This window comes from Cibotium barometz, chromosome 27, assembly GCF_041138505.1.
Source record: "Cibotium barometz isolate CiBa-2024 chromosome 27, ASM4113850v1, whole genome shotgun sequence".
NCBI classification, from domain to species: domain Eukaryota; kingdom Viridiplantae; phylum Streptophyta; class Polypodiopsida; order Cyatheales; family Cibotiaceae; genus Cibotium; species Cibotium barometz.
In genome coordinates, this window is record NC_141072.1 from 54264269 (window position 1) to 54408447 (window position 144179).

At 42.2% G+C, this 144179-nt stretch overlaps 3 protein-coding genes across 3 annotated transcripts; 2 read left to right on the forward strand and 1 right to left on the reverse strand.

Annotated features, from left to right (window-relative positions):
* Positions 1-19583: 19583 nt before the first annotated feature.
* Positions 19584-83457, forward strand: CLPP6 (CLP protease proteolytic subunit 6). Its single transcript, XM_086821711.1, has 7 exons — positions 19584-19809; positions 20609-20810; positions 21083-21148; positions 27851-27991; positions 59013-59066; positions 59238-59330; positions 83185-83457. The coding sequence occupies exons 1-7, from the start codon at positions 19631-19633 to the stop codon at positions 83230-83232; spliced, it is 783 nt and encodes a 260-aa protein (XP_086677837.1). The 5' UTR covers positions 19584-19630; the 3' UTR covers positions 83233-83457.
* On the forward strand, positions 78364-80782 carry LOC147623531 (uncharacterized). The gene is made up of 3 exons (XM_086821887.1): positions 78364-79196; positions 79318-79633; positions 79719-80782. The coding sequence occupies exons 1-3, from the start codon at positions 78523-78525 to the stop codon at positions 80154-80156; spliced, it is 1428 nt and encodes a 475-aa protein (XP_086678013.1). The 5' UTR covers positions 78364-78522; the 3' UTR covers positions 80157-80782.
* A 31736-nt stretch (positions 83458-115193) lies between the features above and the next one.
* Positions 115194-118180, reverse strand: LOC147623532 (ATP-dependent zinc metalloprotease FTSH 2, chloroplastic-like). The gene is made up of 4 exons (XM_086821712.1): positions 116949-118180; positions 116421-116734; positions 116074-116314; positions 115194-115970 (listed from the first exon to the last, which is right to left on the reverse strand). The coding sequence occupies exons 1-4, from the start codon at positions 118140-118142 to the stop codon at positions 115629-115631; spliced, it is 2091 nt and encodes a 696-aa protein (XP_086677838.1). The 5' UTR covers positions 118143-118180; the 3' UTR covers positions 115194-115628.
* Positions 118181-144179: the final 25999 nt, after the last annotated feature.

Consider the following 144179-nt stretch of genomic DNA (forward strand, 5'->3'; position numbering starts at 1 on the left):
AGCACGGGTGATTTCTCCAGGATATTTTTACTCTAATATAAATAAGAGCCTTAAACTAACTAAACTGATCCGACTGAACCCGTAAGTCCAATGGTCAGATCAAGGAAAAGATTTGCACTTGGATCATAGAGACCAACGCTTTTTCCTCATTGAGAGGCACAGCCGTTGATTCTTTTCCATAGAACAATTTCTATCCGGGATTTACTTCATCTATCGTACTATAACAGATTGAGACTCATTTTAGGAATCCATCAGTCCAGCCTAACCCCATCCAGTCCCATGTGTTAGCCAACCGCCCAACCACTATAGTGATGGGATCCAATTAGGAATTTGGTTAGGTTTTGTCCCAGGTACCAGGGAAAAGAGTTCCGAGGCCCCCTAGCCGGATCTTCATGCAAACTTCAAGCTAGTCACACCACTTACACACCCAATATGAAATTGCCTGTTTCACAGATTCAGCTGACTTTAAAACAATCCTTTAATGAAACCATAGTGTCACTGATCATAATCCTCCAAAATATCCAGTTAAATTCTTATTTCCAATCATTCCTTCGTCGGTGTACCTATGGCATCATTGGTAACCAGAACGCTCACCACCTGTTCACTCATCAGGGGCCTTTTCAATAGTTCCTAGCTCATAATACTCGGAAATATATTCACTTATAAAAATCCAGATGGACTCTTTGTTGAAGATCAGCAAGATCAACCAACAGATCCATATATAAAAGAGCCATGGACTCATCCGTCGTTGATGACCAACAAGGTCAATCAACCAGATCCATGCCCGATTTCAGAGAACAACTCTTACTCCTTGTTTCAATATCTTCCCCGACGCACGTGTGGGTATCTTCCTTGGTCCCTCATCCACCGTACCGGGGAAGCTCACCATTTAAATCGAGCCGAGGCTGGTCAAGACCTCAGGCGACCTTGCTACGCGAGACGTCCTCCGTTGACTCTCCATTAGCTATTGCAACTTTATCAGTTAGCTCTCCACGATCTCATTCACAAGACGGTCAAAATGCTTCCCCAACATTATTGACATAAAACAGTCATTTACAATTTCTATAATAAACTCTTGACTTTCCACATTGTTCCACATCAATCCACTTTATTGAATCCACATCCAATTCATATGTATTCCCACTCTCGTATCATTTTCCATCTCATCACATCTTTCTTCATTTATCCTCATCACATCTCATCCACTCGCATCTACCCATATCCACATCTCATCCACTCGCATCTACCCATTCCACATCTCATCACATCACATTCATTCACCTCTCATCCATTCATATTATCTACCACCTGATCCACATCACATCACATCACATCTAATTCACATCACATCTCATCCATTCACATCAAATCTCATCCATTCAAATCTATCCCGATTCACATCACATCACATTACATCCATTCACATCACATCTCATCCATTCACATCTATCCCAATTTACATCACATCCATTTCACATCACATCTCATTTATCCGATTCACATCACATCCATTCACATTACATCTCATCCATCCATTCACATCCATCACATCACATCCCATCCATTCACGTCCATCACATTCATTTACATCACGTCCATTTATATCCATCACATCACATTGGTTCATATCCATCACATTTATTCTCATCACCATCCCATTACATACATTCTATCCACACTACATCACATCACATCTATCCACATCATATCTCATTCATCCCATCCACATTACATCACATCCGCATCATATTTCATTCTTACACATCTCATCTCATTCATCCACATCCATCCAATCATTCACATGTACGACTACCCACATCTATCCATACATTCACATCTATCACTTCACATCCACATATATTCACGTCACATCACATCTCTTTACATCACATCACATCTCATCCATATCCACATCACATTCATATCTACATCTCTTCACATTACACCACACATCTCATCACATCCACATCCCCTTACATCACATCACATCTCATTCACATCCACATCCATTCTTTCACATACACATCCACATTCATTTGCATCACATTCTTTCACATACACATCCATATCCATTTACATCACATTCTTTCACATACACATCCATATCCATTTACTTCCCATCTCACCCTTTCACATATCCTCTCATCTCATTCTCATCTCATCATTCACATCCACATCATATCTCATTTATATCTTATCACATCCATTCACATCCTATTGCATCCGATTGACATCTTATCACATCCATTCACATCCTATCGCATCCCATTTACATCTTATCACATCCCATTTACATCTTATAACATTCATTCACATCCTATTGCATCCCTTTTACATCTTATCACATCCCATTTACATCTATTCACATCCTATCGCATCCCATTTATATCTTATCACATCCCATTTACATCTTATCACATCCCATTTACATCTTATAACATCCATTCACATCCTATCGCATCCCAGTTACATCTTATCACATCCGTTCCACATCCTATTCCCATTTAGTAGTTTTTACTACTTCGATACCGATAATGGGACTTTTTTTAAATTTCTGCCAATTGCTTGGCCTAGATAAAGGTTCTTTTTCTCGACGGCTATTTCCATATTCTTTCTCAATTCCTCATATGAATTATATTCGATATTCCTCTTTTGGATAAAAGAATTCATGGGATTTACAAAAATCAATTCTACCCATATTTCCACTTTTGATAAATAGTCATAAATCAAATTATACTAAAAATTTCTCTTTTTTCCATGTGATTTTTTGGACCTCAAATATCATGGGAATTCCTCTTTTTGCAATTGAATATTTGCATTCCAATGTCATGGGAATTCCTCTTTTATCATTAAATATTTCTCATAAAATAAATTCATCTAAAAGAAAATATCCATTAATTCAATATGCTAGGAATTTCTCTTTTCTCATTTAAATGATTGAATTCCAAATGTCATAGGAATTCCTCCTTTATCATTTAAATATTCCTCATGCATAAAATAAATTTATCTAAAATTCATCTTTGAATTTAAATAAAATATTCATTAATTCCAATATGCTAGGAATTTCTCTTTTTCCATTAAATTCCAATGTCATAGGAATTCCTCTTTTATCATTTAAATATTCCTCATACATAAAATAAATTTATCTAAAATTTATCTTTGAATTTAAATAAAATATCCATTAATTTCAATATGCTAGGAATTTCTCTTTTCCCATTTAAGTGATTGAATTCCAAATGTCATAGGAATTCCTCTTTTATCATTTAAATATTCCTCATACATAAAATAAATTTATCTAAAATTTATCTTTAAATTTAAATAAAATATCCATTAATTCCAATATGCTAGGAATTTCTCTTTTTCCATTTAAATGATTGAATTCCAAATGTCATAGGAATTTCTCTTTTATCATTTAAATATAATTACATAATTTTCTCTTTTCTTAATTATTCAACTACACATAAACTTAAAAATTAGTTTTCCATTGAATGTGACAAAAACCATTCTTTTAGCCTAGGATATTCAATCCTAGAATATGGTAGGAAGTCCTCTTTTTACGTTATGCATAAGAATGAATTATGTATCAATTTTCTTAAAATTTTTTGCCATAGCTCCGCTGCTATACCGGCAATTTTTAATTTTTATGAAAAGAATAAGACATAGTAATGAAATTATGATAGTATAACTATCTTTTACCCTTAATTCCAATTTATGAATTTATCTCATAATATTTCCATAATTTACAAGCATATAAGTATAAAAACCATTTTCTTAACCTCTAGCTTCACAAGCCTTGAGTTTGATTTGTGAATAAGAAATTTCTCCATGAGAAGCATTAATTGAATAGACAATTGGTCATAGGAATGACCATTCTTTGGGGGGAGAGAGAGATAAACATAAAAGCTTTCTTATTTAACCATAAATGTAAACTTTATGTGATTATTATCACTAAAGCTCATTAGAGAGCTTCATTTGCATTGAAGAACCATTCAATTAAATACTTCTCAAGCTTAAGAGGGATTGAGAAGTGAAAACTATTTAGAAGATTAAGAAAAAGACCATACAGTCACACTACTTTACCTCTTGTTTTGCTTGATTCTTTAGTCTTAGGAGAGGCCCCCAACCAATCAATTGGTTAGTATGTTGAGGAAGGCTCCAAAGAAGGTTGAAGAGAGAGAGAAGCTCTAATCTCTCCAAATTATAGAGGATTTTTAAGAGGATAATAAAACTTGTACTCAGTCAACTCTTCATCTTATGTGGGCATTTACTCATTTTTGAGTATTTTTCTTTTATAAATTGGATTTATTTCCTCCCCACACTTGGATTGATCTTATTGGCCCATAGGAACCTTAATTGGACCATAATCTAAATTTTTTTGAAAATCTAGACCCTAAGGTCCTTTATACATATTTTCAATTAACTCCAATTGCTCATTGGAAAGTTTTTTTTGAATTTCTGTTTCAGGGGAAACCATTTTAGACATTAGGAGGATTTTTATATCCAAAAATATCTCAATTCTAGACTACCTCCCTCTAGACATTTTCTCTCTCCAGGCCAAAACGGGATAAAACAGGATCTTTCTTCTATTTCAGAGAGGGGAATAATTATAAGATCAGAAGGGGAGGTTCTTACACCTGTACACCTCAAAAGCTGGAGGAAGGAATCTTACACCCTTAATGACAAAAACCAGTCCATTAAGAGAAATTAGTCAAATTCAAGGGTTTTTTGATGGTCTTAAGAAATTTTTTGAAAGATTAAGCTACTCCTAATTCTTGTTAACACTCTAATCCAAATAATTTCAACAAAAAATATACAATTAAACTTGAATTAATGATCTTAGATCTATGTTTAAACTAAAGACAGCTAACATTCACTAAAATTGCATTCTATTGCATTGTTTGATGCAATGGATGCAAACTAAGCCTAATACAAACTATGTGCAAGCCTTAAGATCATGAAAAACCACCAAAATAATAAAAATAATAATAAATTAATCTAAAAATTAAGCAAAAAGCATTCTTTTCAAAAACAAAAAGAAAGCTATTCTATACCAAATCTCACACAAATCACCATCAAATACATATCTTTTTCATAGGAAACCACTAATCAAGATAATGGGCAATGGGTTATGCATAGATTAGAGACAAAACAATGAAAAAAGCCAAGGGATGGCTCCCCGACAGCGCAAAAACATTATGGCTCATGCTAACCCTCCTTGAAACACATCCAAAAAGAGATTATCTTGTGAACCGCAACTATCGTGAGGATCTTTCCAATGGCCGAGCTCGTAACCCTTGAGGTCTCCAAGCTCTACAAGTCCTTGAAAAGCAATTCCACTGCGTCTCCCGCCGTGAGCCTTGTCACACCGTCGCGTTGCACTACGGGTCCTCGTCCCTCCTCTCACCTCACTTCACTCACACACACTCACTAGCATGCATTAGGGAGAGAGATTAGCAAGAGGATTAGCAAGAGCAACACTCAATTGCACAATGGGAGAGTATGTTGTATTATGAGAGAAATTCACTTATATACATGGCCATAAGTATTCACACTCACTTAAACTATGGTCGACCGAGCACTTTAGGCTCATAAGAGGCCTAATGCTATTACAATGACTACTCTCATAATATATCCATGAAGTACATCACTTAGGACTTCATCCTAACTTGCCACACGCTCTTGAAGTGGGAATCGCCATAAATACTCCGTCGCACCATTACGGGCGCCCGTCCAAGTAGCTTTGGACATTATTGCTTCATATCATGAATGTATGACCCTTTGGTGTATCTACCGTGACTCCTTGATATAAGATAATGGCGGTAGCTCTTGTTAATCCTAGAACTAGATTAACACTCAGAGGCTTGGGTGAACATGGACTACAACAATAAAACTTGTGTGACACCTAAATTTGTGACCCTCATACTCATCATGAAATCACAAATAATAATAAGAAATAATATGATATAGACAAGATCCCTTATGTGTGACACACGCACTGCTCATCAGCTATCTCTCAAATGTAAACATATTAGTTATTCCAATTAATTGCCCTTCTCTACAATTAATCCCAATATGAAAACATTGATAGGCACAAACACAATATATACTCACCACTTGTTTTACTATGATGAGAGTATCGTTATACACATCATCTAGCATGGTGTAACTTACCACTTGTTACATTGTAAAGCATGGCACATTAATTGCATATACCACTTATTACGCTTTGATTGTGTGCAGTTATCTAACATAGTCTACTTGTTTCACTTAACCACAATACAGTTGTCAAGCATGGCACTACTTGTTACACCTCAACAACATACACCTGTTAAAGCATGGTCTCAAGCTATGCCAATAACACCAGGTAACCATATGGAGTCAGCTACGATACCAATTCACTAGGATGGCGCACTTTTCACTATCTATTAGTCTTGTGGTATGGGACACGAGATTAATCCTGTGTAAAGCATTCCGATGCATACTTATCTCTAAATTTGTGTGGGATAATTTCTAGTGGTATGGGACACTAGAATTTATTACACATAGAAGTCCTTGATACAATGTCTTTTATTATAATTAGAGAAGATACTTGAATTTATATATTATACAACAATTGATCTCCTTTGCTTGCAAGTAAATATGCAACTGAGATCAGTTTCTTATCCAAGTAGGACGGATATTACATAATGTCCATCCTTTAGTTGTACGGGAATGCCCGGATGCTAATTCATAAAGTATAGTTCAAGATGGAAATGCCAGTTCCTTCAAGAAGTTCTACTTTTGATGCATAAAAACTCTCCTTGAAATTTCTAAAAAAGTCTTAAATAAAATTTATTGTAAGAATAATCAAATAATAAATATGTTACCTCAAGAGTCAAAGAAGTCGTTATAGTTGAAGTCTTCTTCATTTAGCAATTTTTAGTACTTTTTTTAAAAAAATTATAAAATAATTTATAAGATAATTTTAAAATTATAAAAACAACAAACTTATATGATTCTTGTTTGGAAAGAAGCTTGTCCCGCCGCTTTAAGTTGATGAAAATATAAACTTTGAAGCCAATCGTGCTTGATGAAAGAATATGAATTATCAAAGACCCAATATCTAGGAGTATGATAGTGTCAGCCAGGGGGATGAAGAAAAACTTGATTGATTACCAAAGTCTTTAGTTATAGAGAATGATTAAGGAATAGTATAATGTATAAAGCTTATAAGCTTTGATATATAGGCTTACATTATAAGTTTTATAATATAAGGCTTTATTACATGTTGCCCTTGCCTGCTTAACTCCCCCATGTTCTCCTCGCCTGGTCACGTCCCCCGTGTTCTCCTCGCCTGGTCGCGTCTTTTCCCACCTTCCCCTCGCCTACAGGCCTCCCTCCCTCCATTCCTCTCACGACTGTCCCAAGTAGGGGGAGAGAAAGAGAGGGGTCAGCCCACCAAGAGGGACTCTAGAGAGGGCACGATAGAGAAGCATGCATGTCCACGTGCATTTGAGGCATCCGTTTACTGTTTTAAGTCGATTTTATGAGATTTGTTTCTAAAATAAAAATGGTATGAATATTTTAAACTTTTGATTTTTTTTCCAAGGTTAGATGAACCAAGATTTTCTGACATTTACCTCTCTAATTAATTAACGAAACTCAAAAAAACGTTTTGGGTGCTTATTAATAATAAAATGGCCAAACATATTAACGACGAGGGAGAGAGAAAAAAGATTAAAAAAGCTTTTAAAATTAAAGTTTTTATTATTAAAGCATTTGCTATAAGGTTTTGAGTGAAGTAATATGAGGTACATTAGCCGGCGCATAGTAGTAAAGAGATGGGTGACGTCCAATTGGAGCTGAAGGGAGAGAAAAGGAATCAGTCTTGCGGGGGCGGCCAACAGCACAACATGGAAAAAAAGAAAGAAGAACAAATCGCCTGCCAGCCAGCTACGCAATTGCTGCCCGTGGATGGAGGGAAAAGGAGGAAAAAATTAAGTAAAAATAAATTTTAGAAAAAAAGAGTGGAATTTCTTCATTCTTATTGGAAAAGAAACCTCTCAAAATTCACATAAAGCTTCTCTTCTCTCAAAATTCACATAAACCTTCTCTCCTTTGCCCAAAGGTGTTCCCCTTTTTTTTCTTTTGGGAACAATAAAGTATATATATTAACTATTGAAAGTCATATCATCAACATACATCACACCCACACCCAACCACACCCAACCACACCTAACCACATCACACCCACACCCAACCACATCACACCCACACCCAACCACACCCAACTTTCTCACAACCTCTGTTACCCCACATCCACCCTATTCTACTCCTTTTTTATCTCGTTTCAAATTTTACAAAGGAATTCCCATCTATCATCTTCACATAAAAAACTGGATTAATCCCAAGAAATCTGATAACCAAGTAGTAAACAAGCCTCCATCATAGCCTCAATAGTGCATCCCCGAGAAGATTGTTTTTCCAACTGCCGTCCATGTTTTGACCACACCTTAACAGTAGGTCTTGTGCCAACTAGGTTCTCAATAAAAGCAACGAAAGTATGATCCACTTGTGTTTTGGGCCCAAATCTAGGGGACCTTTTCTTCTCAATCTAGCATCTCACTTGTAGCCAGCAAGTCCACATTAGGGAGTAACCCCAAGTATGCATGAAGCTCAGCTAATATAAAGGGGACATAATTATGAGATATTTCTCTGTAAGTTCTGAATCAGCACATCCAAATCCACATACCATATTTTATTTACATTACAGATAGACCAACACATGCAAATACATTTATACATCAGCTCAGAATCCTGTAGTCTAGTACAAGTAGTCTTAGAACACTATATCATTTCTACTGGACCAAATTTTTCATAAGGTGCAACCTCTAATAATGTTAAAAACCAATGTTACATGTATATATTTTTTGATGAATTAATAATCAATGAAAAATATGCTTGATTTAATGTGTGCAGGAATCGGCTTAATGGAATATGCAAATGTACACAAGATTATTAAATGTGAAAATGTGCACAAAGTTATTTTATGTAAGAAGGCCCACTAGCAATTATATTTGGGCAAAGGTTTTTATATGTACAAACCTTAGGGATTTTGATATGATCAAAAATATGTAAAGCAATACCCCAAAAGTGGGAAAAGCAAGCCCAATTTGTACTCTCATCTATTCTTAGCTCCTTGGGCTATTTTTATGAATACAATTCTCAAAATACTCAAGTCGTGGAAGTGGAGCTACACACTTGAGGGGGGAGATTGCACCCAATCTAGTTTACTATGTGGTATTCTCTTTACTTTTGATGGTGATGTTATTTTAATTCTTTTGCCTTGTGTTATGCTAAGTTATTTAATTATTAATTTCAATTGAAGTCTTTGTTCCAATTATGATGTAATTTGTGAGATTTTTAATTAATTCTTCAAGAAGTACAAAAGGGACCCGTGAGAGTGGTATCAGAGCATGGGTGTACATTCTTGAAGAAGGTACAAGCTCACAAGAAACCAAAGGGTAAAGGGGAGAAAGCTTAGAAGACCTTTGGGCCAAAGATTTGAATGGTTATGGGATTTGTATAGACCCTTGGATGGAGATTAGAATCAATGGCTAGAAATTAATGTCACCCTTCCTCTAAAACCACTACTGTGAAAGGGAAACCATGTTTAGTTTCTCAAAAGTGGTTTTGGGAATTTGAATTTGGTTTGGAGATCCTTCTTTACGGATGTGATGATCAAGGCATGAGAAGCATTCTCTTACTTTTAGAATTTCGAGCGTCACCGTACAACTAAAGGGTGGACATTATGTAACATAGTGGTCAGGACATGATTTCTATAATGGAGGGATAATAAATATTCTTTTTCTTCTTCTCCAAAAGCCAAAAGCGTGCTGTGCAATTTTAAAGAAGGATTCAATCCTTATATATATATATATATATATATATATATTCTTATTAAAATATCCCTTCTTCTCTCTCAATTTGCGCCAGCTGTCCTCTTCAATTGCATTGTTGGGCAGGTTCTTTCTCTCACAGACACGCTTTTACTGGCTACTACGAATTCCTGGCACTGCGCGATTTAGGGAGGAGGCCTGGCTGTTTGTGCCGATTTGCGCTACTGTCTGGCCCACAAAAGCTTTGTAAGCTTTTACTAATAAAGCTAACTTGATTAAAAGCTTTGTTAAGCTTTAATACTAAAGCTTTGATAAGCTTTATACAGGTATTAACACTAAGATAGATGATTCACAAAATGCTAATAAACGATTCCAAGAAGTGTTACAGTTGTAACGAGATTGGACACATCACATCAAATTGTCCACGCAAGTCAAAGTTTATTTCATTAGGACTCAATATGATCTATGAAGATGAATAAGAAGAATACCATGACAACTACTTAGACTCTTGAGGTGACATATTTATTGCATTTGATTATTTAACACTTTTCGCGGTAAACTCAGGCAGTAAACTCAAGGAGAGTTTTTATGCATTAAAAGTAGAACTTCTTGAAGGAATTGGCCCTTCCATCTTGAATTATACTTTATGAAGTTTTCACTATGTATTAGTCTTGTGGTATGGGACATGATATTAATGCTGTGTGAAGGATTCTGATGCATACGTATCTCTACATCTATGTGGGATAATTTTTGGTGGTATGGGACACTAGAATTTATTACACATATAAGTCCTTGATATATTGTCTTTTGTTAGGGAACATACTTGAATTTATATAGTATATGACAATTGATCTCCTTTGCTCGCATAAGAAAAGAAGCATATGAGGTCAGTTGCTTATCCAAGCAGGAGGGATGTTTCATAATGTCCACCCTTTAGTTGTACGGGGATGCCCGGACACTAGTGTGCCATCCTAGTGAATTGGTATCATGGGTGACTCCACATTAAATACTGATTACCTAGTGGTATTGACATAGCTTGAGACCATTCTTGACAGGTGTATGTTGTTAAAGTGTAACAAGTAGCGCCATGCTTAACAACTGTACTGGGGTCAAGTGAAACAAGTGGACTATACTTGACCACTATACTTGGGTCAAGTGAAACAAGTGGACTATACTTGATAACTGCACCACACGATCGAAGTGAAACAAGTGATTTATGCAACTGATGTGCCATGCTCATTGGAGTGTAACAAGTGGAAACTCACACCATGCTAGATGATGTGTACATAATGATACGGGAGGACTGTTTACAGGTATATATTTTATCATATTTTTTATGAATTAATAATCAAAGAAAAATATGCTTGATTTAATGTGTGCACGAATCGGCTTAATGGAATGTGAAAATGTGCACGAATCAGCTAAATGGAATGTGAAAATGTGCATGAGATTATTATATGTGAAAATGTGCACAAAGTTATTTTATGTAACAAGGCCCACTAGCAATTATATTTGGGCAAAGGTTTTTATATGTACAAACCTTAGGGATTTTGATATGATTAAAAATATGTAAAGCGATACCCCAAAAGTGGAAAAAGCAAGCCCGATTTGTACGCTCATCTATTCTTAGCTCCTTGGGCTATTTTTATGAATAAAATACTCAAGTCGTAGAAGTGGAGCTACACACTTGAGGGGGGAGATCGCACGTAATCTGGTTTACTGTGTGGTATTCTCTATCCTTTACTTTTGATGGTGATGTTATTTTAATTATTTTACCTTGTGTTATGCTAAGTTATTTAATTATCAATTTCAATTCAAGTCTTTGTTTCAATTATGATGTAATTTGTGAGATTTTTAATTAATTCTTCAAGAAGTAAAAAAGAGACCCGTGATGACAACTAATCCATTGCATTTATCATTAATTGCCCATTTCCCAAGAAGCCAATCCTCCCAAAAAAATTACATATTTAATCCCTTATGTATCCACCTCGTCATTTTACCCCAGGTGCTCCTTAGGGCAGGGTAGTCCAAAAACATATGTTTACCATTTTCTAGAGAAGATATGCATCTAGGGCATACACCACTAGCCATGTTTCTTTTCTGCAGCTTATACCCACCAATAGGAAGTGCCCACATACAAACCTTCCACAAAAAAACCTAGAATTTTTCGGGCATCTGAGAGTTCCATATCACATGCCATCTCTTTTTCCAGCTTGCCACACTCCACTTTACATTTCATATTTTATTGCAGTACATAGCATTAGCATCTCCCTTCCTCATGAGAGCATAAATGTCTTTAGTTTTACCATCCTTCAGCTTGACCCCATTAGATCATGCCCAATCCTTGATCCAGACTGAAATATTTGTGGCTGTGGAACATAACTCACTCTGCACAGCAGAGCAGCTCAAGCACATGTCTCATCAATTCTCTCTCTTTTCTGGTTAGCTGAAACTCCAAGGATAATAGATTTAACTCTTTCCATCCAGCAGCATTACTGTCCCAACAATCAGCTAGGTGTCTAATACCTTAAATATTAACGCACTTAGCCACCTCAATATCCAATGCTGCAAGAGGAGGGTCAAGCTTGTGAGTCCACCATAACCCAAGTGACAACATGGAATTCCTAGATACTCTCCCTCCACCATCCCAAACCATGAGGCTCGGATTCTCTTTCCAGCTGTTTTGCAAAGCATTTTACAAAAATCAGAACATGTAACTTTTAGAGGAGCAGCTCAAAACAATTTGTCTATCCAGGTTAAGTTCCCCCATTTCATTCTGGCTAAGATCTTAGTCAATTCCACCATCTCCCTTATCATTCTGGCTAAGATCTCAGTCAATTCCACCATCTCCCTTATCATCAAGGACCAAGTGGGGAGTTGAGACATCATCCTAGGTAACATCAAGCTCCTTCTAGCTTCACAATGGATGGGCAGATGTATGATACCAATGCCTCCATTTTTGGGCACTGCCAATTTCTCCCATGCCAACCATGCAGGAACTCTTTTCTTACCTACATCATTTCTCCATAAGAAATCCCTGATAGGACCAGTAATCTCCTTCCAGTGACACTTCCCAAATTTAAGCACTAGACTTAGAAACATAACATAGGCATTCAACACTGAGTTGCATAAATCCATTCTGATAAGGGTACTCTCAAACCTTCCCACTTCTTTAATTTCTCACAAACGTGTTTATAGCCCACATGACCAATTGTTTATTGGTAAGACCCACCCCAAAGGGAACTCCAAGCAGCCTCACAATGTGACCCTTTTGTACTACCTCACATCCCCATCTTTTAAGATCAAAATCATTATCCTCTATCAAGCTTATAATCCTAGATTTTAGAATATTGCATTTAGACCCTGATGCATCAGCAAAATCTTGAACAATATTTAAGGCCATTCTCACATTGTTGTTCTCAGCTTTTAAAAATAAAAGAGAATCATTAGCAAAGCATTGGATGACCAATTGCTCACTATGTTTGAGTTTTAAGCCAATAATCTTGCCTTCTCTACACGCTAGCTCAAGTAAAAGGATCATAGGATGAGAAGCAATAGCAAACAGTAGGGGGGCTAGAGGGCACCCCTGTCTAACTGACCTGTTAAGTTCAAAGCCTCCTACTATTCTTCCATTAAGAAGTACATTAGAGTAACCACCCAAGGAAAGAGAATAGATGCAAGTAGCCATTCTGGTACCAAACCCCATTCTTTCCATCACTCTTGCAATGAAATACCACTCTATCCTATCATATGCTTTCTCAATATCTAATTGCATCATGATACATTTCTGTTGAGTTTTAATGGCCACATCTCTACCTAGTAAAGCATCAAAGATGTTGTCATATATGGATCTGCCTTCTTTAATAAAGCCATGTTTTTTTGAAATGATCTCTTGCAACACAGGGGTAATTCTGATAGTAGCAAGCACCTTACCTAAAATTTTATACATCACAATCAGTAAGGTGATAGGCCTCCAATGCCCAAATATGTTGCAAGCAGTCTATTTGGGAATAAGTTTCACCAATCCTTCTTTAAAGGCTTTGTCCCATTGACCAAATTTGAGGGCTTTCTTGCAAATGTCACCACCTCTTTTAAAGAGGGCTAAAATGAAAGACCATCCCACCTATGAGCCTTCTCCCTACCCAAATTTAGTAGAGCACACCAACACTCATCCATCTCAATGTCCCTTTCTAACCATTTAGCTTTATGAGAATCCATTTTTTGATTAAGAAGACCAAGCAGCTTGTTTTCAGCTTCAAACCTCCTCAAAGATGAGTCTTGTTTTAGACTCAATGTAGACCCCAAAAAATTGACCCATTTCAGAGCAAGCAGTTTGGAGTCATTTAAAGGAGTGACATCCTCGTCTAAAATGCACCCCCTATCACTCTGCCCCTTTTATTTTTGGAAAGTTTAAAGAGCTTATTGTCAGGTTTCTTTTTATTGCTGAAGAGACTCTTTCTGGTCCAATATTCATGTTCTCTAAAGCATTTATCTTCCTCCATTTTGATATTAGCTTGACACTTAAAGGACAACTCAGTGTCACCAGAGTCCAAGTCAATAATTTGTCTTTTCAATATCAACTCTTCTAGAAGAGCGTACCATTTTTTTTTCACCTCTCCTTTCCTCAGCTCTCAGTTTACCCACAGCCCTAATGACACCTTGCATCTCATTGGCAAACTGTTTCCAAGAGCCCCCAGGTCCCCTTCTCCTTTTTAAGTTATTGATGGCTGCTTTAGTATATTCCACAAATAGAGGATATTTCAAAAGTAAATTATTAACTCTCAATTTCCTAGTGGGATAATGAGATAAGTCCATACCAGAACCATCACAGTGAGACCTGTTAAAATTATGGGGAGTATGCACAACAGAAGCAATAGTTGATGGCAAGATAGAGTAACATATATGAGAGAGAGCAAGAACACAAGATGTGTAGAAAGCTTCTATATCACCTTCTGTTTCAGCCACTCCAAAGTTGGCTTAACCTTCACCCTCATGTGTTGGTTGTGTTGTGTTACAAAAAGTGAGGCCTCCTGCCCTTTATATAGGTTTCACCAAGGGCTAGGGTTGGTGGGCCAACCCTAGATCCCTTCTCCACCCACATGCCCACTTTATTTGGGGTGTGTTCACACCTATATGACCTCTTTCTCTCACCCTTTATTACTTGTACATCATATATTTCAACACCCACTCTCAATGCCACCATGGGACAATGCCAAACATGGAGCAAGGTGAGCATTGGACATACAAGAACAAAATGACCCCCTCTCAACCATAGGATAAATGACAAGGTAGGTAGCCTTTATAGATTAGGATTTTACAAAAGTGATGAGTTATAGAGAAATGTGGTTCACTCCCAATTCTAGCAATCATGCTTCACTCCTCAACTAGAAGAGTTATTTATCATGTGAGGAACTTCCAAAATTCCCCTCAACCTTAGTAATATCTTTGGTACCATCTCTTCCATAGTGGCTTTGTGCACCACCCTTGTTGCTCCTTCACTTTGATGAAACCATCTTCTTGCAAAGACAATCTTCAAGTGAGATTTGGATGTACCATTCTTCATTACATTGGCTTCATTGGTTGCATCTTTGTGTCTAGCTGCCACATAGACTAACACATGGTTGCCACCCATGTTTCAATAGCTTATGCATGTGCTTCTCAATATGCTTCTTGCTTCCACCTTCCACTTCATCATGATGCATAAATACATACACCAATGTGAACATTGATTTAGGAGAGGTCTTACCACTTGTTTATCAACACAAGGGCAGTGTATAACTCCATTACAATACGATAGATGACTTCCATGCATATGAGTTCATCAAAAAAATTTAGGATCGGATTTCATGCTTGATGCGTCAATGTGCATGCCTTTCACTTCCCAAAGAGGAAAGGGAAAAATAATAATTTCTTCCTCCACTTGCCTTGAGCTTGAGAGAAATGAGGACAAAAACTTTTCCTCGAAATGTGTAAGATTCCTCCCTCCAACTTTTGATAATGTAAATATGTGAGAACCTCCCCTTCAGTCTCTTGTAATCATCCCCCCTTTCAGAATGGAAAAAGATCTTGTTTGGCCCTGTTTTGGTCTAGAGAGAGAAAATATTCTAGAGAGAGGTAATATAATTTTGAGATATTTTTGGATACGAAGTTACCTTTTTATTTTAAGATGAATTTCCCTGAAACAGAAGTTTAAAAAGAGTTTTCCAATGTGCATTAGAAATTAATTGAATATGTGCATTGGACACCTTAACCTAGGGGTACCTATTTTCAAAAAAAAATTATTAAGGTCCAAAGAGTGTTCTAATGGGCCAATTGGATTAATCCAAGTGTTTGAATAAGAAAAATGCAAGAAGAAAAGAAAATCCAATAGAAATGAGTAAATTTTCACATAAGATGAAGAGTTGCTAGTACTGGTACTTAGCATTATAAAAATGTGAATTTTGACACCTCAGGGGGATGGGAGGAGACCATCAAGGAGGCTCCTAGATTTCCATCATATCCCCCATTGTTTTATATTCAAATATACTCTAAAAGCATGGGATATTTCATCTCTCATCAAACTGGATCAAAAAGTGGGTTTAACTAGTCCAAAACTTGTCCAAATTGGATCAAACTGAAGCTGGAAGCCTCTAGATCATAGTTGATCTTGGTTGGTGGCCTCCCTCACCTATAAATAGAACCCCATTCCTTTGTGTTTTAATCTTAGAGTATTTCCATGCTAGTGTAATTTTCATTTTAGTGTATTTTCTTCTTGCCTCTCCATTGTGAAGCTTTGGTGCTTCACTAAACCTCTTCTTCTCTTGAAGATTACCCTCTTCTTTTGGTGGCCAAGCCTCTTCTTTGAAGGCTACACAACTCTTGTAAGGTAAAGAATCAAACACACCAAGGGTAAGCCTAAACAATGATGTTTACTCTCTTTTTTCTTCTTCCCAACCTCTCTACATGCTTGGGAAGCATTTTATTTCATGGTTTCCTCTTAAAACCATGCCTTTCTTGATTTATGTTGTTGTTGAGATAAAGTAATGTTAATCTCCTATGCTTAGGTGTATTGTTTATGATTTATATTCACTCTTTATGAAGGAATACTCACTTATTATGGTTAAATCCTTATTGGAAGGTTAAACCTTAATTCTAATCTCATTTTCTTACCCTAAACTCTAAGCTTATCATCTTAGAGATGAAGGTTTATGCATAAATTAAATTTTATGCTAATAGTGAAATTTTGAGCATTCTCATTTCATAGAAAATGCGAGGAAGCTATGGCAAAATTTTTATCATTAGAAAATGAATTTATGCATAATAAATTTTATGCTAAAAGTGGAATTTTGAGCATTCTCATTTCATAGAAAATATGGGGATGCTATGGCAAAATTTTTATCATTAGAAAATGAGTTTATGCATATAGTAAATTTTATGCTAAAAGTGGAGTTTTGAGCATTATTCATTTACCATAAAAAGAAAGAAGGTTATGCACAAATGTTTCTAGATTCATTTAATTTATGAGCATTATGGAAAGGATTATGAATATAATTCATATAGATAAAAATGAATTAGTATGTGTGCATAAATATTTTATGTCAAAAGAGGGATTTTCATGATATTTTATTTTGGGAAAATAGAGAAGAATGTGAAGATATTTATAGGAATGCATCGAGAAAACATGGATAAATTTTTAATTAGAAAGAGGAATCACGAATATATTTTACTTTTGGAATTATGAAGTATACGTCTAGATTCTCGAAAAATAGAATCTTGAGTACATTCTAAATGGGAAAAGGATTTCCCAAAAAAAGACGAGAAACATGCTTAGTTGAATGAATGTAAATACTTGTGTGACTGACTTATTCCTAGATTCCCTGGAAAAGGATTCTGGAATTCTTGAAAGGATCAAGGATCCCAAAAGTAAACGAAAATTTAGACTTAATTGAATTGAGTCGAGAAAAATTTACCTTTAACTAAGCCAAGTAATTGGTCGAGACTTAGAAAGTTTTGTCAGTATGAAAAGTAGAGTAACTGTACTCTTAACCTAGTTGATTGTGGAATAAAAATTGTCATAACTAGATCAAGGAAAGTTGATAATCAAATCTAATTCACTCACAGAAGCGAAAAGAGACCATCTTGTTTGTAGAAATGGAATTGATGTGTGGATTGATGTGAATTAATGTGGAATGATGTGGGACGATGTTGAAAGATGTGGAATGATGTGGGATGATGTGGAATGATGTGGGATATGATGTTGAATGATGTGGAATGATGTGGAATGATTTGAATGATGTGAAGTGATGTGGAAATAATGTGAAATGATATGGAATAATGTGAAATGATATCACCTGATGTGAAATGATATCAATTGATGTGGAATGATATGGAAAGATGAGAATTTTGCTTGGAGATTGTATTTGCATGTGAAACCTGCTTTTTTAAAGATTGTTTTACGTCAAGAATGCCAGGGAAGCATTTTGACTATCTTATGGAATGAGGTCATGGGGACCTAAGTGAAAAAGGTTGCAAATAGCCAGATCGAGAGTCAAAGAAGGATGTCTCGCATGTCAAGGTCGGCCGAGTTCTTGACCAGCCTCGGTTCGTTTAAAATGGTGAGTTTCCAGTACGGTGGATGAGGGGCCAAGGAAGTGGCCTATGAGTGAAGCGCTAGGTCACCTACTGCCTGCGAAGGAGCCTAGAGGGTGCTAACCATACGGTACTCGGGCTCTGGGTCGCCCAGGATACCTACGCGTGCGTCGAGGAAGATAAATAGAACACTGAGTTGGAGTTGTTTTCCCTGAACACGGGCATGGATCTGGTTGGTTGGCCTTGCTGGTCTTCAACGGATGAGTCCATGGCTCTTTTTGGTAAATGGATCTTGTTGGTTGATCTAGCTGATCTTCAATGGAGAGTCCATGTGGATTTTATGGAAAAAAGAGATTATACTCCTGGGTACTATAAGCTAGGAACTATTGAAAAGGCCCTTGAGAGAAGTACTAGGTGAGCCTAGAGAGATTGACCAGGTGGTGAGCATTCTGGTTGGCGATGATGTATCCCTCTCAACGTTACAACTTAGAAGAAGTCATTTGCATCACCATTTATCTGACACTTGTTGTTGAGTCAGATAAATGGTGATGTATCTCTCTCAACATTACAACCTAGAAGAAGTCATTTGCATCCAAGAAACCCATGCCCTCACCAAAAAGGGCATGAACCATCACTCACATGTGCCTCATGTGATCCTTGCATACTACAATGTGATCATCTAAGGCTATGACGCTCGTGTTTTCACAATGCAAGTATGAAAATTTACAAAACTATTTTGGCATGGATGAATCGCGGTAGAAATTCGTAGCCACTATTCAAAAAGTTGATGCGGAGCTGTTGGATCTCAATAGCAGCCCAAACATGGGGGTTCTACAAACATGGTTGGGGTGTGTATCGCACTAGCGCGCGCCGTCCACATGGTGTGCTTGTGACAAACTTCTAGTACAAGATATCATCTCATGGCACTAATGGATACATTGACTACTAGCGTGGTGGAAGAAGCATTTTTTGAATGGATGCAACTTGAGGGTCACTTTGGAGGCTGTAAGTTATGTTTACAACTAACTGAAAAGCTTGTAGCAATGTAAGAGCCACCACAAGGGTTGATGAAATGTATACCCTTTTATATAAATCAAAAAATAATAATAATAATAATTTTTGACATATATCTTACAATATGATCGTTGGATTAGTTAGTCGTGAGTCTCGCTCCTCTGCAACAAATGGCAGCTCCGTTTACAGTCTCTCCTCCGTCTCCTTCGTCTTCGTCTTGTGTAGTCTCCACCTGCAAAGAGGTTCTTGGCCAGAAGCTACCCCCGCTTCAGCTTCGCAGATCGCACCATGCCCTCACCATCCACAGCAAGTCGCCCACCGCTACCATGGAGGCTGCTGCACATCGCCTGTGAGTAGTAAAATTCCACACACACACACACACACACACACACACACACACACACGCTCTCTGTACATCAGAATCTATAGTATACTTCCCATGTGCAGGAAACTACTCTTATACATGCTATTACACATACATGGATGTGTATATGTATATGTATGCATACATATGCATATATGAATGTAACTATACCATCTTTTCAAATATGTATGTATGTGTTTCTGTGTGTGTGTGTGTGTGTGTGATGTTAAATAAGGCTTTCGCACTAATGGCGCATGCCTACCAATTCCATCATATCCGCACATCGATTCTTATTTCGAAACGTTCTTATTGAGAAACCCTTTTTCACTGTTAACTGGATAGAGCCAGCCATCATACAATAATTGGAAAAGTACTAAAAACAAGATCAACTTTTTTAAGAACTTCACAAGACCAAACTGTACCTTGGATCATGCGTGCCCGTACACATGTATTGTATGTACATATGTGTGTGTATGCCTTTATAGATAGTCCTCCATATTCACATGTACGTAGTATACATTCACACACGTAGATATCTACAGGGCTCATGTACATCCACAGACTACATGCATATGCTTGTGAAGTGGACATGTGCAGGTATATCTTATAAGTATGCACAAATATACTAATGTATATACAGATTTTCGATTGTGCTAATAAGCTTTCATATGCAGATATAAGCACATACAGGATCTGATGGATAATTGGAAGTAAGCTGAATTTTGGTTGTTGCATGACAATGCAGTGAAGGTAACTGAATTTTGGTTGTTGCATGACAATGCAGTGAAGGTATCAGAGCAGCGAAGAAGGCAGCTCCACCTATGATGCCATCTGTTATCACACCAGCAGGTGCCATGGATTTATCATCTGTTTTGCTACGAAACCGCATCATATTCATTGGCCAGCCCATCAATTCACAAGTTGCACAGCGTGTTATATCACAACTCATGACACTAGCTGCTGTGGAAGAAAATGAGGACATTCAGGTATCTTCAGTCAAACCATCGTGTTTGTATGTGCGTGTGTTGTATGGATCTATATGCGTTATGCATGTGTATAGTACTCAAATCCTATATGGCTGTGTATAGATATATGTGTGCATGTATGTACAGTGTTTATGAATTGATGAATGGTGCATAAGTGGCTGATACCATTATTTCATGGGCATTTGTGCCATGCACGTATTGACAATTGATGTTTTTAGGGGTTGGATGCCGATGATTGATGATTTTTTTTTCTGCCTCTCAAATGTTCACAGATGTACATTAATTGCCCTGGTGGCAGCACCTACTCCGTTTTGGCGATCTATGACTGTATGGCTTGGGTAATTTTCCTCTTATCCTGGTCACGCTCTTCAGTTTTTAAACCATTTTTAAAAAGTACTTTATGTATATCCTTGAAATGAAGGAGCATGAACAGGGGAGGCCGATGTAACATGCGTCAGGTCTTGTTTATGACTATTGAGATCATGCATAGGGTAGATTAGGTAGGAACAGATCAGGGTGAGCCCTAGTGATGGGAGACATCAATGCCTGAAGGGATTAGGACTAAATGAATGTCAGGAGGAGAACGAAAGAGCAGATTTGGGACAGATGTTTGGAGGCAAGAACCAATTTAGAGCATTGGGGTTTTGGCAAACCTAGGAACATGTAGACCTGCCCTGGCAAGGCGTAGGCCTATGGGAATGTCAAGCAAAAAGATTGTGTCGGTAGCCCAAGAGGGGGGTAGGCCTTCACATATGGCAGTGTTGAAAAGCTCAGCGAGGAAGGGTGCAAGGGTATCACATGCATGTATGATGTGTTCAGCTTGGAGATTTTCATGGTCCCTGGCCTTCCCGCTGTTAAGCTTATGTATGGCCCTTGTGACATTGGCCACTGTGAGGAGTGAAGATCTGGCTGGCCGGGGGATCTGTGATGTATCAAAGGCGGGCTGATCTGGGGCATCATAGAGCCCTACCCATGCCATGTGACTGGGTCGGTGATGGGGGTGGGGGGCCTCCTCTCCTCTAGCATCCGCCATGCCTCGGAGCTGCCTGACCTCAGGAAACACCTGTAGAACTCCTCCCTCTCGGCCAAGAATTCCCGCTTCTTGCACCTGGTAAATCGCCTAGATCTCCATTGTGCTTGTGGTGCCATGATGATGCCCCTTGCTTGGTCTTGGCGAAGCTGCATTGGCGAAGCTGCATATGGTAGGCTTTGCACTCCTGATCATACCAACTGTTTTGGGGTATGGATCCAATAGAGGCTCAGTTTTGCCGATGGGTGGTGCACAGGTAGGTGGCTTGAGCTGACTCATGTAGGATAGCTGAGAGCTGGGTGGTGGCATTGGCAAGGGGGGTGGTATGTAAGTCAATGGATGAGAGGTGACGCCATATGTGATCCTTGTAGATGTTGTCGATATCATGTGAAGTGCACCTTCATGTAGGGGGAGGGTTGTATGGGATATGGCACCGAATGTGGGAGATTTGACATGGTGAAGGCAAGATATGTATGATCAGTTCCGATTGGGGGAGGGGCTATGATGAAATCCTGTATGTAAGGGGTAAAGGCTAGAGAGCCCATCAGGTAGTCCACTGTACTACTTCCCCCTCCGTGTGGAAAGCATGTGAATCCTCCAGATTCTGGTCATCTAGACATGCTGTTATATATAATCAAGTTATGTACGGCGCCCATGTCTAATAATGCTCTCCCTGTTGCTGTGAGTCCTGTATCCTTTGAGGTCCTGCTGGTGCCCATCTCTGTAGGGTCAAGCTCATACATGATGGCTGAATCATGATCAAAGTCGTATGACTGATATTGGAGGCCCCGTGTCCTTGCATTGAAGTCACCTACAAGGAGAATATCTCCTTGTGTGGAGAACTCCGTGATGTCGTAAAGTGGCATGAATGGGGAGGAGTTTCATGAAAAGAATTTCGATGCATCTGGTGGGAAGTAGCACACAGCAATGTACAAGCTTCACCTCTTGGGAAAGCTGCGCCTGACCCACATGAACTGGGTTTCCTTGTCCTTCTTCATCAGTGTGATCAGTGCTCCATCCATCACCCCCCCCCCACTAGCTCAATAATTTCATAGTTTATTTCATGTTCATTTTGTCCTCTCTTTTTTTGGACACCCAGAGGACATTGACATCTGGACATTGATTTGTCTCATAGGTCGAGTTTGGCCTCTAGTAGACGTTAATACAGCTTTCTTTCTTTCTTTCTTTCTCTCTCTCTCTCTCTCTCTCTCTCTCTCTCTCTCTCTCTCTCTCTCTCTCTCTCTCTCCGCCCACTGCGCCTTCACTGTTCGCTGTGCTGGCGTGCCACCTTTCCCCATCCACCCTTGCTCAGGCCCCCAAGGCAGCAACAAAACTCTCTCTCTCTCTCTCTTTCTCTCTCTTCCCTGCGTGTGGGAAGGACTGCAGAGTGCTCTGGAGGAATGGCCCCGAGTCTCCAAGAGAAACTCCAGGCCCTCGAGACGGCAATGAAGGCACCAATCAAGGAGAACAAGAAGACATCCGATTCCAACCTCAATGAGGTGGAGAACAAATTACACCGGCACATCATGGCTCTTGAAGCACGGGTCACAAACCTCGAACAAGAGAACACGGCACTCAAGGAGGAGGTGAGTGCATTGAAAGTGGAAATGGTAGCCATCAAGAATACTGAGAAGGTGACAACACTCTCACGGCCATCAAAGAAGAGATCTCCAAGGAGATCACAAAGGACATGGAGGGAAAACTCGAAGCCAAGCAGTCAGGATGGGTTGAGGTGGTGAAGAAGAACATCCGTAAAGAAGCGAGGGAGGAGACTCAAAGGGAAGAACACCAAATCATTCACACCACCATTGAGGAGGAGAAGATGAGGCATGCCCGCCGCCTCAACATTCGAGTCACAGGTATAGCCGAGACACCCGACTCCACTCCCGAGAAAGATGGACAGCTTCTATGCATGAAGCTCGGCTACAAGGAAGAGCACCCTCTCCCCTTCACCAAAGCATGGAGAGCCGGGAAAGACTCAACACGCAAGCGAGCCCTCATCCTACAGTTTGCAGGAGAGACGGAGAGACTCACCTTCATGAGGAAGAGGGTCATACTACGAGGTTGAGACTTGTGGGCTTGCCCACGGCTGTCAAGGTTGGGAGGTGAGTCAGGCCTGCACCCCCTTCATGTTTGTTTGGTTTATTCATAGGTTTCGAGTCTTGTTCCAGGAGCGTTCTACGAGGAGATCCTATGGAGATTTGACATCTGGCGCTGAAGAGGAGATGTTGAATTATATCATCTCCAGATGGTCTACATCACCATGTTCATGCTTGTATTGGCCATATATGAGGCCTTGCAATGACATATCTTAGCAGATATTATTCAGCATTTTTCTACCATTTTTATAGCATTTTAGGCTACTGTCCTAATGTCGGCTTGCTACAGTTGGTCGACTAGCACTTTGGGGGAGTATATAAGGGCTGACCCCCTTTCCCCCAATTTATCTCATTCTTTTGCATCTAGTTGAGGTCATTAGCAGTTGCTTCTGCTTCTTACGATTGTACAACACCTACGGGATTCTCTCGTGCTCAGTTTTCTACAATAAACATCAGCTTTCAGCATTTACAGGTCTTGTAGTTGGGTCTACATCTGTGTTTTTTATTTGCTTCACTTTCTTTCAAGGAGGAGACTGGATCGCAGGTGAAGACGCTTCGGGTTGACAAAGGAGGGGAGTTCTCTTCTAATGCTTTTGTGTGGTTTTGTGCGGAACATGGCATCAAGCGGGAGCTGGCCAGTACAGGTTTGCCTTTAGAGAATGAAGTAGTTGAGCGAAAGAACTGGAATGTGGTGGAGATGGTGAGGACGGTGTTGGGAGTATCGTGATCTTCCTCGTGTGCTTTGGGGAGAGGTTGTGGCTATGGCTGTCCATATCCTCAACTGATCTCCGACGACTTCAGTACCAAAAAACATGACTCCGTATGAGGCTTATTTTGGCAGGAAACCAGATGTCTCCCAATTTCGTGTGTTTGGGAGTGATGCCTATGTTCACATTCCAAAGAAGCGGAGGTGGAAGCTTGGTTGTTGTCAACAGGGATGTTGTCTTTGATGAGCATGTTCCAGCTTCCATTGTTGATGAGCCACCACTTCTTGGAGAACCATATGAGTATGAGGATGATTCCCAATCTATTGTTCCAGCTAGACAGCCTCAGTTAGTTGTAGAGGTTGAGCCTGAGGTTGGAGATGAACCCTAGCAGCAGCAAGAGGCTCCACGTTTTGTTCAAGTACCAAAGTGGTTGTTAGACACCATTCGGGAGTCAGGTGTTATGGAGTATCTCTCCGAGTGGACCTCGAAGATCGCACAGAGGTCGTGATAAAAGTCAATCAGAGGAGTTGTTACAGGTGAACTCTGTCGTATGATTCAGGACAAAGAGCCCACTTCCCCTAAGGAAGCTCTTTCCCAGGAGACTCGGAGGAAAGCCATGCAAGTTGAACTGGATGCCATAAGACTTGGGAGTTGGTTGCGAGGCCATCATAACGGTCAGTCATTGGTGTCAAGTAGGTCTTTAAGACCGAGTATACGTTTGATGGGTCAGTGGACAAGCACAAGGATAGACTTGTGGCTAAGGGCTATGCTCAGCGGCCTAGCATCGACCACAAGGATACCTTTGCACCGACAACGAGGATGACGACGATTCGGACCGTTCTTGCCCTTGCCTCTTCTCAGCGGTGACCTGTATATCATATGGATGTAAAATTTGCGTTCCATAATGGTGACTTGCAGGAGGAGGTGTATGTTGAGCAGCCTCCAGGCTTCGAGGTTCTGGGATCAAAGGGGATTGTAGATCCTAACTTGTATCTCTTTCGGGCACATGGTATGGTCACGTTGATTATCCTTTATGTGGATGATCTCATTCTCATTGGCGGTCATGTGGAGCACATAACTGTGACGAAGGTTGCCTTGTCAAAGGAGTTTGAGATGACCAACTTAGGCTTACTCCATTTCCTCTTGGGATTGGAGATTTGGTAGACCCAAATGGGGTTCTTTGTTTCTCAGCAGTATGTTCATGAGGTGTTGGAGACCTTTGGGATGGAGAACTGCAAGCCTATTTCTTCATCGATGGACCCGAACACCAAACTTATAGTTAATGATCCTTGTGAGCAGGTTGATACCTCCTTGTATTGAAAGCTTGTTGGTTCATTTATTTGGTTGCTCAACACTAGATTGGACTTGAGCTTTCCAGTGGGGTTGTTGAGCTCATTCATGTAGACACCCTTGAAGACTCATTGGGACGCAGGATTGCGGGTCTTGCGGTATTTGCAAGGTACGAAGGATCTTGGACTCTTCTATGACACTAGAGGGGGGAATGATGGATGGAGTCAGACTCCAAGGTTGGAGTGACTTAGATTGGGGAGGAGATCCAGACATCAGGAGATCTACATCAGGCTACGGATTTACCCTTGGCTCAGGAGCTATTTCATGGACCAGCAAGAGGCAGCGAACTATTGCCTTGTCTTCTACAGAGGCAAAGTACTAGGCTGCTTGTGGTGTTGCTTGCGAGGTTGTGTGGTTGTGGAGGTTACTTGGCGAGATTGGGTTTCCACAGAAGGAACCCACGGTCATCCATTGCGATAATCAGAGCTGTATAGCTATTGGTCGGAACCCGGTCTTCCATGCCCGGACCAAGCACATAGAGATACAATCTCACTTTGTTCGTGAGAAGATTTTGGTTGGTGACATCTTGCTTGTTTATTGTTCCACGGAGGACAATGTGGCGGACCTCTTCACGAAGTTTCTACCTCAGGTGATGCTCCGGCACCACTCTAGCTCATTGGGGTTGGTTCCACATCCAGGAGCTGAGAGGGGGTGTGAGCAGTCATCTCCTGTTTGTACCATATTACTCAGTGAAGGCCTCTATTGTGGGTGTGCTTGCCCCGGAGCTCTCTCCATTTTCCCCATTTTTTTGTCTTTTTTCCTTGTTTTTGGTTGTGGGGGCCCTCTGTTGTTGCTGGCCGACTCTTGTCCTGGCCGACTGCAGAAGGGGGGGGGTGGGGGGCGCTTCACACTTGCGCACGTAAGAGCACGTTTTCAGCAGAGAGGGGGGTATCTATATCGCTGGAGAATCCCCTCAGTCTCAAGCTTTTTTGTGGAGGGCTGTTGTGGACCTGGGCCCCTGGATGTCGAGTGTGCTGCAGCTAGTGGGGGTGGTCCAGGGTGACTCCATTGGGTTGAGGTGGGACATGGGGGCGGCTAGATCTCCAGGGTGGATCTGTGGGCACACGTACCTCTTTGGAGGTGAGAGCTAGAGGTGGTGATGAAAGAGGGGGACGTGGTTAGAAGGGCGTGATTTGCCTTTGGTGAATCTCTTAAGTCTTCTAGAAATTCCTGGGCATGCACTTGAGTGTCGAGGCTGGTGCATGTGACACTTGTATGAGTAAAGGGGAAGATGTGACCTAGTCCTCTAGATTCCTTAATTACATGCTTTTCCTTAATGAAATCATGTAATTCCTTAATTACATGCCTGTCCTTAATGAAATCTTGTAAATACATGACATTTTATTCTTCCTCCCCCAAGAAAAGTTTACGTCTTTGGAAGCAGTATTAGAGCATCTCTTCTTTAAATTGTTTACCTTCTCCCAAATTGAGCTTTTCTCTAGCTTGTACCTCCACTTTACTAGGTATTCTAAGTATTCCGTATTGTCTGCACGTTTGGAAGACTAGGTGGTGACTTCTTCATCTACTAAACTATCCCCAGCACCTATATTTCTTTTTATAAGCATTGTGAATGGACCTCAATACCTAGGAAATAGCTTTGGGCATTTTCTTGTCTTAATGGTTAGGTTCTTTTATAAAAGACTTTTTCTCCCCTTGTAAACTCCATTCTTCTTTGGTGGCTTACTTTTATTTAGATTGTCTAATCACTTCTTGGAGGGCTATTTAAGTACTTTTAGCATCGTGCCACCTAATATGCAAGCAAGATTGCACAACAGCCTGGTGTTTGTTGAGTTCATTATGTTGTGTAGCTTTAGTTGGAAGCAATACAGTAAGTTTTTTCTTGTGTGTCTGCAGATAAAACCGAAGGTAAAAACTGTATGCTTTGGGATTGCAGCTAGTCAGGGTGCACTTTTATTAGCGGGTGGAGAAAAAGGAAAACGCTTTGCCATGCCAAACGCTCGAATCATGATCCACCAACCACAAGGAGGCTGTGGGGTATGGCAGCTTATCTTACAATCTTTTGCAAATTGTTATTCTGGTCACACTTGCTTATTTTAGTCTTTGCTAGTGCCTTGAAATATTGTCAATCATTAGAGCCATCATTAATGCTTCTGCTACTCTACTGATGCTGACGCTATATGCTGTCGTAACTGCTACACTAATCAAGGATTAAGACTGTTCCTGCACAGGGTTAGCCATGGCACGGGCGTGCATGTGACAGTTTTGGAAAATCTCGATAAAACTCACACCATATTGTGCCATGTGATATACAGTGTGGCACCATTGGTGGGTGTCCACACCATACCACTAGTGCCATGTGGCAAGCATCCGCCATGCCACATGGTGTTATATGCTGGGCGCCCGCCATGCCATTTGGCACGTGCTGTGCCCAGCATGCCACATGGCGCCACTTGACTCAGGAGTCAACTGCTTATTATTTCCTCTTACCAGCGAGATATCCCATGTGACGTTCATGCAACATGGACGTCAAGTCTTCTATGGAGTCTCCATGGTTTATAAATAATTGAGCTGGAAAAAGTATAGACTTGCATAAGGGCATGTGTCTCGTCCAAACGTGCATTTTTACTTGCACCTAGTTACATGTTAAGATGTTCCTAGAGTGGCATTCCCCTCAGGTTTTTATTAGCAGATCTTTGTTGGTGGGAAATTAGGGGTGGTGGGTGGAAAAGCAAGGCTGCATATTCTTGTAGCATGGCCTTAGCCACCTCCACAATAGATCCGTTCTTTGTCTTTGCCACTCCATGGGGTGTAAGAATTACCAAGCTGATTTTTTGTGATAGAAACGTGGAATGAGCATTCACGAGTCCCAAAGGTAATACGAGAAACTCGTAATGCCCGTACCATGTCTTACTCTATCGAGTGAGCCCCCCCCCTCCCCTTTGCACTGCGTCGCCGCCGGCGCCGTCTCCCCCTTGTGCTCATAGTTGCCAGGCGTTTCATAAACGTTTCATTCATTTTCGAGAAGTTTCAAAAATGTTTCATACAAAAAGGGGGGGTACAGGCCTCAAAATTTATATATAGGTTTATAATATGTTAAAAATATGTTGCCGTCCATGCAAAACAATATTAAACATGCATCATTTACACATTAAACATGTTTACAAGCTAAAACTAAAGAATCTGGGTGACCCGGTTACAGTGGGCACCCAACTGAGTCACTGACCAATTGGCATAAATAAATTGGCAACATCAAGAATCAAGATCTGGATTTCATCATCAATAATGGCAACTACTCAATAATGGCACTCAAAGTGATCACAAAAAGTTTGAAATCCTGAGCTAAAACAAAAAAAGTAAACTGAAGTTTGAAATACACAAAGTAAAGCATGCTGAAGCCTGAAAGATGCAGTCATGCATGAATGATGACAAATAGTAAACTAGAGGAGCTTGATAGCCCCAAAGACTAGAGTCCTCAATATGGAGTGTGGGCACTACTAAGTGGGCACTCAATCCTCAACATCCTCGATGTCCTCATCAGTACTCTCCTCGGTAGACTCAATGTCACTCTCAGAAGAGGATGATGCTGTCTTAGTTGCCGCACTCGTCTCAGCTGCTGCACTAGTACTAGCACCTATTGATAATGCTACTAGCAGGTGCCATCAACTCCTCATACAATATGGCATATATGCCGCGCTCCTCGTGAGGAATCTTTGGGACATGTTTCATCTTCTCTATGTCGATTTTATCAACATTGACCTAATGAGGCTGTATCGGATTGCCCGACTGCTCAATTAGGCGGAGATTGCAATGGCAATACACCAACCGCTCCAACTAAGCAGTAGACTAACCTGTTCCTCTTCTTTGTATGGAAGAGGGCCCATGTGCTCCAGTTCCTCTCAGCAGGACCCGAACTGCAATCCTGTGAGAGGACTCGAATGGCGAGGCGTTTTTGCCATTAAAATAGAGAAACTTTGTAAGTATAATCATCATTGATCAATGTATTATGTAAATAACAGACTTGTCTTTTAGAGCTGTACTCACCAAGTGAGGGCTACTGATCCCATACTTCTCCCACCATAAGACTGGCTGAAGCTGTCTCTCTCGCATGCATGCAGTCTGTCTACCAAATGTGTGGCTGGCATTCCGATACACTAACCGCTCATCCTCCAAGCGTCTCATGAGCTCCACGTCTCCTCCTGTCCATTTCTGAATGTAATCTTGCCATCCATCTTCCAACTCTTCATTAATATACTGGGCCTCACTACGCCAGAGAGGGTGCAATATGTGGGCAACTGTGTGGATTGCTCTATGGAACCAATCCCAGCGGTCATTCCAAACCCGTCGAATGTCCTCAACCATGAAAATTAGCCATGAATGATCAAAGCTATTAGCTCACTCCTACAGGCTACAATAGATCATAGTACGATACAACTTACAAGTTACAACAAGAAGGCAACAACTAGTTGGAAGTTCAGTACCTCTCATTTGTCAAGAGAGTGCATCGGTTAAGAGCCTCTCCAATCCGGTCCATGAACTCGTACAAGAGTCCAAGAGTGCTGCCCTCCATGTCAACACTATAGATTGGTTGAAGAGCTCTCAATAAAGCCTCTGCCTCCTTCCACCAATCTTCTTGCATCACTTTGCGTGCAAAAGCAACTGCCTTCGGGTGCTCATGGTCCTCCTAGCTCATCCACTCTCGACTAACCACTGTGTGCATGAGTCCTTGTCGGACTCTCACTACCCTCTCAACCACAATGAACATATATGCAAACCTGGTTTGTGAGGGCTTCAAAAGCTCAAGGTCACTATTGGCACGAATCATTGCCAAGACCTTGGGCCTCTTGGTAACAAACTTCACCAAGCTACGCGCAGTGTCAAAGATGTCAGCAATCCACCTAATCTTGGCAAGATCTTCAATGAGCAAGTCTAGGCTATGGGATGCACATGGAGTCCATACAATCTGTGGAACTCATCCTCTAGCATCTGTCCCATAGAGACAGTTGCTACCATTATCAATGACCACTTCTCCCCTCTGCTGGGGCGAGTGCCGACTATACGGCAGATGGTGGAATGAGCCTGGAGGCGTTCCACCTCTGCGGTGAGGCTCGCTTCCTCTTCTGGCGAAAGAGAAAGCCTGATGGGGGTGTCCTCAGGGGCGGGCGAGGGGGCTGCGGATGAGTCCCTCTGAGGCGGGGCGGGAGGAGCCTCCATCAGAGTCTGAAGCTACGGCGAAGGCGGAGATCCTGCTAGAAACGAGCTACACACAGCGAGGCGGAAGTCGGAGAAAAAAAGGAAAACAAAACCCCCTGGGGGCGGAAGCAAGAAAAAGGAGGGGGGGGGAGGCGAAGGAGAAACCCTTGGGGGGGGGGGGGGGTGGGAGCTGCGCGCAAGAGGGAGGGGTGGAGAGCGAGCTGGCGGAGGGGGGGGACAGGGCGCTGCAGAGGGGAGGAGGGCGCGAAGGAAGGGGGGGGTGGGCGCGAAGGTGAGGAAGGCGGCGGGCAGAGCAGCTAGGGAGGGGGCGCAGCAGCGAAGGCAGGCGGGGGGGGGGGCGCTAATGGAGGCGGCGGGCAATGCAGCGAGGGAGGGGGCGCAGCAGCGAAGGCAGGTGGGGGGGGCAAGGGAAGGCGCGAGGAGCGAGGGGAGGCGAGGGGGCGAGCAGGTAGGGAGGCGAAGGGCGCAGATGTGCAGGCAACGCGAGCAGGGAGGGGGGCGTGAGCTTCAGCCAGGATACCAAAATATTGTACACATTCCTCTTGCGTATATCTGACCACCCGTCACATAACAGTGTGCAACCATACGTGCTCCAAGTGGCTCTTAATGGCTCCATCTCCACCTCCACTGCTTGTTGCTCTCTTCTGAGCTCTTTAGTGCGCAAGGTCTCATAGGAGGGTCCCTCCCACTCACATCCAATGCGGCTGATTGCCCTCATGGCCTTTTTCCATCGTGGTGCGCGCACAATGTGAAAAGACAAAGCACATTGGATGAAAAGCCTAGTGAGTTCCCTAGTTGCATCTTTAATTGCCTGCTTTTGCATGCTTGCTTGAATGCTTGCTCTCTTTAGAGAGGCTTTGGGTGCTGCGGGTAAAGGGGTTCGTGTTGCCGTGGGAGTGGAACTACCAGCAACCCCGAATCTTGACCCTTTCATGCTTCATTCTTTCAATATTATTATCATTTTTCCATTGATACCATATTTTGAGCCAATACTTCGGGGATCTCTGTGTGTTAATCTACCAGCCCTAAGATGCCTTGTATGCAAGTAGACTGCCCTGTGGAGCCCTGTATGCAAGTCGACCAGCTGTCTAGGGCCCTGTATGCAAGTCGAACAGCAGATAGACAGCCTGTCCAGCCTTGCTAAGCACTCAGCCAGCCCATATGCCTGTCGTGCACTCTAGCTAGCCTTGCTTGCATGTAGCAAAACAGTTGCCCTTCTCTTTGGCAGTCCTTTTACAGCCCCACGTGTGAAGTTGCCAACCGTTCAAGTCATGTTCATGCCAATATTAGCTGGTCCAGCCCAAAAAAAGAATTCCCAAGCCCATCTTAGCAACTTGTGGGCTTCTTCTATGCTTGTCCAAGCGTCCATTGCTAATAAATGGCCTCGATATGTTAAATAGTCCACCCTGATGTGAAGTTACGTATAATCTTATAAGTTTGTCTGCCCAGATTTTAATGAGTTTGAACCTGTAACCATAAACTTTAGCAAACAAAGAGTATTTAAATAAAGTTAAGTGTGCACACCTTAGTTCCAGATAGGTGTGCACATACTGTCAATGGGGTGTCTAGGTATCCCCGGTAGTTCCGACCATGGGTGCTGTCCATGCAGGATCCAAATACTCACCAGATCATCTGCCCTTCCATGAGTTCACATAACACTCACCAGGGTTATCACCCTTCCATGAGTTCACATAACACTCACTAGGGTTACCACCCTCCCATGAGTGCGTCCATCATACTCCCAAGACAACAGCCTAGAGATCCTCCCGCATGTCATAGCTCTGGAGGATTGTGACAGCCATACAACAGCTACCTATATTGTTGCACCCATTGGGAACCATAGTTGCCGCTGCCTATTGTATCTCATGTACTTCCTGAAGTATATGGGGCTGAACCTGCATTTGTACCTGTAGTACCTTGTGTACTATTGTACCTGCTGGGCCCGACTATGTGCTGTTTGTATGTATTGTGCCTAATGGCTGATGTGATCTGTACCTTGTGTATTTCTTTGTACCTGCCGGTACACATGTACCGGCTGGTTGCACCATTTGTATTGGATTGGACCGGCTTCTTGTGACAAATGGTTCAGTCAGTTCCCAACCGACCACTTTGTGGACTAGGCCACTCTGAGGAACACCTCCACACCTTGTGACTTGGTATCTATGAGGACTGTCTTCTGTAGGAGCTAGGGGAATCGCAACTACTACCAGGGGTGAGAGTGTTAGAACTCATGACGCGGACCGCATTGTTGGTTGCCGACCTACTGACTTACTAGCTGTCTCTGTGTGTGTGAGAGTCAATAAGGGTTCTGTGCCTTGGGCAGCGCCCCTAAAATCTGATTGTACTTATCTCTGTGTGTGTGTGTGCCTTTAGTTTTAAAAGTCTTTGGGTTATCCTTATCCCAGTTAGGAGCTAGGTGGGTGACTAAAGTGTTGGCCTTGCTGCCTTGGTTACATTATGATGAGTCGGCTCTGACACAACATGTGATGGGGTTAGAAGGTAGTGCCTTTCTTTCGTGTTGGGTCTCACCTCCTTCACTCGGAAGTGGGATTGTTGGGTATTCAGAGTCTTCATATGTGTGTACCATCCCGTGTTTGAACCACTCTGTGTGTGTGTGTGTGTGTGTGAATAGCCTCTAAAAAGGGCTTAAATGTGTGTTTAAGTCTTGTTCATATGTATGAGTGTGTGAACTCTTGCTTAGGTGTGAACACCCCTTATATCTGGATAAGATAAGTGTAGCCACATGTCTTATGTGAGACATGTGTCTAATGTGTGTGTCAAAAGATAAGGCTACTTCCAGGCCTATAAAAACACATTGTACTTTGTGATTATACAATCAAACCATGAGCATTGAGTCGTGCAAATACTCTTGTTCTCTCTCTTCTCTCTCCCATGGCTTCCCGTTTTCAACGTAAAGAAGTTGGTTCTAGCTTGAAGAGACATTCTTGGTCCACTAGATCCTTCCTCAAGGTGTTGTGCAACTTTGCACATTGGATGGCCACCTTCTCTTGGTTAATGGCTCTAGGATTAAGGTGTACCGCCCTGGTGCCTCTCCTTAACTCCCTCCAAAGAAAAAAAAAAAAGAGAAAGAAGAAGAAAAGTATATGGTCTCTAGTCACTCCGGCATGTCCCCACATTCCATAAGGTTTCTTTTTCAAGCTCGTTCCCTTCATGACCTCCTTGCCTTTATTACAGTCCAAAAAAATAATAATCTCAACAAAATAAATAAAATTTGTCCTTTTTTTTTGCTACCACTGCCATCCTCGTCTCCCCCTACCTCATACTCGCTCCTTCTATTTTTGGCTGTTTTTTCTCATAAGAGCTGAAAGTTTGCTCTCCTTTTGAAGGTGCTGCAGTATTAGGGTTAGGGTTTACAGGAGCTTCAAGCAAGCGTGGAAAACCAACAGTGAGAGAGAACACGACTTCAGTGTATGCTTGATTGATAAAAGTGAAGTACAATAGCCACATAATAGTGACCCTAAAGATAAGTGTTCACATGTCCGGCCATAAAATGTGCCGGGTGGACCAAAACACTTATAAACTGCATATAAGTGAAACTGAACTAAACTGGGGGAAAAAACCTCCACTAACTGAAGTAAAAAGTGCCCCAGTAATCTACTGATGATCACTAGCACTCCTCTGGGTGCATACACAGCATAAAACCCAACAAACCCCCCTGGAGTGATATGTGATCACTGTACATCATCCACCAAAAGGAAACAAATTCAAAGCATTGCGGAATGCTTCAAATTTCGGACGTGGTAATGCCTTGGTGAAGATGTCTGCCACATTCTGATCTGTAGGACAGTAGATCAGACTGATATCTCCCGCCTGGAGTCTCTCCCGAACAAAATGATAGTGAATCTCAATGTGTTTCGTGCGAGCATGAAACACAGGATTCCTGGCCACAGCAATGGCACTCTGACTATCAGTATAGATAGGTGTAGGCTCCTCCACTGAAATATCCATATCAGTCATGAGACGACGCAGCCAAACACACTCAACAGTAGTAGTGTAGGCTGCTCGGTACTCTGCCTCACAAGACGAAGTGGCCACTGTGGTCTGTTTCTTGCTTAGCCAAGAAATGCATGAAGAGCCAAGAAAGAAACAATTTCCACTAGTGGAATGTCCGGTATCAAAATCACCAGTCCAATCTGAATCACTGTAAGCGTATAACTGCATGTCACCCCCCTCAGGATAAAGCAATCCAAGAGACAAGGTACCCTGCAAATAACGGAATACACGCTTCACAGCTTGCCAATGTGACAACCGCGGGCTGTGCATGAATCTGCTCAACTGAGAGACTGCATACTGAATATCTGGCCTTGTATTACACAAGTAAATGAGGCACCCAACAGCCTGAGCATATGTAGTGGCATCAAAGGAAACACTGTCATCTTGTAGAGACAGTTTCATCCCAGGCTCTATAGGAGTACTAATAGGCTTGCAATCTTGAAATTTAAACTTCTCCAGAAGTTTAGCAACATAACGTGATTGCAACAACCCAATGCCTCTGTTATCCTGCACAAACTGTATGCCCAAATAGTAATGTACAAGCCCCAAGTCAGACATGTCAAATGTCTGTTGCAGTATCTCCTTAAAAGCTGCAATTTTGTCATCATTTGATCCCATGAGCAAAAGATCATCCACATAAAGACTGATGACCAGCAGATCTGTCTCTTCTTTCTTTACATACAGAGTGGCCTCTGATGGACTGTTCACAAATCCCTGAGTGAGTAGAAAAGCATCTATTTTTGCATACCAAGCTCGTGGAGCTTGTTTCAAACCATACAAGGCCTTTTTCAGCCTGCATACTTTCCCCTCATGACCATGTTCTGCAAAACCCATGGGCTGAAATACATAAACTTCCTCCTCGAGGTCCCCATGTAGAAATGCAGTCTTTATGTCCAACTGGTGAACAACCCAACCACGATGTGCAGCCAATGCAATGACACACCTAAGTGTCGACATACGGGATGTAGGAGCAAATGTCTCCTCATAATCAATGCCCTTCTTCTGTGCATAGCCCTTTGCAACTAGACGGGCTTTGTACCTGTCAATGGATCCATCTGCATGTCTTTTCAACTTATAGACCCATTTAGTACCAATTGCTTTCTTGCCTTTGGGCAGATCAACCAAATCCCATGTTTGATTCTTTTTAGTAGAATCAAGCTCATCCTGCATGGCTTTGTTCCAATGCACATTATCTCGTGCATCCACAAATGAATCAGGCTCATCATCATCCTGTAAACTGGCTGCCATAACCAGATTCAAATCCATGATGTGTGCATGCTCATTGGTCCTTGTTTCCCTACGAGTATGACCAGCAAGAGGACCCTCTAAATGGCTGTCCTGTAATGTCCTCAAATACCATCTAGGTATAAGTCTGACCTGTGGTGCCTGCTGCCCCATATTTGGTTCAGCTTCTGGCTCATTTGGCTGCTGAATTTCTGCACCACCTACATCATTTGCTGGCTGTCTTGTACCCTCATGAGTTGGATCACCAACTGTGGAATGAAACTCCATCGGTAGTAGACCTTCAAACACATCATTTTCAGCCTGATTTGCCTCATAACCAGCCATGGATATTTCTGATTTTTCATCAAAAATCACATCCCGACTAGTGAATATCTTCCTGGATAGTGGGTCATATAACCGTAGCCCTTGCTCTCACGGCTATACCCAACAAAAATGCATTTTGTGGCTTTATCATCCAGCTTCCTCCTCAACTCTTTGGGTATGTGTGCATATGCAAGACACCCAAAGATACGAAAATGCGATACAGAAGGCTTGCGGTCATGCCAAGCCTCAAAAGGAGTAATAGAAACCAATGCCTTTGTGGGACATCGATTCAAAATATGACAAGCACACATGACTGCTTCCACCCAAAAGATATGTGGTAGCCTTTTTGCCTTTAGCATACATCTGGCCATCTCCATGAGTGACCGATTCTTCCTTTCTGCAACCCCATTCTGCTGTGGAGTGTAAGGAGTAGTATACTGATGTTTTATACCTCTACTCCCAAGAAAGGAATTCAGCATATGTGACATATATTCCCCCTCTCGGTCAGAACGGAGAGTCTTCACCTTGCATCCTGACTCTGTTTCAGCAAGTGCTACAAAGGCCAAAAATGCATCATATACCTGTGATTTCTGTGTCAAAGGATAGACCCAGCATATACGAGAGAAGTCATCAATAAATGTTGCAAAATAGAAGCAACCACCTAATGACTTTGTCTGCATGGGACCACAAAGATCACTGTGTATAAGTTGCAACTTTGCAGTTGCTCTTAGAGCTTGATCACGTGGGAAGGAAAACCTGTGCATTTTTCCCAAAATACATCCTTCACAAATGTGATCTGGAGGCTTCTCCATGAGAGGTAGATCTGTAAACATGTTATGTCGCTGCATAAGCATAAGACTACCAAAATTTACATGCCCCATGCGAGCATGCCATAACTCCGCATCAACCATAGCTGGAGTAAGAGTGAATGCATTATAAGCAGACTGATCTACTGGCTGAAATGCATCCAACTGATAAAGTCCATGACATAATGTACCAGTAAGCATCAAGGTCAAGGCATTAGCTTTGTCTCTGACCATGCATTTATCATCATCAAAATGGACCTGCATTCCACAATGTGCTAAAGAAGAAATGGACAACAAATTCTTCTTTATCCCTAGTACATATAAGGCATCTGTAAGGCGGAGAATGGAGCCATCAATGGCTGTGAGCTGAATCTCCCCAATGCCACGAACTGGATATGAAGCATTGTTGGCACACTGAACAGTTTTGCCAACAGGGGTAGGGCCAACATGACTAAACAAATCCCTGCGAGATGTGATATGCTTTGAGGCACCACTATCAAAATACCAAGTACATGCATGCTCTGTCAAACTGAGTGCCTGTGAAGACCAAGAGGCATCATAGCTGCATGTATAAAAACAGTAATCCCTGTCCTCAACAAAAGAAGCAGTCTCTGGAGGAGCTTTAGAAGCATCATTAACAGACATCCCAGCTTCCTTTGCCTTCTCTTTGGCAATCCTCTTCCTACATTCCGTGAGGTAGTGACCTGGCTTCTTACAGTAATGACATTTGCCCTTCTTTTTGGGCTGTCCATCACTTTTATTGGTATCCTGTGAAGAACCACCATCACCTGAATTTTGATTTGCACTCTTTGGCTGAGTTTTTCCTTTCCCCTTTTGACCTGTAGTAAATGCTTGTTCAGCATTTGTGTTCATATTCATATTCTTCCTCATTTGCTCCTCTTGTAGTAAGAGAGCAACAAGTTCCTGATACTTGAGGGGTTCAACAGCATTCCTCATGCTGAGGTTCAAAGAGGTATGAAAAGCCAAGTAAGATCTTGGCAAAGAGTGCAAGATGGTGGACACAAGCTGTGTCTCAGGAATAATCTCATCCACATTGATGAGTTGTTCTCTCAAATCCTGCAGCTTGTTTAAGTGGCTAGACATATCATCTCCTTCATTCATTTTCTGATTTTCCAGCTCTCTTTTCAAAAATGAGATCCTAGCCTCATTACGAGCAGCATACATCTGCTCCAAAGTCACCCATGCATTCTGTGAAGAGCCAGCTGAACGAATATGAGGTATAATGGACCTCTGTACTGACAATGCAATGAGTGACAAAGCTTGTGCATCCCTGGCATCCCATGTCTTTTGAGCATTTGTTCTTTGAACAGGCAATGGCTGTCCTGGAGCCTGTACCTGTTGTCCTCGTCCACGAGCACCCCCTTGGGGAGGAGTCTCTGGAGCCAATGGACTTGGACGTGGTTCATCACCACTAACAAAATCCCAAAGACCTTTTGCCACAAGCACATTTTTCAGCATAAAACTCCACAAGGAGTAGTTCGTGCCATCCAATTTGTCTTCCTTAGACAAATATGTGAATACATCACTTTGCTGTTGATTTGCCATTATGCTTACGCACAATGTTGTACCTGTTTACCAAAAAACCCAATAGCAGAAACCCTGATAATAACTGTACTCCACTGAATACAGTTCACCCAAATATGCCTGCACTCAATCCTCTGAATGTGCAGCTTAATGCACCAATGACTGAGTAGAGCAGCAAGTGGCGTACACAATGCCAAAATGCCCCAAAAATGCCCAAATTTGCTGCACCCAAACTGTGCAAAAAACCTGTATGGTTCCTTGCTAGAAAATCTGCCTGTTGTGCCTGTATATTTTCACAGAGAAAATAAAAATGCCCAAAAACTGAATTTTAATGCTTACCACTGAATGACTGATTAGCTTGTGGTATTCCTGCAGGTTCAGTCCACAAAAAGAGCAAGTACATTTGACTGTACTGTGCAGGTACAGTCGAGTTGTACTTTTCAGTGCTGAAGGCGACTGCTGGGATATTCTTTGCAGGTACTGTGAAGGTACACTGCAGACAGGTACAGTCGGGTTATGCAGGTACACTGCAGGCAGGTACCACGGGTACAGTTACAGTCGACCACTGCAGTTCGAACTGGTACACGTGCGCTGCAGGTTCAGATGTACGTATCAGGTACAGGCGCTGACAGGCGCAGTCATTCGAAGCAGGTACAGTATACACGTGCGCTGCAGGTTCAGATGTACGTATCAGGTACAGGCGCTGATAGGCGCAGTCATTCGAAGCAGGTACAGTATACACGTGCGCTGCAGGTACAGTACGGGTACTGAAGGCGGCGCTGTCTTGTACGGAAGCACAGATGTACGGAGCAGTACTGCCCTGCGCAAGTGTGTACGGACTGGTGCAGGTACACTGTACGGAGCTGTGCGACTGTACCTTCAGTTGATGGAAACAGGCGATAACATGTACGGAGCAGTGCAGTATCAAAGGTAACGGGCAGAGCAGGGCAGAGCTTCAATGCTCTGATACCAAATGAAGGTGCTGCAGTATTAGGGTTAGGGTTTACAGGAGCTTCAAGCAAGCGTGGAAAACCAACAGTGAGAGAGAACACGACTTCAGTGTATGCTTGATTGATAAAAGTGAAGTACAATAGCCACATAATAGTGACCCTAAAGATAAGTGTTCACATGTCCGGCCATAAAATGTGCCGGGTGGACCAAAACACTTATAAACTGCATATAAGTGAAACTGAACTAAACTGGGGGAAAAAACCTCCACTAATTGAAGTAAAAAGTGCCCCAGTAATCTACTGATGATCACTAGCACTCCTCTGGGTGCATACACAGCATAAAACCCAACACCTTTAAAGTACGGAGCAGCTAATGATGCACAACTCTAGCGTCTTCCGTTGTTGTCCGCTCTTGCTCCACTCCTCCTATCACGACCCTGTGTCCACTCTTGCTCCACTCCTCCTATCACGACCCTGTGCACGGGGACATGGTGGACAGTGTGAATGGCATTAGTTTGGAGTTAAAAAGGAAACCCATGTGTGGACAACCCCAAGTGTGAAAGGGACAAAGAGAATTTAATTTAGAAGGTTTTATAACCTTTGGTGGCCCAAAAATTAATTTGGGAGGCTACTCTACTTTTGGGAGACATGCTTTTCTCTCTCATGCTTTTTGGGAGGCTCCAGCTGCATCTTTAGGGGTATGCTTTTTCGAGAGGAGACTGGCGGGCTGGTTGGGCTTGTAGCATGGGGAGGTGTGTTTTTCTCTTGGACGGTGGGTTAGCAGGGCGCACAGGACTGAAGCGCTTTCTCTCTCTCTCTCTATCTCAGTACTTTAGTTCAGTACTTTTTCATTTTGTTGGGATGACAAAGGATACCCCATATAGGTACTCCGATTTGTCTCATAGGCTGAGTTCGGTCTTTTGGAAGACGTTAATAAAATCTTCTTTCTTTCTCTCCCCCCCCCCCCACTTGGAGGGTGGCGGGTAGATTGGAGGCAGCGCATAGGTTAGCAGGGAGCACAGACGGGCAGACTGAAGGTAGCGTATAGTTCAGCAGGCTCACCCACGGGCTTCTCTTCCTCTCTTGCTACATGTCGGGTAGCAGCACACACAGGGCCCTTTCTTTTGTGCAATAGACTGGCGGGCTGAACTGCCATGTCTCTCTCTCTCTCTTGCTAGGAGGTGGGGCTGGTGGGGAGAGACATCATACTTCTGACAGAGACACATCAGAGTCCAGAGAGAGGGCTACCTCGAGTAGAGGGATTCCAGTGGGAGTCAGCATACAGGAGGACCACACGCCAGGGTACCTCGAGAGGGTCGGGGGGAGTAGCAGTTCTATTCAGACGGGAGCTACAGGGGAGACTGAGAGTGGTAGCACAGGATGCAGAGGCCAGATACATGTGGATCAGCTTACAACTCTCACAGGACAGGGTTATATACATAGCCCTATGTTACTTTCCTCCATCAGGATCCTCCTATGTCATTACAGAGGACATGCCACAGGAGGAGGAGACAGGAGCCTCGCCATACACTTGTCTGTCAGAAGAGATCATGCATTATTCTACACTAGGGGAAGTATTTCTTACGGGTGACTTCAATGCCCACACACAGAGCAGACACTGTGAGGTGTATGACTATGATGACATGGAGATCCTCCACCCTGAGGAGATAGTCGGGCATCAGAGGACACTGGACCAGACAGAGGACATTATGGGGACCACTTACTAGAGTTGGGAGCCAGGCATCGTCTCATTATTTATAACGGGATGCTACAATGGCCGGGATCAGGAGGGCTGACATGCTTCCCACATGGGGGTCATACACGGACCAGAGGCACGGTGGTGGACTACATTATGGGGTCTTTGGAGGCATCACAGCTTGTTACCTCATTCTCCATCCCACCTCGTCCTATTGGGACAGATCATATATACTTGGCATTTTCACTAGCCGGGCCACCAGTATCACCAGCCCCTCACATACCGACGCCACACACTACCATCTACTTCACACATGACATGGTAGACATATACACTGGGAGAGTAGAGGATGGGCTCCTACTCATGGATCCTACTCATGGATCCACTGGCACCTATGGATACCATTACAGCCCAGCTGGCATCACTCCTACACACGGCTGCATTACAGAGCTTCCCACATCGTGTCCACTCAGGAGAGCCTGCGAGATTTGGGACTATGTCCCATAACAGGTGGTATGATGACGAGTGCAGAGCCCTATACTCACGGCTCCGCATACAGAGAGCCTTGGGAGCCATCACAGAACAGGAGTCCAGGAGAGAGATGAGGAGACTTACTCGCCGCAAAAGGCGGGCCTTCGTAGAGATATAGGAGCTAGAGATCTTCTATTTCTTCATGAGTAGAGAGAGCCCTATCTCATGGCTGCACTTCAGAGAGCCCCGGACACCGACACCCATTGCAGACCCACAGACATGGCACACATATGCAGAGGGCCTATACCACGCCCCACAGCAGCCACCTATACCTCAGCCACATGAGCCTCAACCTACCACAGCTAGCTTCTTTACCCACTCGATGGTAAAGGACGCTATCCGCCGCTTACAGCATGGACGGGCCGCCGACCATATGGGCCTACAAGGTGAGCATCTCATATATGCAGTAGATTCTTTTGCTCCTTTTCTTGCACACCTGTTTAACAGGGCACTAGCAGAGGGTTTGCCTGCGGAGTGGACGATGCACACCATTGTACCGATCCACAAAACAGGGGATATGCTCGATCCGAGCAACTACAGGACGGTTATGGTTGGCCACGTGTTGGCCAAACTCTATGGTGCAGTGTTGGAGCAAGAGCTTAGCTTATATGTTGAGCGAGCAGGTTTACGCTCATCAGGGCAGGCAGGCTTCAGGAGAGCTTTCTCTACCACTGACCATGTATTCACTTTGAGATGTATGATTGATCAGGCTAGAGTGAGGAAGAGAAAGCTCTATTGCTGCTTTGTGGATTTCCGCAAGGCATTTGACACAGTACCACGAGAGAGGCTCTTTCAGCGCCTGCAGTCTCTTGGCATACCAGCAGATATGACATGGGGCATCTATGCATTATATGAGCAAGTTTCTGGGCGAGTCAGATGCCCAGGAGGTATGTCCGAGACTATTGCTAGCACCATTGGTGTGAAGCAAGGATGCCCACCTTCCCCCACGCTATTTGGGTTATACATTGATGAGGTGGCTGACTTCATTACACGGGGAGGCGGAGATGGAGTTGATTTAGTAGGTACCTCAGTACATATTATGCTTTATGCTGATGATATTGTATTAGTGATCTACATGCACTCGATGATTTCTGCACACAGAGGGGTCTTACTGTGAACCTTGGGAAAACCAAGGTTATGGTCTTTCATACATCGAGACAGGGTAGGAGTCAACTGACATTCACTCTTGCAAGACGCCAGGTGGAGGTGGTGACATCATACGTGTACCTAGGGGTTACCTTCTCTGCAGCAGCCACGTGCTTCACCATGGGTTCAGCACAGCTAGAGCCAGATTGACACGGGGATATGCAACATTGGCTATGCTAGAGAGATAGTGCCACTAGGCGCATTTTCAGCAGCCCCGGATGAAGGGGTGGCTGTTTGACACATTAGTCACATCGGCACTGATGTATGGAGCAGCTATATGGGCGCCAGGACTTGCTACCCACCATTGGTGGACACAGATAGAGAGACCACAGGCCCTCATGAAGGCACGCATGATACGCAGCAAACCATCAGTACCTCATGACATTATTCGAGCAGAGTTTGCTGCGCCTCCTATGATGGTTCCACACTATATGCCTGCTAGACAGATTCAGAGAGATGCCAGAGGACAGATTGTCATACAGAGCTTTTGAGGCATCTAGACAGCTGGCTGAGGCAAGAGACAGAGGATCATGGTATGCACAGGTCACACATTGGTTCTCACAGCATGGCCTAGACATGGATCATCTACCACCATTCCAATATGACAGGGATGCACCACATATCCGTCTCTCTCATAGTGAGAGGAACAGAGTATTGAGACAGGACCTATGGCAGCTCTATACACGAGAGACATGGATATCACCTAGACAGCCTCTTCCACCGAAGATGCTATACTACAGAGATCACTTCATGAGTATCACTGATGTGGATTTATAGAGAGGCCTAGATACATGGAGGGCTTTTTACCACACGGCTCCCGAGTGGCTATTGGTTAGCTTAGAGTCTCATCACATCGATTGGAGATCGAGACTGGCAGAGCAGTACGGATCCTTCGAGAGGAGAGGGTATGCAGATTGTGCAGAGAGGAGGTGGAGAAAGAAAGAAAGAAAGAAAGATATATTAACGTCTATGAGAGGCCAAAGTCGGCCTATGAGACAAAAAAATAATACAACTGTGTTCTTCCGGTCATCGGAAGAAAAGAAACAAAAGAAAAAGTGTGCATGTGTCTGGATACAACTGTGAATCATCATGGATCAGTGGAGCCCATATACAAACAATATAAGGGAGGTGGGGATGTGGATGGAGTGCTAAGGCAAGATGCATCTCTATATGCTGAAGGGGTAGTGCAAGCATGCTATGCAGATCTATGTCTAACTCCATCCAGTGCCATAAGAGGGATATAAGATATCATACATCGCCGATGCTGAGTGAGGAGCATTATGTATGCAGATGCAGAGCATATACAGCCATGAGAGAGAGATATCCCATTTTATTCAGACAGCCACATTCCCTATGCGAGATCTTTGAGGCAGCAGACCAGCGCATATTGGGGAGATTCATTCTAGACATACAGCGTCACAGAGAGACATCATTACAGGCTCAGACAGCTCCAGAGGGGGGACGACAGACACAGATTTCTAAATTTTTTCAGAGATCCACCCCACTCCCAATCCCTACACAGCAGGGAATTACTCTCAAGAGAGCAGAGACACTCAGAGCCCGTAGGAGACAGAGGACACCTGGCTTTTGGACACCACGCCTATACCAGAGAGAGATGACAGAGATCAGAGCTTAGTTTCACAGAGAGGGTGCGAGCGACTGGCTTGCTTCAAAGCAGACCCAGGCATGTTCTTCAGGGAGCTGTGGACACCCCCTTCATTGATGTATACCATTCTATACCCCCCAGTATGGTACAGGATGGAGCTAGCTAGGTTGCATATCATGATTGTATACTCCATGCATATAGCTTTGCATTCTCCTAGTAGTAGAGCTCCATCACCTCCCCCACTCATTGTACTTATTGCACACCCAGATTCAGCTTTTTAGTTCAGTACTTTTTCATTTTGTTGGGGTGACAAAAGATACCCCACACAGGTACAGTGATTTGTCTCATAGGCCGAGTTCGGTCTTTTGGAAGACGTTAATAAAATCTTTCTTTCTTTCTTTCTTTCTCTCTTTGAGGACTGGTAGGGCTGAACAGCACACCTTCTTCTCCCTCCTTACAAAAAGGCTGGCAGGCTGGTCGGGCCAGCAAACTGTGTTGCTTTTGGTTGGCGCCTGGCGGGCAGGGTGGTACGCTGAGACTTGGGTGCTTTCTCTTGACGGCTGGTCAGCAGGGAGCACAGGCGGGCAGACTGCAGGGCAGTGCACAGCAGCAGGCCCACCCACGAATTTCTCTCTCTCTCTCTCTCTCTCTCTCTCTCTCTCTCTCTAGGAGGCGGGGCTGGATTGAGCATGTTTTCTCTCTCTCTTTGAGGACTGGCAGGGCTGGACAGCAGGGAGCGTTGGGTTGGACAGCAGCCTTGCCCATGCGGAACCTATGTACCAAGCTAGGACTAAAGGAGGATGAGCCGCTCCCATTCACTAGAGTATGGAGGACAACCCCAAAGGACTCCACCAAAGGCAAGGCCTTAGTGCTACAGTTCTCGGACGAGGAGAGTAGGATGAGCTTTATGAGAAGACGGGCTATCTTGAGGAGCTTGCCAGGGGACCCCATCTACTTCGATGATGATCTCACATGGATGCAACTGGAGCACAGAAGATTATGCATGCCGAAGATCAAGGCGGCACGCAAAGAAGGGAAGAAGGCACATTATAGGGATGGTCACATCTACATTGATGGGAAGAGGGTCGAATAGCGCCATCTGGCCTGAGACACGGAGGAAACAACATGAAGACAAAGAGATACACATAGCAATTTGGAACTGTAATGGAGTCCTATGGACACATCCAGGGAGACTTGAGGAGGTGATGGAGGGCCGGGATATCATGTTGATGACAGAGACACATGAGAGCCCGGAGAGGGGCTTACCACGGGTTGAGGGTTATCAATGGGAGTCAGCTCACCGACAGGGGATGAGACAGGCCACTTCCTGAGGTTCAGGAAGTATTGCAGTGCTTTTCAGGCATGGGTTACATGAGCATGTTCGAGTCGTGGCATGAGACTCGGAGGCGAGATACATGTGGATTAGCTTACACCTCTCGGAGACCATATGGATTTATATTGCCCTTTGCTACTTTCCTCCGAAGGGGTCGTGGTTTGCCACCACCGAGGAGCCGGGTGGAGGAGAGGCTAGTGAGTCTCCATACTCTGTCTTATCTGAGGAGATCCTACACTATTCGACACTGGGAGAAGTCTTCTTGATGGGGGACTTCAATGCACGGACTCAGAGCAGATAGTGCGAGATCTATGACTTTGAGGATCCCTTGAGACTAGAGCCGCTAGCTACAGAGGATACAGGGACCACTCGGATCTCCGCTGACAGAGGAGCTGATAGCACTGGATATGGGCAACATTTGCTGGAGCTTGGGGCCCGACACCATCTCGTTATTTATAACGGGATGACTCAGTGGCCAGATTCAGGTGGGTTGACTTGCTTTCCAGTGGGAGGCGGTAGTAGTACAGTGGATTATGTGATGGGATCCCGGGAGGCAGCAGATATGGTGTCTCACTTCACCGTACCACCATGCCCCATTGGGGCGGATCATACATACCTATCCCTCACTTTCAGGAGCTTATTGGAGACCCACCCACCCATCATACAGCCACCACGCACTATTTTTCACTTCACTCAGGACCTAGCTGAGGTGTACGACTATCATGTTCATGATCAGCTATTTGCCTTAGATCCATCGGCACCTATGGCCATGCTCACCTCCCAGCTCTCACATGTACTGCACTCCGCAGCCGCGAGGAGTTTCCCATACCACATATAGACAGGACGGCCACCTGCATCTGGGAGCATGCCCCAGAACCGATGGTATGATGATGAGTGCAGAAACCTTTACCGCAGTCTCCGAGTGCAGAGGGCTCGCGGGGAGATCACCCAGAGGCAGGCAGGCAGGAGGATGCATACTCTCACCCGCCGTAAGCGGCGAGCTTATGAGGAGGCTCAGTATTGGGACACATATCACATGCTCATGAGCAGAGATGCTGCTGGCTGCTGCTTGGAGGAGACTCAGAGAGCCCCGTCCTCCCACACCTATTGCCGATCCTCAGACCTGGCAGACATATGCAGAGAGACTTTATGATGTGCCTGCACAGCCCCCTATACCACAGCCCACAGAGCCATGCTCCACAGTCTCCACCTTCTTCACTCCACCTATGGTTAGGAGGGCCATATGCCGACTCCAACATGGACGGGCGACAGATCATACAGGATTACAGGGAGAGCATCTCATCTATGCTATTGATACATTGGCACCATTTCTTGCTCATCTCTTCTTCAACAGAGCTCTGTCAGAGGGGTTTCCGGCTGAGTGGACGATGCACACTATTGTGCCGATCCATAAAGCGGGAGATGTACTAGACCCCGGGAACTACAGGACCATCATGATTGGCCATATATTGGCCAAACTATACGGGGCAGTTTTGGAGGCAGAGCTGAGCACTCATGCAGAGGTTGGGGGATTGAGAGCAGCAGGCCAGGCAGGCTTCCGTCGAGCCTTCTCGACCATTGACCACATTTTTACATTGAGGTGCCTGATTGATCAAGCCAAGGCACGGAGGCAATGGCTCTATTGTTGCTTTGTGGATTTCCGCAAGGCATTTGATACTGTGCCCAGAGAGCGCCTCTTTCGGCGACTACAGACACTAGGCATACCTTCAGACATGATGTGGGGCATATACAGGCTATATGAGCAGGTCTTTGGGAGAGTCCGATGCCCAGGAGGCTTGTCCGACACAGTTGCTAGCACCATTGGTGTGAAGCAGGGGTGCCCGCTCTCCCCCACGCTCTTTGGGCTCTATATTGATGAGGTGGTCGATTACATCACACAGGGAGGAGGCTCTGGGGTTGAGCTATCAGGTATTACTGTCCATGTTATGCTTTATGCTGATTGACATCGTCTTGGTATCTGACACGCAGGTTGGGCTTCAAAGACACCTTGTGGCTCTTGATGACTTCTGCGCACAGCAGGGGCTCACAGTGAACCTTGGGAAAACCAAGGTTATGATCTTCCACACTTCACCCGCAGTCAGGAGCCACACTACTCTCACATTAGCAGGAGGGCGGGTCGAGGTGGTGTTCTCTTATGTTTACCTTGGCATCACATTTACTAGCTCAGCTGGACGCTTCTCCATGGCTCAGGCAGTCCGAGACAGAGTGACCCGGGGGTATGCAGCTCTTGCTGGCCTTGAGCGTCAGTGTCATCAGGCACATTTTCAGGAACCCCGCATGAAGGGGTGGTATTACTGTCCATGTTATGCTTTATGCTGATTGACATCGTCTTGGTATCTGACACGCAGGTTGGGCTTCAAAGACACCTTGTGGCTCTTGATGACTTCTGCGCACAGCAGGGGCTCACAGTGAACCTTGGGAAAACCAAGGTTATGATCTTCCACACTTCACCCGCAGTCAGGAGCCACACTACTCTCACATTAGCAGGAGGGCTGGTCGAGGTGGTGTTCTCTTATGTTTACCTTGGCATCACATTTACTAGCTCAGCTGGACGCTTCTCCATGGCTCAGGCAGTCCGAGACAGAGTAACCCGGGGGTATGCAGCTCTTGCTGGCCTTGAGCGTCAGTGTCATCAGGCACATTTTCAGGAACCCCGCATGAAGGGGTGGTTCTTTGATACATTAGTGACACCAGCCTTGATGTATGCAGCAACGGTTTGGGCACCAGGGCTTGCAGCCTCCACATGGGTACAACTGGAGAGACCACAGATCTTGATGCTCTCGAGGATGGTACGCAGCAAACCATCCGTCCCGCATGACATTGTTCGAGCTGAGTTTGCTGCACCACCTATGGCAGTGGAGACATTGTTCCAGACGATCTCCTTTATATACAGGATGAGGAAGATGCCCACGGAGAGATTATCCCGCCGAGCTTTTGAGGCATCCAGACAGCTGGCCGAGGCTGGACACACTGGATCTTGGTATGCACAGATGCTACAGTGGTTCTCACATCATGGGATAGACATTGAGCGGTTGCCACCTTTTCAGTATGATCAGTCTGCTCCACGGGTTACCTCTGTCTCAATGAGAGGAACAGAGTGATGAGACAGGACATATGGCAGCACTACATACAGGAGACATGGACAGCACCAGAGAGCCCACTACCACCGAAGATGCTGTATTACAGAGACCACTTTATGAGCATCTCAGGGGATGGGTTTATACATCGACCGCGGTACATGGATGTATACATGCCACATAGCTCTCGCATTGCTATTGGACAGCTACGAGTCTCATCACATCAGCTAGAGATAGAGGCTGGGAGAGCGGCACGGGTTCCCAGAGCTGAGCGGATATGCAGATTGTGCTGCGAGGAGGTGGAGACTGAGGATCACTTTGTATGTAGATGTAGAGCCCACCAGGGGGTCAGAGATAGATATGCAGGATTGTTTGAGGAGCACTCTTCACTACATCAGTTGATGGAGGCCTCGGACCAGCGACGACAGCTTGGCAGACTACTACTAGAGCTTCATAATTCTCGAGAGAGACTCCTCCAGACACCCGCTCCCACTAGGGGTGGGAGACAGTCCCAGCTCACAGATTTCTTCCAGAGAGCTATGCCAGTGCCAGCTGATGTACCACGTGGGGTGACCGCATAGAGAGCAGAGGAATTGAGAGCCAGGAGGAGACCTAGACAGACTGGACATAGAGCACCCCGACTCCGTCACCGAGAGATAGCAGCTATCCGAATGAGACACCAGATGGAGACACAGGAGAGGCTAGCTCGCTTTCATTCAGACTCAGGGTACATGTTCATGCCATTCACAGCCTCAGCATCGGCGATGTATGATATCTTATATCCCTCTTATGGCACTGGATGGAGTTAGACATAGATCTGCATAGCATGCTTGTACTACCCCTTCAGCATATAGAGATGCATCTTGCCTCAGCACTCCATCCACATCCCCACCCCCCCTTATATTGTTTGTATATGGGCTCCACCGATCCATGATGATTCACAGTTGTATCCAGACAAATGCACACTTTTTCTTTTGTTTCTTTTCTTCCGATGACCGGAAGAACACAGTTGTATTATTTTTTGTCTCATAGGCCGACTTTGGCCTCTCGTAGACGTTAATATATCTTTCTTTCTTTCTTTCTCTCTCTTTTGGGAGGAGGGGTTTGGGAGCTTGGAGAGTGGATTCCAGGGACTTTTTATGGGCTGTTTTTGGTTGGCAGCAAATTCAGCTATGTGCTTGGGTTTCTAGCTGCAAGTTCAGGTCACTTGAATGTGTTCCTTGGCATGGGAGTGATGCAAGCTCGCATGCTCATGGAGGAGATTGTTTTCTTCGTGTTGGAAAGGAAGAGAGGGACCTACAGTTATGGGCATCTCTATGTTTCCAGATGTTTCATTAGGGAACAGGGAATAGGTGACTAGATGTATGCCGTTGTTGGCACTGTTGTTGAATGGTGCTGTGAATGGTTCTGTATGGAAATAGGACAAAGGTTTCAAAGAGAAACAGGCCTAAGAGATTCACGTGGAAACAGGTCGTAGGTTTCTCGAGGAAAACATGTTTACGGTTTTCCAAGAGATAGATCACATGCAGGCAAACGGTCACAGGAGTGGACACATGTTTGGTATAGCCTTGCTACTGATTGGTCAGGGGTTCGGGAATCCATGACACAGATGGTTAGTATCCTCGGAAGGTAGAGAGGGAGTGTATAGGTGTGCCTACTGTATGGTATGCTGTGCTGTGATGCGAGTTCTCTTTTGGGAAACAGTTTGGGAGTCTGTGTTGTGATGCAGAAGCACTCGATGTGTTAGGGTGTGATGTTGTTCATAGGGTGAGAGGCTATGGATGGTTGTGGCAGGCCTGATCATGGGAAAAAGCTTCTGTATGCATGTATGCAGACTCAATGTGAGAGTCTTTCGATGTGAACAATGGCTGGACTTGTTTGTGGATGCCGAGTGGACAAGAAGCCATGATGCAGGGTCTTTGCAGGCTTCAGGGGTTCTATTGTGACGGCTGAGTTTCCAGCCTTATTGTAATCAAAGGTCTCTTATAATCAATTAAAGAAATACCGCAAGAGGCGCCACTGCGTTTTGGGGCCAATCGGTGTCCGTGTACTGTTTGCAGGAGCACTCTAGCTCCCCCTGTTGGTTTTCCTTTTCCAGGTCCTCAAAGGTGTTGAAGTGTTTTGTGTGCATGTTTGTTTTTGCACCGCCCTTTGGTTTTGTTTGAAGACCGAGGCTGGTTTACACCTTCCTCCACATTTTGAGGTGTAATGAGCTTATTTTAAGCACCCAAATGCTGTCCATTAGGCAAAGTTGATGGTTGATCTATTCTGCCATCGATTCCCAACGGGAGTAGTCCTTCAAAACATGTTAAGTGGGCCTGAAGATGGCTGTCCAAAAAATTCAACCAACAGCTGGTCTAAATTTTCAGCAAATACAACATCTCTGCTGTCCAAAATCCTTTGTGTGGAAGGATTAAAGAGACGGTAGCCTTTACTGGCATTGCTATAACCCACAAATATGCAGTAAGCTACTTTGTCATCAAGCTCTAAAGTGATCAACTTTAGGCTTCTTTTCGTGCCAAGCCTCATACGACGTTATGGTTTTCAATGCTTTGGTAGGGCATCTATTCAACACATGTAGCACACATTATTGCCTCCAACCAAAATTTGTGAGACAAGCCTTTGCCTTTAACCATGCATCTAGCCATTTCCATCAAAGACTTGTTCTATATCTGAGCAACACCATTTTGCTGAGGAGAATATGGCATCGTGCATTGATGCTTTATGTCTTTTTTTGCCATAAAAGCTTTGAAAGCAATGGACATGTATTCCCCTCCTCGATCTGTACGGAGAGTTTGCACTTTGCAGCCTGTTTGATTTTCAGCTTGTGCCACAAAATGCTGAAAACATGCTAATACATGAGATTTTACTTTCAAGGGATACGCCCAAGCAAATTTGGAGTAGTCATCAATAAAGGTTACAAAGTATAGATGCTTTTCAAAAGATGGTGGTTGCAGAGGACCACACACATCACTGTGCACAAGCTGTAATTTCCAGACAGCTATTATTGATCCATCTTTTGGGAATGTATTTTTGTGCATCTTACCCAATATGCACCCTTCACATACGTGTTGTGGTGGCAGTTCTACATGAGGCATATCCTATACCATTTTATGCCTTTGCAATAGCATCAAACTGCCATAATTCACATGTCCAAACCTAGTATGCCACAATTCTGCCTCTTGCATGGCAGATGCAAGAGTGGTAACCACATGAGCATTATGTTCTCTCCTGTCAAGCCTGTCAAGCTGATATAACCCCTGGTACAATGTGCTGAAAGTGACCAATGCATTGCCACCTTCACGGTCTTTCATTTTTTGCATCTGTTGTCCTCAAAGTTCACTGCATATCCTCTTTTAGCAAAAGAGGAGACACAACAAGTTCTTCTTAATCCCTGGCACATGCAATACATCTGGAAGACATAAGTTTGCACCATTTGTTGTTATGAGGATCACCTCACCAACATCTTGAACCGGATAAGGAGAATTGTTTGCACATGTTACCCGTTTGCCTTTAGGGTTAGCCGTAAGCTTCTTAAACAAATTCCTCTGTGAGGTAATATGTTCAGAAGCACGACTGTCAACGTACCATGTGTCGTGTCTTTCATTGACATTGAGAGACATATGCTCTAATGATGCATCATAACTGCAAGTCAGGAAAACAGCCCTGTGCAAGGGGTGGTTCCCGTAAGTGAGGGCATGATGAGCTACTCCCCTGAGGGAGGACCTAGGCTTGGAAGCTCCTGTCAAGGTATCTACAAATGAGTAAGAGCTTGGCCTTATATAGCCCCTACTGGAGCTGGCCGACTTGCTCTAAAAAAGACCCACGACTAGAAAATAATAAACATGTGAATATGGGTGGCCAACCCTACAACCAAGGGCCCTGACCACATGGAAAATATGGTGGTTCCCAGGATAAATCTGGGCACCCGTGATACACAACTTGGGCACACTACTAGGAGATAAATAATGCTAACACCCCCTCTCAGATCCTGGGAGAGAAACCGGTCCAAGGAGCTGGAAAAGGAAACCTCCAAAGCAAGTCGAGAAGTCGATCTGCTCCCGCCTCTGCCACTTAACTCCAAGAAACTGCTCTTGATCCAGAAGTCCAGCAAAATCCAAAAATGAACCACCAGATGTCCATATCTCCAACCCAATCTGTATCACACCAATCCACACAACGTGCTCCCTCTTTAGCCCAAGAAAGGATGTCGTCTGACTCTCTACCTCCAAGAAAAAAAAATCTACTCCTTAGAGAATACCGCTAAACTGTCTCCCTGTTGGCACCCCCTCTAGACACCCTAAAGGCCCACAATGTCTACATCAGCCCTCGTATTGAAGCCTCCAACTCTGAGCTTCTTGAACACAAATCTCAAGATACAAGGTTTCTGGATCTCCATGTATCCCTCAGTCCAAGAATGCCTCTGTCTTGCTAACACTCCGAGTGGAAGAAACATACCTCCAGCACTATAGCTGACAATCCTGCTGGCACCTGACCTTTAAAACCTGTATCCATAACTCCCCGTTGCGTGATGGGACTACTACTCACACACCCCTATGAGTCACCCAATTACATGGCAACGTCCCTTGAGCTCTTTGGTGTTAACTATGGCACTGAACTTAAGAAGGCTCTCTTGCTAAAACCTGACACCCCCAACTGGCAAGCTCCCAACCAACTAGTCACGTGTCCATGTGGAACCAACCATCCACAACTCATCATCCCAAAGCACAATTTGATGTCAATCATCTGCTCCAAACTACTGCTCCACTGGTACCTACCTGTACCCATAGTCACCAGAAACATTTCGGGGTTTTTGACGTTTCGGGGCGAAACGTTTCGGTCTTCGGTTTAGAAACGCCTAGGTTTTGGTTTTTTTTCTATATAATTTTTGCATTGCTAAAGTTCCAAACAATAGGAACTTTTAACATTTTGAGAAACAAATTTTTTTTTTGAGAAACCAAAAAAATCAAGAGTTTCAGAAACGTTTCGGGGTTTCTCACTCCAGAGACGCGTTTTCATGTGACTATGCCTGTACCCAATGAACCTGTACACTTGTCATGCCTCCTATTTCCATCGTGCGATTGAGCAAGTACCTGTGAACCTCGACAACAGCTCTCGTCACCAAATGACCTAGCTTGCCTCTGGATGAATGCTGATATCAACTTGTACACCAAGCTCCCAAATCAATGCTCATCCTAGGGATGAAGACTCTTGTGCTTGTACCCTGTAATCCAGGCCATCTGCTTGGGGAATAGGAGTGGCTCACCTTGCCAAGTAACCACATCCCCCTCTCAAGGTGAACACCCTGAGAACCTAAAGGAAACACCTGTACACCAGCAAAACTATGCTGAACTGGCACAAACTCATAGACCCCCTCTGCTATCGAGAAAGGACTAACTGTCTGCCACACACCTCGAGGATGTGAATCCAAGTGTGCACCCATGAGTCTGAAAACTCTGACAAAGCAAAGATTGGCCGAGCAAGGGCTCAAGGCCATGTGGGAAGGCACCATTCCTGGAAAAGAACACCTGCCTCCACTGCCTCCAAAAACGCAGATGAGATAATGCAAAAAAACGCTGCTGTAACCAGCCGGCAGCACGTGTACCAAGAAGAAGAGAGGGAAGAGGAAAACAAAACACCTTCAGCACCTCCTCTGGAGAAAAAACGCAGCCAGGCTGGCCAGCACCTCCTCTGGAGAAAAAACGCTGTTGTGCTGCCCAGCACCTCCTCTGGGAAAAAACGCAGCCAGGCTGCCCACCTTCAAAGGAAAAAACGCAGCCATGCTGGCTGCCCTTCACCTGCTCACAAGGGCAGAAAATGCAGCCAATAGGGTACCTACTCTGGCCGCCCCAGACCTGCAGAAAACGCAGCCAATCGGGGCTGCCCTGTACCTCCTAGAACACCTTCTGTAGAAGAGCCTCAACCCGGTGCTTTGATACCATGTCAAAAGTGCGTAGCGGAAAGCGTGAGACATAGGCACAGAGAGAAAGGAAACGAATCTGCATAATGATGAAGAAGCAATGATACAAACAGCTTTGTGCAAGGGGTGGTCCCCGTAAGTGAGGGCATGATGAGCTACTCCCTTGAGGGAGGATCTGGTATCTACAAATGAGTAAGAGCCTGGCCTTATATCGCCCCTACTAGAGCTTGCCGACTTGCTCTAAAAAAGACCCACGACTAGAAAATAATAAACATGTGAATATGGGTGGCCAACCCTACAACCAAGGGCCCTGACCGGAGGGAAAAATATGGTGTTGCTGCCCGGGATAAATCTGGGCACCCCTGGTACACAACTTGGGCACACTACCAGGAGATGAATAATGCTAACAGAATCTACAGCCATGCCACTTTCCTTTTTCTTCTCCTTTGCAAGCCTTTTTCTGCACTCATTCAAGTATGACCTGGCTTCTTGCAGTAGTGACATTTGCCCTTTTTCTTGGGCTGGCCTGCATCATTTTTAGCCTCTTGTGAAGGCTGTCCCCAATCAGCCTTTGGTTGAAAACTGTGTTTGGCTTTTCCCTGGCCCTTGTCTTGCGCAACAAAAGCCCCATCATTGCCACACATGCTGGAAGATTTGTTTTTCCGATTCTGCTTCTCCTATAGTAACAAGCCAACCAACTCTTCAAACAAGATTGGTTCCGGGTTTCTCCGCACAGATAGAGCGAGCGATGTGTGGAAGATCAAGTAGGTTTCTGGTAGAGATGATAGTGTCCTGGAAACCAGCTCCTTTTCAAAAATGACCTCATCAATATTGAGCAATTGCTCCCGAAGATCCTGGATCTTCGTAAGATGATCAACCATACTATCACCATCATTCATGTCCAAGTTCTCAAGCTCTTTCTTGAGAAATGCAACCCTGGTCTCATTCTTTGCGTGATACATGGTTTCAAGTACATCCCAAGCTCGTCGTGAGGTCCTGCAAGATCGGATATGCGGTATGATTGATCACTTTACCGACAAAGCAATCAAAGCCATTGCTTGGGCATGATGAGTATCTCATCTCTTTTACTCCTCTGAGGGAGGAGTGAGTGTTGTAGCTTGTTGAGCACCACGGGTCAGACATGTTAGGTGCTATGTTACAAGGGCATATATCGTCACTTGACACATAACCCCATAATCCTTTGGCCACAAGCAGATTTCGGACCATGAAACTCCAGAGGGAGTAATTACTGTCATCCAATTTGTCCTCTTGGGACAAAACCCCGAATATATCGGTCATATTTCGAGCCATTTGCTAAAATCTCTGCGGATGGAATGTTCGTGAACAGAAGATAGGTTACTACTCATGATGATTGTTCTCAGTTTGTCAGGCGGTAGAGAGGATACATCAATTCTGGTGGAATATTGCACATGTTAAGCACCCAGAGATCATTTGATTGGTTAGGATTTCCTACAAGAATATTGAAGAGGTTATGTTTGATATGGGTATCAACCCAAGTTTCCCTTGAGCATTAGAACTTAAAGATATGGTTCTAGATGTAGTTCTAGAAAGAATCGATCAGCTCTACAACCAATTTCACAATTGTGCATTTGGCAAAAGATATGGTAGAGTAGGAGAGTTATATCATGGGTGTTTTGGCTTGGACACGGTCTTGATAGATCACTTTCAGAGGTCATTTATGAAATGAGAGTTTTGAGATATCTGATAGTCCTATGGTTCTCAGAGAGGGAAGGTAATACGAGGAATTACTTAGTCCTATGGCTGTAGATTTAGTCAGTTTGTATGGCAGAGTTATGAGTGGAAAGTGCATGAATGGTGAACGAGATCATGGAGTTAGTTGTTAGATGTAGTTTGACTTTCCCCTATTTATTTCCAAAACTAGGAATGTCTTCGACTTCGGAGCTAGTTGCTGGTTTACAACATAGATTTCCCAATTTTCTTTCTGAGATAGATTTTGTTTCTAAGAGTGGAAACCGAGGAGGGGAACTATGTTACGTTCTATGGTCTAATTAAGCAAGGTTAGGGGAGTCTTGGGATTAGAGGAAGCAAACTGATACAGGTGGCTGAGACTTATGGCTAATAGTACGAAGTATACTGGCTATTTATGATGGGACAATTATTTATAGGAGCAGTAGCCACTATATAAGTGAGGCTTGGGTTATTATTGTACATAGAGAGTTATCCACTTTGTGGTTTGTGATGGACCAGGATTACTGTTGGGGATTGGATTCGACGAATCTCGGTGGACGGATCATGACTGGTCATGTCAAGGCCTCAATAGGTAGGTGTTGGTGGTATACCAATGTTGATTGGCATGGTTCGTGGAATTGGGGCCTTAGCCTCTAGCTTGGGGGAGGTTTGCGGATGTGAACCTACAGTTGGGTGGTGAGCTAGCCTGCACGGGGTATGTACTAATTACTCGTGTCTCACGTTTAGGAGATCCATGGGGTTGTAACAGAGAGGCATGTAATAGTTTCTCAAGAGTAATACAAGTAATGTTTATAGTATTCTTCTCATTGTGCTATATTTACACTTAAGTCTGTTTTGGTTTGTTTTAAGTGTATATTGTGTTGTGAGTGTTGAGGACTCTGATGAGCATATTGTCTGATCACATTAGTGTGCTGGGCAACCAACCTTGCTACAAGCTTTGATGGTTGATCAGGAACTATTAAGACGAAGGTTGCTAGGGAGTGAACTCATAGTGATGATTAATCAATTGTGTGCAGAAGGGACTTGCCGTGTAGGTGGGAGGTTGTATGCTAACAAAAGCCAGGGTGTAAACTAACAGAGATGACTAATGAACTAGATGAACGTGGGGCTCATAGTGCATCTATGTAGGTATGTATTTGCAGGGTGGTGGCCATGACATGACCGTGTAAGTCTGCGGTCATAGTCAGTGTCCCATTTGGCTCGGCAATATCCCGATAGGGTGTTCCAAGAGTAAAGTCTACCTACTCCATGTGTGGGGCCATTATGGGATAGCTATCAAGTATAGCGTGTAGCCTATTTGGCAGTGTGCCAAATCTAATCTAAGTTGTTTGGTCTCCTAGGCCACCATCTCGCGTGAATATAGGGATGGAATGGTCTACTATAGCATATATAGCAGTGTGCCAAATCTCATCTCAACCATCTCTAAATCATCTGCCTCCTAGGCCACCATCCCATGTGTGAATACATGATGTTGGGCACTCGGAGCTGCTTAACCACGTGACTCCTCAAAATGGGGGCTGTACAGACATGAGCTAGCTTGTCCCTAGGCAATACAATATGAGGGTGGAACATTGTTATCCCACAGTGTGATCTCAACTTTTTGTGACTTCTCCCAATTTTTTGACTCTTACATGTCCCAAACTCCTTGCAAATTACTAGATATTCAGGAATTAAAGCGGTGCATCTTCTGAAATTTATTAGCCGTTTCATGAGATTCAGTGCTCGCATGGTTTGCTCAATGCATACTGTATACAATGTACTTAATGGGCTTAATGATTTCGTGTTGGCCATGGTTCATGCTGGACAGCCTTGGAAAAGATTATCAATTTGATTGTTGCAGATTTCGACTTATGAAGCACCATGTTTAACCGTTTTTTCTCTTTATTTACTGGTTTCTAACTATAAGTTTGCATGTTGAAGGGGACTACGGAAGATGTAAGAAGGCAAGTCAATGAAGTTGTAGCATCACGAGATGTGGGTTTTCTTCACCTCCTGTTCTTTAATTTTGGTCCTCTAGGGCCGATGTTTGAATTTTATTTTTTTAGTGCACTTTTTTTCCAAGCCACCAAAAATAAAGGAGCTTTGGGCACCTTATGTGAAACAAATGATCTCTTTTGTGAGTAAGATGTGTCCTTTTGAGTGCAGAAAATTGACAAGATGTATGCGGCTTTTACTGGCCAACCCTTGGAGAAGGTGCAAAAGTTCACAGATAGGGATCGGTTTTTCTCTGCAGCTGAGGTATGCTGACTTCAAAGCATTTTAATCATCTATTTTCATTTTCTATGGTGGGTGTTGTCAACATTTTTTGCAGCAGTGATTCTTAGAAAATAATGCACACACAGACACAATTTTACTAGACATCTTTTATTACAAACTGTGTACACATTGTATCTTCTTTGTCGCATATGTGGTTTTGTCTTCCCTCATACATCAATAACTCCTCTCTTGTTAGGGTTAGGGCTGCACAGAGACATAGACACATAGAGAATGAACAGCAGCAAGAACACTCTTGAGAGAGATGGTGATTGATGCTCACACAAAGATGATAGCATAGAATGTGTGGAGCTTGGGGGTTAACTCCACAATATCAGAATACAATAAATGTGGTGTCCTTTCACACCTAATATCCAAGGGGAAAACCCCAAAGGGAGAAAAGTGCCCTTGGTTAGCCCATGTTCACATGTGGCACTACTCATAGCATATATGCCACTAAATCCTCCTTGTAGTGGCAATGTGAACCTGTATAAGGTCTGCAGTAGATCACTCTCTTTAGGAGAGTAAGCCTAAAGCTTTGCGAAAAGCTTCAAACTTCTCTCAAGGCAACGCCTTCGTAAACAAATCTGCAACATTGTCCTGTGTAGAGCAGTAAGATCATGAGATCTCCCCTACATAAATCCTCTCCTTGACATAATGATAATGAATCTCTATGTGCTTAGTACGTGCATCAAATACTGGGTTTCATGCCACGGCTATAGCACTCTGGCTGGCACTGAGTATGGTGGTGGGTTTTTGCTGACACTCACGAAGATCAGTCATTAATCTCCTTAGCCATACACAGTCTACTGTGGCTGTAAAGGTTGCCCTCTACTCAGCCTCACAAGTAGATGTGGCAACAATGGGCTGTTTTTTGCTCAGCCATGATATGCATGAATGCCCCAAAAAGAAACAATTCTCACTGGTAGATTGCTGTGTATCATAATCACCAACCCAGACGGAATCACTGTAAGCATGTAACTGCAAGCTGCTCCCCTGGGGTATACAAATGCAAGATCTAGGGAGCCCTGAAGATGGCGGAAGATCCGCTTCATTGCTTGCCAATGCTTTGTACCTGGGTTGTGCATAAATTTGCTACACTAGGAAACCCCAAATTGAATATCTGGGCGTGTGTTGCATAAATATATGAGGCAGCCCACTGCGTGGCTGTAAACACTCATATCAAAAGGCTCTCCAACATCATACACGCTCAATTTCAACCTTGGCTCCATAGGAGTAGAGATAGGCTTACAATCTTGAAACCCAAATTTGTGCAACAGCTTTTGAATGTACTTTGATTAGTGTACATAAATCCCAACATCTGTCTGCACAAATTGTATGCCCAAATAATAATGCAACAATTCCAAATTTGTCATCTCAAATGACATTTGTAATTCAGCTTTGAATGCTGAAATTTTCTCCATATCATTCCTAGTTAGCAACATATCAACCACATAAAGAATGAACGTAATCAAAGTACCATGATCCTCTTTCACATAGAGGGTGCTCTCCGTTGGACTATTGCGAAATCCCTGCGTGGTCAAATAAGTATGTATCTTCTCATACCAAGCTCGGGGAGCTTGTTTGAGACCATAAAGTGTTTTTCGAAGCTTGCATACTTTGTTTTCATGATCATTCTTCACAAAACCAATGGGTTGATTTACATACACTTCTTCATGTAAATCCCTATTGAGAAAAGCTGATTTTATGTCCAACTGATGCACTTTGCATCCATGATGGGTAGCCAATGCAACAACACATCTAACTGTGGCCATACGAGAAGTAAGTGCGAAAGTCTCATCATAATCAATGTTCTTTTTTTGGGCATAACCTTTCGCCACTAGCAAGGCCTTGTAGCTGTCAATGGTACCATCAGACTTTCTTTTAAACTTGTATTCCCACTGGGTGCCAATGGGCTTCTTACGTACAGGTAAGTCTGCCAAATCCCATGTGCTGTTTTCACGGATAGAATCTATCTCATTTTGGTTGGCTTGCATCCAATGCTCATCCTCATGAGCCTCTTCAAATGAATGTGGCTCATTTGCATCACAAAGTGTACTCATGCAAGCAACATCTACGTGTTCTCTTGCATTACGTGAACCAGCCCGAGTCCTGCTACCAAGTGGAGTTGAAAGTTCGCTCTCCTGTAAAGTACAGAGCAGTCAACGAGGCACAACTCTAGTCTCTTCCGTTGCTGTCCGCTCTTGCTCTATTGCTTCCTCCACATTTTGAGGTATAATGAGCTTGTTCATGGGCTCATTTTGAACACCCAAATGCTGTCCATTAGGCAAAGTTGATGGCTGATTTGTTGAGCCATCAATTCCCAGCGGGAGAAGTCCTTGAAACATATTAAGTGGGTTGGAAGGTGGCTTTCCAAAAATTTGAGTCAATGGTTGGTCTTAATTATCAGTAAATACAACATCTCTGCTGTCCAAAATCCTTTATGTGGAAGGATTAAAGAGACGGTAGCCTTTACTGGCACTGCTATAATCCACAAATATGCATTTAGCTGCGTTGTCATCAAGCATACCTCTCAATTGCTGAGATACATGTGCATAAGCTATACATCCAAAAACTCTAAAGTGATCAACTTTAGGTTTCCTTTCGTGCCAGGCCTCATACGGCATTATGGTTTTCAATGCTTTGGTAGGGCATCTATTCAACACATGTGTAGCACACATTATTGCCTCCATCCAAAGTTTGTGAGGCAAGCCTTTGCCTTTAACCATGCATCTAGCCAATTCCATCAAAGACCATTTCTTTCTCTCAGCAACACCATTTTGCTGAGGAGAATATGGCATCGTGCATTGATGCTTTATGCCTTCTTTTGCCATAAAAGCTTTGAAAACAATGGACATGTATTCCCCCCCTTGATGTGTATGGAGGGTCTACACTCTACAACCTTTTTGATTTTTAGCTTGTGCCACAAAATGTTGAAAACATGCAAATACATCATATTTTTCCTTCAATGGGTACATAATATTATTCTCCTTGGGTAATAAAATACTCCAAGGGGGGGGGGGGGGGGGGGCGGCCCATTCCGACCTCTATGCGGTATCACACGTGCAAGCTCCATTTTCAGCATTTGTGGATGTTTTATTGCTTTTATGTTTTATGCAAAGTGATGATGGATATGTGTTAAGGTTGTGGCTATGTTTAAGTGTTTTAATATGCATTGATGGTATCAACAAGTGTGTCAAAGACCCTAGTCCCCCGGGCACCCACCGCGAGTTACACTGGGTGTACAAGCTTTGAGGGCCTTGTAGGCATATGCTCACTTATGGTAGTGCTATGTGTGAACAGGGCTTAACCAAGGGCACTTTTTCCCATGTGGTTTTTCCCCTTGGACATCCAGTGTGAAAGGACACTCTAACATATAATATTTTGTACTTCTATATTATATGGATGTGGCACACATGCAAGGGTTGACTTGCATTTTGTGGATACCACACTTTTGGCTCTCTCTCTCTCTCTCTCTCTCTCTCTCTCTCTCTCTCTCATTTCTGTGTGTGAGCTTCTCAACCTTGCACCTAACCCTAATGTGCAGGTTTGTGTGTGTGAGTGTGTGAGTCCAACACCCAACATTTGGTATCAGAGCAGGGAGCTGGGAGCTGGCCCTGATATTCTGCTGCTGGAAAAATTCATGCAAAATTCCGTCGCCACTGTGGTTCCGTCCGTCGAATTCCGTCGCCGTTGTGTTTCCGTCCGTTGGATTTCGTCGCCGGATTATCTGGTTCCGTCGGAGCTCCTCCGTCCAGCCACTAGGAACGGGCGGCACTAGTGGGGAGCCCACCACCACCGCCCAGCTCGCGGGCGGCACCGCCGTTCCCAGCCGGCGGCCACAGCAACGTACGTGGCTCCGTTCATCCGACAGCCGGTGCCCGTCGCGGTTCCGTTTCTCCGTCAGAGCCCCCAGCCAGTCGACGTCAACACCTTTCCGTTCCGGCGCTACAGCAACGCTCCGTCCCGGGGCTGGTGCTCCCTTCCGGCCGTCGACCACGTCCGGCATATTCGTTCCAGTCGCCGCCCTGCGCTCCGTCACGGCAACCGCCGGCCGACGACTCCGTCGCTTCTACCGTCCGGCGTCTCCATTCAGGCCGCCGTCTATGGTCCGTCTCGACCGGCGCACCCTGTCCGACTCCAGCGCCGGGAGCCTGCGTCTGAAGCGCCTACCGGCTCACGCCTGCCCGACTGACGACTCGCCCGACTATTCATCAGCGCCATACTCGCTTTTGTCTCCCGCTTCTGGCTCGCCCGACACCAACGCCCAGCGGCTCCGTCTTCAACGCCCGCATGACTCCGACGACTAGCTCGTTAACTGCCTGGTGCAGCTAGCCTACGACATCAGCTCCGTAAGCTTCAGCCCCTGCTCCCCGTCGGCTGCCCAGAGCCATCCGCCTTCTCCACCTGCAACGACTGGCCACCTGCAACGACTTCCTCCATTGCCCAAGTTCTTTTTCAATTTGTCTGCTCCAAGCCTGCTGTCCTTGCCTGAAGGTATTTCTCTGTCAAAATTTTTTATCAAACCCAAATACAAAATCTGCAGCCATTGCAGTGCAGGTCATATGCCGATTTTGCAGACAATGAATGCTGTGCAAGTCAGATTGAAAGGAAAATTGCAGATGAAATTTGGGGGTTTTTGAAATTGAGGTCAAAATCAGCAAATTGAACCTCTCTAATTTGCAGAAATTTGGGGGTTTTCAAAATTGAGGTCAAAATCAGCAAATTAACCTCTCTCATTTGCAGAAATTTGGGGGTTTTCAAAATTGAGGTCAAAATTGGCAAATTGAACCTCTTACATTTGCATAAATTTGGGGCTTTTGTGAAAATTGGCGAATTAGGTGCACATTGAAGCGATTGGAGTGCATAAAAATTGGGGATTTTCTGATTGGAGCATGTAATTGGGCATTACAGCTGCGATTGTCGCGTATGTATACACATTGTGTGTAATTGGACAATTTGGTGCAGGTTTACACTTGCTTTGGTTTGCAGGCATACATTTGCACAGGACATTTGGTTGCCCTGGCAGTGCACCTTGGTGCTTGGTTTGCTTGCAGATATATTTTGTTGACATGGCACAGAATGCTACAGATGTATTTGGTGTGCTCACCCAGGAGGACAAGCTGGATGGATCTAACTACTCCCTCTGGAGTTTTATGATCCGTAATTTGCTGGTAGCCAAAGGGCTTTGGGGCATCGTGTGTGGTGATGACACACGCCCACATACCATTCAGCCAGCCACGCCTCAAAGGGGAGGTGCTCAAAGAGCTCCTGATGTAGATCCTGCTCCCACACAAGAGCAGAAGAGATGGGACTCTAGAGATGCACAGGCCATGTCATTGATAGCCCTTTCAGTGAAAAGGACTATTATTCCGCACATTCGTTCGTGCAAGACATCGAAGCTTGCATGGGACACATTGGAAGCATCTCTTCTGCTCCCACACAAGAGCAGAAGAGATGGGACTCTAGAGATGCACAGGCCATGTCATTGATAGCCCTTTCAGTGAAAAGGACTATTATTCCGCACATTCGTTCGTGCAAGACATCGAAGCTTGCATGGGACACATTGGAAGCAATGTATCAGGTACGCAACGAGGCAAGAGTTGCCTACTTGAAGAGGCAATTCTATGGATGAGGGTGACTCCATGGCAGATCATCTCACCAAAGTGAAAGATTTGCAGGAACAATTGCTCAACATTGACGAGGTTATCCCAGACAGACAGATGGTCACCAACACTCTTCATTCTTTACCGCCTTCCTACTTGGGCTTTCACACCTCTCTCAACCTCTCGATGAGAGGAGGTGGTGATCCCGTCACTTTTGAAGAGCTCGTGGGTTTACTCTTGCAGGAAGAGCAAACAAGAGCAAACATATCGAGCAACTGTGGTGGAGAAAAGGCATTTACAGCCAAGGATAAGGGTAAAGCAAAGAGCTTTAAGCATGGGGGACAACAGTCTAGCAAGGCTGGACATGGACAGCCCTCTTCTAGTGGTGAAAAGTCTGACAAAGGAGATGCAAACAAGCCCAAAAAGAAGGGCAAATGTCACTACTGCCATAAGCCTGGACACTACATCAGTGAATGTAGAAAGCGGATTGCAAAAGAGAAAAAGAAAGAAGGAGGCAATGCAGTATAGCAGACTCTTCGGATGACAAAGCACAGCAATCAGCTAATGTAATCCAGGAAGAGTACACTTTTTTGGTCACATGCACTAGTGACACACCAGGTGCTTCAGACACTGATATGTCTTGCATTGTATCTAACAGACAGAATGCATCATGGTATTTTGATAGTGGTGCTTCGAGCCACATCACTTCATGCAAAGATGTATTTCAGCACTTGGTTTATGCTTCAAATGGCCGCACTGTATCATGTGCAGATCATACTACATATCCAGTAAAGGGAACTGGTAATGTCATACTTATTGCAGCCAATGGTGCCAATATATGTATGAAAAATGTATTGTATGTTCCAGGGATAAAGAAAAATCTGCTCTCCGTCTCAGCCATAAACGACCAAGGTTTCAAGGTTGAATTTGAGGACGGGAAGTGTTTGGTAAAAGACCCATCAAAGGGTTATGAAATAGTCACTTCTGGAACACGATACAAAGGCTTGTATAAGCTGGACAGCTATGACAAGCGCACTTATGATGCAAATACAGTGGCTGCCCACACTCCTGCTATGCATGATGCAGAGCTATGGCATGCTCGTTTTGGGCATGTAAATTTTCAGAGTTTGATGCTTTTGCAGAAGCATCATATGGTTGATAATATGCCGCCTCTTGAGTCTCCACCAAGACATGTATGTGAGGGGTGTATTTTGGGAAAGATGCAACGGAAACCATTCCCCAAAGATGGAGCTGTTAGAGCTGAAAGTAAATTACAGCTCATACATAGTGATGTATGTGGTCCAATGCGGACACCATCCATAGGGGGGCATCTTTACTTTGTCACATTCATTGATGACTACTCCAGGTTTGCTTGGGCTTACCCTTTGAAAGCAAAAGAAGATGTGTTTACATGCTTTCGACACTTCGTAGCAATGGCTGAAAATATGTGTGCATGTAAAGTCCAAACACTCCGCTCAGATAGAGGTGGAGAATACATGTCAAATGCATTCAAGGATTATATGCTTCAAAAGGGCATCAAACACCAATGTACTGTGTCTTATACACCGCAGCAGAATGGTGTAGCTGAAAGGAAAAATAGATCTCTCATGGAGATGGCAAGATGCATGGTGAAAGCACAAAAGTTGCCTCACAAATTTTGGATGGAAGCTATAATGTGTGCAACTCATGTGTTGAACAGGTGTCCAACAAAAGCTTTGAAAACCATAACACCATTTGAGGCTTGGTATAGCCGAAAGCCAACAGTGGATTATATGCGTACATTTGGGTGTTTGGCATATGCACATGTGCCAGAACAACTCCGAACAAAGCTTGATGACAAAGCAATTAAATGCATTTTTGTGGGCTACAGCAATGAAAGCAAAGGATACCGTCTTTATAATCCAACTACACGAAGGATTTTTGTGAGTAGAGATGTGGTATTTGCTGAAAATTCAGAACAGCCCATGGTCAGCTTGTATAAAAGCAATGATACAGGCTTACAGGACATGTTTGATGGACTTTTACCCATTGCAATTAGGGGGGATTCAGATCAGCCAGCCCGTACACAAGAAAATCCACATGTAGAACATGTGGAACAGCCGGCCATTCAGTCCCCTTCTGTGGAAGAAGTGGAAGATCTTGTCAGGGAAGAGCAAACAGCCATAGACACAGCCAAGTCAGTGCCAAGATGGTTGCTGAAAACTTTGCAAGAAAGCAAACTTGCAGCTCCACTCACAGGTAGAACAAGGGCTAGTTCCAGCCATGCTTTGAATGTACATCGTGGGGAGTCTGCATTCGCAATGGGTGGTCTCTTTGATTCAGAAGAGCCTTCTTCTTATGAAGAAGCACATGAGAATGAGCATTGGTTGCAAGCTATGCAAGCTGAAATTTCTACTATCATGAAGAATAATACATGGGATCTTGTGGAATTGCCTAAAGACAAGCATGTAATTGGCACAAAGTGGGTGTACAAAGTCAAAAGAAAGTCTGATGGTACTATTGACAGGTACAAAGCAAGACTTGTGGCTAAAGGCTACTCCCAGAAAAAGGGAATAGATTATGAAGAGACTTTTGCTCCTACTTCGAGAATGACCACAATAAGATCTGTGATTGCATTGGCTGCCCATAAAGGATGGAAAGTGCATCAATTGGATATCAAAACTGCATTCTTGAATGGGGATTTACAGGAGGAAGTATATGTAAATCAGCCCATTGGTTTTGTAGTTCCTGGTGAGGAACATAAAGTATGCAGGTTGCACAAAGCATTGTATGGGTTAAAGCAAGCTCCAAGAGCTTGGTATGATAAGATACATGCTCATCTAACCAGCCAAGGTTATGACAATAGTCCAGCTGAAAGCACATTGTATGTGAAGAAAACCGATGCCGATATTCTCATAATCATCTTGTATGTAGATGACATGCTCATTACAGGTACAAGCAAAGCACAAATTTCAGATTTCAAAGCTGATTTGAAAGCTGAATTTGATATGTCAGATTTGGGGCCTTTACACTACTATCTCGGCATACAGTTTATGCATACAGATGATGGCATTGTTATGCAGCAAACTAAGTACATAAAAAGTTTGCTGAAAAGGTTTCACATGGATGAATGTAAGCCCATTTCTACTCCGGTAGAACCAGGTGTACGGCTTACTATGCATGATATTGGAGAGCCTTTTGAGGCCGGCATTTACAGCCAGGCAGTGGGATACCTCATTTACTTGTGTAACACGAGGCCAGACATATCTTTTGGAGTGTCTTTGCTGAGCAAATTCATACACAGCCCAGGCACTAAACATTGGCAAGCAGTCAAACGCATCTTTCGTTATCTTAAGGGTACCCTGGATCTTGGTTTGTTCTATCCCAGGGGGAGCAGCTTGCAGCTTTATGCATACAGTGATTCAGATTGGGCTGGTGATTATGATACCAGGCAATCCACCAGTGGGAATTGTTTTTTTCTTGGCAGCTCATGCATATCTTGGTTGAGTAAAAAGCAACCCACTGTTGCTACATCTACTTGTGAGGCTGAGTACAGGGCAGTCTTTACAGCTACAGTAGATTGTGTATGGTTGAGGAGACTATTGGCTGATCTTCGTGAGTGTCAGCAGACACCCACCACCATTCTCACTGATAGCCAGAGTGCTATGGTCGTGGCACGAAATCCAGTATTTCATGCATGTACCAAGCACATAGAGATTCATTATCACTATGTCAGAGAGAGGCTACATGCAGGGGAGATCAGTTTATCTTATTGCCCTACACAGGATAATGTTGCAGATCTATTCACAAAGGCTTTACCTCGAGAAAAGTTTGAAGCTTTCCGCAAAGCTTTGGGCTTACTCTCATACAGAGAGTGATCTGCTACCCTTGTACAAGTTCACACTTCCACTACAGGGGGGATTTGTAGGCATATGCTCACTTATGGTAGTGCTTTGTGTGAACAGGGCTTAACCAAGGGCACTTTTTCCCATGTGGTTTTTCCCCTTGGACATCAAGTGTGAAAGGACACTCTAACATATAATATTTTGTACTTCTATATTATATGGATGTGGCACACATGCAAGGGTTGACTTGCATTTTGTGGATACCACACTTTTGGCTCTCTCTCTCTCTCTCTCATTTCTGTGTGTGAGCTTCTCAACCTTGCACCTAACCCTAATGTGCAGGTTTGTGTGTGTGAGTGTGAGTCCAACACCCAACAGGCCTTACTCTCCCCACGGGAGATGCCGGATTATCCATATACAAATGCCATAACACAGCCCAACACAAGGCAACTAAGCCGGAACATAGGTTGTAGAAATGCCGAGCCAACAACATAATCCATATACCTCCGTGTGGGTACTGATTCTTCCCCAAAAAACCACGGGTCTTCATGCAATAGAGTTGGTACAACAAGTGCAACTCTCCATTCAGCCGGTACAGCAAGTACAGTGGCTGGTGCAGCAAGTACAGTGGTTGGTACAGCAGGTACAGTGGTTGGTACAGTCGGTATGGTGGTTGGTACAACAAGTACAACAAGTACTAATGTTGGTACAGCATGTACAGTGACTAGTACAGCAGGTACAGTGGTTGGTACAGCAAGTACAAAAGCTGGTACAGTTGGTACAATAGGTGGTATAGCAAGTACAAGTACAAGGATTGGTACAATGGTTGGTACAGCAGGTACAAAGGCTGGTACAACAAGTACAATGACTAGAAATCATAATAAATGATTAAATACCCTTGCCTTCAGTATTTCTTCGCGATGGAAGCCTCCAAAACAGTCCCCAACAGCCGGTATTCTTCATGGGCAGCCTTCAAGAGAGAGAGTAAGAGAGTAGCCATCATTAGGGAAGCCTTCAACGGTGGTAGAGGCTAGTGTGCAGCAAGAGAGCCTCCATTAATGAAGAGAGAGGGCTCCAATTTATAGATTTGGGCCTCCCATGAGCTAAAATGGCAAGAGAAGGCTACAATGACAAGTGGAGAGCCACACAATAGTTGAAGTGACAAGTGTGAGGCCACTTGTCTCACTTTGATCCACTTTCTAACAAGTGTCAGGCCACTTGTCTCCCTTTTGGTCCACTTTCTTGCCACATGTCCCAATCTAAGAGATGGGTCCTTCCATAAACTTTATCTCTAAAAATATCCCAACTGGTAGACATTCTATCATAGGCACTTTGCCAACTCTTGGTATCTGCTCAATTCCAGATATAATGACGCAAACAGAATTTCCATCGGAGTCGGGCCAAAAATAGCAACTCTCCTAAATTTTAGGAGTGTGGTCCTTTGTATTCTAGGATAATCCCCCATTCCCAAAGCTTGTACTTTCCAAATATTTAGGCATCCTGGAGTCCACCGGACCCCTTTCGTACTGGGAAATGTTCAGGCTAGTGACACCCAGGCAAATGTGGAATAGTCATCGATAAAGGTTACAAAGTATAGGTGCTTACTAATAGATGGTGTCCGCATAGGACCACACACATCACTGTGCACAAGCTGTGATTTCCGGAAAGCCCTTGTTGATCCATCTTTTGGGAATGCATTTATGTCCATCTTACCCAATATGCAACCTTCAGATACATGTTTTGGTGGCAGTTCTACATGAGGCATATCTTGTACCATTTTATGCCTTTGCAATAGCATCAAACTGCCATAATTCACATGCCCAAACCTGGCATGCCACAGTTCTGCCTCGTGCATGGCAGGTGTAAGAGTGGTAACCACATGAGCATCATCCTCTCTCTTGTCAAACCTATCAAGCTAATATAACCCATGGTACAATGTGTAGGAAGTGACCAATGCATAGCCACCTTCACGGTCTTTCACTGTGCATCTGTCGTCTTCAAAGTTCATTGCATATCCTCTTTTAGCAAAAGAGGCGACGGACAACAAGTTCTTCCTAATCCTTGGCACATACAATACATCTGGAAGACATAATTCTATACCATCTGCTGTTGTGAGGATCACCTCACCAACACAGTGAACTGTATAAGAAGAATTTGTTACGTGCTTGCCTTTAGGGCCGGCCATAAGCTTCTTAAAAAAATCCCTCCATGAATTGTGACATGCCAGGTTTGGGCATGTGAATTATGGTGGTTTGATGCTATTGCAAAGGCATAAAATGGTATAGGATATGCCTCATGTAGAACTGCCACCAAAACATGTATGTGAAGGGTGCATATTGGGTAAGATGCACAGAAATGCATCCCAAAAGATGGATCAACAAAGGCTGTTTGGAAATTACAGCTTGTGCATAGTGATGTGTGTGGTCCTATGCGGACACGATCTATTGGTAAGCACCTATACTTTGTAACCTTTATCGATGACTACTACAGATTTACTTGGGTATATGCCTTGACGGTAAAATCTGATGTATTTGCATGTTTTCAGCATTTTGTGGCACAAGCTGAAATTCAAATAGGTTGCAAAGTGCAGACCCTCCGTACAGATCGAGGGGGGGAATAAATGTCCATTGCTTTCAAAGCTTTTATGGTAGAAAAAGGCATAAAGTATCAATGCACGATGCCATATTCTCCTCAGCAAAATGGTGTTGTTGAGAGAAAGAATAGGTCTTTGATGGAAAAAAGACAAGGATGATGTAGGCAAGCTCAAGAAAAAGGGCAAGTGTTGAAGGAGCTAGTGTTGCTGCGCACAGGGCCTAGGTTAGGGTTTTAGTCATTTTAGGCTGGAGGGCCAGGGTAGAGAACCTGGAAGACTCTCAATGCGTGGTATGGGATTTAATTAGTTAACTTTGTCCAAAAAATCAGAAAAGTTTCAATTAGGCTTCAATTTGATGTTAATGGATCAATTTTGTTGAAACCCCCAAATTAATGTGTTTAATTAGAGGATTATCACCTTGATTTGAAAAAGCCCCAAATCTGAAAAACCCTAAATTTTGAATTTGTTGATTCCGACAATGTTGATGCTGATGATGTGGCTGAGAACTAGGCACAAGAACATAGCTGTAAGAGAGGCAACCCGTGTAGTAGAGATGGCAATCGAAGGAGAGGCAAAAAAATGAGGAGACTGAGGTAAGCCTTCCCAGGGCGTTGCGTAGTCGCGCTTGGGCATGGGTAGCAGCTCAGCCAGGTGCAGAGGGTTGATGATTATGCTGACGCACGGTTCTTCACAGGTGCTGAGGGCGGAATGTTGTTGACATGGCTTCACCAAGTAGAGGCAGCAACTACGTACACACAGAAGTGTACACAACATAGTCACAATGCAACGGGAACGGGAACGAGAACGAGAATGTCCCATGTCGTCTATAACGAGAACGACGTATAAGGATTAGGGAACGGGAACGGGAATGGGAACGGGAACGAGAACGCCACTCAACACACACACACACACACACACACACACATACACACACACACACACATCTGAAGAAGGGTGGGCATTAACGAAACCCTCTACCTTTGGACTACTGTAGAGCTGACTAAGTAGTTGTAAATTTGTAGAGACAAACAAAATCACTGGTTCTTTGTGTAGCAGGTTGGATCCACCGAGCCACGAGCTGAGCTAACTAGATGGATGTACCGACCAATGTCTACCTCGTGACGTCCCATACCGCCATGAAGCTACCCTCGCGGGCCTCAAGATTGCTGCCGGCCTAAGGTGCATGAAGCAGGTGCACGTCTGCACTAGATCCAGGCTCCTGACTTATAGAGCTCTTACAAAGACACGCAAGACTCTATGAATTACCAAGGCCTCATATCAACACACATGATTGCCTCCATCCGAAACTTGTGGGACAATCCTTTGCCCTTCAAGATACACCGTGCCATCTCCAAGAGGGATCTATTCTTCCTCTCTGTAACACAATTTTTCCACAGTGTATATGGCACCGTACATTGATGCTTTATGGCCTTTCATGACAAGTATGCTTGAAGGCGTTAAACATATACTCCCACCCTCTATCTAAATGAAGTGTTTGCACTTTTCATTTTGCCTCATTTTCAGCCATGGCAAATTTAATGCCGAAAACAGCTCAGATTTTGCCTTTATGGGTTGAACCAATGCAAATTTGGAATATTTATCAATAAATGTCACAAAATATAGATGCTTTGCCAAGGCAAGTGTCCGCATGGGACCACATACATCACTGTGAATGAGCTACAATTTCTTGACAACTCTTATTGGACCATCCTTCACAAAGGCATTCCGATGCATCTTGCCTATAAATGCATCCCTCGCATACATGTCCCGGGGGGGGGGGGGGGGGGGGGGGGGGGGACTCCACATGAGACATATCATCTCCATATGATGCTTCTGCAAAATCATCAAACTGCCAAAATTTACATGCCCAAAGCATGCACGCCATAACTTTGCCTCTTGCGTGGTAGGAGTAGCAGTAGTCACCATACATGCATCATGTATCTTCTTCTCATACTTGTCAAGATGATATAGTCCATGGGACAAAGTGCCAGAAGTGACTATCATATAGTCCTAGTCCTTCTCACTATCTCTAACTTTGCATTTAACAGCAAGACCTGTTCTAGCAAAAGAGAAAACAAATAAGAGATTCTTCTTTATCCTTGGAACATACAGCACATCAGGAAGTCATAGATCCAACCCATTCACTACTCTGCACACAATTTCACCAAAACCCTTCACAGTATAAAAAAAGTTATTAGCACATGAGACCTTTTTCCCTTTGGGAAGCCCCTAGCCTCCTAAACAAATCTCTCCTTGAGGTGATATGCCTACATGCACCACTATCAAAGTACCATACAGCCTCTCATGTCTCATTAACATTGAGAGATATCCTCCTTGGAGGTATCATAACTACAAAAAACATCTGGAAACATAGAGATGCCCATAATTGTAGGTCCCTTTGTTCCTTTCTAGCAGGAAGAAAACAATCTGCTCCATGAGCATGCAGCCATGCGAGCTTGCATCACTCCCATGCCAAGAAATACTACCAGGTGACCTGTACTTGCAGCCAAAAACTCAAGTACATAGCTGAATTTGCAGCCAAACAAAGACAGCCCATAAACTGTCCTCGTACTGATCTCAAAACAATCCCGAACCCAAAGCAAAGAGAAGCTGAAAGTTCCATCAGTTGAACGCCATTGACATGATGTCTATGTTCATGAAAAACCAGCCCCTCCTTTCTGCAAAAACACGGCGTCCTCCAAAAAGCACACACTTGGCTGCCTTTGTGTCTAGAGAAACCAACCTATAAGCTGCAGCCTGACTCTTGTGCAAAAGAGCATGTGTTTCAGCCCTCTGCGCCTGCAGTCCAGCCCACCTTCTGTTCTGCAACCCAACAGTCGCCAGATAGAGAGGGCACGTGTGCTACCAATCCAGCCCACCTCCTGTCCTGCAGCCCAACAGTCGCCAGACAGAGAGAGAGAGAGAGAGCAGTGCTGGCTGTCCCCACGTGTACGCCCTTGTTTCTCCTGCAGTCCCCTCTTTCCAAGAGAGCCTCTCATGCCCTGTTCAGTCCAGCACCTCTGCAGTTGTGCGCTTCCTACAACTGCCTGCAGCCCATCGCTTGCTTCCATGAGAGAGAGAAAGAAGCACGAGGAACCTGCTCACCGTCCAGCACAACCTGCAGTCCAGCCCGCCGGTTGTTCCCTGCAGACCTGCGCAGCTTTTCAGCAGGAAGAGGGAGAGATCCACACACCGTTCAGCCCCTGCTCGACTGCCTGCTCACACAAAAGCAAGAGAAGGAAAAGAGGCGTGTAAGGGCAGTCCTGTACGCAGCCAAACTCAGAACTTCAGCGCTGGCCGCCTGTGTACCAGATGAGCAGCCCTCCTGACTGGAAAAGCACACCACCCTCAAAAGAGAGGCGCCTCCCCCTTTTCTGCCTGCCAGCCCCTCTTTTTTCCAAAAAAGACACACGTGGCCCCAATAATAGCATAAGGGGCACGTTTTCTTTCATGAAGGGCATTAAAATATTTTTTAAAGGTTTTTAAAACCTTTTGAGTTAAAGTCTCTTTGCCCCCTTCACACTTGGGGTTGTCCACACATGGGCTTACTCTTTGACTCCAATCTGCTGCCATTCACACTGTCCACCATGTCCCCGTGCACACCTGCATAGTGTCCAGAGAAAAACACAGGGTCGTGACAAGTAGGCTGCAAGCGATGGAGAGAAAGAAACCACCAACCCACCACGTGGGGAGTTTTCAATAAATGTTCCATGCAAAAGCCTTATCAAAGGTTATAAAACCTTAGATTCAATTTAATACTGTGGGCGCCATCAAAAGGAAGTGTCCGGTCCTTCTTTTAAATGTGTGTGAACACATTAGCTTATAAACATTAAAGTTAACTATAGCTTATGGATTTTACATTTTAAAAGGGGCAAAATGACAATACTTACCACCTGTTCACACGCCACACCACCAAGTCAGCAAACAGCATTCCACGGTACATTGGGGGCGTCCCCATCTAGTGTACTGGCACGGCATAACATGCAGACACACGCAAACAAGTCATGCAAAAACAAATTTATGCAGGCATAAATGCATGTGCACAAATAGTGGACGAAATCCCCCTTTCATGAAACTTGTACAAGAGGTTCCTATCGGGCACAAAACTGACGCGACAAATATAAATCAATGTCCTGGTCTTCCTATGGAGTGACAGTCCCATAGGTAAGACACCATCCTGGCTATACACGGGTGGCACCAATAGGCTCCCGTCCATACAGCACTAAGCAAATCACACACGGGTGACACGAAACTGGTCCCCGTCCATGTGACGCAGCACTGGTCGCACACGGGTGGCACTGATCTGGCTCCCGTCCATGTGACACCACAAAACTGGCCCTTTCCATGGGACACTGACCTGGCCCCATGTGAACATGGCACAAATGTGGCCGCTCTATGGAGTGACAATCCCATAGAAGTGGCTCCAAAAATGGAGATGGACTCTGAGATTGGTATTGGTTGAGGAAGGATAATCATCTCTCCTGCCGTGAGATATCCTTGGTTCAGCCACTCTCTATCCTAAGGCGGTAGGAGGATACCCTTAGCTGGCCAATCATGATACATATGCATGTGTAGTGTGTATATCTCAGGATCTCAAAGAATTCATCCTCAGAAGTCTGAAGTGATCTCTGTAGAACTTCAATTTTTTACCAATATCTGACTGGGGACACCCACACCCATGGATGTATGAGAAGGAAAGAAAGATATATTAAACGTCTTCAAAAGACCCAGTGGGTCTATGAGACCAAAAGTGATACAATTGAGAAAGAAAGAAAGATTTTATTAACGTCTTCCAAAAGACTGAACTCGGCCTATGAGACAAATCGGTGTACCTATAAGGGGTATCCTCTGTCATCCCAACAAAATGAAAAAGTATTGAACTAAAAAGCTGAATCTGGGTGTGCAATAAGTACAATGAGTGGCAGAGGTGATGGAGGGGAATGCAAAGCTATATGCATGGAGTATACAGTCATGATATGCAACCTAGCTAGCTCCATCCTATACCATACTGGGGGTATAAAATGGTATACATCAATGAAGGGGGTGTCCACAGCTCCCTGAAGAACATGCATGGGTCTGCTCTGAAGGGAGCCAGTCGCTCCGCACCCTCTCTGTGAAACTGAGCTCTGATCTCTATCATCTCTCTCTGGTATAGGCGTGGTGTCCGAAAGCCAGGTATCCTCTGTCTCCTGCAGGCTCTGAGTGTCTCTGCTCTTCGGAGAGTAATTCCCTGTCGTGTAGGGGCTGGGAGTGGGATGGATCTCTGAAAAAATGTAGTAATTTGTGTTTGTTGTCCCGCCTCTGGAGCTGTCTGAGCCTGTAATGATGTCTCTCTGTGACGCTGTATGTCTAGAATGAATCTCCCCAGTATGCGTTGGTCTGCTGCCTCAAAGATCTGGCGTACGGAATGTGGCTCTCTGAATAAAATGGGATATCTCTCTTTGATGGCTGTATATGCTCTGCATCTGCATACATAATGCTCCTCACTCTCCACCTCCTCTCTGCACAATCTGCATACCCTCTCCTCTCGGGGGATCCGTGCTGCTCTTCCAGTCTCGATCTCCAATCGATGTGATGAAACTCTAAGTTGACCAATAGCCACTCGGGAGCCATGTGGTAAAAAGCCCTCCATGTATCTAGGCCTCTCTATAAATCCATCATCAGTGATACTCATGAAGTGATCTATGTAGTATAGCATCTTCGGTGGAAGAGGCTGTGCAGGCGATATCCATGTCTCTCGTGTATAGAGCTGCCATAGGTCCTGTCTCAATACTCTGTTCCTCTCACTATGAGAGAGACGGATATGTGGTGCATCCCTGTCATACTGGAATGGTGGTAGATGATCCATGTCTAGGCCATGCTGTGAGAACCAATGTGTGACTTGTGCATACCATGATCCTTTGTCTCCTGCCTCAGCCAGCTATCTAGATGCCTCAAAAGCTCTGTATGACAATCTGTCTTGTGGCATCTCTCTGAATCTGTCTAGCAGGCATATAGTTTGGAATATGGCCTCTACCATCATAGGAGGCGCAGGAAACTCTGCTTGGATAATGTCATGAGGTATTGACGGTTTGCTGTGTATCATGCATGCCATCACGAGGGCTTGTGGTCTCTCTATCTATGTCCACCAATGGGTAGCAAGGCCTGGCGCCCATACCACTGCTCCATACATCAGTGCCGGGGTACCTGCTAAATCAACTCCGTTAAACCGGGGGCCGCGTGCGATTTCTTCATTTCGCTCCTCCTTTCTTGGGATTCTCCGAACGCTGCGCCTGTGCAAGGGTTGCACCCATTGCCACACAAGGGCCCAAGGCTCAAGGCCAAGGCCCTAAGGCTCAAGCCTTTGTCCCCACAAGGCCCCAAGGCTTGTACTCTGCAGCAGCCTGCTCTCCAGTCTCATAGGTGGCTGTCGGGCAGCCCATTCTTCAAGGCTTCAAGGCTCAAGCCCAGGCCTCCAAGGGCAAGTGTTCTCAAGGGCAAGTGCTTTCAAGTCTCACTATGCCTACAGATCCCTATTGGCGGTATGCAACAAAAGGGGATGGATATGTCGGAGGTGGGGGTTCCCGCAAGTGGAAATGTAATTTTTGTGGATATGAAAAAGCAGGTTCAGTGACCCGGGTAAAAGACCATTTGGGGCATGTCCCGGGCAGAGATGTCGCTTTATGTCAAAATGTGCCGCCCGATGTATTGGCATCATTTGAGGGTTGGAGAAAGCAACGCCTTGGTTTGGATGTTGGTGAGCAACATATGGCAGCACATGCAACAGGTGAAGCATCCTCGAGACTAGAGTTGTGATCCAGACAGATGTTGACAGTGCACATGTATCTTCCAGTGTGGGTGAGGGCCCTAGTGCAAAGAGGACGCCTTTACCTAGTGTGGAAGTGCCTGCAAAGGGTTCATTGCAAAGAGCAAGCATTAAAGCAGGCTTGCAAAAGCAAGCCATGAAGGAGGCAACAAGGGAGGTCACGCGCTTGTTTATACGGTGTGCTATCCGCACACGAGAATTAAAGAAGGAGAAACTCAACGTAGAAGGCTAGCTTGAGTTTTTGAAAGAAACATGGAAGAAATATGGCTGCACTATCTTATGTGATGGATGGTCAGATGTATGCGAGAGGAATGTGTATAATGTGCTTATTTCCTCTTGCAAAGGCACCATGTTTTACAAGGCCATTGATGCATCGGCTGCGGGTCTCACCATTACAGGTCTCTTTATTTGGACACACATCAAGAAGGTGATTGAGGAGATTGGCCCACAAAATGTTGTGCAGGTTATTACGGACAATGGAAGCAATTGTGTCTCCATGGGGAGTATGTTGGAGGATGCATTCCCAACAATTGTGTGGACCCCTTGTGCCTCCCATAGTCTTGATTTATTGATTGAGGATTTGGGGAGAATTTTTTGGGTCAGCGAAATCTTTGCCACCGCGAGGAGCATTGTCAAATTTGTGACACAGAGAGCAAAGGTTTTGAGCATGTACAGGGCTAATAGTACCTTGGAGCTTCTCAAGCCATCCACTATGAGGTTTGCATACATGTTCGTAGTGCTTGAGCGGCTTCTTCGTGTGCGGCCAAATCTGATTCGCACTATTAGTTGTGATGCATGGATCCAGTTGGGTAAGAGTATGACCCCAAAGTTTGTGGATTTTAGACGCAAGATCCTCAATAAAGCATGGTGGGAAGAGGCAGAGGCATTAGTGAAGACCTTAAATCTCATCTACACGGTCTTGCGCATTACGGACATGGAGGAGAGTACACTAGGCCTCATTTATGAGTACATGGATAGGATCGGGGAGGCACTAGACAACAATGCCTACCTATCTGTAGAGAGGTACGTACTTCTTCGCTCATGACTCATGGCTCATGAGCCTTTGCCAAATTGCCTTTTTGTCTTGGCTCTTTTCTAAGTTCTAACTTTAAAGTCTTTCTTTGGTTTTGTTTGTTACTTGTAGAATCGCAGAGATCAAGCAGATTTGGCAAAACCATTGGGATTGGTTTCATAGACCAATCCATGCCGTGGCTCATGTGTTGCATCCTCTATGGCGTAGCGAGGATCAGATTGAGTGTGAGGAGCTAAACGATGGCTTCCAAACCTATGTGGAGAAATGGTGTGGTGGCAATTTGGAGATGTTGCGATGCTTAGAGGATGATCTCCTTGCTTTCCGCAACAACATTGGCTACTTCACAAGACCTACTGCAAAACTTCGAGAAACGCAGCTTCAGCCGGTCTCATGGTGGGAGAAATATGGACATGGTGTGCCTACGTTGGTGAGTAAGAAGCCCCTCCGCTTAAGCTTTAACAGCGACACCGTATTTGTATAATGTACTAATCCTAAATCTGCTCTTTGAATAGAGACGTCTTGCCATTCGAGTCCTCTCACAAGATTGCAGCTCTGGATCTTGTGAGAGGAATTGGAGCACATGGGCGCTCTACCATAGGAAGAGGAGGAACAAGTTGACTACAGCCCAACTTGAGCGTCTTGTTTTCTGCAATTGTAACTTGAAGCTTCTTGAGCAGGCAGCTATGGGTCCTGAGCCAATGCAAGTGAATGTCGACAAGATTGACATTGAGAAGGTGTGGGATATTCCCACAATTCCACAAGAGGACCGAGATCTTTACACTTTGCTTTACGAGGAGGCCACAACACCAATTCACGACACACGTGGTGGTCGTCGTAGGAGAGGGAGGCCGTCTGCAGCTAGTACTAGTGCTGCTACTAGAGATGAGGCTACTGGAGAGGACTCATCTTCTTGCAGTGAGGACACACGCGAGAGCCGTGAGGACTCTTAGGAGGATTCAGACTCCTCGGGTGCTTCAGATGAGGCTCAACAGTGATCACTGATTCATTGATGTTCCATGTTTTTTGTTTAGTTTTTCTTATCCTTAGGGATTATGGACAGCCGGCATGTCGGTTATTTTGTAGTTTTTGAACCATTTAATTTTGAAAATTGGCAATGCCACAGTGGGCACCTCTGACTCCCAAGTTTGATGATCATTGCTGATATGTATGATGTATTATGATCACAATTTGCAGCTCGCTATGTATGCTTCAGCCTTCAGTTTTTTATGGTTCACATGAATTTGCCGCGACATCATACATGTCCATTATCTACATTCTGTTAAGTGTTATGATTATAATGTCCACTTGAGTCTTTGATGTGTCTTGTTTGAGGTCTCTATGCATGTTTTTTGCATCTCTTGACATAAGTTTATTTAATAGGATGTCTCTATGCATGTTTTTTACATGTCTAAAATAAATTCAAAAGAAACTCCGTTTCTTGCCATTTCCGACCTCGCGGAAACTCGGAAACACTGTTTCCAACCCGGTCCGAACTGACCGTTTCTGCCGGTCCAGGTTACTATGATCCCATTATAAATAACAAGACGATGCCTGGCTCCCCAACTCTATTAAGTGGTCCCCATAATGTCCTCTGTCTGGTCCAGTGTCCTCTGATGCCCGGCTAGCCCCTATATCCTCTGGAAGTCGCTGCATGGTCTACTATGAGATACGGAGGCTGCCTTGAGGATCAGAGATGCCTGGGCATGTACTTGGAGCTTAGACGACACATGGGTGTAGTTCTGAGGCAGCACTTTTAGAGACAGGCCCAACTTTCATAGGACCCCTCTTAGAGAGCCATCAAAGGTTTCTTTGCAGTACAGGCATCCACATCAGAGTCCTCTCAGTGAGCGAGCCTGATCTATCCAGCGCAGGCCAGACACCCTCTATCCCAGAGTGCCCTGACCCTCCATCCAATAAAGGAAGATCCATGAGATTTTCTGCTGATATAACATCTCATTTCCAAAGCCTGACATTCCCTCTGCCATCAGATCATGTACATATGCTAGTGTTAGATGTTTTTTCTTTCAGTTTTCCATGGCTCAGTAGCTCCGTGTATCCATGGTACCATTGTATCACTCTTGGTGTCATAGATCTTTGGGATCTTTCGTAGATGTTACTTATTACTTTCTTTCTTTCTTCCGAATCAGCATTGTCTTGGGCTCTACCTTCTGGAGCTGTGTAGACACAGGGACCAGCTGCTTTGATCATGCCGACAGTGTCCGGGCACAGATACTTCTCAGCCTCGGTTCACGAGCTTTTTCTCCCACCTCCAGGAAGCTTCTCGCCGCTGCCTGAGAAAGGAACCCGCCCAGGGCCCCCCCGCCTCTCAGACGAGTCAGACAGTGCACACAAGAGCCTCTCCGTTTCCCAGGGTTACCATAGACCAGGCGGTTCAGATGCAGCGAGCTAGGCATCCAAGACCTACCCCCGTCAGTCCTCCAAGTCCAGGAGATACAGAGATGCCCACATAGGACACGTGGACATTGATGCCCTTTATACAGTTCCCGAGGATGATGATGAGACCTCTCCACCAGCCACCTGAGCTTGATGGTCCTTGGACCTTGGGTCATCATGCTATTGTGTTCCTGAGATGCTACTTGTATTTGTGGCCAGTAGTTTTTTTCCAGTGTTTTATTTTTCTGTTTTACCAGATCAGTGTAACACTTGGATACTTTGTAACACCTTTTTGTCTCATAGGACTGCAGAGTACCCTTACAGAAGAAGCCATGTGCAGTGCATCTAGAGAAAGAAAGAAAGAAACTTTTATTAATGCCTTCAAAAGACCACTAGGGTAGATCCTTGAGGTTTTGCATAGACATATATAGGGAGAGATCATGTTTTCTATACAAAGGCACATCAGAGTATAGAGAGAGGACTACCTATTATATCATGTTATGTATGGCAGCCTACCGAGGTGAGACTTGGACGTGTGGAGTCGTCGAACGATTTGAAGGTGTAGTAGTCCTATCCAGCCTTCATTTATGCATAGTGCTCTCAGTGGTCAGATAGGATGCGGAGGGTGGATAGTTTATATGCTTGCTAGGGCAGAGTATAGTACACTTCACAGAGTGTTACTCCCCTCTGCCTTTGCATGAATTGTCAGTCACGAGTAGAGAGGTGCAGATGTATGACTACACACACACACCTGGTTGTCCTCTTAGAGATTGATCAATAAAGTTGAGGATGCAGAGATGCTTAGAGATTAGGCTTCTTCATACGCCAATGGCCACGGCAAGGTTATGTTGGTGTTGAAATGGAGTACTTGTACCAAAAATTACATATCTTGATCTTTCAGCACCTCTATCAGCCCTCACCTCACAGCTTACGTCCGTCATTTATGAAGTCAACACAGGTTAGTTTTCCATACTGTTCCACTGCCATGCCTCCCAACCCCAAACTAATTGTAGAATGCAAAGCTACATGTATCTATCTCCTGTAGGAAAAAGACATCAGGAAGGATCTCTGTAGGAGCATTTCAGAGATCTCTGAACATCTTAATTGTTGGATGAGGAGCATGCTTTTGGCTAAACTTAATTTGACTATGATAAGGCGGATACAAGCATGAGGTCTATCTGATGGGGTCCACTCTCTCCATCTTTATTTGGAGTACATTGAGAGATTGCTGAGTTCATTGACAAAAGTTGGAGGGTACAGTATCGTGGTTGGGGCTACAGTAGAGCCTATTCTTTTGTACACAGATGACATCATCCTCATTCCAGATTTAGTGGAGCGGCTGAAAAGACACATGGATGTATCTCAGTAGAAGGATCTTACAGTGTCTTGTTAAAACCAAGATCATGTTTTACAATACTTCACAACTGGTTGCAGCTAGATAATCTTTCTCTTCACAAGGTGATCCGTTTTCGGCTGGGTTTGTCTGTACTGATGACACCGGGTATGATTTTCTGAAAGAAATGTCTAGCTTGAAAATGCTGTTTTACTTCTAACCATGAGCACTTTTTCCATATTGATTTGCAGGCCATGGAGTTTGGTTTGATTGATGGCCTCTTGGAAACAGAGTATTGATGGGGCATGCTTACGTAACTTTGAACACAAATGTGCTGCTACTACAGTCGTTCTTTTCATGTAAATTATTGATGGTTTGGGCAAACCACTTTGATGGAATAACTTCCCCTTTTTGAGTAGAACAATGCAATGCCCAAAAGCTGCTCATCTAACACTTTTTTGGCCTGCAAATTAGACCTGACACACCAATGTGTTTCTTTATTTTATCTTATATTTCTTTTAGCATGTTGTTTAGTGCAGTTAGCATTAGTATAACATACCCCCCATCCCCATCCCCGTACCCCCGCCGCCCCCCCCTCCCACGTGCTTCTCTGTCTCTGTCTATGTCTCTGTCTCTCTCTCTCTCTCTCTCTCTCTCCCATCACAGAGGCCTGACATTCACTCCACCATCAGATCGGTTCTGGCTGAGGTGGGTATCGACATTAGCTGATCACAACATATCTCACTCTACACAGGATCATCTGTTGATCACATGTACTGTCAGATGTTTTCATTTTACTTTTTCTTTCAGTTTTCCATGTCTCAGTACATCCATGGTACCATTGTATTACTTTTGGTCTCATATGCCCTTGGGGTCTTCCGTAGATGTTAATATAACTTTCTTTCTTTCTTTCTTTCTTTCTCTCATATTGAAGGTTCACATGGATGCACATACACAGGCAACCCTTCAGAGATGCATGTATAGCTCTACGTTAGGGAACCCCCCCATACTCTCTATTTAGTCCATTTGGTCCAGGTTGTCCATACCTTACTCCCTACAAAGATATGGAAGACATTTCTTGCCAAGGAGAAGTACTGCAATTAGGGGATCTCAATGGATGAAAAGGAGAGATGCAGATAGATATGCTAGATTTCTTAAAGGATGCTTTGTTACTCCAAGAGCTTCCACTAAGAGTATGTAGACACTACTTGTTGCTCTATTGATTGAGGCTTCTACAATCAATAGATATGGGGTATGCTTATCAAAGTTGGGGATAACACAAAGCCTTTACTTTGACGGAATTAAGCGTTAAACTAGATATGGGACATACCTACCAGAATTAGGGATAGTGGATAGCTTTCATGTGTTTTAACGTGATGAAGAGCTAGCTAGCCTTCTCGGGTGCCAAATGTTTGACCACATGGGAGGTGGAAAGGGTTTGGTCGATCACTTCGCCGCCTTGATGCCTTGACATGGGGTTGATTACGTGTGATTACCTCATTTGCTCTCATGCCTTATCCCACAAACACCTTCACTTTCGTCCTTGCCAAGCAACCACATATCATCAACGGTATCTCTCTTACGAGCTTTGATATGATGTCAATCAAAAGCTCTCCAACCTTCTTTCCCACATTGATATCCGTACATCGTTAGAGAAAGCCTCACTTCAAATTTAGGCAATCCATAAAATAGCCCAACAATTGTTTCCTCTGATAGTCCAAGTCCTAAAAGCTTTTAGCTTTGTTGCCCACATTAATATTGCTGCTTTAAATGAGGAACTGAGAAGAATTTAGAATTTCTTGCATGTGCCCCGCATTGGAGAGCTGTATGTTTGTGGTTCTCGCTAATGGGAACAAGGTAGGTCGCTATGGTAGTAGATCGAACGTTGAGTTGTTGAAAATTGTCTGAGTCACCAGCGGTGGGAATTGCCTCTCTCCTCTCCCTTCATCGGTGGTGGTTGTTGCCAAGGGCACAAACCTTGTCTTTGCTTCTTCCCTATGTGTTGGGGGCTTCAATGCTAGGAGCAAGAGTGAGCACAAGTACACTATGCCTCTGAATTCTTTGACGATGAATGCCGTATCACACATGCACGTCTTTTCCGTGAGTTAGCTATCAGAAAAATCTAAAAACGTGAAGGTGATCAGACTAGCCGGGACCTTACTTGCCATGCAAGAAATGAGCACATTGTCCTAAACAACACGAGGACTTTAACCAACTCTTCTTGTGTGGGAATTTTGACGAGTCTTGGCGTAGGATCCAGAAAGTCCGCTTACCCACCCCCATCACAAACCCACACATTTGGCACTTTCATATGCACACGCATTATACCACATTCCCCACCAACCCCCTCCTCCGACATCCACTGTATGCACGTACCACCACATTCACCTTCTTCATTGGAGACATGATGGTGAAGACTATATGTAGGCTTTATAGAATGATGATCACAGGATCACGAGGAGCTTATGGTTGAGCACCTCTCTTATTTAGGCAACACCTTGGCACCCCTACTAGCCCATATGTTTAGAGGGTCCTCTCAAAGGGCTTTCCCCCCACTTGGTAATCACACATTATTGTGCCTATCCATAAGGCGGGAGACCCCATGGATCCTAATAACTCTAGAACCATCATGATTGGCCATATCTTGGCAAATCTCTATGCATCTATACTGGAGTTTGAGCTTAGCACACGGGTAGAGAGAGAGAGAGAGAGAGAGAGAGAGAGAGAGAGGGATACAAGGCATAGGCTCGGGAAGGCATGATTTAGGAGGACCTTCTCCACGCTCGATCACATATTCATGTTTCGAGCTATTATTAAGTAGACCATAGTGAAACTGTGTGAGAGGCTTGGGATCTTTTGCAATAATCCCACATACATGGGAGAAGGAGAGGAAGGGTGCCTTTATAGGGCTCTCCATGCACTTTTACTTGTATCACTAGAAGGTGTTAACCCATTCCTAGGGTTAACAAGAGCTAACACCATTATCTTACATCAAGGAGTCAATATAGATAGACCAAGAGGTCATACATCCAAGATATGAAGCAATGGTTTTCAAATCTACAACTTGGACGGGCGCTCGTAATGGTCTGACAGAATACTTATTATTGTGATTTTCGCTTCAAGAGCGTGTGATAGTAAGTTAGGATGAATTCCCAAGTGATGTACTTCATGGATATATTATGAGAGTAATCATTGTAATAGCATTAGGCCTCTTATGAGCCTAAAGTGCCCAGCCGGCCTACACTTTAAGTGAGTGTAAACACTTATGGTCATGTATATAAGTGAATATCTCTCATAATACAAAAAAACTCTCCCATTTTACAATAGAGTCTTGCTCTTGCTAATCTCTCTCTAATCCATGCTAGTGAGTGTGTGTGAGTGAAGTGAGGTAAGAGGAGGGACGAGTACACGTAGTGCAACGCGGCGGTGTGACAATGCGGTGAAATTGCTTCTCAAGGAGTTGTAGAGCTTGGAAACCTCAAGGGTTACGAGCTTGTTGCAGTTCACCAGGTAATCTCGTGTTAGATGTGTTTTAAGGGGGTTTGGGGTGAGCCATAACATTTTTGGTGCCACTGGCAGAGAATCATCCCTTGGCTTTTTTTATGACTATACTGCTGCTTTGTGGACTTCTACAAAGCTTTTGGTACAGTGGCTCGGGCTCGTCTCTCATATAGTGCTTACAACATCTCAAGGTCTCGTCTCACATGATCTGGGCTAGCATTGCTTTATATGAGTCAGTTATTGGTAGGGTGAGATGCTCGGGAGGACTATCTAAGGTCTCTAGCACTAGTTTTGCAAGCCGTACACATATCACTTACATGGGTAGCAGGGTTGAGGTGGTGCACTCATATGTCTATCTCAAAGCTACCTTCACTATCCATGCTTCTCTACGAAACAGGCAATAGAGAGGATAGACTCACTAGAGGATATGTAGCTCTAGCCTTAATGAAGGGGCAATGTTTCCAAGCGCATTTTCAGGAGCCGAGAACAAAGGGATAGCTTTTTGACACCCTAGTCAACCTCGACACTTATGTATGCAACTCTCTTCCAGGCACCAGATTTATCCTCGACAGATTGGTAGGGCATAGAGTGTCATCTGATCATGATGCTATAACGGATGATACACAACAAGCCATATGTTCCCCATGAGATCATCCAGATTGAGTTTATTGCGGCTCCTATGTTGATGGAGGCCCTATTCTGGACAGTCACTTATATACCGAGGGTGAGGGAGATGGATCCACTTCGACTCCCTTGACTTGCACTGCAGTCATTACAGAGATAGCGGCCGAAGGAGAGCATTCATCTTAGTATGGCACAATACTCACTTGGTTTTAGGCATATGGATTACAGATGGACCGGCTCTCTCCATTTCAGAATGATCAAGATTCCCCATACATTAGGTTACACATGAGGACAAGAACACATGATCCGATACAATTTACTGGGGCTATACACGTAACACATGGATCATACCGGTAGGCCCATTGCATACCAAGATGCAATACTATAGAGATCATTTCTTGAGATTCACAGTAGATGGTTTCATATAGAGACCAAGTTATCTCGATGCCTTCATGTCTCAAGCTGAGGATAGCCATTGGCTAGCTTAGGGTATCATCCCATAGACTGAGGATAGGGACTGGTAGAGCTGAGCGGATACCCATAGAGGATAGGACATGTACACTCTGTCAGACGGGGGTTAAGTCAGAGGAGCACTATGTTTGCCAGTGCCCACTCTACTATGACATTAGAGGGAGATTTCATTGTCTATTCAGAGTGGGCTTTGGACCCTTATCTCGGATCATGGAGTACCAAGATCAAAGGTGCCTTGGACTCTTCTTACTGGAGCTCAGCTGACACATAGAGTCACGACTCAGAGATCCTTGCCCCAAAAACCCTCCTCTCAGACTAGCTTTCCCACCTAAAGGGGTGGATAGGGAGGCATCATCCCACCATGATAGATACGAGAGCCTATACCACAGTGCCCCCTCATAGCACGCCCATGGGAGTCACATCAGATTGGGCATGCACACTCTAGAGAGCTAGATGCTCTCGTCCGGTTGTTGGACCCTGAGCACCCCCAGCTCATCAGTCCTAGATTCAGGAGATCCTGGCCCGCCGTCGAGTAGCCTCATCCTCACAGCAGCTAACTATTGACATCTCTAGCCTTTTTGTATCACCCATGAGGGACATCCTTGGATGGGCCCTTGCGTGACATATAGGGTTGATTGACTATTTTTATTCAGCCCTCCTATATCCCATCACTTATTGTATCCTATACCTGGCATAGTATGATCTAGATTTTTCATCTTGTATAATCTCAAAGTCAGAGATCTTAGCTTTGAGCTTTCAGTTCTAGTTTACTCTTGCTTTTTCTTATTTCATCCAGGATGAGATTTCATGGACACTGTACACATCATTTTGGTCTCATACGTTAATATAACTCTCTCTCTCTCTCTCTCTCTCTCTCTCTCTCTCTCTCTCTCTCTCTCTCTCTCTCTCTCTCTCTCTCTCTGTGTGGTGAGGGGTTTTTAGCTTTGTTGGTTTTGCCGAGACGATGGATGTGTCTATGGTGCGAGGGGAGCGGTACATGACCGGGTGCCTTGTCGGTGGGTTGTTGGGGGAGAGGTTAATGATGAAGAATCCGGGTGCATGTGGTCGTAAGAGTGTGGCTGAGAGGTCGTTCTTACTCTCACCCACCCACACACACACTCTCTATCTATTTCTTTCTTTGAAGGGCTCTTCTCGCAAAAGCAAAGTCTCTCAACTCGTCGTCTCAAGTTTTTTCACGTGCATCCCTCAATGTCTCTCTCATACCCGCACCCGCACATACAATAAGATAAGAAAGTAAACGACACAATGGATGGCATTTCATGGGTTAAAACATTACTAGAAGAAAACTTTCCCTCTCTCTTGCACACACACGTACCTACGTTTTGCACTCTTGACATCTGTGGTTGGGGAGCCCTGCTAGGCAAATGCAAACTTGATAATACCATCTCTACACAACGAACTGAGATGGTTCCAATACCACCCAACATGTACACCCTTGTACGAGTAGATGTAGAGATATGTTAGACGGTTGCTTCAGCATCCATGGCATCAAGCAAAGTGGGGCCCTTGTACCAATCAAGGTTGGTCCACCTTCAGATTATAACGTCCCCCTCAAACCGAGAAATGGAAACAAAGGGAAAGGTGTCGGGATTGTACCCAACCTTCACACAAATCCATACAAACCAGGACAAGGGGAGCTCAAGTGTCGCGGTCCTTCACTGTCAAAAATTGATGATGGAATCCATGAACGCGATCCATCCCCTCTCGAGGATGATGCCCCTTTTCAACGTACTTGTGGGGGTCACATAAAACTTGCACGATGCAGGTTTAGATCTAGTAAGAAACTCTGCTTTTCAAAACAATTGAGATGGTCATAGATTGGGACTTATTTACCCTAGTAATGGTTGCTACAAATGGTGCAAGGGGTGGAAGGCCTAATGAGGTCCACGTCTCCTAAGATAAAATGTTGTGCCAAGCTCTGATGTTAACCTAGGCGGGCCATGTAGCTAGATGGTATTTTTGGGGAAACTCTAGCTCAAGGGGAGAAGATACCACTACTGTTTTCTCCCGAATGCGTCGAGAACAAACATGGATGTGATTCTGGCACTGTGCAAACCTTGTCCCAAGCTTCTATGCAAGAGTGTCCATGGTTGCCAGAATGTGAATCCAATCTTGGGAGTCCATAGGCTCCGGAAATGTCTTATATTCTTGGTCCTCTCACATCTGTGTTTTAAGGATTTTTACATTTTTAGGGCATCTGTGTTTTAAGGATTTTTACATTTTTAGGGCATCTGTGTTTTCATTTAGATTGCTCTACCATCAAACCTATATTTTTTCATCCATTTAGCCTTGCTATTTTATGAACTAACCTGCCATTACCATCATCATTAAGGGTGCATTTTTGCTAGTTTTGGTAGTGGAGTTGATGTGATGATTTTGATGCCTTCACCACCTTGCTGCCACTACTTTGATGATTCCATGCAGTACTTATTAATGATTTTGATGCTACATTCATCATTCACAAACATCATACTATTGTTGATTCTGTTGCCACCGCCAAGGTATCATAACATTTCATAATCAAGAGCACCTTTGTGTTTCTTTTGACATACTACAACCTCTTCTGTAGTGTTCACACCAATGAAGGGAGTGTTCACACCACTGAAACAGGGAGGCCACCACCTTATAATGCCACTCAAAAGTCCTCGCCTAGTAGTTTTGCCATCGTACCATGGTTCTCTGGTAAGCAGTTCAAATGGATTATAAGTTTTATGTATGTTTTTCTTCCCTCAAGGAGGAGACACAAGTTGCTTCGTTCAATGTTGTTGAAATCTTCAATGATATCTCTTAGCTATATGGTGGCTTAATCATAGAAGAGAATATTCTCTCCATTAGTTGCTATGTTAGACTCCACCATAAATATGTTGATGTGAGAGAAAGTTTTCTACTCAATCATGACATTTAGAAAGGTTGAGAAAGCTATTTGGTCTTTGTTATTGGGACACTCACATGGGCTATGCTTCCTTCATGGAGCTATTCATATGGTCTTCATCAAACACTTCTACCTCAAAAAACCAAGCATGGACCTCAAGTCACATTGGCATGGAGAAATGATGATGCAAAAGGATCTTCATCAACATCAAAGGGGAGACCTCAACTTTTAATCCTTCTTTATTTTAGTCAAGGGTTCTCTCCCCGGGACCTTCCCCGAAATCTGAATATTTTGTACTCATGGGTTCTCTGCCTAGGATGCCCCCCAAAATTTGAATCTTTGGGTTTCCTTTTGTAAGCCTTGTTTTTATAAAAGGATCGGCTCCTTTTGATCTTAATTTCCCTTCTTAGATCCAGGGGGTTTGGGTTTCCTTTTGTAAGCCTTGTTTTTATAAAAGGATCTGCTCCTTTTTATCTTAATTTCCCTTCTTAGATTCAGGGGGTATGGATAGACTGATGCGTGCATTATGTATGGTCAAGCTCTTGTATCAGCCCTGATATGAGAGTTTGAGGTGTTGGCATCATTGAGTTCTTTTGTATCACATGATTGCAGTCTAAGAGCCCAAATCATCATACTAAAGGTCTCTTTCTTAGATGACACTCCTTCACTCCAAAGGGAGGGTTTGTTGGATATTTTCAAAGTCTAGTAGTGTGTCCATTGTTGTGCACACCTCCTTAGGGTGTGAACATCCCTTATTAAGTCTAGATTAAAAGATGAGGCTTGATTCCTATAGAAGCAATGTACATAGTGGAAGTATTCTCATAATTTATTTATCATTGTGTTGTGTAATCTCTTTACATTGTGTTCCCTCTCTATCTCTTAATCTCTCTCTCTCTCTCTCTCTCTCTCCCCTTGCACCATTCTCATGTCTTGAGCTTCCATCTTATCTCTCTACTTGCACTCTATTCCTACACACCTATTGTGGATATCTTTCATCCTCCATAGCTACATGTGTGTGATCCTGGATGCCAATAATACTGGAGGTGGGTATGGCATTGATGGCAAGCGGTCTATACATACGTCTTAGTACAGGATTCTAATAAATAGGCACTAGATTACACGCCACTTGTTTGGTATAAGAGATAGAGCAAGTGGTTGCTTTGGCACTGAAAGCATAGGTCTTTGTGGTGTTGGGTTTCCCTGGTACTAACAATGAGCTGTGTCATGGTTGTTTGGTGGAAGTGAGAACAAAATTGTTGATGTCTAGGCCTTAGCATTGAACACTTTGTACTTGTATGATTTTGACAGTAAATTGCACACCAAACCATATCTGTTCATGGGAATAGGCGTGGGTGTCTTGCTTGAGGTGTTGGTTGAAGTGGCCTTGGGATTGCCCTTGGTTGGCCTTGTCCCACTGCTAGCCTAAACTATTTAGCAAATTTTCTACCAGCTCGTCCATGCTTATGTCTTTGACTAGAAATATAGCTAGTGCTAATTATGGGGCACCCTTGGCCGACGAGGCTTTCGATGATGCATTGCCTATCTCTTTGTTCGGGTGGATAAATTTTACATCCTTATCTTGTAGATTACCTACCAGGTATATTGCCTTGCGGCACACATCAAAGATGGAGTGCCTAGATGAACGTGAATCCTCTTTCTCTTAATAGTGATCTCGTGAATCGATCCATGAGCAATAGATCATGCAGTCTTTTACAGGTTCTACATCTCATATGGAGATACTTGGTTCTTGTCCCGCATTGCTTCTCCCTCCTCTTGCTTGAGGTTATATGTCTATGCAATAGAGCTTCATCTAGATCCACTGGGCAAGAATCCCATAGTGAAAATGAGTGTCTCAAGACATCTAGCTGGCCTTTTCAAGTAGGTTTAGTGACCTAAACCATTGGGTTGCTTTGCCTTCAAGGCAAAGTTTGAATAAGCAGATCATTGTGGGGTCATCAATCTATTTCATGGCCTCACAAATTTGATCAAACTTCTCTAGGTACTGAATAGGATCTCCAATTCCATCAAATATTTGACATTTAGTGCAAGGTAAGGCTGCTTAATATGTTCCAGCAGTGCTTGCAAAAGTTAAGTGCTCGTTTGCGTGATTAAGATGGTGAAGCGCCTTACATTAAGTTGGGCTGTTGTAACCATGTTAGCCACCCAAACAGAGTGGTTTACACTATCCAAGCATGCATCCATAAAGAAAACAAGGATTAAGAAAGAGAGTAGAGAGGAGAAGAAGGAAAGCCCACAAGTATTCTATTTGTAAGGGAAATGATTGTGTATTGTTTAATGTTAAAATTACCTTATATACAAGTGGCTAGTGTTCACACTTGGCCGACCATGACTAAAAAATAGTCCATGGCACTCTCTTTCTAGCCTAAGCAAGTATATACATGAAATCATAGACTTCCCTATTTGGCGTTTCCATAGAGCAAGTGATCCAACTTTGTCTCACACAAGATAAGCTTTCTTGTCCCAAAGCTCATATTGGAAAATGTCAAAGAGGACATTGTCCTCTGAAATCTTCCATGCGTTGCTTTGATTATTTGGTTTCTAGGTTGGGCACACCCTCACTAGTGCTTGTGGTATCATCATTGCCACTAGTCTTGTCATACAAAAGGGTGGAGTAACTCTAACAAGTTCCTATTGTGAGGGCATTGAGCTCTTAGTTGAGATTGTACAAAATATTTAGCAATTCTTGTTCATTTTTTACCACCACGGACACTCTTGGGTATGGTGTGCTCTAATCATGACTCAAGGAAACCTTGGCATGTGGCTTTATATTGAAGAGCTTTGCTAGCATTCGTGGAAGAGTTGATCAACCATAAGAAAATATTTGAAATTCTATTCCTTCATGGTTCTTTTACTTCCTATTTTTAAAGTTTCGAATGGCATTTGTGTCAATTGTGTTCAAGAGGGCAGTCTTGGTCGCGGTTGAGATACATCTATGGTGTAAATGGGAGATTGGTTGGTTGCAATGAGAAACTTATCTCACATGCTCTCCTACAGCATTACTGAAGAGGTAAGTTGATTTTATTTGTACAAAACGTTAGAGCATTTCTTGTTCATTTTTTACAAAACACATTTCCATAAGAGAAAAATAGGCATTCCCTCTTAGATTTGTTGGCTAGCATGTTTCACATTCATTATTATAGCATCCATTTTGGGGGATCATCTAGGTTTAGACCCATGTTTGTCTAAGATGGGGTTAGGATCCCAAACGACCAGCCTTTGTGTGAGGCCCCCCACAGATAACGACCTCCACACGTCAATTATTCAATTTTGTGCTAATACCTTTATACAAGCCTCTCCCAAACGGAGTCATCATTATTTCTCAAAACATTATTTAGTTATTTATAATACAATCTAATGAGATGGATCTTAATAATCTTTTCAAACAATGTTTCCAACAACTGTGGCCTCTTTTATGACTCTTTCATTCCTTCACAACCTTTGGTGATAAGTTACTCCTAAAATAATTGATCCTCTCGATTTGTTGAGAAGAGTATCAAAGATAAAAAGAGGGTTCAAGGTATCCGTTATTACTTTTTTCTTCTCAAACTAGAGCTTAGGTTCGGATTCAACTCTTTTAGGGTTCAATCCATCTCTTTCAATCTTTGTATTTTTCTCAAAAGGTTACCCCCAATATTATTTCTCAAGTTCTTGTTTGCAAGTGCACCCACAAGATACATGCACAATTCTTAGGATGGCTGCTTCAACACATGAGGATATTTGAACCACCTCCATGGCTAGTAGGGATGATTGATTTGTCCTTACGCGATAAAAAATCACATGAGGATATTCAAACCACCTCTATGGCTAGAAGGGAGAATTTATTTGTCCTTATGGTGATAAACAATCACTTATTTTCAACCCTCGGTTTAGAAACTCATAGAATAGGAGTAATTTCCATATTCATCCTTTCTTCACCAAAACCCTAGACAAGAATTTGGCTTCCAGCTTGTTCAAGATGCTTCTTAAATATAGTCCGATAGACAAAGAGATGCACATGGAGATGATCATGTTGATGAAGGACCGACTGGCAAGACTCGAGAAGTCAAAGAGCCATCGTACAGTTGATAATGAATGGGGTTCTTTTCTTGTTTACTATGTAAAATCAACCCAGCTTCCTTAAAATGATATTGGGGGCACCACAATATCATTTTAAAATGATATTGGTAGCCGATGCCACCACAAGCACACACTCAACCTGCGTGTCAAAAAAAAGGTGGAAATCGTCGTCGACACAAGAAGCCATTGGCACAAAGAAGACCCCATTCGGTGGCTACTACTGGCATTCCGACATGCAACATCAACGTCCATGTCTTCCTGACAAACCGGTAAGTACAGGTAAACTTCTCACTCTCCTTTTACGGTTTATGTTGGCTCCCTACCATTGTGAATGGGTAGAGTGCATCCCCTATGCAGAGTAGAGCCGATACATCTGGGTTTGTTTGTAGGTACATCGTCCGTATCGTCCAATTGTTAAACCACCCACAAATCCAAAAGAAAATCCTACTGAGCCCAATGTCAAATTTGATTCCACTTACAATCGAGTTTTCGATGTGCATTCAAACCCTTTCACTCACATCCTTTTGCCACCGGCACTTAGGAATATAGTCTCAAACAATCCTTCCTACCTTGTGGTCCACATCCTGACACCCATACACACACTCACGCACTTCCACCAATCATACCCAATGGTATAAACCACACCTCATACTTACTAGGATCCACATTTTGGTAGATGTACACACACAACCATTCTAGGGAGAGGATAGTTGTTAGCAAAGGACAACGCCCGTAGACGACACCTATGAATAATCCACCACCACTTAAGATAATCATTCAAGAACCTAGGAGAACATCAACCTCTTTTGGATAGTTTTAGCACCAAGGTTCCTCTTTAGCTTACATGCTAATCTCTATGGAAAGATGAGTACTATTTCTTTACTTTGATTAAAATAGGAATATTTGGGTGTATTCAATGATGACTAGAAAGGAGGAGATACATGATGGGACAAGAATCCTCTTTAGGCAAGTTTTATCGCCAAGGTTCCTCTTTCGCTCTACATGCTAATCTCTATGGAAAGATTAGTACTATTCCTCCCTCCAATGTGTGTGAAGCTTACATGATGGGCCAAGAATCCTCTTTAGGCCAGTTTTAGCACCAAGGTTCCTCTTTAGCTCTACATGCTAATCTCTATGGAAAGATGGGTACTATTTCTTTACTTTGATTATAATAGGAATATGTGGGTGTATTTTTAAGAAAAGACCTAAATATTCTAAAAAGTTTGAATGGTTGACAAAAGTACTAAATCTTTTAAAAAGTTTAAGGAATGGTTAATAATGCTTAAAACTAAGGTAAGAATGAAGCTGAAGAAATTCATAGTAAAGTGAGGAGGAGAATTCAAGTTTGATGAGTTATTGGCTTTTTTATAATAAAATGGGTAACTTACTACCACTTGTACTCCATAGAAAAGTGGCAAGGTATTTAAATTTTGATACTATCAAAATGGCAAGGAGTGTGCCACATTCTTAACAAAAGTGCAACAAAGGTTATTAAAGGGATGACTCCATATAGGCCTAATCAAGTAATAAACTCTAGATACTTATTAATCCCATTTTGGGCTTAACAAAGGTACTCCCCACTACACAGCGATGTAGCCCAATAAGTGTCATGTAAACGGCACTCAAAGACCCATTTTGGGCTGGCAAATGACCAAGCTTAGTAAATTAGGGTTACGTTTGGGTACCCAAGTGTGAATAAGGGCCAGTTGTATAAAAGTGAATTTCTCATAAATGAATACACGTAATCCCCCTTTGTGCCAATGGAGTTATGCATGTCTACTTACTCTATCTTGCGTAAATGGCAGAGCGAGAGAGTTAAGAGTAAAGTATATAGTTGTTGGTACATGTGCCTCTTGTTCTTTATGTGAGAGTGAGTAAATTTATTATAATGAATAGATATAATCCCCTTTTGTACCGATTGAGTTATGCATGTCTACTTACTCTATCTTGTGGATATGGAGAGAGAGAGTTAAGAGTAAAGTGTATAATTCTTGGTGCATGTGCCTCTTGTTCATTATGTGAGAGTGAGTGAGAGTAAGAGAGATGAGTGCTTACAAGGAAGTGGAGTACCTCTTTGGCAGTGACAATAAGGAGGAAGACATTGGATCTTGGAGCTAGCAACCATTGGTGGAGCTTAGAGACTATGAATCTCGAGCTGGATGCAAGGTAAGGCCCCTATGATAGTTATTGTTTGTTTTTCTACTACAATGGGAGAGTTTTAGAGAAGTTGTGAAGATCCATGACTTTTTTGGCATCGTTGCTACCCCAGGGATATCTATCTTTCTTCTTCTAACTTCTTTGTGTTCATTTCTCCTTGTTTGCATGCTTAATAACCATTATTTTCAATTTTGTTAAAGTTTTGATGTGTCATGTGTGAATAAGGTTCCAACAGAGTGGTAGAATGTGTGGTAAAGTGATGGGTTTGTTATTTTTGGTAAAGGAAGTATGGTATGAGTGCTTAGGAAACAACCTAAAGGAAGACATAAGTGAAAAATTAGGGTATGGTCTTTTAAAATCCTTAAAAAAGAAAAAAAAGTAATATTGTTTAAGTTATTCCAAGAGCATGACTTTAAAATTAGGGTATGGTCTTTTAAAATCCTTTAAAAAAAACGTATTTTTGTTTAAGTTATTCCAAGAGCATGACTATCTTAACCACATTGGGAATGCCTAAAGCACTTGTTGAGTAGGGGAAATTGAGATTTGGACTAGCAAAATCAGAGATCTTTTTTTTTTTTGGTTTTTCATGATGCCAGCAAGTTTTTCATGGCCGTGAAAAACCAAAGATTTTTATGCCAAAAAAATTTCCCCCAAAATCACACTAAAAATCATGAGATTTCTTGTCTAAATATAGAAAATCTTATCCTAAAAATCTTATCTTCTTATCCTAAAAAGGATCTAACATGAAAAACTTAGTTTTTCATGATCATGAAAATCTAATAGTTCATGCATGAAAAACCTCCAAAAAAATCACGCCATGAATTTCTTGAGAAATTTATCTCAAAATATTTTCATAAATAGAGGATATTAACTTGTCTACATGAACTGAATTGACCATCCAAACTCACTGCAAGTGCTTTTATTGTAAAAAGATAGAAATATTTTGGCATCAAAACCCAATATTTTTTCACAGGGTCATAAATTTCTTGAGAAATTCACACCAAAATAGTTTTTAGAGTACTTCTAAGGTGACCAACCATTGTAAATAGGCTATGGAACTCCATTAGTGGTGAATAGGCATTTAAATTTTAAAAAAGTTCAACGTGAAAAACTGGTCTGGCTTTTAATGGTGGTACTATGACTATCTTACGTTTTTCACGCATAATTATCTATTGATTTTCATGCGTGACTATCCTTTTGAGATATATTATTTCTTGATAATGACTAATCTAGCCAACTAAGGAAGCATTAGTGAGAGTAGGCGGGTAACCTTGGGTTTTAAGGATAAGTGAAAAAGTGAGGTGTCGAAAACCAGAGTTATTCACATCCATGAATAACTCAACCTTTGGGTAACCAAAGGTCCATAAACAAAATCTAGGTCCAAAGATTGATATTTAACCTATTGAAAACCCCCTTTCATGCACTTGAGATCATAAAAGATTTTAGGAGATGAAGTCACTTAAACAATAGTGCATCGAATTACCTAGGATCTTCGTACCAAAGGAATATTGGATCTGGCCCTTCCACCATCACATATCCAAGTGTGTATTTGCAAAAAAGCTCAGTGGATCAAAGAAGAGGGACCCTATAGAGATACCTTGCTTATCCTTTTTATTGATTTTGGAATTGATTTCAAGAGTATTCACGAAAGATGACCACCCATTTTTTGTGTATACTAAACATGTGTTAGAAAGATTAGCTGGTGAAAAAGCTTATAGCTTCTTAGATGGATTTTCTTGCTATAACTAAGTGTCTCGCACTTAAGGATCAACACAAGACTATATTTACAACGATGGGAGGCACATTTGCCTGTCGAGTTATGCCCTTTGGACTAACCAATACCCCTGACACGGTGACATTTGAGCAGCTAATGTGTATAGCCTTCAAAGACTATCTACAAAAAATGAATGGAAGTCTTCTTTGATGACGTGTGCTCAGTCTAAGTGGAAAGACCACCTAGCTTTCTTGAGAAAAGTATTTCAAATTTCAAAGGTGTTGATTGTATATTGTATATCTTTGAACCCATTGAAATGCCCAATTTTAGGTCAAGCATGGTATTATATTGGGGCACATTATGTCTAAAAATGGTATGTCCATAGATGAAAGCAAAGTAAAGTTGATTTTGGAACTTCCACCACCCGTAAATTTTAAGGCAATGCAAAGGTTATGGGACATGTCGATATGTACTACATAAGGTTTATAGTATTCTATGTCGAGATTGCATGGCTGCTACTTGTAGTCTTTGAATGGACCGAGAAATGTCAGCAAGCATATGATGAACTTAAGAAGGCCCTGGCAAGTGCACCAATTTTGAGAGCCCCCTAACTTGGACATAATCTTCCATGTGCATATTGATGCATCAAACTATACCATTAGGTGTGTGTGCTAGTGTAACCAAGGGAGCATAAATTAGACTACCCTATTTGTTTTGCTAGTAGACAACTGAATGGACAACTCAATGAAATAGGCATGAATTACACTACCACATAAAGAGAAGGGTTGGCCATGGTATGTGCCATGAAAAAGTACAAACACTATCTTTTGGCCAACATATTTGAGAACAAGAATTTTTTGAGCAAAAACTTCCAAGCATCCAAGCAATGGTGAAATTATCCATTAAGAACACCTTGCTTATTTAGTTTCTCAAAGAAATATACACAATGCATGTTTAAATACAAAATAAAGACTCAAAAATACAACTTTCCTTAGAATGTTCTCAAAAGCTCTGTACCTCTTTTCAAAACCTTTTTTGGTGAAAGAAATAGGTTTTGTGAATTCCTTAACACTATTCTTCTCATTTTTATCTGCTTTCTTTTAAAAAAATGTACACTACATATGTTTTCAATACAATAAAAAATCTCAAAATTAGAACTTTCCCCAAAAATTCTGAGAGGCCCTTGACCTCTTCTCAAATCTTATTTTTTGGGAAAAAATATGCATGAGACAATTAAAAGTGGAAGAAGTTTTATTAGATATGTTTATTATTATTTTTAAATTAGAAATCATAATAAAAGTTCTCTTTGCATGTTATTTTCATACAGAAAGTGTGGTATCTTTTTGTTGTGTGTCAAAACCTCAAGGTAAAAATGTGTGACTTCTACTTTGTAAGCATAATTTCGTTGGTGAAATTAGGTTTTTTCAAAGTAGCCATAACTTCTACATTTGGTGTCCAAAGATACCCATTAACCACTCAAATCAAAGGGAAAACATTGAAGGGGTTAAATTTTATGTCTTATCACTTACATTGAAGGGGTTAAATTTTAGCCTTATCACTTACAATTTGAAAACATTGAAGGGGTTAAATTTTATGTCTTATCACTTACAATTTTTTTCCAAAATAAAGATTTAAATATTTTTGTAAAGGCATAAACCTTATGTTTGTGATACTCTATATGAGATTTATCTCACAAATCACTATTATAACCATAATTTCTCTATTAATTATTTTTCAAATTAGATATTCATATGGTCTTTTCATAAATGTATTTATATTTTCTTTGAGAATTATTTACACAAAAAATCATATAAAAATATTAGAAATTTTAATTAATCTACTTGAATAATACATGATTTATTTTATATTTTCTTGATCTTTTTAGAATAAGGTATTTATTTAAACAATATTAATTTACTTAGAACACTCTATAACTTCTTTTATTCATTACTCTAGTATCAATGAGATAATTTTTCCTTGGGACCTAGATTAGATTTATTATTTTATTATCATAAAGGTAGAAATTAGACATGTGTGAGACCCCCGCCCCCTCTGAGGGCGCTGGCGACGGAAGCAGCGTCAGCCTCTTGTACGGGGCAGGGATCCACACTCGGGGCCTCACCCACCACGGATGTCTGGACAAGAGACTAGCCCGGCGGTTCCTCCAAAACCGAAGCCGAAAAAACCTCCCTTGCCCGAAAGGCACAGGCGATTCCACCAAGAAAATTATCTAAAAGAAGAAATGATCTAACAAGTCAAAGTCTTGACTAACCAACTGATCCAACCGAACCCAAAAGTTACATGGCTAGATCAAGGAAGAGACTTGCACTTGGTCCATAGAATCACTACTTTTTTCCTCCTTTAGTGAGGCATAGCCGTCTCGCTGCCGCTGATTCCCTCCCACAAAACAAGGTCTTCCTTAGGACTTAATCTAACTAACATAACCTAATCATAACTATTTGTATCGCAGGAATCCCCCGATCCAGCCAACCACCCAACCACTGTATTGGTGGGATTCTTTTATAAAAATTTGGTTATGTTTTGCCCGACTAAAGAGTTCCCAGGCCCCCTAGATGCCCTAGATGGCGCTTCAAGCAAAACTCAAGGTAGTCATACCACTTACAAACCCAATATGAAATTGCCATTTTAACAGATTCGGTTATCTTTAAAACAATCTTTCAATATCAAACCATAGTATTACTGATCATAATCCTCCAAAATATTGAGTCCATTGTTTTACAAAAATATATCATCTGGACTCTCCGTTGAAGACTAGTTGGTCAACCAACGAGATCCAATATCAAAATTCAGCTCACAAAAGTAATTCCCTTCAGTTCATCCATATCTTCCTCGATGTATGCATGGGTGTCCTAGCAACCGTGAGCCCGTGCATCACCTGGTCAAAACCCTCTAGGATCCTACTTAGGTGTCCTGGCACTTCACTCAGGGACCGCTTCGTTGGTCCTCGCCCATCATACTGGAAGCACACCATTTAACCATACGGAGGCTGGTCAAGACCTCGGCAGGCTTTGCCGCGAGCGACGTCCCTCGATGACTCCCCGCTAGTTGTTGCAACAAGTCTCTCCTTATAGTTAATCACATACCAAATGCTTCCTCTAGCATTCTAGTGTAAAACAATCCTTTAAAAATAGAGGTTCTATGCAAGTAGAATTTCCGGTTTAAGTTTGATTCCACAAAACTCTTTTTTCCATAATCCAGATTTTCTTAATGAGAATCATTGATCTCACATCAGGGTAATCTACCCATCATTTGACTGAATTTCCAACTTGATCCTTGGTGATTTTGGTTAAGGGAAAACTACTCTAATTCAACGATAGTCTATTCTTTGTGTCAAGATTTGGAATTGGTCCACGAGGTTTTTGCTTGATTTAGATTCAAGAGATGGGCAAGTAGTTTACTGGCCGCCATTCTCACAGTCGTGGGGTCTAACCAAAATTATTCGGTTTACTTCTAACTTTGATTCCTAAGGATTTTCTTCAGATAAATTAACGGAACTTCTAATCGTAAGGAAAATTCTAACTTTATGAATTTCATTCCTTCCTAACCACAACAGATTAAGAAATAGTTCTATGCGAGAATATCGAGATTTTATAAAAAATACTTTTCTTCCACTAATCCAATTTTGGGTTTCTCTTTTTTCTTAATTAAATAATTATGCATAAATATAAAAAGTATTCTTTCATGAATATGGTCAAAATCATTCTTTTTACTTAAAATTTCTAAACCTACAATATGGTAGGAGTTCCTCTTTTAGTATTTTGCATAAAAATAAGATATGTATTTTTTTGTAAATTTTTCCATAGCTTCGCTGCTATTACTGATAATTTTTAAATTTCCTAAAAGAATAAAAGCTTGTAATGAAAATATGATAGAAGTTCTACTTTTAAACTTAAATTTAAACTATGATTTTAGATCATAATTTTAACCATAATTATAAACATAATTATGATTATCCCACTAGATTAAGCTAATTTTAACATTCCTCTTTTCCCAATTTGTTAGGATAATCCATTTCTCATTTAGAATGAGTTAAAGTAGTTTTTTAACTACTCATAAACAATCTAAAAGAATTAACCATTATAGCACAAAATCACGAAAATATCATTTTCTTAATCTCTAGCTTATCAAGCCTAGAGTTTAGTTTTGAAATAAGATATTATCTTTGAGAAACATTCTTTTGTTAAAGAATTAGCCATAGAGATAACTATTCTTTTTGAGAGAAAGATTTACTTAAAGAAAGCATTACAAAATAAGCATAAAGATTAACTCTCTCAATGAAACATTAAGACTCTTAGGAAAATCTTGATTTGAATTAAAATAATCATTTAGAAAGCTTCTCAAGCTTGAGAGGGGTTGAGAAGAAGAGTCATTGAGGAAATTTAAAAAAAAACCCATAAAATCCATCTTACCTCTAAGATTGGCTTGATTTTTTCTTAGTAGTAGTGAAGCCCCCAACCAATCAATTGGCTAGCAAGAGGAGAAGAGAACTCTAAGAGCTGTTGAAGAGAGAGAGAAGCTCCAAGCTCCCCACAAGAAGAGAAAAGTTAAGGGATAATAGAAAATATGATTATTTTAATATAATACTGGCATGGTATAGCTCAAAGATGAGAATACAAAGGAATGAGGGTTTATTTATAGGTGAGGGAGGCCACTAACCAAGTCCAACTGGGTTCTAGAATTTTCCAGCTTCAGTTTGACTCAATTTGGACAAGATTTGGACCAATTTGGCTCCCTTTTTGATGTAGTTTGTTTCTAGGAGAGAGGAGACAGAAAATATCACATTTTTTGGATTAAAAAACTTAAGTAATCATGAAGAAAAAGGCACCTCCTTGAGGTGGCATTCTCTCCTTATATTGAGGTGTCAAAAATGCATCATTTCTCTTGAATATCTCATTTTTTTTAACTAATATCTCTTAATTTTTAACTAATAAACCTTGTACTCAGTCAACTCTTCATCTTATATGAGCATTTACTCATTTTTGGGTATTTTCTTTTATTCTTTGGATTTATCTCATCCCAACACTTGGATTAATCCTATTGGCCCATTGGAATCTTAATTGGACCATAATCTAAAAATTTCAGGAAATATAGACCCTTAGGCTAAGGTCCCTTATACCATTTTTAATTGATTCCTAATGCACATTGGAGAATTTATTTTGAATTTTTGTTTCAAGGAATTATATTTTAGTCATTAGGAGAATTTTTATATCCAAAAATATCTCAATATTGAATTACCTCTCTCTAGAATTTTTTTCCTCTCTAGGTAAAAACAAGGAAAATTAATACTTTCTTGCATTCGGAAATAGGGAATGATTACAGGGGATTGAGGTAAGAGCTTATCAAATAATCAGGTTGAGGAAGAATCTTACATCCTCTCCCACTTGAAAAACACGAGATGTCCTCATCTCGCAAAGTGGGGGTAATCTTTTACCAACTCTTCTTTTTTCTCCCAAGTGGCGTCTTCTAGAGGGAAGAACTTCCACGACTAAAAACTCTTTGAGGACTCTGCTCCTGAGAACCTTCTCAGAACGTCAAGGATTTCTTCAGGTTGAAGTACCATCTGGCCTTGAGTCGGAGAAATCAATTGTTCATCATCAAGTACGTGACTCGAGCTGGTTACATATTTCTTAAGCAAACTGACATGGAATACATTATGTACCTTGAGATGGGGAGGCAGAAGAAGTTTATAAGCTAAATCCCCTACTTTCTTTATAATAGCATATGGTCCACAGTATCTGGGAGGGAGCTTCTTGTACTTCCCTACTTTCTTTATAATAGCATATGGTCCACAGTATCTGGGAGGGAGCTTCTTGTACTTCCCTAAAGATAAGGAACTTATTTTCTGTCGTACTCGAATGAAGATGCCTTCCACAACTGGGATGATATCGCCAAATTCATGAACCAATTTGAAGTGCCTAAGGTGATAAGTCAGGACCAAAGTAGTTCCCAAGCAGCAGCAACAATAGAGTAGGACAAGGCCGAAGTCCTTTCCCCAGATCCAGAGCCATGTCAGGAAGAAGTGGGCTCTTATGACTCGTGGATCCAGGTGAGGAGGCAATGGCTCATTCAAAGAGCAACACTACTAGTGCCCCTCACCAATGGAGTCATCTAGTAGACAAAGAAAATGAGGTGCCAAGACCAGAACCATCCGGAAGTCAACCCTATGGGTGGAGCTGGAGTCGAGGTGGGAGAAGAGAGCCAAGAGAGCTAGAGAAAACCGTCTTTGTAAACGATGCCATAACTCTGGAACAGATAGAACCCCATGCTTCTGTGGCCGACATGGTAGTAGATACTATGAAAAGGGCTAAAGCAAAGTACCCGGAGGTATGACCCATTGATGTGCAGTTCAAATGGGCAGATGAAAGGAAAAGGCTTGAGAATACTTGGGTGAGCAGCTGCATGAAAAGATCCTATGAGCCCAGGTATGCCCAAGACCAACCAATAAAGTTTGTGTCAGGGGGTATTGCAACAGAGGCTGAACCTAGACAACATGGTCATGAGTCAGAGGCAATCCGAATCCAAAAAACTTTTAGAGCAATAATAATTGTGTCAGGGGTATTGCAACAGAGGCTGAACCGGAAGAAGGTGGATGGAACAGGCCATAGACGTCTAGATGACATGGTCCAAAGTCAGAGGCAATTCGGATCTGAAATTTTTTTAGAGCAATAATAATTGTGCACTTTGCTGCTTCCATAGTGATCACCAAGTGTTGGAAGCCAACCAACCCGTTTGGCCACTGCCTAGATTGTCCCATTGTGTAACAATCTATTATGGGTTAGGCTTTCTTTCTTTGTAACAACAACTTTGTAATGGTTTCTTGCAAACGGGTAGTACCCAGATGGATGTAAGCAACAAAGGGGATTATTCATGTATGTGTGGATTAAAGGATAGAGAACTGAAGGTGTTGAGCTGAAGTGTTCATGAGATGAGTTTTGGCCAGTGTATTGTACTATTGAGACTTGAAGCTGATACTGAAGAATGTCTCATGGGTTGGTCTCTAACTCGTATCTATTCTACACTGCATAGCATTGTCTATTCTATGCTACATAGTTTCGTCTATTCTACATCCATTATGTGTTATGTGCATTCTTGTCTAGATGTGAATTCCTATTCGGAATCATGACGGACCTAGGACCTAACCTACTTGTAGTCATGAATAACTCCCCAAGATTAGGTAGATCGGTAGCTCAACTCTCAAGTGTTATCTTGTTGTATTTGGCACAATTGCATTAGTCGCGGCTCTTCAGGAGCTGACCACGTGGTCCGGAACCACATAAGTGCCGGGTCTTGACCAAACATTGACGTAGATCCAATGTTAGTCCATGGTCAAGCAGGTTGAGGATAGATGTAGGTACACATGTATAATGCAAAGGGAAGGAACAGGTAGATCAACCTTTTGTGCCTAATCTATAAAGGTCACTCATTTGCAGATGGTGACTCTAGAGACTCTAAGTAAATCAACTTTTTGTCCATGATCTATCAGCAAGTCACTCATATGTGGACGGTGGCTCTGAGTAGAGCCTTGATTAAGAGCTTAGCATTCCATGTGTGGCTCTAGAGACTCTAAGTAAATCAACTTTTTGTCCATGATCTATCAGCAAGTCACTCATATGTGGACGGTGGCTCTGAGTAGAGCCTTGATTAAGAGCTTAGCATTCCATGTGTGGCTACTCCTGGTGTAAGGAGAACCAAGTCTATTTTAACAACACCTAGCAGCAGTGATCTAGGTGTACGTAGGTTTGCGAGGGTTAGGTACCATGCTGACAGGTTGAGATCAACTTTTTGTGCATGATGTATCAGCAGGTCACTCATATGTGGACGGTGGCTCTAGAGGCTCTGAGTAGAGCCTTGATTAAGAGCTTAGCATTCCATGTGTGGTTACTCCTGGTGTAAGGAGAACCAAGTCTATTTTGACAACACCTAGCAGTGATCTAGGTGTACGTAGGTTTGCGAGGGTTAGGTACCATGCTGACAAGTTGAGATATGATCGATATACAACCCATCATTATGCTTACATGGTTAAATTAATACAAGATTTGGAGCCCACTTGTTTTGAGCAGGAAATTGGAAATAAAAAATGAGAAGATGCCATGAATGAGGAGATGGTAGCATTGGATGCAAATGCAACATGGGAGTTAGTGCCTTTGTCTAAGGAAAAGAAGACGATTGGATGTAAATGGGTGCATAAGATCAACCATAACATAGATGGTTCAATGAGAATGTATAAGGCGAGATTGGTTGCCAAGTGCTATGCGCAAACCTATGGCATTGACTATGAGGAGACATTCAGCCCGGTTACAAGAATGGTAATTGTGAGAGTGGTCATTACTATGGCTGCAGCAAAGGGTTGGTCTTTACATCAAATGAATGCCTTCTTGCATGATGATTTGTAAGAAAAAGTATAAGTGATGCAACCACCACGTTATGAGAGTGATGCACACCCAGATTTTGTGTGCAGGTTAAACAAAGCCCTATATGTCTTGAAGCAGGAACCTAGAGCATGGTCAAACAAGATCAAGGATATCTTGTTACCATTGGAGTTTAGATATCCAATGCAAATTTTTCACTTTATATGAAAAAGATAGAGGAATCATGCTACTAGTCATTTATATGGATGACTTGATTATCACAAGTGATAGTGATGCTGACATACATGATATCAAGAGGATTTTGAAGTAGAAATTTGAGATGAAGGATCTGGGTGAGCTGTGGTATTTCTTGGGCATAGAGGTGGTGCGATCACCTCATGGCATTTTGTTATTACAGAGACAGTATGGCTTGGACATGTTGTCCAAGTATGGTATAACAGGCTGTAAGCCTATTTTAGTGCCATTGGAGCAGAACACAAAGCTTTCCACAAATACAGAGGTGAGCTTTTGGAGGACTCCACTACGTACAGGCGCATAGTAGGAAGCTTGATCTACATGACCATTACTAGGCAAAAATTGAGCTATGTTGTTAGAATTGTGAGTTAGTTTATGCAATCCCCTAGGAAGCCACACTTGGATGTGGCGAGATGGATTCTCATGTACATAAAGTCTATAGTTGATTATGGAATTTTCTATGAAGCTGGTATAGAGATACAACTAGATGGGTACATAGATGCGGATTGGGTTGGTAGTGTTGTAGATAGGAGGTCTACCAGTGGCTTTATGTTTTCATTTGGGAGTGCTGCTATGAGTTGGAGTAATAAGAAATAGCCAAGATATACTTTATCAAGTACAGAGGCAGAGTACAGGGGTGTTGCTATGGAAGCTTGTGAGGTCTTGGTTTCAGAAGCTACTTGGTGATATGGGTGAGCCGTGGATAGGGTAGTTGTCATTTATTGTGACAATATGAGTACCATACAGTTGTCTAGTAACCCAGTATACCATGCTAGAACGAAGCCCATTGAGGTGCATTATCACTTTGTCAAGGAGATGGTCCAAGCAGGCTAGTATATGTTAGCATAAAGGATCAGGTGACTGAAATCTTCACGAAGGCATTGGGCATAGAGAAGCTCCACATGTTTAGGAGCTTACGTAGGGTGGAGTGTGTGGAGTTGAGCTCGAGGGGGAGTGTTGAGATATCGAGCTCATCAACTAGTGCTATGGCGAACATTGATGACCCGCTTGGGTGATAGCTTCTTCTGCACTTATGTCACTGGCATGGTTGGTGAGATTATGGTTGATATGTCGCAAGTGGGTGTTAGGCTGTGTAGCTTCCGCACTTATGCCACTGGCATGGTTGGTGAGATTATGGTTGATATGCCGTTAGTGGATGTTAGGCTATGTGTAGCTTTCGCACTATGCCACTGGTATGGTTGGTGAGATTATGGTTGATATGCCACTAGTAGATGTTAGGCTATGTGACAGCCACTTTGGAGTATTAAAGTTATGGCATAGTTACAGCGCCAGCTTATATATAGTCAATTTCACACTATGGACTGACCATTTATATGTTATCGTAAGAGAGTACTTTCCCTTATAGTATGCACTCTTGTGTTTTTAATTATATGGTTGTAGAGAAGACAAGAAGATAGAAAAAAACTCAACCATCCATCTCTCTCTTGTGTCTTGCTCTCTTTTGTGCATGTGTGTGCGCTTGGCAGCCATTAATTATTTGAACTATTTGCTTAGAATACCTCTTTAGTTTAATTGAATTTGACCATTTTAGAGTAGTCAATCTATTTGATTCATTGTAATACTTTAGTCTAGTGAAATATGAGATCAATAATTGAATGCATGCATGAAGCATGCAACTTTCCTATTTTTAAGAAAAGTTTCCTCTCCAAAGTACTCTATTTTTACATATGACCAAGTTTAGCAAAACGTCCTATATTGATTTGTAGATCGACTATTCCCATAACTTTAAGAATGAACTCGACAATATTCTGACAAAAGACCAGAGAGTTACAACTGCTACAAGTTGTAGGCCTGTACCTATATACAAGAAGTCAGAGCCAGTCGTCTAAGACAGGCAAACGTCTGCAGAGAGTATTAGTTTCTTTTACTATTTTTTTTGTATGGTTTAATTATTTCATGAGAGAGAGAGAGAGAGAGAGAGAGAGAGAGCTCTATTAGAGAGAGAGAGAGAGAGAGAGAGAGAGAGAGAGAGAGAGAGAGAGAGAGAACTCTATTAAATATGATTTGTAAGAATTGCAGGTTCCTAGATGAAGTTCTCCTTTCTTTCTATATTCTCTTTTCTCCTCCGATGAGATGATGTCCCCTCTATATCAAAGAGATTGATTGTACCAAATTACTTCATATCTTAATAAATCATTGAAATACTCATGTGTGAGATCGGGTCTCACACATGAGGAGGTAAATTGGACCCATTATGGTGTTTATGTCTCTATACTTTATTTTCTTGCAAATTATTATTTAAAGTAAAAATATATGATTATTTTGATTTCAATTTGCTCCACTATGCAACAGTGGTATGAGAGTGTTGGCTACGCTCGGTTTCGAGAATAGGTGCAAGGTTTTCATTTTCTTTCCTTAATTAGGTTTTGTTTCATGAATTTCATTTTTATGTGTTGCTGAAATTTTATTTTAGAAGCATAATTATAGAGAAATTTGATCTTCAAATCACATTTCTCATCTCCCAAAACGACTTTCATCTTGCTTGATTTTGACACCCGGAGAGAGAAACATGATGCTGATTCTTTGCAGGTTTTCTCTTGCGCATTTTTTGTTTTCTTCTTGAAAAATAAAATTTTAATCATAATTACAGATATATAATGCTTACCCGAAAATCCTGAGAACGACTCTTCTTGCTGAAATCCGACGTCATATGAGAGAGAAAGAGCTTCTTGAACTTCATGCAAAAATTATCTCTGTAATTCAATCTTAATTATCACACTAATTTTTCAATTTCCCTTTATCTTTAACTAATATTTTATAGGTCTCTTGCATGAAAAGATAATGCATCGCTTTTACATACTATATATCTAAGGTGACTAAAGAAGCGGCATGGCAAGAGACTTTTGAGAACTACCGCTTTCTAGTATTTTTCATATAAATATTTGAGTGAAGTTATTTCTTTTCATCTCCTCATGTTCTCTATTACTACACACTCACAATCTCCTATTATAACTATGAATTACACAATGTAGTAAAGTTGTACTTCTAAATTTTGAGAACTTTTTCATTTTGAAACCTTCCTAATAGCCATGTTTCAAAGCTTTTGTAACTTTCTCCTCATTCAGAATTTGGATTTTCTTTAAAAAGAAACATTTTAGCTCTTATAAAAAACCTTGTGAGAAAAACCTAGCTAAATTCTACTTAGTTTTAAATATATCTGAGAGTCAAAAAACCTTGTGAGAAAAACCTAGCTAAATTCTACTTAGTTTTAAATATATCTGAGAGTCAAAATGAGCACTTGTTTCTTGACAAATTTTTACAAAAATCATCATTTTTGCTATTTTGGAGGGTCAATTTAATCCTTTTTCACTCATTTTTGGAAGTCCATTACACGATACTTTTTGTAGTATTTTCTATAGTCTTAAACTTTGTAGTTTTGAGTTTTTTCTAATTCTTGATAGTTTGACTGTTATGACCTTGCCAAGTTACCCTTTTGTCAAGATTAACTACTAGTCACCTAGTCGACAAATTTTTCTTTTCGCGTCCTAAAACCCTCAATAAATTCTTGGGTGAAGTAGTTCAATGATTTAATAGTCATGTAAATATAGTGATCAATTACATGTAAAAAAATCAAATTTAATACACAAATCCAATGTGGTGGCGATGAACTGACATCAACCTCAAGCTGTACAACTTGTTGATATCAGTCCTGTGACATTTTCTAGTTCTACGACACTGCTTCAAAGGATATGCAAATACTACATTGTCTAGAGGCAACCTACCGAGAAAAATAAGTGGATTTGTCTTGTTTCTTATATTCTTTAATAATCACATTAAGAAAACGTTAAAACTCCATTGTTGTTGTCAATCTCTGTCATATTATTTGGTTGATTTCTATTCATTCTATCATGTTTATTTAGCTCATTAGTAAAGTATAATTGAAGAAATTACCCACACTAGCCTTGATTCATTACTAATCTTTATTGACAACCATACATATATTTCTTGCTCGTGTTATTTATGCAAGCTAACAAAAAAGAAGGGTCAATCAATGAAATTTAAACACAATGGTTTTGTCTTGTTAAGAATTAAAAAATGAAGACTAAAGAACATTGACAAGCATCCAAAAGTTAATCTTCCTCCACGATCTTATGAGCCTTTTAAGATCACACATAAGAGAAACGATAATGCTTTTAGGTTAGACCAACGCGCCCATTAGTGTATACATAATTCCTTTCATAATAGTTTATTGCATCCATTTAAGGATACCCCCCCTACTTCACCTATTATTGCATCCATTTAAGGATACCCCCCCTACTTCACCTATTATTGATGACCTGCCTCAAGACTCTGAGATTTTAATTCTTGAAATTTTCATTGACCATAACTAGACCAATACTCATAGAGAAAATATATACCATCGATATTTGGTTAAGTATAAGAACCATTCTGTGTTGAAGAATTACAGTGGATTCCTGAGTCATCACTAGCCACCTATCCTACCCTAATTTTGCATATCATAATCATTTACATTGATTTTATTCATAGTTGTATACCAATTTGTTGTATGATGTAGTACATGGTGCGTAGATTCGCCGCTTGAGGCAACATACAATTCTCATTATCGTGTGTAGATTTGTTATTTTTGAAGCAACACATAGTCCTCACTATGGTGTAGATTCACCGCTTGAGGCAACACCTAAATAGTTTGTGCAGAACACCGCTTAAGGCAACACACTTTTATTTCGTATGGATTCACCTCTTGTGACAACACAATTGCTCACATCAACAGTTTGTGCATTTTTTTGTTGAGGCAGCACACCTTTACTTCGTGCTAATCATCGCCGCTTGAGGCAGCACACTTTTTCTTCGTGTCAATTCACTGCTTGAGGCAACACAATTTTTATTTGAAATTTATGAAAAACTAAGGAATATTTCTCCTCAACCCCGAGACGTGTTATGAGAATATTATATAAATGATTATTTGAATGGTGAATACTATGTGCATATAATCCGTTTGATGGTTCTTGATAAGTTGATCAGTGGTGTGGCAGGGCTAGCGTTGGCATTGGATGACTCTTCTCCAATTTTTGCGTAGGTGGTTAGACCCATTTTGGCAGTGTGGACGGCCATCAATTATTTGGACTATTTCCTTAGACGACCTCTTTAGTTTAATTCAATTGGATTTGTAGAGTAGTTAATTTATTTGATTTATTGTAATACTTTATCCTAGTGAAATGTGAGGTGAATAATTAAATGCATGCATGAAGCATGCAACTTTCCTATTCTTAAAAGAAAAAATAAACTTTTATTAAAATAGACCTCTCCAAAGTAGTCTATTTTTACATACGACCGAATTTAGCAAAACAGTCCATGTAGGGTTGTAGACCAACACTATTCTCGTAATTTTAAGTATAAACTAACTATATTCTAATGAAAGACCAAAGAGTTACAGCCGACTACAAGTTGCAAGCCTGTACGTATATATACAAGGAGCCAGAACAGGCTGAGATAAGCAAACGTCTACAAAGAGTATCAGTTTCTTTTATTTTTTTCTCTTATATGGTTTAATTATTTCATGAGAGAGAGAGAGAGAGAGAGAGAGAGAGACCTATTAAACATGATTTGTAAGAATTGCAGGTTCCTTAGATGAAGTTCTCCTTTCTTTCTATATTCTCTTTTCTCCTCTGATGAGATGATATCTCCTCGCTATCAATGATATTGATTGTACCAAATTACTTCATATCTTAATAAGTCATTGAAATACTCATGTGTGGGACTGGGTCTCACACATGTGCGGTAAATTGGACCCAATATGGTGTTTATGTCTCTATCCTTATTTTCTTGCAAATTATAATTTGAAGTACAAAATAAATATTTTGATTTCATTTTTCTCCACTGTGCAATAAGTACACATATTATAAATTGAATCTGGCATTATCTTCTTAAACAAGTAATAGGGATGGCCATAGTTTCTATTTAAATTCTTCTTTTAATAGTTAGATTTGCATATTAAAAGGTTTTTAAAGGTATGTTTTTTCAATTGAAGGTTTTTATACTTCTTATTATGTCGGAAGAATTTTAAAATTTTTAAATGGTGTCAAAAATTTAAAATTTGGCATGTAGACAAGTGTTGTATTTGTTGTAAATTTTGATTTATATGAGCACTTATTGTGATTATCATCCATGCTATTGGTTTGGCATGTGATATTACAAGACCTATCTAACTAAATCAAAATAGTTAACGAGTTTTTGAAACATGTCAAAAATTTCAACTCCAAGAGTAGAGAGTTCTTGATTGTTATAAAGAATGTTTTTAGTGAACATTACTTGTGATTATCATATATGCTATGGGTGATATGTGATGAAATGGTGTAAAGTTTGAGTGGTTTAGCTAACTAACTAAAGTCTGTGCCTCTTATCCTTTGTGAGCATTAACAAACTTGATTTTGAGCTTTTAAAAAACAACATTTTGAAAATATGAATTCATTAGAGTACTAGGCTATTTACACTAGATTTATGAGTTATCCAAGCTTATCTAACTAAAATATGCTTCTCTCATGCTAGCGCACCTTTGTGGGCATTACCAAACTTGATTTTAGACTTTTCAAATATGACAACATTTTAATTTATTGAAAATTTATATTTATTAGACTCATTGGAGGTACATATTGCAAATCAAATTTGGCATTGTCTTCTTGAATAAGCAATAGGTATAGCCATTTCTCTTAAATGTTTAAATAGGCTTTTGAAGGCATAGGTTTTCAATTGAATGTTTTTTAAACTTCTTATTATGTCAAAAGAGTTTTTGAATTTTCGATTCATATGTCAAAAATTAAAAACCTAGCATGTAGAAGGTTTTTGTATTTGTTGATTTTAGAATTTAAAAAGGCTTTTGAATTTGTTGATTTTAGAATTTAAAAGGTTTTTAAAGGCATATATCCATAACTGAAGATAATTGTGTAAGCAAATGCTAGTTCAAAACTACATTTTCCTCTTCTAACCCATGGTAAGACGATTCATGTCAGGTTCACTCAAAAAATAAATAAACCAGGAACACTGCCTTCACTGCGCAGTGGAGAACACTGCCTTCACTGACAAGAGAAAAGGATGATAATACCTTAAATTTGAAGGGCAAAAGCAAGCATCTCTATATTATCTTAAGGAAGAGTTTCACAAAGCTGCCACATGGTAAGAATTTGGAGGTTCGTGAAAGGGAAGAGGAGGTTTGGGTAGCACTTGATTTTGGAACCCTCAAGAGACGTGCTTCGCATGGGTTCCCAACTAGTCCTTATAATAGAAATGTTTGCCCCCCCCTCTGCTACCCCTCCAAGCACCTCGTGGGACACAGCTCTTACTCTAGCCTTTGAAGTTCAACTTCATATCCTCGTCTTCCCTTCATGTCCGAAAAGCCCTGCCTGTCTCCAACAACCACAGCCTGGTCCTTCCAAGTGTCAGGATGTTTCAGCTGATATGTCTCTGTTCTTGTGTTCAACTAGCTTTTCAATCTCTAACTCGGGTACCGGAGACAGCTGCTCACTTAGCTGAACCACCTGCTAAGGAGGGCAGTTTAGCTTCAAATCTCCTCCCCCATGGCAACCTCCCACTGGCTTGGTTCCGTCTTTTGCAGATGAACACCCGACTGCTGAAAACTCGGTTGGAATGCCCTTCATGTTGCTCCAACCCGCTCTGTAACCATTTTTCAGCTTCTGGATGACAGTTGTGGAAGTTTAGAGCTGTTTGGCTCTTCCCACAAACTAACCTTTTAATAATAATGCACTTACCCAGTGTGTCCTTGCGTGCTCGCCCTCCACATGTTTCCGCCAAATCAGACACCACAGATTACACCTCAATCTTGATCTTCACACCTCCGTTTCTACCACCTTTTAAGGAAATTTCCGACTAACTCGCAGCCGATTAAGAAATGCGCCATGGTAAGCCGTATTCTCTCCTCCAAAGTTGTAAAATATGTTTTGCAACATGAAGCAGTTACAATGTCTCCTTTTTACTGCTTGTTTGCTGCTGATTTGTCTCTTCAAATGTGGCGAGGGCTGGACTGGAGAGGATCGACAAAGGAAAGGAGGGGGGAGACGAGATCCTATTAATGAAATCCCACCCCCCCCCCCCCATCTCAACAGGGGGAAATTTTTGTTTAACAAACAACATGAATCATAACCTAGATGACAGCGAAAGACATTTGCATGCAAAGAACTTAACATAGTTAAAGCGGCAATCTAATACAGCTGAAGAAAACAGCATATCCCATTAAAGTCATGCATAATGAAGTATCCCCTTTGAGAACATAATTCCCCTTGTTCACTGTCTTAACTAGGCTGGATTCAGATACGAGGCTAGGCTGACTGCTTATTAGTTATAGGGACCTAATAGAAATTACATTGCAAGATGAGCATGTCCCCTGCCGAGTCCAGAAGTCGAAGTAAAACTACTGTGACTCTTCCCATTTGCAATCCCAGTCCAAGTACAATGTATCTTCCTCAATGGTCTACCTTATAACATCCCTGTCTTCAACAGAATCACAAATCGCAAAGAAATTACAAGCCAAATATTGCCCAAAGTTACATTCCATTGCATGATCCTCAGATCAAGCACCAGCATAGCTACCTTTAGGTAGTTAATGGGAATTAAATATACACGGCTCATTTTCTGCGGCATTCAAGCAGCTACTGGCTGTGGCGCCGATGTGGGAACTCGGTTTTGTGCTGGAATCTCGGTAAACTCAGAGAGGATGGCTCTGAATTCATCTCCAGACATAGTCTCCTTCTCTAACAAAACCTCGACGATCTTATCCATAGCAGCTCGGTTATTGCGAATGTGGGCCAATGCCATCTCATAAGCTTTGTCTGAGATGGCCTTTACAGCACGGTCAATATCCTCCGCCAGCTTTTCAGACATAGAATTTCTTGCCATCATACGCATGATGACATCACCACCCTGGACAGATGGGTCCATCAAAGCCCATGGCCCTATTTCGGACATACCAAACACAGTGACCATCTGTCAAACCAATCCAAAGAAGGCTGCGTCAGAATGTGTCCAGCCTCACAAGTAACGTCGTATTCTACCCAGCTGTAACACTTCTTGTTGAGGAATCACTCACCTGTTTTGCCATTGACGAGACCTGCTGCAAATCACTTGCTGCGCCTGTTGTCACCTCAGGTTCACCAAAAATAATCTCCTCTGCAGCTCGCCCACCCAAGGCACCTACAATGCGTGCAAAAATTTGCTGTTTGGAAATGAGAGACGGGTCCTCACCAGGTATGAACCATGTGAGACCCCGAGCCTGACCTCTTGGAATGAGGGTCACCTTTTGCACTGGATCGTGCCCCGGAGTCAAAGTTCTACAAGACATAAAAACAGAGAAAAGTTTATCTCACCTCCATGCCTTCATTCTGGTGGATAGAGATGAAAAACAAAACAAAAATGAAAATCTTGTATGTTACTCACCCACATATCGCATGGCCAACTTCATGATAGGCCACCAGACTCTTGGCTTTCCCATCTGTCATGATGGTCCCTTCCATCCCTGCCACAATTCTGTCAATGGAATCATCAATCTCCTTGGCAGATATTGCGGTCTTTCCTCTCCTTCCCGCCAAAATTGCCGCCTCGTTCAAAAGATTAGCAAGATCAGCACCACTAAAACCAGGCGTTCTCATGGCAATAACCTCAAGAGAGACATCAGAGTCAAATTTCTTGTTCCCCGCATGCACTTTCAGAATTTCAGTTCGTCCCCTCACGTCAGGAACATTCACAGTCACCTGAGTAATAATCAAGGTTAAAACTGTACACAGTTATATATACCTAGATGAATCCAAGAACAAGCCCAAATTCATAACCTCATGGTAGTCATCCACAAGACAATAAATCATCAACTCCATCATGCATAGTATGGACTAGATACTACGACATCCCCACTAACTGTACGCAGTTATTCAGAAACATATACCACAAAAGGGAGTGTGCTGCTCTTACCTGCCGATCAAATCGACCTGGCCTAAGCAATGCAGCATCAAGGATATCCGCTCTGTTCGTAGCTGCAATGACAATAATACCAGTATTACCCTCAAAACCATCCATTTCCGTGAGCAGCTGGTTCAAAGTCTGCTCTCTTTCATCATTCCCGCCACCAATTCCTGTACCCCTCTGTCTCCCAACCGCATCAATTTCATCCACAAACACTATGCAAGGGGCATTCTCCTTGGCTTTCTTGAAGAGATCCCGCACCCGAGAGGCTCCAACACCAACAAACATTTCCACAAACTCAGATCCTGAAATCGAGAAAAAAGGGACACCTGCTTCACCAGCAATGGCTTTGGCCAGTAAGGTTTTCCCAGTACCCGGTGGGCCTACAAGAAGAACTCCTTTGGGAATGCGGGCACCGACAGCTGTGAAGCGTTCCGGCCTCTTGAGAAACTCCACCACTTCCATGAAGTCTTGCTTGGCTTCGTCTACACCAGCGACATCGTCGAAGGTAACCCCAGTGTTGGGCTCCATCTGGAACTTAGCCTTGGATTGGCCGAAAGCCAGAGGGTTCCCAGGACCACCAGGGCCTCCAAGGCCGCCCTGGGAGCGCCGAGAAAGCAAAAAAAGGCCACCAACAAGGATTAAAGGGAAAGCTAGATTACTTAACAAATTCAAGAGGAGGCCACCAGAGTCCTCCTGGGCGCTGTGTGCGGCAAAATCGATGTTCTTCTCTCTGAACTTCTGCAGGAGCTCTTGGCTAAGGCCGGGCAGCTGCACACGGACCCTCTGCACCCTATTTCCAAGCTCCGGCGAGACTGCCTCCACGATGGCGATGGTGCCATTCTCAAACAAATCCACCTTCTTCACGCGGTCCTTGTCAAGATACTCCAAGAACCTCGAGTAAGACATGCGGGATGAAGCCACGCCCTGCTGCTGCTGCTCTTCGTCGGCTCGGGCGGCTGACCCCGACGCTGCGGCCGCAAGAAGGATGCTGCGCAGAAAGCTCCGCCGCCGCCTGTGAGACGACGCGGAAGCAGAAGGATCGCTGGTGTTTTGGCCTGATGCTGCCCTCAAAGGGGCTGCTGGGCGCCTAGAGATGGCGAGATGAGGCAAGGACTTGAGATGCTGGCCCATAATCTCGCTGGTAAAAGAAGGGGACGCCATCGCCATAGCCGCTGTGGCTGCTGTTGCTGCCATCGCCATTAGCTGTGCGGATGATAGCTGAGCGGGAGAAGATGCGCAACGAGCCTACAGAGTGTATTCATACACAGTGTACCGTGTGAGACGTGGCACGCCACGTGGCACAAGCTGAATCGCTCACATTACTGGCTAAGGCTTGGCAACGTGGCATGTTAATGTCATCCAAACCCTGGCCATTGCACTCGCAATATTGATATGAGAGTGGTGGCTTTTCTCTATATGTATACTCCACATCCATCACACTAAGAATTCTAGACACATCCCATATGAGGTGCCTGAGCTCCAGCAGCAGGAGAGCTACTTGATGGGCTTGTAACTATAGCTTGCCATAGTATATCAAAGTTCTTGGCGTAGTGTAGAAGGTGGGTTTTGGGCAACACCATGGAAGCTGCCCCCCCTTGAAACAATATGGAGCTCATCTCCAAAATCCTTTAGGTGGAACAAATGATTTTCTACTTTGATCTCAAGGTGAATCCTTGTGGGCCAGTACTTGAAAGTCTCAAACAAGACATTCGAAGTCCACCATCAACGTGCTAGCCTCTAGCATTAACATCTTTGTGGATCATACTATGTAGATGGAGACAATCCAAAGCTTTCTGGCAAGGACACACCCCTAGAAAGTAGCGTAGGGTAGCTTGATGGTAAGCGATACTTGGCGAGCACTTTTCGAAAACGGCAAGCAATTTTTCTTCTTCTCTCTCCCTCCCTCGCTCCCTCGCTCCCTCTCTCCCTCTCTCTCTCTCTCTCTCTCCTACTCCTCTCACTTTTACCTCTCTCTCTCTCTCTCTCTCTCTCTTAACTAGTGCTGCAAACATTGATGACCTACCTGGGTGATAGCTTCTACACTTATGCTGCTGGCACGGTTGGTGAGATTATGGTTGATAGTGGGACGACACGATGTATGACAACCATATTTGGATTACTAAAGTATGGCATAGTTATAGTGCTAGCTCATATAGTTAGGTTCACACTATGGACCGATGTTATGGGAGAGTACTTCCCTTATAGTAGGAGAGTACTTCCCTTATAGTATGTACTCTTATCTCTTTAGTTTATGGTTATAGAGAACAGAGGGAGATAGAAGAAAATTTAGCCATTCATATCTCTCTTGTATATGTGTGTGTTTTGCTTATAAGGAAATCAAGCTGTCCCTCTCCCCCGCATTCTCTTTATGGTATCAAAGGTTCGGCTTGTGTAAGAGCTAAGGAGGCAAGACCAAGGCAAGCAAAGAAGCGATAAGTGGGTAAGATATTTCTATCTTTTTTCCTCTTTGATTTTGGAGCAACACCTTTGGTAGTTGTGAGAGCTACAAGTAGACAGGAAAGTCACAGTCTCAAATTGAGGCATCCTCCTGGGTGAAGAAAGAAAACCCTAGTAGCACATTTCAGTGCGATTCAGATGTGTTTCAAGCCCCATTTTGGTTACTCTACAAGTTCTACAAGTTTTTCGTAGGCACTCATGAAGTGTTGATTTTGACAGTGTATGCCCCATTTTTGGTTTGGTGCAAAGTTGCAAAGTAGGTATTCCCAATTTATGAGCAAGAAGAATAATTTCCAAGCATGGAAGTTTAGGATGACAAATTTCTTTATAAGAAAAGAATATAAGGAATTCATCATAGGTGACGAAAAAGAACCAGAGATTGGTGAAAAAAATCCCACCCCCTCAGTAGGTGCAAGCATATAAAGCTTGGCATAAAAGAGCCTGAAAGTTGTTGTACTGGCTGCCTATCAGTGTGGCATGCTCTATGATTGTGCATATAGGATACACAAACACCTAACGAGGCTTAGGACACCTTGGTGAAGATGTACACCACAAACACTCAAGCTCGGAAGATGCATCTTAAATAGGTGCTACATAATGTGACAAGAGGGAAGTTGAGTATGAATGATTACTCAGTGAAGGTTAAAGGGCTTAAAGATGTCCTTGCTTCTATTGGATCACCCATAGTAGATGACGATGATATAGCGTCAGTGACCTTGAATGATCTTAGCAACAACAAGGAATACAACTAGTTTTAGACCTCCAATGGAGTCGAGAGAACTTTCTTGATTTTCAGAAACTTACTAATATTGGGAGAGGTTCAGGTAGAGGTAGAGGAAGGTCATCATCTAGAGGGGTCGAGTTGTAAGCCGTCTTGGAAACATAAATCATTGGCAATGCTAGCGGTGCTAACATACCCTAGGTGGAATACATTAATACCATAGGCAGATTCACATTGATGAACCACAGAACTGCAATAAGGCGCATACACCGTTTCAGATCTTCTTTGTAATCACTATATATACATGCGTAAAGTCGCGTAAAGCGCTCATTGTGAGAGAGAAGATTCATTATAGTGTGATGATACAGTTTTACAATCTATTTCCAATTACTCTATGTATTTTGTTGTATCTTTATTCTTTGTGCATATCTCAGAAAGTGTTGGTTATCATGTTTGTACTTACGGTGGGGACGAGGGCATGGCAGAGATGGTGTTATATAAGCCTAGGTTATAGGCCAGCTAAGCTAGCTAATTCTTTAGCTAGGATAACCAACCAAACAAAGGTGACGGTTGGCGTCAGTGTAACGAAGCAAAAGAGAAGAGGGAAAAAGAACAACAAAATGACTCGGTAGCGCATAAAGCGAAAGGGAGAGAAAGGCAGAGAGGGCGATCGCAAAAGAATGAGAGAGAAAAATAAACGGTCGAAAAGAGAACCTCTGCAAATCGCAAAGAGAGAGAAGGAGATTATAGGTGGTTTAGTGCAAAGTAAAATAAGGAGAGAGAATGGCGGAGAGAGAGAGAGAGAGAGAGAGAGAGAGAGAGAGAGAGATTTTAAAAAATTAATGGATTAAAGAATCCTCCCCACACTCTCCAATTTTTAATTTGGTGAATTCCAAAGGTTGCCAAATTCTGAGATTAGAAGAGTGATCTTCAAGCTTTGCTCATTCTATCCATGGACTCCCATCTTGAAGAGGAGGATGAGAGAATCAAAAGGTGGCTTTTGAAGTAGTTTTTTGGTTTTGGAAGGAGGTTTTGAAAAAGGTGGTGGAGAAGAACTATTATCCAATGGTTAAAACTCATTTGTTAATGTCCTTCCACTTCTCAATCAATTTGTCCCAATTCTTTGGCCTTGCCCTGCAACTATTCCTTCTTTATTTGAAGCTTTAGTATTTACCAAAAATCAAATCTTTGGTCTTCTTTGCTCCAAATATTTGCGTAAATATTGCTTTTGAAATTTTCTTTAAATTCCTTCTCCTTGAGTGGTCCCCAAAGCTCTGATACCACTGTCAGTACCTTTAAGACTCTTGGAGAAGAAATTTTAATTCTCAAGGATAAAAATTAGAGTAAAACATAGACTTGTACAAATTAAAACATAGACTTGCACAAATTAAAACATAGACTGGCATAAATTAAAATTAGAGTAAAACATAGACTTGCACAAATTAAAAGCATAAACCTGTGTTTCAAACCACGGTACAGTGGAAAGGTAAAGACATAAACACAAATATGAGGAGAGGTCCACTACAATGTTTTGGTTGCAGAAGTGGACCACGTCGAATCGCTGAATGTCCTAACAAGAATGTGGTTCATACACATCAACCTCAACAATTGATTGCACCACCAAATGGCATGCCAATACTTACTTGTACTAAATGTGGGATTGATAATTTGATCAAAGATTGTCCATACCGCGCAAGTGGTCCTGCTTCCACTTCTAACCAGGTCACCGTCCGGACCATAAGTGTGCAACCTAGAAACATCACGCCATTGAATGTCCTGAGACGAGCCCGAGCCCAAGCCCAACTAGGGGACAAGGGATACGGGAAGAACTCAGCAGATGCAACCACTTCTAGAACTGGCAGGAGAAGGAGGGTGAAAAAAGTGGGTAAAGGTGACACCAGAGTCACAATTTAGAATGGATCTGAAGAAGATACGATTGACACCGGATCCACTCAATCAAGAGACGAGAAAGATCAAGCACTCAAACCAAATGAGCCTGACCAAGAAGCGCAAGGGGAAAGACCATCAACCCCTAAAGGAATTGGTGAATATCCAAATGTGAAGAAGAGATGAGGAAGCTTGAAAAAGCGAGGGCCCTAGTAGAGAAACTGTCAACAACTTCACGAAGCCAAATTACGGGCTAACTGGGTCAGGGATATAATGTATCCAAGAAACGAACCAACAAGGGAAAGGGAATTGGACGTACTTACTCCAATTTCAGAAGAGTCGAAAGAGGGATCTCAAGGAAACCTAGTGTCAAGAATGTCTGAGGAGGTTGTGCAAGATGAGTCCATTCATTCATTCCCTAGGAATGGATATGAGACGCACACATGGAAGGCACCCTCATTTGCCAGAGAGCCCAGAGACATAGGCAGTCTCGCAGCTGTACTGTCCACTTCCGTGCAAATGCCATTGGGACAACTGCTACGCAGTTCACCAACATTGTTGTGATCATACATAAAAGAATGGGTTGAGGGTGGACTAAGGCTAGCCAACACAAGATTTTCAAAAAGAATAAGAAAGAGATCACCATTGACACAAGATTGGGTTGAATCTCCCTTGGATGAGTGTGGCCCTTGTACCACTCACCCATATTTATATGTATTAGAAAGGCTTGCTTCTCAAAAAGATAAGTCCAAAAAATAAAGCACAGGTGCTTTTGAGTTTTTGAGCATAAAAGCTTTACAAAAATATAGCAAGCTTCAAATTTAAAGTCTTGGACCTATCAAAAGTATAAAATACTAATTGGTATGTACAAAGGTTTGAGACCTTAGCCTTAACAAAAATATTAATGCCAAAATATAAAACCATAAAAGGTCTTCCAAAATATTTCATAGCGGTCCAACACATGTTCCACTCACGATTAAGACATAATCCGCCACACTCAATCATCTCTTACATCTAAAATAATATTAGTTAGTACACACAACTGATTAAACACATTAATCCTAACTATATCATACCAGAACACACACAACTTATTAAACACATTAATCTTAGTAGATATCATACCAGCACCACACAGCAAATTAAACACATTAATCCTAGCAGATGATATAAATAAAAGGCGCATAAAATACAATATCCCAAAATAAAATAATGGGTGTCCCCATAGAGGTTATGACTAACAGACTTATTAGTAAAACTAGAGTTCTCTTAGTGAATCTAGTGGCTTCGTGACCCCCTCGGACGAATCAAGCTTTTGGGGTTAGTTGGAGGTTTGCCACCTCTCCAAATGGCACAACATCATGAGAAAATGAAGTGCCCTATCTTCAAAGGGAAGCATTTAGAGGATCCTAATACTCATGTGAGTACTTTTGAGAGTCAATAACACTCTAATGATAATCAAAATCAGCCAAATGAATTGAAACAAAATGTGTTTGCATCCACCTTGGAATCCAAAGTAGTTAAATGGAGAGTATAGTATGTGGATACTATGTGGATACAGTAGAACCTATTCTCACAAAAAGGAGAGTAGCCACAGTAACCTGTTGCTTGCAAGGTGGTAACAACATGAAAAAACCCAAAAAAAAAAGAGAGAGAGAAAAAGAAAGAAAGAAAGAAAGAAAAAAAGATAAAAACACAAGGGAGTCACGCATTTGGCCTACCTAAAAATGGTAGAATATCACAAGAAACTCCAATGATCTTCAATATCCTTAAGCTTATAGCTTACTATTCTTTTGGCTAAGTTAATGTAGCAGCTGCTCCATGAGTACATATCCATACTCGTGCACTGGAGAACATTTACACCAAAGCCTCATCAATTGACAACTTTCCAGGTACATCTTTGGATGGGGGGGGGCATGGTGGGTGACAACCTGGTCAATGGTACAACCCATTGCCTGGAATTTTCTTTCAAATTACAAACCTCTCCAAATGAAAGACTAAATCTTCACAACACATTGATATCTAATCCTTAGTGAAGATAGCTAAATTTGCCTTGCAAGTCGACGTAATTCTTTCATGCCTTGCTAACAACTGGCTACTTCAACAAGCAGCAGCTCAATAAGAATCCATTTGACTCATTTAACGTACTTCATGATTATCTGCTTCAAAGAACACTTAAATATACATAAAGGCATAAAAAGCACATGGGAAGAAGCATGCAGGAACAATTCTTACTCAACACTTGATAAGAATCCTACCACAAAAAGTGACATCATCGAAGGCCAATTTCTTCAAATGATAACTGTCACTTCAATGAATCCGCTTCAATGAATCGGATGAGGAACTAAGAATCACAATCTCGTTCTAATGATTTTGCCTACATTCCTCTCAAGCCTTCCTTCTCTTATCCCCCATCATTAACATCTCTTAGTTTCCCAACTAACACAAATCACATGTAACTTTGCTTAAGATTGCCATTTAAAACAAAGTGAGCAAAAAATATAACCCACATAAAAGCATGCGCACAAAAATATAAAAATACAATCACTCGTGTAAAAAACCCCCCACTACCCCCACCCCATTAGGAATTCCTGCCATATTCATTTACTAACTAGCCTTTCTTATTCCTTCTGGAGGAACAAGGACCATTGAATGTCACTCAACATCAAATGCCATCAGCAACACTTGTCAATTCTCCCCACACAAAGGTCTTTAACACGATCACGAGGACGCGATCGACATTAGGAAGGGGAGAATGTTAACCCATTCCTAGGGTTAACAAGAGCTACTGTCATTATCTTACCTCAAGGAGTCAAGGTAGATACACCAAAGGTTGTACATTCAAGATATGAAGCAATGGTGTCCAAATCTCCAACTTGAACGGGTGCCCGTAATGGTCCGACAGAATACTTATGGCGATTTCCACTTCAAGAGCATGTGGTAGTAAGTTAGGATAAAGTCCCAAGTGATGTAATTCATGGATATATTATGAGAGTAGTCATTGTAATATTATTAGGCCTCTTATGAGCCTAAAGTGCCCGGCCGGCTACAGTTTAAGTGACTGTGAACACTTATGGCCATGTATATAAGTGAATATCTCTCATAATACAAAGAACTCTCCCATTGTGCAATAGAATCTTGCTCTTTCTACTCCTCTTACTAATCTCTCTCTAATCCATTCTAGTGAGTGTATGTGAGTGAAGTGAGGTGAGAGGAGGAAGGACGAGTACACGTAGTGCAATATGCGACGATGTTACAACACTCGTGGGAGGCACGGTGGAATTGCTTCTCAAGGAGTTGTGGAGGTTGGAGACCTTTTAGTGTTACGAGCTCAGCCATTGGAAAGATCCTCATGACATTTGCGGTTCACTAGGTAATCTTCTTGCGGTTCACTAGGTAATCTTCTTGTTGGATGTGTTTCAAGGGGGGGGGGGTTTGAGTGAGCCATAACCTATTTCCCAAAAGAATAGATACTGCACTCATTTTAACAGATGTCTGGACATGTTCATTATGATGAGTGTGGCATTAAAGCCAGAGAAAATAGAGGAAACAACCCCAACACCAACAACTCGAATTGCCAAAACAACCAAGGTGGTAGAAATGCCCCAAATTGGCCAGTCAAGAGGGGGTAATACTCTAGCACCTACTCTGTAGGGTCCCCCATTAGGGAACTAGCACCTACACTGTAGGGTGCCCCATTAGGGAATCGGCAAGAAGGCACTGGTACGAATTGGCCTAGATCTCTTTCGTGGCAAACCACTAGTCTCTCAAGGTCCCCCCCGAGTCAATATCCTTTGCCACCTCGGAAGGGATGTCTGATTGGTCATCTCTTACATCTCATCCCGGCCCCTCGGGTATGTCACTCAGGCCACATCTAAGGTTGACTCTGGCCACTCTTCCGAAGGAAGAAGAAATAATGGGCTAGACGAGGCAGCGTGTGGAAGCTTATGCCCTCATTTAGATCTGTCAGTTACCTGATGATCCACTTGTGCCCATCATCGAAGCCGACCTAACTCTTCCCTGTGGCCATCCAGCCACTTGGATAGTTGACAGCGGAGCTACACACCATATGGCATGCAATGTGACATTTTCATTTCTCAGCTTCTTGTAAGGGTGAATTTCGATGCGGCAACAATACCCAGATGCCCATAAAATCTGTTTGGCACTGTTTTATTTGACACCAACATAGATCCTAACTAGGAAACCTTGGACAATGTCTCTTGTTCCTGACTTGGGCCTTAACTTACTTTATGTATCCGAGCTGACCCAACTCGATCATGAAGTTTACTTCAACAAGAGATTTGTCAAGGTGATTGATGAGACTACTGGTCTCATTTGTCGCCTGAGGTCAAGCACGAAAGGATGCCGGATGTCTACTTTTTTATCTGAGCCATCTTCTAAGGGTTCCGAGTTTCATCAAGTTTGTGCCTATGTGACCCGAGGTCCTTCAAACATTGAATGACTATGGCACTATTGCTATGGTCACCTTCCCTATGACACACTCTATGAGTTGTCTAGGGATGAGTTGGTTTAAGGCATACCCCACCTGAAAGTCACAAAGGATGTCTGCCAGCCCATGTCAAATGGGTAAGCAACATCGTACACCAGCCCACATCATGCTACTCATTGTGCTTATGGGATCCTCAAGATGATTCACTTCGACTTGAGTGGGCAATGCCCGCCCAACCCCCTCCTTGAATGGGTCTCTCTATTACATGCTGATTGTAGATGACTATTCGAGGTACATGTGGGTGTATTTCCTGAAGCATAAATTAGATGCTTTCTAATGCTTTATCTCGTGGGTTCGGTTAGTCACTAACCAAATGGGCATCTTCATTGGGATTTCTCTTGCAAACAATGGTGATGACTTTATCTCCCATAAATTTGCTGAGTTCTTGTGCAAGAGTAGGGCATTCAATGCCAGCTCACTTCCACCAACTCCTCCTCACAAAATGGAGTGGTCGAGCACAAGAACCATATCGTTATGGATATGGTATGCTCCGTGCTCTTTACAGCACCAGAGTTGCCTGAACACCTTTGGTCAGAATCAGTTAACATTGTAGTGTACCTTATAAATCATTGCCCTATAGTTGTTGCCCCTCATAGGACCTTGTTTGAGGCATTTTATGGCGAGAAATCGATTGTTTCCCATCTCTGTGTCTTTGGGTGTCGTGCTTACACACACTTCGAATGACATGAGGGGCAAGGTTGAGCCAAGGAGTGAGTTGCTCATTTTTGTGGGCTACTCTTCTGAATCAAAGGCTTACAAAGTCTTTAATCCAAGATCGAACAAAGTCTTTATTCATCGAGATATTGACTTTGATGAATGGGACTTAGTTCGCCTTCTGTTGCCCATACCACCCAATCAAGATTCTTCGACTGTGCCACATGAACCTAATCAATCGACTATTAATCCACCATTTGAGGAGCCTTCCTCCTCTTGACAGCCACCTAGGGACCCTTTACCCCACTGGTATCAGCATACCATGTGGGATTTAGGCATGCTTCCCATCAATACCCCCTTGGACAGTTCTCGTCGGCCAAGAGGCTCAATCCTCATGCCTCATTTGCTTGTTTTTTTTCAGCAGACTATGTGGTTCATGATGAGCCAACATCGTGGAAAGAGGAAATCAAACAACTAACTTGGAAACAGTCTATGGAACAAGAACTTGAAAGCATTGACCAACCTCAGTGGTGGCATCATAAAAGGGCCCGATACTCGACCTCAGCTAAAGAACCTACAATGGTATCCAGCTGCTTGCTAGACCAAAGAAAGGGCTAGATCCAAGTGTATAAATAACCACCATGAGAACATCGAGAAGCGATATCATTGGCCCAGTCAAAGTCCATGTAACCACGTAGGGTGATCCCACAATTGTAGTGAACTCCAAACATATAGGCACGCGCTAGATAGCGAACAACCCTCATCCACTGAACTCCAATGTGGCTCCTTTGGAGCATTGAAATACTGACTTAAGATAGATGTGCAATAGGAAATGTCAGGTCTAGAGTTAGTAAGCAATATAAGTTTCCCAACCACTTGTCGATAGGCTCTCTCTTCATGTGGGGGTGAATCCTCCTCCTTTGTGAGTTTGATGATTGGATCCAGTGGGGTGGCCACTATAGGGATAGCACCATCAGGAAAATAAGAAGTAAGGACTTGAAGAAAATACTTTTGTTGTGACACAAGGATACCATCAGGATGTTGGATCACCTCCATGCCAAGGAAATATGAGAGAAGACCGAGGTTAGTCATCTCAGGCGTTTGTCTCAGCTGTGCCATGATATCAGCCACTTTGGCTTGATTTGAACCAAAGATGATAAGATCATTGACATACAACACTAGGTAGCACACCATCCCTTGATCTTTGTGGATATAGGTATTGGGATCACAGTGGGATGGGTGAAAACCTTGGCTGTGAAGAAATTTGTCGATGCGATGATACCATGCTTAAGGGGCTTCTTTAAGCCCATAAAAGCTTTATTCAAGTAGACTCGACTTTGTCCTCATACTCGGGGAGCGGGAAGCCCGGAGATTGGTCAATATAGTCCTCGAGAATGCCATTTAGGAAGGCACTCTTGACATCCATCTAGGAGGCTTGCTATGTGTGGTGTGCGGCTAGATTGACTAAGAGATGGATTGTTCGTCATTTGAGTTGTACGTGCAAAGGTCTCATCGAAGTCAATGCCTTCTTTTTGGCAAAAGCCTTTCACTACAAGAAGTTAGGCTTTGTACTTGTCCAAGGTACCATTGGCTTTAAATTTTATGCGAAAAATCCATTTGGTTCCAATGACTTTATGATGAACGAGGGCGATCCACAAAAAGACCATGTGCCATTACATATATCTCCATTAGCTTCTTGAGGAGATGCGTGTTCCCATGGACACCGGAACTACCATCTTCATTGACAGTGAGAGTGCGATTGCTGGGCAATCCTATTTTTTCTAACTATACACCAAGCATGTTGGTGTCCATTTTCATTTTACTAGGAAAAAGGTTGAGCATGGTACTAAAATACTCTTGATTAATTACTTTTTATAAACCTATTCTTATTTGAATAATTATTTAAAATTATTTTTTTCTTTTTTTCGCATGAACTCGTTTTTCACCCCGTGAAACACTTTTCACGCGTGAACCAGACTTCACCTGGATATTAAAATTCAATTTTTTTTTCGTTTAAACAGGTTTTTCATGCCATGAAACACTTTTCACGCGTGAACCGGACTTCACGTGGATATTAAATTTCTTTTTCTTTTTTTTCGCGTGAACTGGTTTTTCATATCGTGAACAACTTTTCACGCATGAACCGGACTTCAGGTGGATATTAAATTTCATTTTTTTCACGTGAACTGGTTTTTCACATCGTGAAACTCTTTTCACGCGTGAACTAGAGTTCACGCGGATATTAAATTTCTTTTTTTTTTCATGTGAACTAGTTTTTCACGCCGTGAAACACTTTTCATGCGTGAATCGGACTTCACGTGGATATTAAATTTTCTTTTTTTTTAAAAAAAAATTCTTTTTGCGTGAACTGGTTTTTACGCTGTGTAACACTTTTCACAAGTGAACCAGATTTCACGTGGATATTAAATTTCATTTTGTTTTTCTTGTGAGCTGGTTTTCCCCACCGTGAAACACTTTTCACGCGTGAACCAAACTTCACGTGGATATTAAATTTCCTTTTTTTCGCGTGAACTTGTTTTTCACGCCGTGGAACTTGTGTTTTTTGTGTGAACTTGTTTTTCACGCCGTGAAACTCTTTTCATGTGTGAATCGGACTTCACGTGAATATTAAATCTCATTTATTTATTTATTTATTTTCACGTGAACTTTTTTTTCATGCCGTAAAACACTTTTCACCCGTGAATTGGACTTCACGTGGATATTAAATTTTCTTTTTTTTCACGTGAACTAGTTTTTTATGCCTTGAAACGCTTTTCACACGACATGAACCAGACTTCACGTGGATATTATATTTCATTTTTTTCCCATGAACTAGTTTTTCATGCCGTGAGACACTTTTCACGCGTGAACCGGACTTCACGTGCATATTAAATTTCCTTTTTTTTCACGTGAACTGGATTTCACGTGGATACTAAATACCCTCTTTTTGCGTGAACTGGTTTTTCACGCCGTGAAACACTTTTTATGCTCTTCATGTGGATATTAAATTTCATTTTGTTTCCATGATAAAATTATCCACGTGAAGTCCGGTTCACACGTGAAAAGTGTTTCACGACGTGAAAAATAAGTTCACGCAAAAAAAAGAAAAATGAAATTTAATATCCACGTGAAGTCCAATTCATGTGTGAAAAGTGTTTCACTACGTGAAAAACAAGTTCACGCAAAAAAAAACAAAATTTAATATCCACGTGAAGTCCGGTTCATGCGTGAAGAGTGTTTCAAGCGTGAAAAACCAATTCACGTGGAAAAAAAATGTAATTTAATATCCACGTGAAGCTCGGTTCACCGTGTAAAAAGTGTTTTACGGCGTGAAAAACCAGTTCACGTGAAAAAAAAACTAAATATAATATCCACGTGAAGTCCGATTCACGCGTGAAAAACAAGTTCACAACAAGAAAAAAAAACAAAATTTAATATCCATGTGAAGTCCTATTCACGCGTGAAAAGTGTTTCACGGCGTAAAAAACCAGTTCACACAAAAAACAAAAAACTAAATATAATATCCACGTGAAGTCCGGTTCACGCATGAAAAGTGTTTCACGGCGTGAAAAACCAGTTCACGACGCGAAAAAAAACAAAAAGAAATTTAATATCCATGTGAAGTCCGGTTGACGTGTGAAAAGTGTTTCACGGCGTGAGAAACCAATTCACGCAAAAAAAAGAAAAAAGAAAAAAAAATAAAATTTAACATCGAGGTGAAGTTCGGTTCACACGTGAAAAGTGTTTCACGGTGTGAAAAACCAGTTCACTCGAAAAAAGAAAAATATGAAATTTAATATCCATGTAAAGTCCGTGGAGTTCACGCGTGAAAAGTATTTCAAGGCGTGAAAAACCAGTTCACAAGAAAAAAAATGAAATTTAATATCCACGTGAAGTCCAGTTCACTCGATTAACGGCGTGAAAGACTAGTTCACGCGAAAAAAAGAAAACAATGAAATTTAATATCCACGTGAAGTCTAGTTCACGCGTGAAAAGTGTTTCACGACGTGAAAAACTAGTTTACGTGAAAAAAATGAAATTTAATAGCCACGTGAAGTTTGGTTCACTCGTGAAAAGTGTTTCATGGTGTGAAAAACTAGTACACCTTGAAAAAACATTGAAATTTAATATCCATGTGATATCCGGTTCACGCGTGAAAAGTGTTCCATGGCGTGAAAAACTAGTTCACGTGAAAAAAAAGAAAAACAAAATTTAATATCCATGTGAAGTCCGGTTCACGTGTGAGAAGTGTTTCACAACGTGAAAAACCAATCCACACGAAAAAAATGAAATTTAATATCTACGTGAAGTCTGCCAATTCACGCGTGAATAGTGTTTCACGGTGTGAGAGACCAGTTCAGGCGAAAAGAAGAAAAAAATAAAATTCAATATCCACGTGAAGTCCGGTTCATGTTATGTGAAAAGTGTTTCACGGTATGAAAAACCAGTTCACACGAAAAAAATGAAATTTAATATCCATGTGAAGTCTGGTTCATGCGTGAAAAGCGTTTCACGCATGAAAAACCAGTTCACACGAAAAAAAATAAAATTTAATATCCACGTGAAGTCCGGTTCATGCGTGAAAAGTGTTTCACGATGTGAAAGACCAGTTCATGCGAAAAAAGAAAAAAAAAGAAAATTTAATATCTATATGAAGTTCGGTTCATGCGTGAAAAGTGTTTCATGGCATGAAATACTAGTTCACACGAAAAATAAAAATAAATTTTAATATCCACGTGAAGTCCGGTTCACGCGTGCAAAGTGTTCCATAGCGTGAAAACAAATCCATGCGAAAAAAAAATTTAATATCCACGTGAAGTCTGATTCACGCGTAAAAAGTGTCACGCGTGAACAACCAGTTCACGCAAAGAAAAGAAAAAAACAAAATTTAATATGCACATGAAGTCTGGTTCACGTGTGAAAAGTGTTTCACGGTGTAAAAAGTCAGTTTACGTGAAAAAAAGAAAAACGAAATTTAATATCCACGTGAAGTCTGGTTCACACGTGAAGAGTAACTCAAGGCATGAAAAACCAGTTCACGCGAAAAAAAATTTAAAATTTAATATCCACGACGTGAAGACCAAGTTCACCGTGTGAAAAGTGTTTCATGACATGAAAAACCAGTTCACGCAAAAAAAAACAAAACTAAATATAATATCCACGTGAAGTCCGATTCATGCATGGAAAAAAAATTCACGAGAAAAAAAAAATTTAATATCCATGTGAAGTCCTGTTCACACGTGAAAAGTGTTTCATGGCGTGAAAAAACAATTTATGCGAAAAAAAACTAAATATAATATCCACGTGAAGTTCGGTTCACGCGTGAAAAGTGTTTTACGACGTGAAAAACTAGTTCATGCGAAAAAAACAAAATTTAATATCCATGTGAAGTCCGGTTCACGCGTGAAAAGTGTTTCACGGCGTGAGAAACCACTTCACGCGAAAAAAGAAAAAAGAAAAAAGAAAAAAATAAAATTTAACATCCACGTGAAGTTCGGTTCATGCGTGAAAAGTGTTTCACGGTGTGAAAAACTAGTTCACTCGAAAAAAAAGAAATTTAATATCCATGTAAAGTTTGCGGAGTTCACGTGTGAAAAGTGTTTCACGACGTGAAAAACTAGTTCCAAGAAAAAAAATGAAATTTAATATATACGTGAAGTCTGGTTCACACGTTTGGTTCACAGCGCGAAAACTCAGTTCATGCGAAAAAAAATAAAATTTAATATCCAAGTGAAGTCTGGTTCATGCGTTTAAAAGTGTTTCACGGCTTGAAAAACCAATTCACAAAAAAAAACCAAATTTAATATCCACGTGAAGTCTGGTTCACGCAAAAAAAAAACAAAATTTAATATCAACGTGAAGTGGGAATCACGAATGAAAAGTGTTTCACAGCGTGAAAAACTAGTTTACGCGAAAAAAGAAAAACGCGAGAAGTCTGATTCACACGTGAAAAGTGTTTCACGGTGTAAAAAACTAGTTCACGTGAAAAAAAATGAAATTTAATATCCACATGCAGTCCGCGGAGTTGACACGTGAAAAGTGTTTCATGGCGTGAAAACCCAGTTCACCAAAAAAAAAAATTTAATATCCACGTGAAGTCCGGTTCACGCGAAAAAAAAATTAATATCCTCGTGAAGTCCATTAACACGTTGATGAGACAAACGGCAAAGATTCTGATCTATTCCTAAAGCAAACAAGACCAGTCTCACTGGCGCCTCATTTTCCTGCAACTATCTCCCAACTCCCTTCTCTCACACAAAGCTGAAAACAACCCGGGAAAGAAGAATACACACATCCCACAAAAACTCCCTTAAAAAACTTTAGATGGAGATTACTTTCAGGTGACAAATAAGATACATTTTCCATCAAATTATATCAACTTCTGTACAAAACTCAAGATGATAAATGTATTCAGGGAGGTCTTCTTCAGCAAGAAAACGAACATTCTCCCATTCTTCCTCATCCACTTGTAAAAGTAAAGACCAGTAATCCCCATACACTGCGGAGAATACGACTTCAGTATGAAAACCACAAAACATGATTTCTTCAACACCACTGTCGAGTTCAATAGATAGAATCATGCTTCACTCCGAGTAGAACAACTCAGAGGCAATTTGACCCACCAGGCAATGGATTCTGCCTCAATGGAAAGACAAAAGGTAGTTCTGAAATCTCTGATTTTTTGGTCAAGAAAATAAACAGCAACAAGACTTTTCTTCACATAGCATTAACGGCCCAGACTGATCATCAACAACAGGTACATGTCTTCATCAATTGCATAAAAAATCGTTCAAGGCAGAATCTCAGAAATTATGACTAGCAATTAAATGACCAAGGCACATCACCAATCCTTCTTAGTTGGCAGCACATCAAGATGAAAAATATCTGCACAGAAAATCGTCCAGAAGAGGCTGCTCCCACGTCCTCCTAACTTGTTTAGCATACCATAGCAATTAGCCGCTTCATCACATCGATCTTCTTCAGCTCCAAGGAGGCAGCATCACGATCATGACCACCAGTCCAGCAGCAAGCCGCTTCACCACGATCTTTACGAGTAATAAAAAAAAACTTGTATTGGGCAGCGTCACAAATAAATTACGAGCAGGCCGCCACTCAATAGAGATTCACGATCATCAACAAAAGATTCGGAGCAGCGTCAGAAAAACATTACGAGCAGGCCGCCGTTCAACAGAGCATTATGATTATTTGCAAGTCGCTTTAGCCAAAGGGACCACATGGGCATCACGAACATCAAAATAAAGTGATTCAAAGCAGGCTGTGGATCAATAGCAACATCACCGTGAGACGATCAATTCAGTCAGAGTAGGCCGCTTCAGCAAAGATCAACGACAGCATCATGATCATCAAAATAAAAAATTCTGAACAGCTGCATATTCAAGCGAATTGTTGCCGGCGTCTTTTCACCTTTTTGCCTTCCGTCACAGGTCCGCGGCAACGTCTTCAGTCACACGAGCAAACCCATCTTTCAACGTCATGATTTTTTGTCACAGTAAATCAAAGAAATCGTAATGCTCTTCCTCAGTTCCCCTCCCCTGGTTCAGACATGCGTACCAGCATTTTATAGAGCCTGCAGACTCCATGCAAGGTTAGCAAGTTAAATGCATGTGCTCCACGAACAGAATCGTGATCATCCAGAAGTGACACGCCGCCAGTTGTGGTGCCACCAGATCTTCAACTTCTTTTTTTGTCTTTTCTTCGTGTCCATTACGACCCAGCCACCTGTTCATTTAAACCACTCTTCCAATTTTAAAAGAATTCACCAAGGTTTTTTAAAAAAAATCACACCCCCTAGACCCACATTTTCTCTAAGGCCATATTTAATATATGCACCACCTTGAGGTTTCAAGGAAAACCCAATGGCTTGGTCCAAGAAAATTTACATTCTTCACATCTTGAAAAGGAAAATATGTACAAAACACCCTCTCACTCATTTTATTTCCACACACCCTATTTACAAGCATGAACCAAAAAAAAAGTCTATACATTTTTTGTCCTATCATTTTGCCCATCCCCCAAGCTGCAGACATTAATGTCTAGCAGTCAACAATCAAACATAGTTGTCATTTCGGTGGAGATATCCTCATCCATGAGGTCTTTTATTTGTTTGGTCTTCATGACGACTGGTCCACATGAACTTACCTGCATAATTCTCACAATATACTTTTTTAATCTTAGACCATTTACTCTAATTTTTATGAAGACTTCCATCCAAATCCGCTAGCTGGTATGATCGATTGCCAAACTTTTGGATCACAAGGTATGGCCCTTCCCATTTAGTCACAAACCGAGTTTTAAATGTGAAATCCAGCCTACTGTCATATCTCATCACCAAGTCTCCCTTATTGATTTCTTTGTCTTTAAATTTCTGATTAGCTTTCCATTGATTTTTTCTTGAACCTGTGTGTAGTGCTCCACTGCTTTCATTCTATCTAGTTGTGCTTCTTGCATATCCAATAACCTATTGGTATAGGTTAAGTCTGGGTTCTCTTCTAATTTCATCAATAATTGCAAGGTAGGTATTTTTACATTCAATGGTAGAAGTGCTTCCTTTCCATAGACTAAGTGATAAGGAGAGAATTTAATGCCTTCTTTCTCTACTATTCGGTATGCCCATAATGCCCAAGGTACAACTAGATCCCAATTTTTTTCATGAGTTCTGATCATCTTTCCCATTATACTAGTTAACTTCCCATTGAAGTATTCATTCATACCATTACATTGGGGATAAAGCGGAGAAGAATATCTATGCTTGATTTTCAATTTTTCACAAAGCAGATCCATTAGCTCACTTCGAAAACCAGGCCCACGATCAGAAACAAGCTCCAAAGGAACCCCAAAACGGCAGCAAATATCTTCATATACAAACTTACACACTGTTTTGGCATTGACTGTCTTCACCGGTCTTGCTTCAGCCCAACGAGATAGAAAATCAATAGTAGTCAGCAAATAACAACATTTCCTTGCAGTCATTGGCATAGGACCAATTGCATCAATTCCCCATTTCTCAAAAATGTTATAAGCAATCATGACATTTCTGAGTTCTGGATGAAGAATCCTCTTACCCATTTGTTGACATTGTAGGCATGACCTACACCAATGCCAGGCCAAATATAACCTTCAGTTAAAATCTTCCTCATCATAATCTTGAAAGCAAAATGGCCACCACATATGCCTTCATGGTTAGTTTCCAAAATATGCATGATTTCCTCTTGCCAGGGTATCCTTTTGAGAATCAGATCTGTTCCCTTCATGTATAAGACATCATCTCAGTTTCATCCTGAGCTGCTTCATGAGCTGCAACATTTTGCCTCCTCTCCACATGTAATGTCCATGCATCAAACTGCCTCAACATTTTTTTAATAGCCAACAACCAATGCTTGAGATGAGCATGCTTTGTCTTCCAAACACCAAGTATCTGTTTAACAATCAACAAAGCATCACCCTTAATAGCTAATCTTCTTATACCTTTCTCAAGACATGTCTTTAAGCCTTCATGTAAAGCTGAATATTCAGCTTCATTGTTGCTACTAACATTGTGCAGAAAACCTTTCTTTTGAACTAGCCTTCCCCCAGGATCATATAATGCCATGCCACCCTTTGCTAAATTTAGACTTTTCCTGAAAGAACCATCAAAATGAAGAACAAAAGCATTGTCCAGCATCTTTTCTTCCAATGGAACTGTATGATCATCAACCTCCTTCACCAATATAGGACCTTCTTTATATGTAAGTAAATCTGCCAGTGAAGCTCTAGTAGACTTTTCAACAAGGAAAGTAAAAGAATACTCTTGAAGTTTAGTTATCCACTTAACCATACACTTTGAAAGAGCAGTGTTATTCAGCAACTGAGGTAGCAGGGTGCAGCTAGTCAAGACAACAAATGAGGTAGCAGGGTGCAGCTAGTCAAGACAACAAATGATTGAGGAAGTAAATAAGATCTGAATCTTCTACAAGCAAAAAGTAAACTGGCCATTATTAATTCAGCTGCTGTGTACCTCCTTTTAGCTTCAGTTTTGACCCTGCTAGCATAATACACAGGTCGCATATACCGAGAATTTTCTCCTTGCTGTAATAATATAGCCCCTATTGCATCCACCCCAACTGAGGGATTCACATAAAATGGCTTGGAAAAGTTAGGAGCTTTCACACTAGAAATCTGTCCTAACATTTCTTTTATTGCCTCAAACACTTCTTCACTTTCATCAGTCCATTTTAAGGGATCATACTTTACTACTTGCTGTAGAGGATATAATGCATGTGACAACATGTGAATGAACCGTGACAAATATTTTACTTTCTGTAAGAAAGTATGCAATTGCTTTGTGGTCGAAGGAGAGGGCAGCATCATCAATGCCTTAATCTTGTCCGGATCTGGCTCTATTCCATTCTCAGACACAATGTGTCCAAGAACCTTGATTCTTCCTTGTGCTAGATGACACTTTCTTGGGTTCAGCTGTCCACCACTTTCATCCAATTTTTGAAAGACTTCATCAAGCTTCTGACTATGTACAGCACGATCACTATAGACACATATATCATCAATGAAAACTTTACAGAACTTATCCAAGAATGGGGCCAATACCTGGTCGGAGTTTTCCTGGTAATGAGACGATGCATTTTTGAGCCCAAAGGGCATTTTTTTTGTAGCCAAAACAACCCCACGGTGTAAGGAAGGTAGTCTTCACTCGATCTTCTGGAGCTATGGCAATCTGGAAGTAGCCAAAATATCCATCACACAGACTATACATATGATGGCCTGCTATCTGATCCAAAATGTCATCAATATGTGGAAGAGGATAATGATTGGCCCTTGTTGCTGCATTTAAAGGTTTGTAGTCCACACAGATTCTCCATTTGCCATCTTTCTTTGGCACAATAACCACTAGGCTGGCCCAATCAGAAAGACCAACAGGAAAGATAATATCAGCCTTAAGTAACTTTATTACTTCCTCTTTCAAAACTGAAATCTGTTTGGGATTCAACCTCCTCATCCTTTGAAATACTGGCTTTGCATGCTCTTTTAATTCAATTCTAAGTGGCTTCCCTTTGAATCCTCTTATTTCCTCACAAGAAGTGATGAATAAGTTGGGATATTTTCTCAGTACCCTGCAATATTCCTCTTTTTCTTCAGGAGATAGACTAGAAGATAATGACTGTTCCATTAGAGTTAAAGATGACTCTGCATAGTTTTTTGGTTGCAAAAATCTTTCTATCTCTTCAAATCTATCCTCTTCCTCACTATCATTGATGGTTGTACTACCCAAATGCAAATCTTCAACCCCTCCTACGAAGGCTACATCAGCTATATCACTCTCAGAAGTTGCACTACTATCTTCCTCACTACTGCTAGATGACTCATCTTCTACCTCTCTCTTTTCAACTTCAGAGATTTCAGTCCGACTCACCATATCAAAACTCATTTTTTCCCTGAAGAAGCATGTACAGTAATCACTCCATCTTTCCAATTCTGAATAGCCCCAACCTTCCTTAACCAGGGTCTCCCTAAAATCAAAGGATAGGCCCCTAATCCCGCAGGTATGACATGACAATCCACTTTACATAGAGTACTGAATACTTCAACATTCAAATCAGCCACCATTCCCAAGCATTTTACCTTTGCATGATTAGCCATCCGTATTCAAAAAGTTGAAGGGGAAGTTACCTTTAGATTTAGTTTCTCCGTACAAGATTGAGTGATAACACAGATCTGAGCACCACCATCAATATAAGCTTCACCAAGGTCTAAACCGTTATGCCACGCCTCAACAGAAGGACAAATATCTGGAAGTTCAGAAATAGTCAATTTATTACTAGTGGTCTTTCCCATCTTTTTCTTTGGATTCACAGCACGTCGCCAATCCTTCTTCAATCTGGGACATAATCCAATCATTTGGGCAAAAGTGATATCTAGCTTCCTCTTAGAAAGGTCTTCCACAAGATCGTATTCACCTTGATCTTTCCCCATCGGATAGTCATATGTTTTGTACTTTTTCCTCGGCTTCCTGGTTTTCTTCCTCTGACGAGTGATCACCTCTTCTGTTTGCTTGCCTTTCTTAGCACTGGGTTCAGCTTCTTCATTTCGATCTCGCTTGCCCAAGGGCAAAACAGTCACCTCATCATCTTCGAAACCAAGCAGACTCACTAGTTTTCCTTTACCTTTTTCTTCCACAGTAGTTTTGGAACTGCTACTTGATCCTGGTTGACCTGCATCTTTGATTTCCACACTATGATCATTCACTCTATTACTTAATCCAGAGGGCAAAGGATAGATTTCACCACCCATTCTTGGAGGCTTATCGCAATTAGTGCTATAATGCCCCCAATCTCTGCAATTAAAGCATTGCACATAAGGAGCATTCATACCTCGACCTCATCCTGGAAACCATGATGATGGAGCTCCACCAGTAGGAGGCATACTGCCTGGTCCTTTGCCATTTGGAGCTCGTCCCCGACCTCTTCCTGCCATCAAGTTTAAGCTGAGATTCTTCATGAGTTTTGACATCTCATGAATTTCCCCTTTCAGCGTTTCTTCTTTTTTTGGTACTGTCTTCGGTGGCTCAGCTACCATATGTGGAATAAGCTTTGGAACAGTTGGTATTTTTGACACCTCTATACCCATCTGAGTCAGCTTCTTCATCTTTCTTTCTTTTTCTTTGGCAACTCGGAGAACATCTTCATATGTGGGAAGTTCCTTGCATTCCACCTTTACCCGAATGTCAGATCTTAGACCAGCAATAAACCGGTCCTTCTTAATCACACGGGGAGGGATTTCTGGTATCAGTGCAGCTTGCCACTTGTTCCACATTACTGTGAAACGACCTAAGTAGTCATCAACTGATTGGCCAGAATTCTGTTGCAAGGCACACAACTCTCTCCATATTCCATCAGCATCTCTGGTGCAAACAAAATGAGCAACCAATGCAGCCTTCACTTCACCATACGTGGGGTTCCTCTGAACACCCTGGTCATCATGAAACTTAGCTCTAAAAGTTTGCAACCAGGAACGAGCCTCTCCTACCAAACAAAAAGATAGAATTTGAAGCAACACTTCTGGAGAATTTCAATTTTTAATCAAGGCGGTGAATTCTATGTTCTCTATAAACCTTTCCGGATCTTCATTAGGCAAGCCATAAAAACGAGTAAACTCGTGAGCCATACTTCCGGGTTTGTCTTGTCTTGGGTGCACACAAATCCCAATTCAGAAAACTTTGTCCCTAGCAGGATCGCCAAAGAATGATGAGACAAACGACAAAGATTCTGATCTATTCCTAAAACAAACAAGACCAATCACACTGGCGCCTCATTTTCCTGCAACTATCTCCCAACTCCCTTCTCTCACATAAAGCTGAAAACAACCCGGGAAAGAAGAATACACATCCCACAAAAACTCCCTTAAAAAACTTTAGATGGAGATTACTTTCAGGTGACAAATAAGATACATTTTCCATCAAATTATATCAACTTCTGTACAAAACTCAAGATGATAAATGTATTCAGGGAGGCCTTCTTCAGCAGGAAAACGAACATTCTCCCATTCTTCCTCATCCACTTGCAAAAGTAAAGACCAGTAATCCCCATGCACTGCGGAGAATACGACTTCAATATGAAAACCACAAAACATGATTTCTTCAACACCACTGTCGAGTTCAATAGATAGAATCATGCTTCACTCCGAGTAGAACAACTCAGAGGCAATTTGACCCACCAGGCAATGGATTCCGCCTCAACGAAAAGACAAAAGGTAGTTCTGAAATCTCTGATTTTTTGGTCAAGAAAATAAACAGCAACAAGACTTTTCTTCACATAGCATTAACGGCCCAAACTGATCATCAACAACAGGTACATGTCTTCATCAATTGCATAAAAAATCGTTCAAGGCAGAATCTCAGAAATTATGACTAGCAATTAAATGACCAAGGCACATCACCAATCCTTCTTAGTTGGCAGCACATCAAGATGAAAAATATCTGCACAGAAAATCGTCCAGAAGCGGCTGCTCCCACGTCCTCCTAACTTGTTCAGCATACCATAGCAATTAGCCACTTCATCACATCGATCTTCTTCAGCTCCAAGGAGGCAGCATCACGATCATGACCACTAGTCCAGAAGCAAGCTGCTTCACCACGATCTTTACGAGTAATAAAAAAAACTTGTATTGGGTAGCGTCACAAAAAAATTACGAGCAGGCCGCCGTTCAACAGAGCTTCACGATCATCAACAAAAGATTTGGAGCAGCGTCACAAAAACATTACGAGCAGGCCGCCGTTCAACAGAGCATTATGATTATCTACAAGTCGCTTTAGCCAAAGGGACCACATGGGCATCACGATCATCAAAATAAGGTGATTTGAATCAAGCTGTGGATCAATAGCAACATCACCGTGATGATTAATTCAGTCAGAGCAGGCTGCTTCAGCAAAGATCAACGACAGCATCACGATCATCAAAATAAAAAATTCTGAACATTTGTGTATTCAAGCGAATTGTTGCCGGCATCTTTTCACCTTTTTGCCTTCCGTCATCACAGGTCCGCGGCAGCGTCTTCAGTCTCACGAGCAAACCCATCTTTCAACGTCATGATTTTTTGTCACAGTAAATCAAAGAAATCGTAATGTTCTTCCTAGTTCCCCTCCCCTGGTTCAGACATGTGTACCAGCATTTTATAGAGCCTGTAGACTCCATGCAAGGTTAGCAAGTTAAATGCATGTGCTCCACAAATAGAATCGTGATCATCCAGAAGTGACACGCCGCTAGTTGTGGTGCCACCAGATCTTCAACTTCTTTTTTTGTCTTTTCTTCGTGTCCATTACGACCCAGCCACCTCTTCATTTAAACCACCTCTTCCAATTTTAAAAGAATTTGCCAAGGTTTTTTTTAAAAAATCACACCCCCTAGACCCACATTTTCTCTAAGGCTATATTTAATATATGCACCACCTTGAGGTTTCAAGGAAAACCCAATGGCTTGGTCCAAGAAAATTTTTATTCTTCACATCTTGCAAAGGAAAATATGTACAAAACACCCTCTCACTCATTTTATTTCCACACACCCTATTTACAAGCATGAACCAAAAAAAAGTCTATACATTTTTTATCCTATCAACGTGAAAAGTGTTTCACGACGAGAAACCAGTTCATGTAAAAAAACAAAAAAAACAAAATATAATGTCCACGTGAAGTCTGGTTCACACATGAAAAACTAGTTCACGTGAAGAAAAAAAAGAAAATTTGATATCCACGTGAAGTCCGCGGAGTTCATGAATGAAGTGTTGGAATTAGGGTTGCAGGAAAGCACACAAAACTTGGAGAAGAAGAAGCAAGAGTGCACACAACACAGAGTGTATTAGATTGTGTCAATGTACAAAGATAAGTTAGCCCTAGAATAATGGGCGTATATACAAGCCGAGGGAAAAAACCTCCTAAGGAGAAAAAAAGTGCCCCGATGGTCCTAAGTGTGTTCACACACATCACTACCTATATATATGGCAACAAATCTCCCCTGGGAGTGATGGTGTGAACGAGAACTGGCACTCATGTATAGGAAAATGCCATGCCCGAAGTAGATCAGTCCACAAAGGGGAGCAAGCCCAAAGCTTTGCGAAAAGCTTCAAACTTCTCAAGGAAGCACCTTTGTGAAAAGATCGGCGAGGTTGTCATGTGTTGGCACATATGCCAAGCTAATCTCTCCTACTGAGAGTCTCTCCCTGACATAGTGATAATGCACCTCAATGTGCTTTGTGCGAGCATGAAAAACTGGGTTTCTTGCAACTGCCAATGCGCTCTGACTGTCAGTGTAGATAGAGGTGGCAGACTCCTGTCCAACACCCCAAGTCAACCACATAAGCCATTTGAGCCACACACACTCAACCGTAGCTGTGAAAGCTGCCCTGTACTCAGCTTCAACTAGAAGTGGCCACAGTAGGTTGCTTCTTGCTCAACCAAGATATGCATGAGCTACCGAGCATGAAACAAAAACCACTTGTGGACACTCTCGTGTCATAGCAACCAGCCCAATCCGAGTCCAAAAAAGCATGTAAATCTAGCGGCAACGATCCCCCCTTGGGATAAAACAACCCAAGATGTATGGTGCCACTCAAGTAGCGAAAGATGCGTTTAACTGCCTTCCAATGCTGAGACCCTGGGCTATGCATAAACCTGCTCGCTTGTGAGACTGCAAACTGAATGTCCGACCTCGTAATGCATACATAAATGAGGCAACCAGCTGTCTGATAGAGTGTGATAGCAAATTGATCTCCAGTATCATGAAGACTCAACTTCAAACCTGTCTCCATTAGAGTAGCAATAGGCTTGCAGTCTTCAAGACTAAATCTCTACAACAATGTCCCAATATACTTTGTGTGACACAAAGCAATACCTCCATCACACTGCTTAAATTGTATCCCCAAATAATGATGCAAATGCCCCAAATCTAACATCTCAAAAGAGGCATTCAAATCAGCCTTAAAATCAGCAATATGACTCTCATTTGGTCCTGTGAGTAGCATGTCATCGACATAGAGAGCAATGATTAGATGTACATCATCCACACGTTTAACATACAAAGTGCTTTCTGTTGGACTATTCTGAAAACCATGTGCAGTTAAATATGCATGTATCTTTTCATATCAAGCTCGTGGAGCTTGCTTTAAACCATACAAAGCCTTTTTCAACCTGCACACTTTGTTTTCTTGCCCTCTTTAAACAAAACCACGAGGCTGCGATACATACACCTCCTCATGCAAATCTCCATTCAAGAACGCAGTCTTTATGTTCAATTGATGTACATTCCAACCATTATGAGCTACCAATGCACAAATGCTACAAATGGTAGTCATACGACAAGTGGGAGCAAAGGTCTCATCAAAATCAATGCCCTTTTCTTGAGCATAACCTTTTGCAACAAGTCTAGTCTTATAGCGATCAACATTGCCATCTGGCTTTCATTTTAACTTAAAAACCCACTTACATCCAATGACCTTTTTACCAATA

Bases quoted from the DNA above. Each gene is read 5' to 3' on its own strand.
- LOC147623532 (XM_086821712.1), bottom strand. From the start codon at position 118,142: ATGGCGATGGCAGCAACAGCAGCCACAGCGGCTATGGCGATGGCGTCC. The intron at 116,735-116,948 runs GTAAGAGCAGCA...ATTATTACTCAG, and splicing joins CAGGTCGATTTGATCGGCAG to GTGACTGTGAATGTTCCTGA. The intron at 115,971-116,073 runs GTGAGTGATTCC...TTGGTTTGACAG, and splicing joins TCTCGTCAATGGCAAAACAG to ATGGTCACTGTGTTTGGTAT.
- LOC147623531 (XM_086821887.1), top strand. From the start codon at position 78,523: ATGTTTTACAAGGCCATTGATGCATCGGCTGCGGGTCTCACCATTACA. The intron at 79,197-79,317 runs GTACGTACTTCT...TGTTACTTGTAG, and splicing joins GCCTACCTATCTGTAGAGAG to AATCGCAGAGATCAAGCAGA. The intron at 79,634-79,718 runs GTGAGTAAGAAG...CTCTTTGAATAG, and splicing joins GACATGGTGTGCCTACGTTG to AGACGTCTTGCCATTCGAGT.
- CLPP6 (XM_086821711.1), top strand. From the start codon at position 19,631: ATGGCAGCTCCGTTTACAGTCTCTCCTCCGTCTCCTTCGTCTTCGTCT. The intron at 20,811-21,082 runs GTATCTTCAGTC...AAATGTTCACAG, and splicing joins AAGAAAATGAGGACATTCAG to ATGTACATTAATTGCCCTGG. The intron at 21,149-27,850 runs GTAATTTTCCTC...GTGTGTCTGCAG, and splicing joins TCTATGACTGTATGGCTTGG to ATAAAACCGAAGGTAAAAAC.